Genomic DNA, 144,179 nt, shown 5'->3' with positions numbered 1-144,179 from the left:
TGTCTTCAAAAACCAAAGCATATATGATATGTATACATGAAGATCACCATACTGAGTATATAGAAATCAAGTTGACTACATTATAGCTAGAATGAAGTGGAGGAGTTTAGTTACACCATCAAAGATATGGCCAGGTGCTGATTTGAGAACAAACCATGAACTGTTTATGTGTAATATATAATATATGTGTATATAGAATGCTCACCATTTTTAAAGGCAACACCAGGAATCACTTGGAAATCCTGATTGCAGTTCTTGATAAAGAACCAGATAATTTGTGGAAGATAATTTAAAGGAGCTGTTGAGGATAGATGTGAAAAAAACAACTCCAAACCAAAAAACAGAAGAAAACAAACTGGATGTTAGAACAAACTGTGACAATTGCCAAAAAAGAAATATCCCAAAGCCAAAAAAGTCAAAGGTATCAGGAAGGAACTTAACCAAGTCTTTCAGAGAGCTATTAAAAGAGACAAGAAGCACTATTACAACAACAGCTGTAAAGGCATCAAAAGATGAAAATAGACATGGAAAAACAAAGAAAGTCTTCCAAGAAATATATGAAGCCAGAAGGAGGTTCTAAAGTCAAATTGATATACTAAATGACACCTATAGTTAGCTAAATATAGAAAGAATATACTGAAATTATGTACAGTAGAAATATCATCCAAGATACTTTATAAATGTTCCTTACTTACAAGAATTTGTAGTACTAAAAGATTCAAGTTAGAGTAGCACTCTGTTATTCCCAGATCACATGTCTACAGGAACTGATGGAACACACATAGAAATATGGGCAGAAGAGAAACAGTCAAGATTCTAACCAAATGATGTCAGTAAATCTGGAGAATGACACAGTGGCCAATGACACAGTGGAAGAGGTCAAATACCAAAAAAGGACACTTAACAGAATGTGCAAACTATCATTCAATATTCTTAATTCCACATCCAAGCAAAATAATGCTTAGAATCATCTAATGCAGGGGTCTCCAATCTTGGCAACTTTAAGCCTGGTGGAGTTCAACTCCCAGAATTCCTCAGCCAGCTACAGATTAGAGTCTTACATGAAAATACAACAGATAACTGATGTTCAAGCTGGTTTTGTGAGGAACACAAAACACTATTGCTGATGCTGGGTGCTTGAGAAAGCCAAATAATAACCCAAACATTTCAGTATGTTCTTCATTGTTTGTAGAAAGGTTTTTTTTAATTGTGTTGAAATACGAAAACTGAACTCTGAAGAAGCAGGATAGAATAAATATTGACATCTTGAGCTTTGATGTTGGAGAAGACTTTTCAAAATGTATAGGATAGCCAGCAGCAACGGGCATGGACTCAGCTAATACTGCTGATGTACACACTCTTTGGAAGCCCAAAGGGCCAAGTTGGAGACAGATCATCCTAGAGGTATTTTTTGTGTTCATTAAGATGAACATCAACTTAATGGTGCATAATCAATAGATGTAAGATGTTAAGGCATAGACAGTTTTATGCAGACCGATTTACAAAGGAAGTATCATATGCTTGCCCCAGAATAATCTACTGGATGTTCTGAGTTATTATTTTTATCTCAATTTGCACAAAGATATATATTTATTTTAGAAATAGTTTTTTATTTTTAAAACAAACATAATGGGGATATTTATGTTTATCAAGGGACACGGTGGCTCAGTGGCTAGGATGCTGAGTTTGTCGATCGAACAACTCGTTTTCAGAGGAGCGGAGAACTCTTCTTGTAAAATATTTCTGGATGCATTCAATTGTATTAATGTCAGAAATGCGGTGTGGGTTCCAGACAAGTGAGCTGTATTCAAGAATAGGTCTAGCAAATGTTACTCTGGTCAGTAGTGTAGAGTTTTTGGAAAAGAAGCTGTGTAAAATTAGGTTTACAACTCTTAGAGCCTTTTTTGCTATGGAGTTGCAGTGGTCTTTGGCACTTAGATTATTTGATATGAAAACTCCAAGGTCTGCAACAGGGTGGGGGTCATCTATAAGGTAATGTCCATCAAGCTTGTACTTAGTGTTTGGATTCTTTTTCCCAATATGTAAGACTGAGCATTTGCTGGTTGAGATTTGGAGTTGCCAAGTTTTAGACCAATCGGATATAAAATCAAGGTCTTTTTGAAGGGTAGAAGTATTGTTGGTGGTGTTAAATAGTTTGACATCGTCAGCAAAGAGAACACAATAACCTGAGATAAAATTTCAAAGCCGAAGAGTCAGCACTGTCCGAAGACGTCTCCATGGTCATGTGGCCGGCTTGACTCAACACCAAAGGCACATGGAACGCTGTTACCTTCCCACCAAAGGTGGTCCCTATTTTTTCTACTTGCATTTTTTACGTGCTTTTGAACTGCTAGGTTGGCAGAAGCTGGGACAAGTAACGGGAGCTCACTCCGTTACACAGCAGCACTAGAGATTCGAACTGCTGAATTGCCGACCTTTCAATCAACAAGCTCAGTGTTTTAGCCCCTGAGCCACTCCCTGAGCTACTCCCTGAGCTCTAAGTACATAGTGCTTGAAAGCAGCATCCTGAATAATGGGAAGTGAGCTTCCTATAATCTTTTCAGTTGTCCTTATCATTCTCTGTATGGTCTTTCTATCTGAGGCCCTGCTGCTACCAAACCAAACAGTGATGCAGTTTGTTAAAATGGTCTCAATCATGCCTCTGTAAAAAGTGGCCAGGATAGGAGGAGAAAGATGTTCTCTCCTCATCTGATGCAGGTAATGCAGATGCTGGTTTGCAGACTTCAGTAAGGATGACTTGTGGAGAGACCAGTTCATATTGTTAGTTATCTGTACCCCTAGATACTTAATCAAGTGCCCTCCAGTAATTTGCCACTTTTCATATGAGCAATTAAGTTTATTGCCCTTGGTTTGGAAACTGAGGGAGTGTCAGGGAGAGAATTAGAGATCGTTGGATATAAATCACAATTTGCACCTCTATAACTGTCTGGTTCGGTTCTGCAACCCAACAAGAAAAACACAGACTTCAGAGGATAATTAGAACTGCAGAAAAAATAATTGCTACCAACCTGCCTTCCATTGAGGACCTGTATACTGCACGAATCAAGAAGAGGGCCGTGAAAATATTTGCAGATCCCTCGCATCCTGGACATAAACTGTTTCAACTCCTACCCTCAAAACTGCACACCAGAACAACTAGACACAAGAACAGTTTTTTCCCGAAGGCCATCACTCTGCTACACTGTCAGACTATTTACTGAATCTGCACTACTATTAATCGTTTCATAGTTCCCATCACCAATCTCTTTCCACTTATGACTGTGTGACTGTAGCTTTGTTGCTGGCAATCCTTATGATTTATATTGATATATTGACCATCAATTGTGTTGTAAATGTTGTACCTTGATGAACGTATCTTTTCTTTTATGTACACTGAGAGCATATGCACCAAGACAAATTCCTTGTGTGTCCAATCACACTTGGCCAATAAAATTCTATTCTATTCTATTCTATTCTATTCTATTCTATTCTATTCTATTCTATTCTATTCTATTCTATTCTATTCTATTACCATGTATGGTTTAGAACAAGACACAATGCAGGTAGTTCTCGATTTACAATGGTCACGTGATCAAAATTCCGTCAGTTGGCAACTGATTCACATTTATGACGGTTGCAGTGTCCCGGGATTATGTGATCACCTTTGTGATCCTCTGACAAGCAACGTCGATTCAGTTAACGACCATGTGACTAACTTAACAACTCCAGTGAGTCCACTGTGTCAAGATAAAGTTGTAAAATGAGGCAAAACTCATTTAATAAATGCTTCGGTTGGCAACATAAATTTTGGACTTAATTGTGGTCGTAAGTCACCTGTAGTGAATATGCATCCTAGGTCTGGGACTTGTAAATACTGAAGAAACAGATATCCTTTCTGACTATCTGAATTAGAATGCCCCATTCTCCTAATTGACGTGCCTATTCCTTTTTACACAGGCGAACCTTTTATTTATGTTTCTGAGAAGAAAAGTGTCTTGGGAGCAAGGCTATAAATCAGGAAACTCTGAATTTCTACTTTCTAGTGAATTCTAGTTAGCGCTGGGTGACCTTGAGCTAGTCATTCTCTCTCTCAGCTTAACCCGCCTCACAGATTGCTATTGTGGGAAGAATAGAAGAAGGACTATACAATATTAGCTGCCTTGAGTTATTTGTAAAAATAATAAAGACAGGGGGATATCAATTAAATAAATCATTGTTATCTATGTGGCTTTGTGGGTGGCAGTCACTAACTCTTTGGTATCAACATTTTCTTGGTCAAACCACCGCTTGAAAAATTTAGTGTGGGTTCTTTCTACTGGCTCAGAAATAGACTTTATGAATTTTTTACATTAATCTAATACAATCTTGGAACTGATTAAAAATAGTGTTGTGCACCATCATAGCTTGTTTCAGCTGATGGGCTATGGATGAATGCAATTTTGTGGTGGCCAGTATTCTAACTTGGTACGACATAAAGATGGAGTAGGTCGGCTTACCTCAAGTTCCTCGCCCTTGACCATGTTATCTGTGATTGTGTGATCACACCCTTGACCATGCTATCTGTGATTATCTGAAAGGCCACAATTTTATCCTCCAAAATTTTCAGGTATTTAGATTCCTTCTTTTTTTAAAAAAAAGTTTGATCTGGTAATTAAGGCACCAGGGTATGTGTTCAAATCCTGCCTTAGCCATGAAAGCCAGTTGGATGACTTTGAGCCAGTCATTCTTGCTCAGCCCAATCCACCTCACAAGGATGTTGTTTTGGGGGAAACAGAAGAAGGAAGGTGTGTTGGATACGTTTGTTGCTTTGAGTTATTTGTAAAAAAATAATAAAGATGGGCTGCAAATAACTAAAATAGCAAAAGGGGAGAAGGGATCTTCCAGCTAAATTTTATTTCCAGGGCCTTTCCCTAAAAAGCAAGTCAGCCAACACCCAGCATAGAAAAAATAAATTCCTCAGCCACCATCAGGAAACTGCTTGCAAAACCCATCAGAAATCTTTTCCAGAGTCTCAATCCTCAGTTTACGTGGCAGCTGTGAGGCTATAGTAAAAACAGACACATGGCTGACCTTGGAGCTTGAAGAAGTCCAGGAAGCAGGAAAGAGTAAATTAGGCCAGATTGGGTTTTGCTATAAACTGAAAAAACAAAACAAAAAGAGGGAATGCAAGAAGGAAAAAGAATTTCTGTAAAGGGCTAAGAAAGAGGGCAAGAAGAAAACAGTGACTTTCCAAAGACACCAACACAAGTCTTATTTTTCTATAATTAACTCTAGTTAGAAACACTTTTTATCACCTATTCTTTGTCTTTTTCTAACTTCATAGTCACTGACATATCTGAAGGATGTGTTTTTCCCTCAAAGAATTGGGCTTCGGGATTATGTGTGTTTAGTCCAACATATATTGAAATCACAAGTATTCCTACCCAGCAGAGTGATTGATGTGCACAGGATAATTGTCCTGAGATTCACACCAGAGGTAGGTTTCAGCAGGTTCGGACCAGCTCTAGAGAACCGGTAGTGGAAATTTTGAGTAGTTCGGAGAACTGGTAATAAAAATTCTGACTGGCCCCTCCCCCATCTATTCTCTGCCTCCCAAGTCCCATCTGATCGGGAGGAAATGGGGATTTTGCAGTATCCTTCCTCTGGATTGGGGAGGGAATGGAGATTTTACAGTATTCTTCGCCTGCCACGCCCACCAAGCCACACCCACAGAATCAGTAGTAAAAAAAAAATTGAAACCCACCACTGATTCACACAACATAATCAGGTTAGTTCAAAGCTTAATGGGTTTGGCTAGCTTTATCTATTTTTCTGAAGTCTGGCCTGCAAATATAGCTGGGTCAGTTAGCATATGTTGCAATGAATGATACGAACCTGGAAAACGTGCTGCTTTAGGAACCAGATGAAGCATGTTGTGCTTCTCCAAAGGTTTTTCTTCTCTGAGTAAAAGTGACTGATTTAGAAAGATTAACACCAACATACGCAGAGTTTGGTAATCTTAAGAACTCTTTTTAGGTAGCAACGCATCTTGAAATTTGTGGGTCTTACCTGTGAGGAAGTAGGTGTAGATTTGTGCTCTAAGCAGATAAATTGCATCCATCCACTATACAGGACGTGGTGGCTTAGTGGGTAAGACACCGAGCTTGTCGATCAAAAGATTGGCAGTTCAGCAGTTCGAATCCCTAATGCCGTGTAACGGGGTGAGCTCCCGTTACTTGTCACAGCTTCTGCCAACCTAGCAGTTCGAAAGCACGTAAAAAATGCAAGTAGGAAAAATAGGGACCACCTTTGGTGGGAAAGTAACAGCGTTCCGTGCGCCTTTGGCATTGAGTCATGCCGGCCACATGACCACGGAGACGTCTTCAGACAGTGCTGGCTCTTCAGCTTTGAAACGGAGATGAGCGCCGCCCCCTAGAGTCAGGAACAACTAGCACGTATATGCGAGGGGAACCTTTACCTTATTATACAGGCAGTCCTTACAACCGTTCATTCGAGCACTGAAAAATGTGATTTATGACAGTTTTTCACCCTTACAACTCTTGCAGCATCCCCATGGTCATGTTGATCAAAATAAGTCTGGAAAAAAAGATCATGTCCCTTTTTTTAGTGCCTTTGTAACTTTGTAACAGTCACTAAACAAACGGCTGTAAGTCGAGGACTGCCTGTAATTTATACTTTAAACTTATTATTATATATTTGTTAATGAAGTATAACAGAGATTAATATTTTCACATGTTACATTTATATTTAACAAAGTCATATCTGAGTTATAGAAGCATAATAAAAATTATATACAGATGCATATTTATTTATTTATTTATTTATTGTTCAAATTTATATACCGCCCTATCTCCCAAAGGACTCAGGGCGGTTCACAGGCATATAAAACATCAATATACAAATTAAAATAATCATTAAAAAACTTATTCTAATGCCCAGTTATTAAAACTAAAAATATAAATATTAAAATCAGTTTAAAACCCCTCTAAATTTAAAATCTAAGCCAGTCCTGCACAGATGAATAAATATGTCTTGAGCTCGCGACGGAAGGTTCGAAGGTCCGGAAGTTGACGGAGTCCTGGGGGGAGTTCGTTCCAGAGGGCGGGAGCCCCCACAGAGAAGGCCCTTCCCCTGGGCGTCGCCAGACGACACTGCCTAGCTGACGGCACCCTGAGGAGTCCCTCTCTGTGAGAGCGCACGGGTCGGTGAGAGGTATCTGGTCGCAGTAGGCAGTCCCGTAGATAACCCGGCCCTATGCCATGGAGCGCTTTAAAGGTGGTCACCAAAACCTTGAAGCGCACCCGGAAGGCCACAGGTAGCCAGTGCAGCCTGCGCAGGATGGGTGTTATGCGGGAGCCACGAGGGGCTCCATCTATCACCCGCGCAGCTGCATTCTGGACTAACTGTAGCCTCCGGATGCCCTTCAAGGAAGCCCCATGTAGAGGCGTTGCAGTAATCCAGGCGAGGCGTCACGGGCGTGGTGACCGTGCATAGGGCCTCCCGGTCCAGAAAGGGGCGCAACTGGCGCACCAGGCGAACCTGGTAGAACGCTCTCCTGGAGACAGCCGTCAAATGATCTTCTAGAGACAGCCGTTCATCCAGGAGGACGCCTAAGTTGCGCACCCTCTCCATCGGGGCCAATGACTCGCCACCGATGGTCAGCCGGATTTAGCTGACTGTACCGGGATGCGGCATCCACAGCCACTCTGTCTTGGAGGGATTGAGCTTGAGCCTGTTTCTTCCCATCCAGACCCGTCGGCCTCCAGACACCGGGACAGCACTTGATAGCCGTTGGGGTGGTCGGTGTGGAAAAGTACAGCTGGGTGTCATCCGCGTACAGCTGGTACCTCACACCGAACCCACTGATGATCTCACCCAGCGGCTTCATGTAGATGTTGAACAGAAGGGGCGAGAGGATCGATCCCTGCGGCACCCCACAAGTGAGGCGCCTCGGGGCCGACCTCTGCCCCCCTGTCAACACCGACTGCGACCGGTCGGAGAGATAGGAGGAGAACCACCGATAAACTCCCAATCCCTCCAACCGGCGCAGCAGGATACCATGGTCGATGGTATCGAAAGCCGCTGAGAGGTCTAATAGGACCAGGGCAGAGGAACAACCCCTATCCCTGGCCCTCCAGAGATCATCCACCAACGCGACCAAAGCCGTCTCCGTGCTGTAACCGGGTCGGAAACCGGACTGGAACGGGTCTAGATAGACAGTTTCATCCAGGTGCAAGGGAAACTGATATGCCACCATACTCTCTACAACCTTCGCGGCGGGTTGGAGACCGGACGATAATTACCTAAAACAGCCGGGTCCAGGGAGGGCTTCTTGAGGAGGGGCCTCACCACCGCCTCTTTCAAGGCGGCTGGAAAGACACCTCCACCAAAGAAGCGCTCGTAATCGCCTGGAGCCAGCCTCGTGTCACCTCCTGCGTGGCCAGCACCAACCAGGAGGGGCAGGTCCAGTAAACACGTGGTGGCATTCAGCCTCCCAACAACCTGTCCATGTCCTCGGGGCGACAGGGTCAAACTCATCCCATAAAATGTCACCAAGACCACCTCAGCCGTCTCACCCGTATCACTGCAATCTTGGTCCAAACCATCCCGAAGCTGAACGATTTTATCGTATAGATAACCGTTAAACTCCTCAGCACGCCCCTGCACGGGTCATCCCGCTCCCCTGGTGTAGGAGGAGGCGGGTCACCCAAACAGGGCGGCTGGGCGGTTATCTGCCGATGCAATGAGGAGGAGGCGTAGCTCGCCTCGCTTCCTCATTGCCACTAGGTAAGCCCTAGTATAGGACTTCACTAGTGTCCGATCAGCTTCCGATCGGCTAGACCTCCAGGAACTCTCTAGGCGTCTTCTCCGGCGCTTCATCCCTCTCAGCTCCTCGGAGAACCAAGGAGCTGGTTGGGACCTACGCCGGGTCAGAGGCCGCAAAGGCACGACCCGGTCTAAGGCCCCCGCCGCGGCCCGTTCCCAGGCCGCAACAAGTTCCTCAGCCGAGCCGTGAGCCAGACCCTCAGGAAATGGCCCAAGCTCCGTCCGGAACCCCTCCGGGTCCATCAGGCGCCTGGGACGGAACCAGTGTGTCGGCTCCGTCTCCCTGCGGTGGTGAATGGCGGTCAGAAAGTCCAGACGAAGGAGAGACGACTTCCGGTGTCCAGGGGCAACGGTCGTCTGGAGGCTTCTCCTGCCCCCAGTGCCCGAATCCGGCCGCCGCCGAGGCCAGGGCCAGGTGTTCCGAAAGGACACCTGCCGCACGGACGGCTCGCCAGGGTCTCCCAGCCGACATACAGGACTGGGGGACCGATGCTGGCGTCCTAGGCTCGGCGGGGTTTGAGGCCACGGGCCACGGCCATTACTTTGGTCGCCTGGGCCGCTGTGCCCGGTGACACCGGGCTTTGGATTTATAACTGCAGCAGCCTGGTGGTGAACAGGAACGGAGAAGAATTGAGGAATGGAGAAGGGAAGGGATATCGGTAACGCGAGTGGAGTGCTCCGAGTGCGGGGGTTTTCTCCCCTGCGGCTGGAAGGAGCACGAGTCATTCTGGAGAGGAGAACTTAAAATAAGAAGATTACTGGTTTTGTGGAGCTCTGGAGAGAAGAGGTGATGGAGAAATTTAGGAGGGAGGGTTTGAGGCCCCCTCCTCTGGGGAACAGTGGTGGCGTCCAGCTTCCGCCTTCACTATGAGAATCTTGATGACATCACTTCCCTTGACTTCCTGGTTGACTAACTGTACTCTGGACTCGTTGCTCCTGTGAGTGCCCCTGCTGGATCCGGAGGAAATTACAAGGATACTGTGCTTGCCTGAGGATTTTGAATTTTTTTTTTCAAATGGCAAAGGTCAGAGACCAACTGCTGGAGAGATGGAAGAATTCTGGAAAAGTTATCCAATATGGACAAGAAACTGGATGATTTGCAAAGAGGCCAACGGAAATAAGAGCAGAAATTGTGACTATCCAAAAGGATTTAAAGGATACTCAACAAGTCTCAGCAGAAAACAAGCAGAAAGTGGAAGGTCTGGAGGGTGAGATGCGGGCAGTGCAGAAAAGAGAGGAGGCGACAGGCAATGCTGTGCTTGGACTACAGATGGATAAAATGTCTTATTTCCTTAGGTTTCAAAATTTGGAAGAAGTGGACCAAGAAGATTTGAGAGATGTTGTGACTAAATTGTTGGGAGAATTTCTTGGGAGAGGTGTTGATTTCATGAATTGGGATGTGGATCGAGTTTATAGAGTTAATTCACAATATGCACGCATGCAGTTCCCAGAGAGGTTCATGTCAAATTTGTGAGAAGAGAGGCGAGATGAAATTCTTAGAAAACATAGGAGTGGGGCACTGACTTACAGGGGCAGGAGATAGCCATTCTGAGGCAGATTCCCAGACAGGTACGTGAAATGAGAAAGAAATATTTCTTTTGTCAAGCAAATTGTACCAGAAGGGAGTAGGCTTCAGATGGCTGATGCCAGAGGATTGATGATTTTCCGGGAGGGCATTACGAAAAAATTAGTACAATTCGGAGGCTACGGCCTCGTGGAGGAACACAAAGCCCTCCTGGAATCAGATGACCCAGGAATTGAAGAAGGGGAGGTTATAGACCATGGGGCGGTGGCGGCTGCCGCTGTTGCGGCCCTGGAGTTGGGTCAGGCTGAACCCAGAGTTCTGAGATCCAAAACTAGGAAGTGATAAAGATATTTGGTATTGTGTTGGTTTTCCTTATTCTCTTTTGTATGATATTCTGTTTATTCTTGACCCTTCTTTATTGCGTATGTAAGATTTGTAAACTTAGCTACTTCGTGTCACCTGCTTGCCATATGGCTGTTGTATGTGTTAAAAAATTTGAGCAAAATTCTTATCCTGGATAAGAAAAATGAAAATTTACCATACCTGATATGTATTTGTATAAACCTTTTTTGACCAATAAAAACTTTTTGAACAAAAAAAAAAAAAAAAGAAAGTCCAGACGAAGAAGAGAGTGATCTGACCATGACAAAGGTTCCGTGACTATTTCCTTTAAGTCCAGATCTCTCAACCACTGACCAGAGACAAAAATCAGATCCAGAGTGCCACCCCCAATGTGAGTAGGGCCATCAACTACTTGGGTCAGGTCCAAGGCCGTCATGGAAGCCATGAACTCCCGAGCTGCCGTCGATGACGAGCCGGACGATGGCAAGTTAAAGTCCCCCATGACTAAAAGTCTGGGGGTCTCAACTGCCACCCCAGCAAGCACCTCCAGGAGCTCGGGCAGGGCAGCTGTCACGTAGCAAGGAGCCAGGTACGCGACCAGCAAGCCCATCTGACATCTATGACCCCATCTCACAAAGAGGGATTCGCACCTGGCAATCTGAGGTACAGTGGTCTCCCTCGGCTCTAGACTCTCTCTAATCACAACCGCCACCCCACCACCCCTACCCTGGCCCCTCGGCTGATGAAAAGCTCGGAAACCCGGTGGGCACATCTGAACAAGGGGCACGCCCCCTTCTGGGCCCAACCAGGTCTCCGTAACGCCCATAAGGTCCGCGGCACCCCCCTGAATAAGATCGTGAATTAGGGGGGCCTTATTGGCCATGGACCGTGCGTTGCATAACATCAGCCGAAGGCCAGGGCCCTGAGGATCCTGACCATCCGGGGAACGAGAGAAGTTTGAGGGCTCGGGGCGCGCGATCGCCTGTAAACATCGAGCGCGCACCCCCCTAACACGATATGAGCCCCCACTTCCGCCATATCTGCCCCTCCCCCTTACCGTGAAAATAGCACCACCCTCAGCCAATGGAACACCGACTCCCTCCCCGACCCTCGGACCCACCAACCCCCCGCCACGAGCATGCGCAGGAACTGGACTCCCCCCCGACGGGTTAACCCCAACACCCGCCCATTCCTCCCACCCCCAACCCAAGCCCGTGGTTTCCTCCCCCTTAAAATCCCCTTTAAAACTCCCCCTAAAAAATCTATTAAAACAGCCAATTAAAAAACCCCTAAGCCTCCTATTTTTCGCATGCCACCTCTCGGGACTCCAAAGCCCGTCCTCAAGGTGGGCCCTCGATAATCTGGAGGGCCAGACCCGCGAGAGAGGGGCATCTCGCAGGGCAAGTAGGTCAGCCGCAGTAAATGTTCGCATCACTGAGACGGTCCGGCCAAGGCCCATCCTGGGCTGGTCAAGTTGGCAGCAAAAGTCAAACAGATGGTAAAATGACCATGACCAGTCTGTCCTGATGGGAAACAGTTCGAGATAATCCATGTGCGGTAGGTGACAAAACCGCTGACTCAGTCAGTTCACCACCCCATACAAACGACCTGGGGTGGGCTAAGGAAGAAGGGGAGAGGAGAGATGTTATAAAGATGGTAAATAATGGAGGGGTGTCCGCTGGGCCCGCGGGCCTTCCTCCGGCGCTGCCAAATATCCGCGCCACTAGGGCAAAGTCACAGCCACCCTGGGCCTATCGGGCCATCCGCCACTTCAAAGCACCGGGGCAGGCCGCCGCCGCCTACCGCCCCCGCCAGGCCATCGCCATCGGGAACGCCCCATCGCCACCGCGAGCAGGTCACTGGAGTTCCCCCAATTGAGAGGGGACATCAGTCGCCAAACCCGCCAGCAGACCCAGGGCTCGCCGGCGCCAACGCCCGACGGAGAGGGAAGGGCCAGGCCGCCGCCCTCGCCACCGCAGGTTCAAAGAGGCCAATGGAGCCCGGGCGGCCCTCCAGATCTTCATTGGGGCGCAGCCCCTCCGGGGCTCCTCCCATCGCCACCGGAGACGCCCAAACTCCAAACCCATCTTCGAAACTGGCCAAGTCTTCCAGGCAGGAGTCCAGGGGGCGCTGCCAACGCCCCTCTACCTCCCGCCGCCGCTGCCGCCAGACCGCCAAAAGGCTGGTGGCGGCTCGGCAGGCTGCTAGGCCGCCAGGATTACCTCTGAGGCGCCGTGGCTCCGCCGTGACTCCGGGGCTTCTCCCAACGCCCCACGGAGTCGCACAGCGCCCAGCCACCCTGTTTACAGGTGGCTGGATCTTCCTCCATCAGGGCGGGGGCCTATGATGGTATTAAGGCCCCCCGCAGACCCGAAAAGAGCCCGGAAAGGCCCGTCGCCGCACCCCCGATCAGCAGGGCGGCGCCATCTTGGACATGCGCAGAAGGTTTTTAATATTTTTTAATATAAACAAGTGGTTGTCCAGTCGTGTTCAGCTAAGTTGAAAGAGGGTAAATGATAGACAAATCTGACAAACTCCAAAACTGCATGTTTTCCTGCTAAAAGCGAGGGGGAGCAGGGGGGCTTGTTAAATGTTGAAAAATGATAGATTTAGCTATCAGATTATGGGCTACTGGCCAGGAGGCTTCCTCTTTTGGATCGCCCATGTGTTGTAATACTTGTGTTTAGCAGGACATGGTCTCGGAGAACATAAACACAGAATTTGTTATGGAGAGTAGAAGAAGAATAATAGATCTGGCCAATTAGTAACCGGAATGTTTGAAATTCTTTAAGTAGCTCAGAAACAATACAACATAGCTCCTAAAAAGGATAGTCTCTGCCTCTGCCTCAAAAACGGGACTGCAGAGAAGGAGAGTAAAGTATTAAAACTGTTAGATTAGGTGGAAGGTTTTCTTAACTCCTTGTGTTCAATTGTAGTAGATTCTTTAATAAACTCAGGTCACCTATATGTCTTGTAAATCCTTTTTTTCTATCATATCAAATCGTATCGTATCATCTATCTATCTATCTATCTATCTATCTATCTATCTATCTATCTATCTATCTATCTATCTATCCATCCATCTATCCATCTATCTATCTATCATCTTTCTATATCATTTTCTCTCTCTATGTATTTCTTTCTCTCTCTCACACACACACACACCCTCTAACTCTATATCTACCTACCTACCTACCTATCATCTATTCTATCATTCTCTCTCTCTCTCTGTATTTTCTCTCTCTCCGTCTCTCCCCTCTTCTCTCTCTTTCACACACACTCCCTCTCTCTCCTCCCCTCTAACTACCCCTCCCTCCCTCCCTCTCTCGCTCTCCTCTGTCTCTCTGTATTATTTCTCTTCCACACATACAGACACTCCCTTTTCCTGTCCCTCTCCCTCTAACTAACTCTATAACTACCTACCTAGCTATCATCTACATTCTATCATTCTCTCTCTGTGTATTATCTCTCCCTCCTCTCTCTCTCCTCTGTCTCTCTGTATTATTTCTCTTCCACACATACACACTCCCTTTTCCTGTCCCTCTCCCTCTAACTAACTCTATAACTACCTACCTAGCTATCATCTACATTCTATCATTCTCTCTCTGTGTATTATCTCTCCCTCCCTCTCTCTCCCCACCTCTCTCTCTTTCAACCACACTCCTCTCCCTCCCTCCCTCCTTTATATCTATCTATCTATCTATCTATCTATCTATCTATCTATCTATCTATCTATCTATCTATCTATCTATCTATCTATCTATCTCTATCATTTTCTGTCTCTGTGTATTATCTCTCTCTCACAAACACACAAACACACACACAAACACTCCCACTAACTCTAACGCTATATCTACCTACCTACCTACCTATCATCTACATTCTATCATTCTCTCTCTCTGTAATATCTCCCTCTAACTACCTCTCTCTCTCCACTTCCTTCTCTGTCTCTCTGTATTATTTCTTTCACACATACACACATTCCCTTTTCCTGTCCCTCTCCCTCTAACTAACTCTATATCTACCTACCTAGCTATCATCTACATTCTATCATTCTCTCTCTCTGTATTGTCTCTCCCCCTTTCTCTCTTTCAACAACACTCCCTCTCTCTCCCTCTACTCTCCCTCCCTCCTTGATATCTATCTATCTGTCTGTCTGTCTGTCTGTCTGTCTCTATCATTTTCTGTCTCTGTGTATTATCTCTCTCTCACATACACACACTCCCACTAACTCTATATCTACCTACCTACCTAGCTATCATCTACATTCTATCATTCTCTGTCTCTGTATTATCACTCTCTCCCTCTCTCTCCCCTTCTCTCCCTCTTTCACACACACTCCCTCTCTCTCTCCCCCTCTAACTACCCCTCCCTCCCTCCCTCCCTCCCTCCCTCCCTCCCTCCCTCCCTCTCTCTATTTATCTATGCATCCATCCATCCATCCATCCATCCATCTATAATCATCTATCTATCTATCTATCTATCTATCTATCTATCTATCTATCTATCTATCTATCTATCTATCTCTACAATTTTCTGTCTCTGTGTATTATCTCTCTCTCTCTCTCTCTCTCTCACACACACACACACACACTAACTGTAACTTTATATCTACCTAGCTATCTATCTATCTTCTACATTCTATCATTCTCTCTCTCTGTATTATCTCTCTCCCTCTCTCTCCTCCTGTGTCTCTGTCAAACACATTCCCACTCTCTCCCTCTAATCCTCTCCCTCCCTCCCTCCCTCCCTCCCTCCCTCCCACCCCATCTATCTATCTATCTATCTATCTATCTATCTATCTATCTATCTATCTATCTATCTATCTATCTATCATCTATCTATCATCTATCTATCTCTATCTATCACTTTCTGTCTGTGTATTATCTCCCTCTCTCTCACACACACACACACTCCCACTAACTAACTCTATATCTACCTACCGTCTACATTCTATCATTCTCTCCCTCTCTATTATCTCTCTCTCCCTCTAACTACCTCTCCCTCCCTCCCTCCCTCCCATCTATCTATCGATCTATCATCTATGTATCATTTTCTGTCTCTGTGTATTATCTCTCTCTCTCACACTCTCTAACTAACTCTAACTCTATATCTATCTACCTACCTATCATCTACATTTTATCATTCTCTCTGTGTGTATTATCTCTCTCTCCCTCTCTCTCCCCTCCTCTCTCTCTTTCAAACACACTCCCTCTCCCTGTCGCTCTCCCTCGCTCCCTCCTAGATATCTATCTATCTATCTATCTATCTATCTATCTATCTATCTATCTATCTATCTATCTATCTATCTATCATCTTCTATCTATCTCTGTCTATCATTTTCTGTCTCTATGTATTATCTCTCCATCTCTCTCTCTCACACACACATACACACACACTCCCTCTAACTAACTCTAATTCTATACCTACCTACCTACCTATCATCTACATTTTATCACTCTCTCTGTGTGTATTATCTCTCTCTCCCTCTCTCTCCCCTCCTCTCTCTCTTTCAAACACACTCCCTCTCTCTCCCTCTTCTCTTTCTCCCTGTCCCTCTCCCTCCCTCCCTCTCTCCTTGATATCTATCTATCTATCTATCTATCTATCTATCTATCTATCTATCTATCTATCTATCTATCTATCTATCTATCTATCTATCTATCTATCTATCATCTAGCTATCATTTTCTGTCTCTGTGTATTATCTCTCTCTCACACACACACACTCCCACTAACTCTATATCTACCTACCTACCTACCTACCTATCATCTACATTCTATCATTCTCTCTCTTTATATTATCTCTTTCCCCCTCTCCCCTCCTCTCTCTCTTTCAAACACACTCCCTCTCTCTCTCTCTCTACTCTCTCCCTGTCCCTCATTCCCTCCTTGATAGCTATCTATCTATCTATCTATCTATCTATCTATCTATCTATCTATCTATCTATCTATCATTTTTTGTCTCTGTGTATTCTCTCTCTCACACATATGCTCCCACTTCCTCTAACTCTATATCTACAGAAAATGATAAAGATAGATAGATAGATAGATAGATAGATAGATAGATAGATAGATAGATAGAAAGATAGATAGATAGATTGATTGATTTCAAGGAGGGAGGGAGAGTAGAGGGAGAGTGTGTGTTTGAAAGAGAGAGAGGAGGGGAGAGAGAGAGATAATAGAGAGAGAATGATAGAATGTAGATGATAGGTAGCTAGGTAGGTAGGTAGATATAGAGTTAGAGGAAGTGGGAGCGTGTGTGTGAGAGAGAAAATACACAGAGACAGAAAATGATAAATAGATAGATAGATGATAGATAGATGATAGATAGATAGATAGATAGATAGATAGATATCAAGGAGGGAGGGAGGGACAGGGAGAGAGAGTAGAGCAGGGGTAGTCAACCTTTTTATACCTACCGCCCACTTTTGTATCTCTGTTAGTAGTAAAATTTTCTAATTTTCTAACCGCCCACCGGTTCCACAGTAATGCGTTGTCCGTGCATTCCTTTCGTGCATCGTGGATTAGGTTTGGGGAGGGGGGTACCGGCTACCAGCTCTGCTTGTCTGTTACAGCTGGGTGGTGTGGGGGGAGATGCACGAGCTATTCTGGGACGAGACTGTTTTGTTTGCGCCATTTAGTTTCACTTACATAATGTGAATTAAACTTATTCACGAGCGATACAAGTAGTATATTTTCAGAAATTAAAATTGTCACGGGGAATTTTATGAAAGCCTAATGAAAATGTTTTTAAATAATGCTATGAATTTTTTTAAAAAAGTCAATTAAATTAAAAAAATGGAAAGTGCTTCAGTATCAGACAAAATCCCTACCTCCCATCATGAAAGCTGGAACGCCCACTGGTGGGTGGTAGGGACCAGGTTGACTACCACTGATCTACATTCTACCATTCTCTCTCTCTGTATTATCTCTCTCTCCCTCTCTCTGCCCTCCTCTCTCTCTTTCAAACACACTCCCTCTCTCTCCCGCTACTCTCTCTCCCTGTCCCTCCCTCCCTCCTAGATCTCTCTCTCTCTTTCTCTCTCTCTCTCTTTCTATCATTTTCTGTCTCTGTGTATTATCTCTCTCTCTCTCTCTTTCTCTCTCTCTCTCACACACACACACACTCCCTCTAACTAACTCTATTTCTACCTACCTACCTACCATCTACATTCTATCATTCTCTCTCTCTCTGTATTATCTCTCTCTCTCCCTCTCTCTCCCCTACTCTCTCTTTCACACACACATACACAATCCCCCTCTCTCTCCCTCTAACTACGCCTCCATCCCTCCTGTCCTCTCTCCTTGATATCTATCTATCTATCTATCTATCTATCTATCTATCTATCTATCTATCTATCTATCTATCTATCTATCTATCTATCTATCATCTAGCTATCATTTTCTGTCTCTGTGTATTATCTCTCTCTCACACACACACACTCCCACTAACTCTATATCTACCTACCTACCTACCTACCTATCATCTACATTCTATCATTCTCTCTCTTTATATTATCTCTTTCCCCCTCTCCCCTCCTCTCTCTCTTTCAAACACACTCCCTCTCTCTCTCTCTCTACTCTCTCTCCCTGTCCCTCATTCCCTCCTTGATAGCTATCTATCTATCTATCTATCTATCTATCTATCTATCTATCTATCTATCATTTTTTGTCTCTGTGTATTCTCTCTCTCACACATATGCTCCCACTTCCTCTAACTCTATATCTACAGAAAATGATAAAGATAGATAGAAGATAGATAGATAGATAGATAGATAGATAGATAGATAGATAGATAGATAGATAGATTGATTGATTTCAAGGAGGGAGGGAGAGTAGAGGGGGAGAGAGTGTGTGTGTTTGAAAGAGAGAGAGGAGGGGAGAGAGAGAGAGAGAGAGATAATAGAGAGAGAATGATAGAATGTAGATGATAGGTAGCTAGGTAGGTAGGTAGATATAGAGTTAGAGGAAGTGGGAGCGTGTGTGTGAGAGAGAAAATACACAGAGACAGAAAATGATAAATAGATAGATAGATAGATAGATAGATAGATAGATAGATAGATAGATAGATAGATAGATATCAAGGAGGGAGGGAGGGACAGGGAGAGAGAGTAGAGCAGGGGTAGTCAACCTTTTTATACCTACCGCCCACTTTTGTATCTCTGTTAGTAGTAAAATTTTCTAATTTTCTAACCGCCCACCGGTTCCACAGTAATGCGTTGTCCGTGCATTCCTTTCGTGCATCGTGGATTAGGTTTGGGGAGGGGGGTACCGGCTACCAGCTCTGCTTGTCTGTTACAGCTGGGTGGTGTGGGGGGAGATGCACGAGCTATTCTGGGACGAGACTGTTTTGTTTGCGCCATTTAGTTTCACTTACATAATGTGAATTAAACTTATTCACGAGCGATACAAGTAGTATATTTTCAGAAATTAAAATTGTCACGGGGAATTTTATGAAAGCCTAATGAAAATGTTTTTAAATAATGCTATGAATTTTTTTAAAAAAGTCAATTAAATTAAAAAAATGGAAAGTGCTTCAGTATCAGACAAAATCCCTACCTCCCATCATGAAAGCTGGAACGCCCACTGGTGGGTGGTAGGGACCAGGTTGACTACCACTGATCTACATTCTACCATTCTCTCTCTGTATTATCTCTCTCTCTCTCTGCCCTCCTCTCTCTCTTTCAAACACACTCCTCTCTCTCCTTCTCTCTCTCCTGTCCCTCCCTCCTCCTAGATCTCTCTCTCTCTCTCTCTCTCTTTCTATCATTTTCTGTCTCTGTATCTCTCTCTCTCTTTCTCTCTCTCTCTCACACACACACACTCCCTCTAACTAACTCTATTTCTACCTACCTACCTACCATCTACATTCTATCATTCTCTCTCTCTCTGTATTATCTCTCTCTCTCCCTCTCTCTCCCCTACTCTCTCTTTCACACACACACACAATCCCCCTCTCTCTCCCTCTAACTACGCCTCCATCCCTCCTGTCCTCTCTCTCCTTCCTTCTCTGTCTCTCTGTATTATTTCTCTTTCACACATACACACACTCCCTTTTCATGTCCCTCTCCCTCTAACTAACTCATCTACCTACCTATCTACCTAGCTATCATCTATATTCTATCATTCTCTCTGCACATCATTCTCTGTATCTCTCTCTCCCTCTCTCCCCTTCTCTCTCTCTTTCAAACACACACTCCTTCTCTCCCTCTACTCTCTCTCCCTCCCTCCATCCTAGATATATCTATCTATCTATCTATCTATCTATCTATCTATCTATCTATCTATCTATCTATCTATCTATCTATCTATCTATCATCTATCTATCATTTTCTGTCTCTGTGTATTATCTCTCTCTCACACACACACACTCTCTCTAACTATATCTACCTACCTACCTACCTACCTACCTATCATCTATATTCTATCATTCTCTCTGTGTGTATTATCTCTCTCCCCCCTCTCCCCTTCCTCTCTCTCTTTCAAACACACTCCCTCTCTCTCTCCCCCTAACTATCTCTCCCTCCCTCCCTCTACATTCTATCGTTCTCTCTCTATATTATCTCTCTCTCCCCCCCTCTCTCTCACACACATACACACACACACACACACACACACACACACACACACACTTTCTCTCTCTCTCTCCTTCTAACTCCCTCCCCCTCCCTCTACCTACCTACCTACCTACCTACCTACCTACCTACCTACCTACCTACCTACCTACCTATCTCTATCTTCCTACATCTCTACTAATGGTCTGGAGAGATCATGATAAGCCAAGCAGCTTGTAGTGGTCAGGCCTGTAGTGCCCCTATGTGGTGGTCTTTAAGAACTACTCTCATAATACTCATGGATGTGTGGATGTAGGTGCAAGCAATAGGGTTCACACGTGTAGATTTTAAGCTAACCCCATGAATTGTATCCTGCCTTCAATATAGTATTTTTCCGAGTCTGCTTTCTTTTTTTTAGAACCAACAGTTAAGGACTCATGGACCTTGGGAAGTGTGGGAGGTGGTGGTGTTAGTCAGTCCTAGGTCTCTTGCAGCTGTTCAAGAACTCAAGGTCAATTCTCCACTTGAATCTCCTCCTTGCTTCCTCAATAGATCAAATAAAATCTATCCTGCTGAATTGTTCTTTTTGGGGGCTGTAACAGTTAGTGGAAAGGACCTTGAGAAGCAGGAAGAGCTGCAGACTGGACAACCAGTTCAGTAAAAAATATCTCAGCCCACAGAAGGGGAGGGTGGAGGGACACATTTCAGAAGAGACTTTCTAAAGAGTAAAAGTAAAGGAGGGGGGAGGAGGAGGGGCACATGGGTTTTGTGTGTATGTGTGTTTAAAAAATGCAGACAAACACTGTGACTGCACAATTGAAATCCCACTCTTTTTTCCCAAACTTACTTACTTACTTACTTATTACTTCCCCTCCTTCCTTCCTTCCTTCCTTCCTTCTCTTCCTTCCTTCCTTCCTTCCTTCCTTCCTTCCTTCCTTCCTTCCTTCCTTCCTTCCTTCCTTCCTTCCTTCCTTCCTTCCTTCCTTCTTTCTTTCTCTTTCTTTCTTTCTCTTTCTTTCTTTCTTTCTTTCTTTCTTTCTTTCTTTCTTTCTTTCTCTTTCTTTTTTTCTCTCTCTCTGAGAGAGAGAGAGAGAGAGAGAGAGAGAGAGACAGAGAGAGAGAGAGAGGTCTTGAGGGTATATTTGCTCCCCCTCTTTATCTCAATCTATGTTGTCCTGGTCCAACATCTTAAATACAGTACCACAACTTATTGACTTTTTTAAGAGCATGACCCTTGATGTACCATACCAAGTCCAATGTGGTCCTTGTGCTGGCAAAAGTTGTACATTCCTCTTTTAAATAATTTTGGAACTAGAAAGATGACATGGCCATCTTGTAAAACAGATAGGTCAAGTTCAATTGCCTACCACCCAAAGGATTTCTAAGGAGATTTAATACAACCTTGTCTATCTGGTTGGTATCTAGCCTTTATCAGCCTCCAATCCCCAGGGCAGCTTTAGAAGTTAAATCATCAGACTGCTTCAGAAATACAGCTTATTGGGATCGCTCTTTTCTTGTCTCAGTGAAAGGAGGTCAGGCAAAGCAACTAATGCCTAACTTGATGGTCCAGCTCTTAAGATCAGGGTTTAAGGCACTTTGCAGTCAGTCTTTTGAATGGTGCACACCCAGGTTGATGATGGCATCAAGGTCTTAAGAAGACTAAGAGGTTCTGACTATGCCTTTCATGTATAGGTCTCTTAAAAGCAAAGTTATCATAACATAATAAGCTTCAAATAGAAATCCTAGGTGACAGAAGAATAAAAATTATGTTGTAACCTTGGAGTAAGATGTCAGTTTAAATTTATGCTGATAACCTTTTTACTGTAAAAAAAATTGTAAGACAGTTTTTATGTTTCTTTTTTTCTTTCTTTTTTCTCACTTCTGGTTTTGTTCTCTGTTTCTTTATTTTTCTTATCTTAATTATTAGTTTCTATTGGTTTTTATTTTCTTGTTTAAAAATTTAATGAAGTTATCATTTTAAAAAAGTTTCAGAGTGAAAATCTTGTCTAAAAAGCATTGCTCAGAATTCTTCATTTTTGTTTGGTTAGGCTGATAAATAATAAATTACTCAATTGTAAGGGATGTCAATTTAGGAAAGGATACAGAGGTTTTGAAAGAGGTCAGATGTCTGCCAAGTGCTACTGCCAGAAGAGACAGGTTCCCCTCGCACATATGTACTAGTCGTTCCCGACTCTAGGGGGCAGTGCTCATGTCCATTTCAAAGCCGAAAAGCCAGCGCTATCCAAAGACGTCTCCATGGTCGTGTGGCCAGCATGACTCAAAGCCAAAGGCATACGGAACACTGTTACCTTTCCACCAAAGGTGGTCCCTATTTTTCTACTTGCATTTTAGCTTTCGAACTGCACGAGGGATTCGAACTTCTGAACTGCCAACCTCTCGGTCAACAAGCTCAGCATCTTAGCCACTGAGCCACTGCATCCCTTGCCAGGAGAGACAAGTTGTGTGTTTTTAAGTTAATAAAGAATGCCAGGAAGGACTGTGATGTTGATGCTGTTGTATATCTTGGCATGAATGATCTGTCCCAAAAATATGTTGTCTCTGTACAGAATGATTTCCAGAGCTTGGGGCAGGAGCTTAGTGGGATAGCTGTAAGCTTTCCTTTTCAGAGATTTTACCTGTACATAAGGAACAAAAAGGAAAAGGCCAGAATATAGCAGAGTTCAACATGTGGCTAAAAGAGTGGTGTAGAGGGGAAGGCTTGGTTATATTCATCATGATGTCTGCAGCTAGTCCAATGAAAAACTGTACAAAATAGATGATTTGCATCCATCAAAGAAAGGAAATGAGTTGCTTGGCATTAAATTCACAGGTTTTTTTGGAGAACCGTTTAAACCAAACAATGGGGACAGAGAGTTAATTGATACAGAACATTTCTGTCCCCAGCAATCTAAAACTTAAGGTTATCAGTGCAGGTAACATAGAGATTTGTGCAGGTAACCTGGCTGTCAAGCAAAATCAAGCTTTTAATAGTGAGTACCATACCATGAGCACCCGAGGTGGGTTTCAGCAGGTTCTGACCGGTTCTGGAGAACCGGTAGCGAAAATTTTGAGTAGTTTGGAGAACTGGTAGTAAAACCTCTGACTGGCCCCACCCCCATCTATTCTCTGCCTCCCAAGTCCCAGCTGAGGAAGAGAAAATGGGGATTTTGCAGTAACCTTCCCCTGGAGTGGGGTGGGAATGGAGATTTTACAGTATCCTTCCCCTGCCATGCCCACCAAACCATGCCCACAGAACCGGTAGTAAAAAAAAATTGAAACCCACCACTGATGAGCACTAATAAAACAGGTATAAGGAAGTAGGGGATGCAGTGGCTCAGTGGCAAGTAGAAATGCAAGTAGAAAAATAGGGATCATTTCGGTGGGAAGGTACAGCACTCCATGCGCCTTCAGCATTTAGTCATGCCAGCCACATGACCACGGAATTGTCATCAGACAGTACTGGCTCTTTGGCTTAGAAATGGAGATGAGCATCACCCCTTAGAGTCGGAATGACTAGCACGTATGTGCGAGAGGAACCTTCACCTTTACTTTACTTTAAGGAAGTAGGGGAATTCAGGCACAACACAGGTTATGTAGAAAATAAACACACAGTCAGTCAAAAAGGACTCAAATGTCTATATACCAATGCACAGAGTTTGAAGAATACACAGGGTAAATTAGAAATTCCAGTAAATGATAGCAGATAGGATATTGTTGCCATTACAGAAACTTGGTAGAGTGAAACCCACAAATTGAACATACAACTAGAGGGATTTAAATTATTTTAGAAAAACAGACCAAATAAAATGAGGTAGAGTTACATTATTTATAAGAAATAACTATATTTCTTATAAACTATATCTCTGTTAGAGCAGAACAGTTTGGTTCAATATAAAAGGGGAAAAAATGACATTACCATAGGAGTATACTATAGGCTACCCCAAAAAATAGAGGAAATAGATGAACTTTTTGCTAGTCAGTTAACTAAGCTGGCAGGCATAGTCAACACTCCAGAAGATAGGCTTAAGATATAGAAGGATCTTGACAGACTTGAACATTGGGCACAATTTAACAAAATGAAATTCAATGAAGAAAAAAGTAAGGTTCTACATTTAGGCAATAAAAACCAAATGCATAGGTACAATATAGTACTCAATAGTAATAACTGCGAGAGGGATTTGGAGTCCTACTGGACAACCACTTAAATATGAGTCAGCAGTGTGCTGTAGCTGCCAAAAATGCCATAGGCTTTTTAACATGAAGTGTTAATACTATTTTATAATGCCTTGGTAATATCACACTTGGAATACAGCATCCAGTTTTGGTCATCACAGTGTAAAAAAGATGTTGAGACTCTAGAACTGGGCTGTCAAAAATGCGGCCTGCAAGCCGGATGCGTCATGCACTGGCCACACCCACGCCCGGTTTAGTGAAGTAAGAAAAAGTCCTGATACATCACATTTAGTTTAATAAAAAGAAGGACCAGGGGTGACATGATAGCAGTGTTCCAATATCTTAGGGGTTGCCACAAAGAAGAGGGAATCAAGGTATTCTCCAAAGCAACTGAGGGTAGAACAAGAATCAAAGGGTGGAAACTAATCAAGGAGAGAAGCAACCAAGAACTAAGGAGAAATTTCATGACAGTTAGAACAATTTATCAGTGGAACAATTTGGCTGCAGAAGTTGTGAATGCTCCAACACTGGAAGTTAACTAATTGGACAACCATTTTTCTGAAATGGTATAGGCTTCCCGTCTGGGCAGGGGGTTGGACTAGAAGACCTCCAATGTCTCTTCCAACTCTGTCATTCTATTCTATTTTACTGTTGTTCATTCTTGCTACAATAAAATAATTACTTTCTCCATACACCGCTGTATTATTGCAAACACTAACAGCTGAGTAAAACTTAGCTAATAAAAGCTTCTAAAAATTAGCTTTTGTTCATATTTCATCTCTCCCCCAAAATAAAAAAACATTGGCTGTACAAATACTTGTCACATATTTTGATTAATACCTGTATCAGAGGCCTGGAAAGAGATTCAAACTGTAAAAAATTTCTCAGCAATTATCAAGATGCTAAGTTTTTTTAAAAAATTCAAACCAGGCTGTTGGGATAAAAAAAATGCCTTTAACTTTGGAAATTAAGAAGATAAGGGGCAGTAGAAGCCTCCCTCAAAATGTTTAAAGTAACCGCCACATATATTTTGTTTAAGCGTGATAGCTCCAATTAAAATACCAACTTTTTTGCTCTGAAGGAGAGATAAGAATGTGAAGTGGACTCGCTAATGTTGTATTTTTACAATAAAATACATCAGATATTTTATGACCACGGTTTGGTTATCTAATCACAGTTAAAAGAAGATTTGTTTGCTTTCTATCTATGTACTTTGTCAAATATGTCTTACACGGGGCAGGCTAAATATAAGAAAGAATAGGGATGCCTGTATTTTTGATAGCACTGTGCAAGAGAAGGTTTCCATAGATATTATTTCTGCAATAAGTTTACTTTCTTCCAATAATACAAGCATTTTAGGGAGGAGGAGCTCCATATTTGTTTCAGGCTTTTTTCCCCCCTGGGAAAAATAACTGGGACCAATTAGCAGAGCGCGTGAACAAAGCAGGTGTTGGTGGGAACTCCTCATCATCTAGTCCTCAGCCAACCAAAGTCCATAGGGCGGTGGGAAGAAAGATAAGAGACCTCCCCTTGGTGCTGGGCTTTCTTTTCCCCAGGACGTTGAACTGTGTGAACATAGAGAAGAATGGCGCCATTAATGAAGATCCAAGGAGGAATTCTTTTGGTTTGGCTCTTCATACTTTCTGCAGGGGTAAGGAATCAAAATACTGGGGTGGGGGGGAGGCAGGGGGTGGGGGGTAGAAAGCATACACTTTGGGAGAAGCCTACAAAAAGAATATTCCAAGCTACTGGTATCTAGCTAGCTTTCTTTCCAAGGAAAAGTTAAAACAACTGGAGTTTAGAAACCAATCAAACCAATTGGCAGAGAAGCTACAAGTGGGTTTTCAGAATGGATGTGCTTTGGGAAAGCCTATTGTGGCTCCCATCACATTAAAACTGGGAGGAAAGAAAGTTGGCAGGAGGTTTGGGGAAGATGAAATAGTTCTTCGTGTAGCAGGCAAACAGCTGGGCAATTGTTGCTACAAAGTATGGCAGTAGTTACTATTTCAGACGATTTGTAAAAAGTCTATTTAGAGCCACAAAGTTGTCAAATAAACGCCCCACTTGAGAGAAAAGCCGCCCGAAAAAAATTATCTGTAATTGGAAGCCCTTTGCGGACTTTTTGTATGAGATGGAGAAAAATCAACTTTTGAAATAGGGATTTGATTGTTAAAATTTAAAAAGGGGACAAATATTTCTCCGTTTCTTTTGGGGGGGGGGAGGAAATGGACATTTTATTATAGTCTTAATCTATACGTAAGTTCTTTATATCCTTAGACGAAGTCTAAAATATAAAGAAGTCTAAATTATAAAGAAAAAGAAAACACAAGTGTGTTTTCCTTTTTCTTTATACATTTTCACACATCTATCCCTATTTTCTTTCTACTCTGTATAATTTCTCTTGATTGTTTTATGTGTATGTTTTATGTGTATGCTTTGTAAAATGTAGTAAAATTATTAGACGGAGAGCTACAAAGCTATTCTGCCTCTCTTCACACGCGCACTCCACCCCTCCCCCACACACGAGCAGCAGTGACTGGGGAAAATTGGTTAATTATTATAGGGATGCTATCCAGCAAGCGAAGCTGCTTTTAGCAAAAAAGCTGGGAAAAGTTTTGAGTGAGGGAGAAACTAAGGGGGAAACAACTAAAATAAAACACATACTTTTGCTTATACATATGTTTATATGATGTGGTGTTGTTTTATGCTGATGTTTGCGTATATTGTTGTGACAAAATAAAATAAAAAAAAGAAGAGAAAAGAAGAAGAGAAGTAAGTCCTGGGCAGTAGGACCACGTCTCCTAGGAAAATAAAGTAGTTTAAAACACCCTCGGTCTCCTTATTTCATCAGCACAACAGCAATTATCATTTCCAGGGCCATAGCCTTTGAATGTTAGCTTGAGAAGTAGAATAGGACATACGTGTGAATTTATTGGTCACTGTTTGTTGTGAGATTCAGCGGACCAGTGATTTTATTTAGCAAAGATGTTTCTATGAAAGAATGCGTCCTATCTCTTAAAGCAGTTGTTTTTTTGTCTCACTAAGACTGTTGAAGTTGCTGAATGTAGAAAGAAAAGCACATCCAAGTTAGAAGATTGGGGTTTGTGTGTGTTTTTTTTTTTTAAATCCACAGGGCTTTCTTTAAGACTGATAGATTTCCTTAAGAAAGCCTGATCTGTGCACCCCCCCCCCCATTCTTACAATCATTGTAGACGAGACCAGGAAGAACTTGATGCTGACACACTTCCAAGAAATTTGGAATTCTGACTGAAGTTCAGTAGTCCGATCAAGAAATTTCTATTGAGAAACCGCTGGATGATTAAAAATGGTGTCAAAAAGAGTTCTGACCTCCTTCTTTGCCTATAAAATTGTTTAGTAAGAATAGGCTGCCACCTTCTGGTTGGAAAGCACTTTGCTTGTAGGAGAAAAGATATTTTTACTGGCTAGTGGTAAAATTAAACTCCTAAAACAATTGAGCCCCAATATAATTTGTTGGCCATTGGTTTTCTATTTAGTTCATTAGATTGCTAGTGTAACTCTTTGATACACACACAAACACACGGGGCCTGAATTTTGAGCTATATTTTGTCCTTACATTGGTACATAAATTATGATGGAACATTTCCAACCAGATCCAATTTTTCTAATTAACTATTTCTGATCAAGAATGTACATTTATCGAGCAGGGCAAATATATTATCTGGGGTTATGCTGAAAAATGTTCAATGGGGTGGTAAACAATTGTTCTTGGATTCCTTTTCCAAAGGGGAAAAAAACATCCAGTAAAATCTCATGGTGCAGTTCTTCCATTTATCTTAGTTACATGGTTTACGTCAAGTGCCTGATCTTCGGACCTTTCGTCGTGAGCTAAAAACATATTTATTCATTCAAGCAGGACTGGCATAAATAGTTGATTTTAAATTGGGGTTTTATTAATATTTTAAATTTTTAAATCTTTTTTAATTATCAGCCGTTTAGTAATAGTTTTATTTTAAATTCTTTTAATTGTATATATTCTGTATTTTATTTTGGCTGTACACCGCCCTGAGTCCTTTGGGAGAAGGGCAGTATAAAAATTTAATAAAATAAAAATAAATAAATAATAAACGGTTGGTGAAGGTGAGTGTTCCATTTCTGATTCTCCAAACAACTCTCCAGCAGTCTGTAGCTTTTGTGGCTTCCTGTTTTCAGCCCAATGCCAGAAGAGGGCAGCCCTGGGGGGGTGGGTGTTCATATTGGGAAGAAGGAGCACCAAGGGAAGCCCGAGAGTGTTAGAGAGAGAGGAGTATTTTAAACGACAATAGCAGCATTAGAATAGAGGAAGCATCCTATGAATGAGACAGAAAAAATGAAAGTCTCGGTTGCAGGAGAAGCTAGTGAGAAATTGGGAGGACCAATTGGGAGGACCAATTTCAGCACAAATGCTCTTTTCTGTTCATACTGCATCTCGCTCCTTTCTAGGTTTCATCCCACAGAAATGAGTGCTGGAGCTTCATGTAAGTTACTGCTTTATTTTGTTTGCTTTTCTCTTAGTTCAGATCAGATCCAAGTGGTGAATGGATAAGCAGCCAGCCAAAACTAGGGGGAAAAAGAGAAAATAGTTAATTGCAAGAGGATTCCTAAATAAAAGATATGCTGGGAATGTAAAATAATTGCCCCACATATGGTCTTCAGGTTATGAATGTTTTAGAACTCTTACGATGGCCCCGCCACCACCAAAATGCACAGACACGTGTTGCAGCTAGCTAGCCCATATTTATAACTGTTTGCAGCACCTCACAGTTATATGACACCTAATTTACATAGCAAAACCACCCCATAACAAACTGGGTTTGCTTAACAATTGTGGTGTTTGCTTCATGACCATTTTGTTCATTTAATGATTGCTGCAAAACAAGATGTAAACCAGGTTCAGTCACATAGTAACTAGTTTTTCTACTATCATGATTTATCACAATTGCCAGGCTCAATTATGGTCATAAGTTGAAGACTACCTGCATTTTATACTATTCCTCTATTCTCTGGTTTGATCTGCTCCATTCACAGAAATGTTTATCCTAACGTGGGAAATCTCTGATCTTGGTGGGTTAGCTCTTTTCCTTTTTCACAGTGACACCAATAATTGTTTACTATGGCCATCCTGGTGGGGTTTTCAGAACTCCAGTCTCAGAATCTCTGAAAACCCATTGATTCGGCTAACTAAGTATTATGGGAATTGAATTCTAATTCATCTAGTCCAATGTTTCTTAAACTTGGCAATTTAAAAATGTGTGGAACTCAACTCCCAGAATTCCTCAGCCAGCCACGCTATATATTGGCTAGGGAATTCTGTAAGTTGAAATCCAAACATTACCAAGTTTGGGAAACACTAATGTAGACATTGGGGGGTCAGACTAGCAAAGGCTGCTCTGCACTAATAATGAAGCCACGATGAAAGAAATTTGTTTTAAACCTTTTATCTCTTCTTTCCTAAGGTGTACTACTGATTCCAGTTTGAACTGCACTTGCAAACCGGAAGTGCCTAATTGGCTTGTGTACGTAATGCGCAAGTATAAGGATAACCTTTTCTGTGAGCATGTCTTGGGTAGAGAGCTGTGTTTGTGTGAACTGAATTTGATGGGATAAATGTTTGACTTGGAGGCTCTTCTTTTGTATCTGAACACTTTATATCTTTTTTAAGACTGCCAACATTTCAAAAAGACTCACAATATTAGTATTGTGCTTTTATATTAGTATACAATTTCATAAAGATACGCCTTAATATTAGCCCTCTTTATGAAACGTCACATTCAAGTTTTAGCTCAAAAGTAGATAAAACTAATGGTGATTGTTGGGAACCGTGTACAATCATTATATGAGACAGATCGATAGAGCTAGGAACTACATGTAGGAAGCAAACGTTAAATGCTGCAATTAGGACAGAAGAATTAGCTGATTTCCTTGTGGCATGTGCATTTAAAACAAATGACCCAAAAGGACATGAGAAGGATTTTTGAAATTCCAGGAGCTGAATCTGGGATCCTTAGGCAGCACCTGCAAGTATCAATACATTTGCAGATATCTCCCTTCGAATTTGCCAGATGGCACATATTGCTTTACTTCACTTTTCTTTGTCTTCCCAGGCCTACCATCTGCCTTGTTCCTCTGGTTATCATCGGCACCTGTTGCATCAGGATATGCATCAACTACTACAACGAAAGGGATGCTATCCGCCTTTCAAATGGGTCATCTCTGTCCAGCCCACCTTCGTTCCCCATACCTGATATGATCCCAACTCAGAATTTTGAACTCAGAATTCCACCATCTTATAATGAGGTAAAGAACAAGTTGTCTTGTTTCTGGTTTGCCAAAGATCTTTTTCCTGACTGAGAAGTTCAAGCAAACCATGGATCTCTAGTGCAAGATTGGCTTTGTTTCCTCCTAGCAGCAGTTCTCTAACATAGGTCAAGGTAAAGATTCCCCTCCACATGCGTGCTAGTCGTTTCCAGCTCAGTGCCCATCTCCTCTGTCTTTTTCAGGCACACATCCATACCCACCCAAGCAAATGTCCTGGAACATCAGGTTCTTTCATTAACATGATGCCAACAAGGCTGTGCCTGAACTTGGTTTTCTAACTAGTGGCATTCCCTCAGTGAGTGAAGTTTGGATGCAAACTTAATAGTCCTTTAGTTAATATTTTATTAATAGTCCTTAATAGTTTCTTTAGAATATCTCTTTTCCAGATTTGGTACACTAGGTGTATATGCTGCAGAATATTCATATAAAAATGCAATTCATTTTGTACCATTTTCTCTAGGCTGTTGGCAAAGACCCACGCTACCCACTTCCTCTGGATGATCCACCTGCCTATGAAGATATTGACATATACTGTGTCTGCCCTCCAGATGCCTCCGTTCTTCCTGGGTTTATGCCCAAGAATAATAATGTCTCAACTGTCTAATGCCTTTGCTTGATGTTATCCTGGAATGCCCTAAAGTTTAAATTTTGATGTATAAGGCAGTTATATTCAGTTATCTTCTCAAGAATGTATTCATGCTTATATATAAGAGTAGCCACTTTTCCTTCCTTTATGTTAGGTCATGGATATGAACAGAACATGTGTTACAACCAGAGCTACATGACTCCATATCCCAAACTTCTTGCAACTTTAATCTGATGCTGAATATGTAGTAGAGGAATCTCTTAAGACCTTGGTCATCCAAATTACTGACCTGTAAATCTGAATTTTCCTCCTGGGCATAGTCCTTCCTTTTTTTTTGACATTTATTTCTTTAGTGATAATTGGTTTTGTTATAGTTTCTTCTAAGATATGTATCACTGTCCTGTTTAATACCATCACCACCCACCCCCAATATAACTGTCTTAATTCTTTAATAAAGGCATTCATGGGGAAGTTGGAGTTGTTTCAGTTTTTTTTGTTCTTTAGCTTGGAGGGTGGCCTAACATGTCTACCAGAACTTTTGGGCATGGATGCTTCCATGGGTATTATGGAGATTATGGAAAAACTTTGGAAAGGCTGAGAGGTTCTTCGTTTCCATATATGAATTTATAAAGCAGTATGCTCATGTCTTTTAGCCTGGGAGTTATTAAATTGTACAGGGGGATGTTGATGTTAGTGTATCTGCATCTGATAGATCTGACAGGTAATGAGGCCGATCTGATTTAATTTATTTAATTTAGGTGCCAACTGACTCTTAGAATCTGTGTGGCTCACTATAAAACAAAAACAAAAAGGTACAACAAAATTCAAACACAAGCCAGAAAATACACACACATGCCACCTCCAAAACCAGGTAAAGAATAAGATGGTGAATCTAACAACAAAATTCATAGGAGGCTGCGTTCACCCCTTGTGCAATGTCCCTGGGAAGAAGCAGCCCTTCCACAGACCTCCCAGTTTATATTAACAGACTATCTGGAAGGTGAAATATTAGGAGAGAAAATGATGATGCTCAAGGCTAGCATATATGAGGGAAATTTAAATCTCCCAATCTAACACTGTCTCCAGGAATACATTCTCTCTCAGCTCAACCTACCTCACAGGGTGGTGGTTGTGGGGCAAATAGAAAAAAGTTTATTGGATATATTCACTGTCTTGAGTTATTTTTAAAGCGAATAACGGTGGAATACCAAATAAACAAGCAAGCTTGTCCACAAGTAAACCCTTCTTTCCCCCCCCCCTCTGATTAGACCAAGGCTGTCGAATAAGCCCTGATGAAATGTTACTTTACCCAACACCTGCTTCTCATTATGTTCGCAAGAAAAAGAATCCAGTTATGAGTACACTACCTTCCTTTTGGTTTCCTAAGTAATGCTATAATCAGTTATACTTAATGGATCAAAAAGTGCAGACACAAAAGGTTCAGCTTAGAGATTGGTTTTGCTATTTATATATGTAATTACATAAGTTGTACTAAATTCCTGAGTCGTTTTTTGGTGTTTCTGATGGATATGAAAGCTCAGGGGGGAAAAATATCCCTGGAAGAAACCAATGTTTCTAATTTCTCAATCTCTGTTCTATAGTCCAACCTGATGCAGTTTTATGGAATACGTTTTGGTTTCTGTTAATTGTTTTTCTGGGCTGGTACTATAATACGTCACAATGATACCCACAGCACCACAGTTTTAAATACTATTAACTTAAAATTAGAATTGGCTAAACTCTCACAAGATGCAGCACCTCCATTAGATTGACATTTTGTGATATTCCCCCTCCCAATCTCAATGTCTCAGGCCTTGCAAATGGAAAAAGAGGAAAGGAGGAAGGAGATTACTATGCTGGGTTTGTCACAGATAAATTTCATTTCTCCTTGTTTTCTCTTGATTCCAGAAGAAACAGTTGGAAAATCATTTCTTTTGATGGACCTGCAACTAGGAGTGGTGAAGTGAGAGTTCCCTCTAGTGGACAAATGAAACCACAGCATGTCACCCAAAATAACAAGGCTACAACTTCATGGGAGTTTCAGCTCTAATACAGCTGTACAGCTCAACTCTACAGTTTTGATGATATCCGTCCATATTTTACACTGGCCCATATTTTCACATGCTAGTGTCCAATGTTTCAGTCTTAAAACATTCTAGCTGAAATATTTACTTTTCATGCAAAATATTAATGCAAGCTTGCCTTAAGGCTTTTTCACATTATAGCCTTCAGCTACTTCTTTCTCATTCATAAACTGACTGATAATGAAGCCAATAAAAAATCATTTCTAGATTAATTAAAATAATTGCAATTATTTCCTCCACTTGTCCACAGTGATAGCCAGCTGTTCTGCCCAGACTGTGGTTAACGAAATCCCCGATTAATGGATTCCCCTCCCACACAATCTGGTAAAGCAAGCGCCAATTGCTTTTCATTCTATGCCAATGTCTTTTGGGGACTGATAAGAGGAGGAAAAAATGAAGCCGCTTCCAGTCACCTTGGTCTATAGAAGAAACTTGGCAAAACACTGTTAATGTCACCTAGCTAAAACAAAGAAAGTGCCAGCTTTTCACCATTTGTAGAGAATAATGACTTTCATGAAGATATGTAAGATTTTTCACTAAGATGACAGTGAGTGAAACATATTGTCACCACAATAGACAGAAAATATTCAGAAATGACTCCCTAAATCACTGAAATATAAGAAGGAAGAGAAGGTAGAGAACAATAAGACTTGCAAGTGTCTATTCCTACAGGTAGTCCTTGAGTTATGACCAATAAAGCCTGTCACATGGTCATAACTTGTGATGGTAATAAATCAGATTGCCCACATGACTGACACAGTTTTACAACCACTTTTGTGGCAGCTATTAAGGAATGCCATAGTTGTTATATGAACACTGTGGTCATAAGCCAAGCCAATGGGCCCAGTTTTCCTGAAAACCAGACAGAAAAGCTGGTCTGGGGCAAAATGTTCATAAAATGCAGCCATGTGACCACAGACCATAGCAAATGGGCATAAATAAGGCCCGGTTGTTGAATGCCTGACGTGTAATCAGATGGAGCAAGGAGCATCATCAGAACCCTGGATCCGGGTCATAAGTCCACTCAGGTAGATCCGTCGTAACTGTGAATGGTCACTAAGCAAACAAGGGAAATTAAGGACTACCTGAATAGCCAATCACAATTAATTAATTTTAGCTTTCCTGTAGAGTTGATGTCTTGTTCTGGTCCACGTGATGGCGCTGAACCACCCCACTAAACAGCAGCCCAAGAAGGCAGAGGGTAGAGCTGGGGAGAACACCCACCAGCCAAATGGAATGGAGGCATTTGCACAAGTCAGAATCAAGTGTTACAGGTGGATTGGACTGTCCTACTTGTGTTCACAGAAGGGGGAAAATGCTGTTTTCAATGTCCAGCAAGAACCACAAGGGGCAGTTGTCTTCTCAGTAGACTAGAGATGGATTCTGTGTGATGTCGCTGTCAAACAGTAGGTAGGAGAGCAGATCAGTTCTTATTCATTCAACTCTTTCCTATTGACTTTCACATATTTCAGAGGTGGGTTTCAGCAGGTTCTGACCAGTTCTGGAGAACCAGTAGTGGAAATTTTGAATAGTCTGGAGAACCGGTAGTAAAAATTCTATTCTCTGCCTGCCAAGTCCCACTGATTGGGAGGAAATGGGGATTTTGCAGTAATCTTCCCCGGATTGGGGAGGGAATGGAGATTTTACAGTATCCTTCTCTGCCACGCCCACCAAGCCACGCCTACCAAGCCATGCCATTCCACGCCCACCAAGCTACAACCACAGAACCGGTAGTAAAAAAATTTGAAACCCACCACTGACATATTTGGCTGCTTTGTGCAGATTTTTGGAGTCTTTTGAAGACCATTAGAGGCAAATATTGAAGGCTATTCCCAGTATTCATCATGGAGTGAATTTCCCTTCCTGTCTTCCTAGTCCACCTTGTTTGCCCAATGAACCAACAGACTCGTGTATATCCTGCTTTTAACTCGTATTGTTCCTAGGATGTTATATAAGCAAATTTCATGCCTGCTTGGCTAAATATATAGATGAAAAGAAAATGGAAATATTAAAAATTCAGGATTTCAAATTCATGGCATGAGAGCATTTGGGGTCATCCAACTAAATGGATGGTGGCAAGTCAAGGTAGATAAAATGAACATCTCTCTGGAAAAATATCTATCCCTACACTCATCCAGTTAATTTCAGATATTAGGACTTGGAGATAAGCCACACACACACACAAAAAAAAACCAATCCCAGAAAAATATTTGTTGTTTATTAAAACATTTATAATTGTCCTTTGCCAGGACAGTGTGCAAATGGAAATAAAACATAATGTAATATCAAAGCATCTCATCCACATTAGTCTGGGTACTTGTGGGACTTCCTATCTCCCATAATATCTAACATGCTGATGCAATCTGACAGGGTTGGTACACTTCAGATTTCTTTGTTTAAACAATTCCATCTGTTAAGATCCTGGAAGTGGGCCTCCTCTGTAGCACAACAAGGCAGCCCAGGCAGGAAAATAAAATGAGTACTAGAATAGCTTTATTGTGGGTTACATTAACACAATCTTGCAAGTCTGAGAGCATTTCCTCCCTTCCTCTGCCTTTACTTACCAGAGAATTAGGGAGGATCCCTCCTGAAATAGTTTCTCTGCCCCACCCCCTCCTTTGGACTTAGATTTCTCTTATTAGACCATTGTCTAGCTGTGGCTTTTCTTCCTGTCTCCTAAGATGTCATGATATCTGGGAATGAACCACAGTTTACACCGGGGCGGATTCCAAATCCTATAGCTACTGGTTCGCTCGTGCGTAGGCACGGTGCTTTTGTGCATGCACAGAAGCATCCAGGCAGGTGGGCAGAGACTCCCATCGCTGCCGCTACAAGTTCACCCGATCTGGTGCGAACCAGTAGCAACCCACCACTGACCTATACCAGGGATGAAGAACCTTGTTTCTTTTAAGACTTGTGGGCTTCAATACCCAGAATTCCTGAGCCAGCCATGCTGGTCAGGAATTCTGGGAATTGAAGTTCACAAGTTATAAAAGGGCCAAGGTTCCCCCACTCCTGGCCTACACCATGTTTGATGAACATAAATTGAGTCTAAAAGAGGGGGGGGTGTCTCAGGAAGAATTCTCTCTATTTTTTGGAGAATAAAAGTAATGAACAGAAGGGATAATCTCAGACCTGCAAGGTTCTGTTGATGTGACCTTACAATAAGATTGAGGCAGAATTCGTTGTGTTGCTTCTTATCAGAATTACCTTGAGGGCCTAATAGGAAGTTTCAAAGATGACTTAACCTGGGGAATAAGGTTTCCCCTGAGATTCAAATGGCCCCCCACCCTAATGCTATTTTAAAGGGCCCTGAAAACTTGGCATTTGATCCAGGTCTTGGATGGATGTGACTGTAGCCTCCTTTTTCTTCTTTTTCTTTGCTCCCATTTGCATTTGTTATCTCTGCCATCTTTGATCTGTTTTGCTTTTGTGCTGGTTTTTTTGTATTCATGTTTTTAAAAATTTGTAAACATCTCAGAGTTGCCAAGAGTCTGGAAGCATACAGATTTAATAATAAATAAATAAATAAGAGCACTACTAATGCTCAATATAACATGATGCTTCATTTAATATAGTTGTGCAAACAAAATGACTTTTACCAACCCTGAGAAATTAGTGCCATGGAAATGATCGTGTATTTCTTCACATGTAGTTAAAATATACTAACACAATATTGTAATGAAACCGAGTATTGAAAGAAACTATTCTACAGGTAACCCTCAATTTATGACCACAATTGAGCCCAAAATTTTATGTTTCTAAGTGAGAAATTTGTTATGTGAGTTTTGCACAATTTTATGATTTGCCTTCCCACATTTGTTAACTGAATCACTGTAGTTGTTAAATTAGTAATATGGTTGTTAAGTGAGTTTGATTTCTCTATTGACTTTGCTTGTCAGAAGATCACAAAAGGTGATCACATGACTAAGGGACACTGCAGCTGTCATAAATAAGTATTGCAGGGGCCTCTGGTGGCTCAACAGACTAAGCAGTCTGTTATTAACAGCAGCTGCTTGCAGTTACTGCAAGTTCAAGTCCCACCAGGCCCAAGGTTGACTCAGCCTTCCATCCTTTATAAGGTAGGTAAAATGAGGACCCAGATTGTTGGGGGGGCAATAAGTTGACTTTGTATATAATATACAAATGGATGAAGACTATTGCTTAACACAGTGTAAGCCGCCGTGAGTCTTCGGAGAAGGGCGGGATATAAATTCAAATAAAAAAATAAAAAAAATAAAAAAAATAAATGTGAATCAGTTGTCAAACATCCAAATATAAAACACGTAATCATGAGAATGCTGCAATGGCCATAAGTGTGAAAAATGGTCACTAAACTTCAAAATGTCACTAAATGAACTGTTGTAAGTCAAAGACTGCCTGTATAAGAAATCTAGCCTTCTGATTCATAAACAAAACTAAGAAAACTGTGTAGCTCTGTGCTTATCTCTTCCTGAAATAAAGAAATCACAACGATCCTATTTGTCTTCATCTCTTTTATGTTTAATTAAGTTTACTTGCTTTAGAGATCCTTATTACAGTATCTTGGTTAATAAACTCATATCCATTTCTCTCATTACTGAAAAATTATGTCAAGGCCACCGCCTGTCTGTGGCGGCAATAGTTCTGTGGAGGGGAGGGCTTGATTTTTAAAAAGTAGAAACATCGGACACAGCTACTCTCTGTTATTCTCTTGTTATTCTCCCTACATTATTATTATTATTATTTAGATTTTTATACCGCCCTTCTCCCAAAGGACTCAGGGCGGTATACAGCCAAATTAAAACAATTCAATATACAAAATTAAAACAACAGTTAAAATACATATTCTATAAGTGGCCGAGAATTAAAACCGTTGAATTGACCCATACTAAAATACCCCCATTAAAATTATTAAAAATTCAAAAAATTTAAAATTTAAAAATCAAGCCAGTCCCGCTTGGATAAACAGATACGTTTTCAGTTCATGGCGAAAGGTCCGAAGGTCAGGTAATCATAGATGAGGAAAGACATCAGATTCAGAAAATCACCCTCTACTTCATCTTAGAATTATGGGTTCCATTAACTATGGAATCAAATTAGTCACAAAGTTCATAACAAATGAATTGAGTCTCCCATTCAAATCCATAAGTCTGCTTTAGAAGAAGTTGGTAACAGTTCCCAATTATGTGTTCCCTGAGTAAAAAAATTTAACTGGAGCAGGATTGAAAAATGATTACTAGGGATGACTTCTAGGGCCTTAGCATAAGGGAGAAAGTTCCTAGAGATAATCATATAGTCAACAGCATTTATTCTGGAGCCAGACAAGTAGATAAATTCCGCTGGATGATCACTAAGGAGACATGGTGGCACTGTGGTGAGAATGCAGTATTGCAGGCAAACTCTGCCCTCAGCCTGGAGTTCAGTTCTGATGGGGCCAGTGGTGAAATGTAAAATTTGTTACTACCGGTTCTGTGGGCGTGGCTTGGTGGGGGTGGAATAATGTGACTGGGTGGGCGTGGCCAACTTTTTTTTTTTTACTTTTAAAAGCATTTTTTCTACACCTCTTTGGCTGAAAAGGTTGTAGAAAAAATGCTTTTAAAAGGCTCTGGCAATCCCAGCTGCATTGCCTGATCATCAGAGGCTTTTCTTTTCTTTTAAAAGAATTTTTTCGGCCAAAGAAAAAATGCTTTTCAAAGTAAAAAAAAAAATCCTCTGATGATCGTGCGGCTCAGCTGAGCATGGGATGGGGGCAGGGATTTTTGCTACTGGTTCTCCAAACCACCTGCTGCCATCGCTACTGGATCACCAGTCACTAAATGAATGGTTGTAGTTCAAGGACTACCTGTATAGCACTCCAGAAATAGAGAAGGAAAGTGGTGGGATATATGGAGATTCTATGGTTTCTATAATTTCAAACTATGACTTGGCTAGTCTCAATTTAGTATTCTTTTCATGCTTTTTCCACCTGGGTATCTTCCTGTCATCTAGTTCCTGCAGCCCATCTTTCCTTTTGAAATCATTTCACATGTTGAGAAGGTTTTCTCCTTGAATCAACCTTGGACTCTTCCTTTTGGCATTCTTCTACCTGCTGCATAAACTGAAACCTACTGGAACAATTCTCTCCCCATTTATGGCCTCTTTGGAGAAGGCCTCATGTGCTCCATCAGTCACGCTTAACTATTTATACCTTCACACAAATACATTGCACAAAGCTCCATGAAAACATGCATTTATACACCGTTAACACTACGGATCTTTCGCAAGCCGGGAGGAGGCAAAGCTGTCGGCTCAGGAACACACATTTTCTTATTAGCTGCTGCCTGTTTAATTTTATTACTAGTTTTTAGTGAGTTCTAAATATAGGCTTTGCCTTAAATTCACCTTATACTGTTGCCAGTTAGTATAGTTGCGGGTTCAATAACAAAAAAAGACATCTAGGGCTCCTAACCTTAAAGCGCCAGAGATCCACCATCTCAGATTCAACCAACTAGGTCTGGGTTGCAGTGGGGTAGGTAGTCAGTGGATCTGACTCACAAAGAGATAGTTTTTGTTGGTCAAGTTTTATAGCCCTTTAACAGTTCCCATCCCACCCCTGCACCTCCAGAGTTGTTTAGTTTAGGCACAGCAAGTGAAAGTTACACATTAATGAGGAATTAAGTGTCAGTAGGTATTGGGCGCCTGCAAGGACAAAAGAGGAAAATAATTATCTAATTTGGATTAAAGTGGAAGATTTGAATTAAAAAGGTACATCAGTGGACAGGACAGTGACTCAATTTACAACCATTCGAAGTTACAACAGCATTGAAAAAAGGGACTTAGGGGGGGTCCTCACTCTTATGACTGTGACAGCATCCCCACAATCACGGGATCAAAATTAGGATGCTTGATAACCGCCATGTGTTTGCAATGGTTGCAGCATCCCAGGGTCATGTGATTGTCATCCGTGATCTTCTCCGATCTCATTGGCTTCCGAAAAGTCAATGGGGGAAACTGGATTTGCTTAATGATAATGTGATTCACTTAACAGCCAACACACATAACAAACCATCTTGCTTAGCAATAGAAATTTTGATTCCTAATTGTCATAAAAAGTGGTGGGATTAAATTTCTTTTGCTACCAGTTCTGTGGGTATGGCTTGGTGGGCGTGGCTTGGTGGGCGTGGCAGGGGAAGGATACTGTAAAATCTCTATTCCCAACCCACCCCACTAACCTGCTTTCCAGCTCCATGTGCAGGGCAACAAAAGAAAACCCAGTTGATCAGCTGGGACTCGATCAGCTGGGAGGCAGAGAATAGATGGGGGCGGGGCGAGCCAGACATGGTATTTGCCGATTCTCCGAACTACTCAAAATTTCCGCTACCGGTTCTCCAGAACCAGTCAGAACCGGCTGAATAACACCTCTGGTCATAAATTGAGGACTACTTGTATCCATGGGGACAACAACATGGAAAAAGTTTTACTTTATAAAACATGTAAGATAGTCATGGTGTGCCCTAGAGCGGAAGATGGAAAGAGGTAATCAGGTATGACTGAAAAGCAAGCAGCCAGTGGGGAGGTACCAGAAGACTATTAGGGTCCAGAATCACAGGAAAGTGGGCATTACAATTAATTCATTATTTTTAGGTCCTGTATAAAGGGCTATTTATTACTGTCTCCCCCCTTTCTAAATGAAGAGGATGAGGGTGTTGCGGGAGCTTCTAGTGGATACAATTACACCCTGGTCTATAAGAACTTCAATTACTGATTTAATTCCTTTTTTAGCTTCCGGGCTTAAAGGATATAGCATTTACCTAGAAAATGGCTTTGTGGTGTCAATTTGAATGTTAACTGCTCTGTATCTCATTTAATTAGAATGTTTTCCCCGCCCCATAGAATATCTGGAGTTTGTTTCAAAGCAGAATCATCTGCAAATTCAAGCTGGCTAAAATAAAAAAAGTGTGTATAGTCAAGGCTTAATTTTCCCAGTTGCAACATATGGCTGTGAAAGTTGGACCATAAGAAAGGCTGAGCGCCAAAGAATTGAGGCCTGGTGCTAGAGAAGACTCCTGCAAGTCCCTTGGACTGCAAGGCGATCAAACCGGTCAGTCCTAGAGGAGATCAACCCTGACTGCTCTTTAGAAGGCCAGATCCTGAAGATGAAACTCAAATACTTTGGCCACCTAATGAGAAGGAAGGACTCACTGGAGAAGAGCCTAATGCTGAGAAAGATCGAGGGCAAAAGAAGAATGGGACGACAGAGAATGAGGTGTCTGGATGGAGTCACTGAAGCAGTCAGTGTGAGTTTAAATGGACTCCAGAGGATGGTAGAGGACAGGAAAGCCTGGAGGAACTTTGTCCATGGGGTTGCGATGGGTGGGACACGACTTCGCAACTAATAGCAACAGTCCTCCTGCAGTGACATTTCAGGTAGAACGATTGTTTTTTTTCTTATGCTGGGAAATGCAATATTGAGTGCCTCCTAAGTGGCATAACAGATCCCTTCCAAGAGCATTTAGAGAAGAGGGACTTAGGAGAAAGGCTTGATGAGGAACAATAGGCACTATAGAGACAGTGAGCAGTTTAGAAAAAGGATGTGGAATAGTTGGACATTCCAGCTGTCTTTATGCCACAGAGGAAGTGTCAGGGTTCCAAGGAACACCTCCAACGAAATAAAGCTCTGAGGATTGAGGTTCCTCAAAGCTCCAATTTATTAGAGATGTCATGTTGGCACAGCTGGGAAAACCTGAAACTGAAAGCTTCCAGGTTTTCCGCACCCACTTGACAGTTCACAGCCCTGCCCCACACCCACAAGTTCATCACATTGTCCAATCAACTCTTCACACTCAATTAGATACAATCTTCAGGCAGTCTCCATCAGACGCAGGATCTCTTTGAATACGGAATGTTGTTATGACTAACTTTCTACCACAACCTCCTCCCAACTTCCCCAGCTAAAATACATGGCAGTTAAGAAGCAAAAAAGAAAATTGCCTTTCAAAACTGACAGGAAGAATATTTGGGAATTCTGTAAAGTTCTGACTGTAAAGTGCTATTATTTGAAAAGAAAGTTGATTTAGTGTAGAGGTTGAGGCACTAGGATGGAAACCTGGAGATAATGTATTCTTGTCCATCCTTTGCAATAAAGTCAGCTGGATGACCTTGGGCCAGGCAGTCTCTTTGAACCCCAAGAAACAAGCAAGGGTAAACCATATTGCCAAGAAAATTGCATGGACTTTCCAGATGTGAATATTGACTTGAGGGCACATAGATTAAAAAAGAATCCAGGAGGTAAGGAACCATTCATAGAACACAGAACAATAGAATTGAAAGGGACCTTGGAGGTTGTCTAGTTCAACCTCTTGCTCAAGCATTCTGGACAAAAGGCTGCCCAATCTCTTCTTGAAAACCTCCAGTGATGGAATATCCAAAACTTAGAGAGCAGGGGTGAAATCCAGCAGGTTCTGACAGGTTCTGGAGAACTGGTAACAGAAATTTTGAGCAATTTGGAGAACCGGTAGCAGAAATTTTGAATAGTTCAGAGAACTGGCAAATACCACCTCTGGCTGGCCCCAGAGTGGAATGGGAATGGAGATTTTGCAATATCATTCCCCCAAGAGTGTGGAGGGAATGGGGATTTTGCAGTATCCTTCCCCTGGAGTAGGGTGGGAATGGAGTTTTGCAGTATCCTTCTCCTGCCATGCCCACCAAGCCACGCCCACAGAACCAGTACTAAAATTTTTTGGATTTCACCATTGTTATAGAGGCAAGCTGTTTCACTGATTAATTTTTCTCATTATCAAGAAATGTCTCCTTATTTCTAGGTTGGAGCTCTTTTTAATGATCTTCCATCCATTACTTCTTGCCCTCTCCTCATGGGCTTTGGAGAATAGGTTGACTCTCTCTTCTTCGTGGCAGCCCTTAGATATGGGAAGACTGCTTTCATATCATCCCTAGCCCTTCTCTTTGTTAGAGTAGGTATAATTAATCTAACACCATCTTCCTGTGCTGCCCTTAGCAAAGCCCACATAGGTAGAAAGAGGTAAGAGAAGCTCTCTTTTTTTGGTCATTTTAAACATTTGAACTTGAGAGTCTATTGTAGAAATCTTGCAGAGTTTTTCTTTGCTGGTCTAGAGATAAAGAATTTAAAAATAAAAATGCTATTGACCTTTCTGTTCTGTCTGCATGTGCTGCCAATTCTTTTATCTTTAGTGTCTCTGCTAATCAAATCACCCTCATGCCGAAATTGCTGGAGAAAAAAAGTAAAAGGATATTTTCATTGCCATGCAGTTCAAAAACCACCGTTGTATCTAAATCCATGTAGATCAGTGTTTCTCACCCTCGGCAAATTTAAGAAGCATGAACTTCAAGTCACAGAATTATGAGAGTTGAAATTCATACATCTTAAGGTTGCCAAGGTTGAGAAATAGTAATTTAGATAAAAACACAGGGAATAAAGTACAATCTCTGAAGATAGAGATACTCCATATGCATATACATCAACACTATTTCCAAAAAGGAAAATAGCTGTGCAAATAAATCACAAATATTCTACTTGGTAATGTCTACACCACCATCCCAGAGGCAATTTCTTCATACATTGATCAGCATTATCTGAGCTAATAAATCCTGATATTAAAGAATACGCTGCAAATAAAAGGTGTTTCTACTGTTGAAAAATTCAGAAATATCGGTATTGTGATAGGAGTCTTATTTTGCAGAGTTCCCCACATTTTTGGGCTTTGTGGACTGCTGGGGGGGGAGGGGGATGGTTCTGCATATGTGCTGCTTGCGCAAATGTAGCACGCACACCTGTGCTCGCCTACAGCTTGCACAAGTAGGGATTTGTGCCTGCGCTCTGCCACCACTTCTGCGGCCCAGGTCCAAAAGGCTCAAGGCCCAGTAGAGGGCCGCAGCCTGGGAACTGGAGACCCTTGCTCTATTGTAACAAAGCAAAGGCATGTATGTGTGGTAGAAAAATTCAGCAAGATACAGTATGCATCTGTTATGGGAGCACATTGTATTCAGAAATTGCAAAACATAAAGGCATAATAATTTCATATTTTCATATATTCATATATTCATAGTTTAGGTGTAAACATGCAAAACGCTTCCCCATGTGCTTGGTACTCTGCCTTCTTTGAGAGAGAGAACAGGAACGAGATGGGCCAGCTAGACAGCTTGAAAGGGCATGTATTTGTAGGTAGTCCTCAAACACAGTTGAGTCGAAAATTTATGTTGCTAAGTGAGTTTTGCCCCATTTTATGACCTTTCTTGCCACAGTTGTTAAGTGAATCACTGCAGTTGTTAAATGGTTGTGACATGGTTGTGAAATGACTTTGCTTGTAAGAGGGTCACATGATCCCAGGACACGGCAATTATCATAAATATGAGTCAGTTGCCAACCATCTGAATTTTGATCGCATAACCATAGGGATGCTGCAACAGTCATAAATGTGAAAAATGGTCATAAGTTACTTTTTTCAGTGCCATTGTAACTTTGAACAGTCACTAAACGAATGATTGTAGGTCAAGGGCTACCTGTATACCAGGGGTCCCCAAACTTGGCAGCTTTAAGACTTGTGGACTTCAACTCCCAGAATTCTCCAGCCAGCTATGAATTCTCCTGCGAGAATTCTGGGAGTTGAAGTCCACAAATCTTAAAGCTGCCAAGTTTGAAGACCACTGCTGTATACTATATGCAGAAGCCCACATCCATTCTGTTGTGCTTCTTTTACTAAAGCCAGTGGGATATACCTGGTTTTTTATAAAACAGTATTTTATTCAGTGGCTATGTTATATTGCAGTTCCACAAGGAATAAAAAAGCGACGGATAGTAATATGAAAGGAATTTAACTTATCCCTTAGGGAGAGAACTGGTATTTAAAATATGAGAATTGCTTTCTCTGTTCAGAAGGAGGAGAACACAGAGACTAACAGGAGATGGATATCTCACAGTATCATTTAGCCGTTAAGATTTGCCCCTCAGTGCATGTTTTGATATTACATTTAATCTTTTGGCTTAAAGATAAGAGAATGTGCAGTTTTATTTGCCTTAAGGACCAAAGAGAAGATACACAGTTAGAGCCTGATGGCAGGATGTAGCCAAATCTATGACAGTGTTAAGAGGCAAAATGCCCCTGAACATCAATTTCATCCAACTCACAGCTGGTTCATCCAGATATCCCAATTTCTCTTGACATTTTTTGCCCACGTCTTGAAGGATGAATAGTGGTTTTAGGGCATGCACAGATGAGAGAAATAAACAAAACTGGTGAACTCCCATTAATTGCCTCAGCTCCTGCAGACTTAGCAGTTTGAAAAATGCTACCACTTTGGTTTGAAGGTTAACAATGTTCCATGTACTTCAGCTTACAGTCCACACGACCACATGTGTGTCTTCGAACAACGGTGTCTCCCTCCCCCTGAGAAACAGAAATGAGCTTTGCTGCCTGGAATCAGACATGACTGGATAGGGGAAACCTTTACTGTGTCTCCTTATTGGGTGTTTTTGTGGGTCTGCTTTTGAAATGCCTGAAAATTGCATGTGGTACAAAATGTGGCATGGAAATGCAAGACATGGAGATTGCATTATGCCTACATTGGCTGCCAGTTGTCTAACAGGTACAATTTAAAGTATTTGGGGTTTTTTTTGTTTGTTTTTTTGTTTTTTGTTTTTTGGTGGTTTAGGGCCTGATTGAAGGTTCACTTCTCCCAATGGTAACCTGTTCACTTTCTTAGATCAGCAGGAAGGGTTCAATTGAAAAAGGCCGACTGTCTGATATGCAAGACATGACCCTTCTCTGTGTGGGCCACTGCCTAATGCCAGTGTTTCTCACTCTTAGCCCCTTTACCTCCCAGAATTCTGGGCATTGAAGTCCACACAGCTGAAAGCCACCAAGGCTGGGAAATACTGACATAGGACCTACAGAGACTATTCATTCCTCCACCTCAACTCTCTCTCACATAGGATTTAGCAATATGGAAAAATGCGTTCTTTCATTGAGCTATTAAGAAAATTTTCTTGATATTTTTATATTCCATATTTTATTGTTGCACGCTGCCCTTAAAGTTTATTTAGTTAGAAAAGCAGGATATAATTTAATAAATGATGAAAATGTGTTAGAAGTTCATTTAGGGGAGATTTTCAAACTCCCCTACCAAGTCTAAGACACAATTATGAAAATGCATGCCCATTTTAGTTTCTCCATTTGGCATATGGAAAATTATATAGGCTGGCACTGGCAGGTATCTGGGTGATTATATGAGACAGCATCATGAACACTTAGTTGCCAAGAAAATATAGAAGGTCCAGCATTTCACAGTTTAAGAGATGATTTCTAAAAATTAGTGCCAACTAGTCAGAAGAAGACAAAAAAGCAGAACATTGTGGGTTTTTTTTCTTTCTGAAATTTAATATGTAAACAGAAATATAACAAAGAGAAAACTATTTCATTTAGTAGCTATAGGATTATAATAGATATAATAAAGAGAAAAATACACAACAGAGTTCTCAAAGAAAGTACATTGCAATGCGAAGAATTACTAAAAAAAATGTGAACTTCTCTTTTAAAAAGAGGGCCAAAATGGCAACACAAGATCTGATGAACTATTGGAGAGGTAGAAAAACATTAAGAAGTGAAGGGAATTATTCTGGTTCCTAATCCCTCTTTACCGATTTAGATCAATAATGTTCACATTTTATCTGACTTACAATTATTTCTGGAGCCACAGTGGGCTCCACAAAATGGGTGTCCAACCCAGTTACTTATTCAGCAGTAATTCCAATATAATCATATCTTGAAGACCCATGGAACTCAGTTTGAATTAATTCTGAATAGGAGTGAATAGGACTGAGCTGATGGCATCTAATCCTGGAGTTGTGGGGAAGAGTATTCACTTCAGCAGATGCTGTTAGACTGCAATTCCAAACTGACTATTGTTGTTGGATGATTCGGTGGAAGTTGGAGAAGCGCGAACGTGTACAGATCCTGACGTTCATGAATGCAAACATTTTTATTTCGAATCACGTGGTTTAGGAATAAAAGTTTCTGGTAAATGGATGCCAACTGCAATGTCTCCTCTTGCCTACTTCCTGCCTCTTGCCTCTAGTCTCCTCCTACTTTATTATTATCCATCTTTTTGCCATTATTCCTTTGAATATTTTGAAAGCAGTTATTATTTTATTTTATTTATTTGTATCCCATCTTTATTATTTTCACAAATAACTTTAGATGGTGGTGAACATATCCAGCACACCTTCCTCCTCCTATTTCCCCCAAAATCCATAGCTAGTGGACCTCCACAAACATGTGACTGATCATGTTTATTTATGTATTTTTTTTTCTTTTTATATACCATTTAATCTACTTCTTGTGGACAATAAGAAGACTGTACCCATCTGTCGCAGGACTGTACCAGTCTGAAATTATTGACATTGCCACATTCCACATCTCAAGCATGGACTTTGGGAAGCTGCAAGGAAATCCAGCAATGACAGCAGTTTTGCAGTAATACCTCTAAAGCTGTTGCAAGTTACTCATTGGCAAGAACAGGTACTTCATCCTGCCTATCTACTAAGAATTCTCGCCTCCTTTTTTTGAAGCTGTGGTGCCCCTGTTCACTTGCAATTGCAAAGGAAGGAAAATTTGGCTACATTCCTGCAGTGTCTAACTGGAACTCTAAAACAATATTTTTCCTTGCTGCAAAACTTTGACACCATGATGGAACAAGGAAAGCAAGGCACTGACTAACTGCCTTTTTTTTTAATGTGTCCTCCCATTGACTAGGTAAGGAGAATCTTTAGCCAAATCAAAAGGAGGATACACCACAGAGATATCTTCTGGAGCAGAATGAAGCCACTTCTGATAATATACATGGCAGTCAGTGGCTATGTAGAAGAACTTTGAACATTTGAATGGTCTACAGAATTCTTTCTTGAACTACTGTGTCTTGTTTTAAGATACTGATTTTTTTTGGCTGTTGCTGTTTTTGCCACTTTTAAGTGGTAGCATAATTTACTTATCTCTGGTGCTCCCTAATTAATGGTCTTCTGCAAAGTCACTGTGACTGCCACTGCCATTTTATAGTGAACCGGAGTAAAAACAGTCAGGAAAATAGATACTGAACAAGCAGAGCAGATCACACAACTTTTAAAAACAAGGGTTGGCAAACCAAGCTCTAGTACAGCGGTTCTCAACCTGTGGGTCGCAACCCCGTTGGGGGTCGAATGACGATTTGCCAGGGGTCGCCTAAGACCATCAGAAATATGGGAAGTATACTTGCGAGTCGAAGAATCGCGCTCCAATGTTTGACTCCACAAGCCAGCTGCAGGCTCTTCAAATCGCTAGCTGAATTCAGCTTCAGGTGCGATGAATTAAAAAAGAGAGAAGTCTTTGCTCTGATGTCTCCCTCTCAAGCCAGCTGCAATCACTCCCAATCGGTAGCCTAATCTGGCTTCAGGCGCGATAAACTTAATAGGGGAGGAGTCTCCGCTTTAATACCTCCGTCCTCAAGGCAATCACAAGCAGTTCAGATCGCTAGCCAATACGGCTTCAGGCGCAATAAATTCAAAAAAACAGTTTGCCGCTTTTTTTCCCCTTCTGCGGTTGGGGTCGCCGCATCGTGGAGAATTGTATTAAAGGGGTCACAGCACTATAAAGGTTGAGAACCACTGCTCTAGTAGAAATACAGAAGAAGCACTTTGGAAGGAGAATAGGAACCACAAACCATCTCCACTCCAAAGTGCCTGAACAAATCAACACAGATCTGAATAATTTGCAAAAACCCAAACCAGTACAAGAGCAACTATGAGGTCAGAACTGAGTAGCAAAGATCAAGTATTAGCACTGAAAATTCAAATTAGGTTCTTCATGTGATTGCTAATAACTGCATAATAAACTTGAAACATTCCTATATTCAGTGAATTGCTCTTGTTTACAAATAAATATCCAATTATAATAAAACATAATTCAAAATAGGAAAACTTGGATAATTTGTGTTTTTGGCTATCTACAATGAATGCATTTTTGTCTAGCATCAAGAGGAAAGAAACACTTATAAAGAAGAGAATATTCTGCCAAGCCAAGCCTTCAAGACATGTTTTTTTTTTAAAAAAAGATACATGGTGCTAATTGAAATAACAACACTTTTGAGAAAACTTGTCTAGCACAGACAGTAAATAGACACTTAACTATTTACCTTTTAAATAATGATTCTGGTTTTAAAAACACACCAGATTATTCAAGGGGAAGATAACTGTAAGATTTTAAAAAAAGAAATTAAAACAGTAAGAACAACAACACAGGAAATGACAGTTTCAAGGAATTCTATTTCACAGTATATGCAGTTTTAAATACACACACATACACACTTATTATATATATATATATATATACATATATAAGCAAAAATTTTAGTAATGTTAATGTTCACTGGTAACATACATAAATGCATGTAGAAAGGGGGAAGTGTCTAAATAAATTGTCACTAAAATAGTAACGAAGTGGACTGTTTTGTGGATAATTTCTTATTTGACCATGTATATTATAGGTGTGTTTTAGTGACTAATATTATAGAAAGTAACAAAAAAAAATCTAGCCCTTGTAATTACTGGGACAAAAAAATGCTGGAAGCAAGAATTAAAAGCCAGATAAATGTTACATTTGGGTTGTTTGAGGACACACAGATGGAAGGATCAAAACTGAGGAAATGCAAAGGGCTTAAGCACAGGAGAAATGAAAATGAAGTTGCATGAAGGGAAAAATGGAAAACGGGATTGGTGTGGGATTGGCCATTTTGCTGTTTGACAAGAAAGCCAAATCCTTATAGGTCCTGTCTTGAACAACATGGATGCTCCACTTAGACACCAATGGTTTCCTTCATCTAATCCACTTCAAAAGGCCACCTCAAGAGATCACTCTAAATCTATTGTGTATTGATCACAGAGTAAAGCCCAAATCATCACATTCAAAATGTGGAGGTTGTGGTAACAATAGGAAGGGAAATACAGGACATATCCGATAAATTTTGGAGAGGATTTTGTGGCATGCTTCCTTTACATAGCAAATGGGGAAGAAAATGTATATTAGAATAATGGTCCCCAAATCATTAATGAGGTAATCTAGAATATATTGTGGCCACATTATAAAAGAATTGCTATGAAGATGGGCTTCCACATTGACAGAGTGGACGTCTTGCTAGGCCAATAACAAAACATTTAATTATTTGGACCGACTCACCAACTGTCCCCAGCATTACCCCTTCCCCGATTTGTGTGTATTTAATGCCATATGGAAATATTTCCAAAAGAAGGGGGGGAGTTTGAGTTGCAGTCAATACTTAAATATAAAGCTGCCTTAATGCATTGCTGTCCCCACAAAAGTCAAGTGGATCAAATGGATTCCCTGAACAGTTCTTGTAGGACACTAAAATTATAGGCCCACCAGACTTGATTACCAGCAGATGGAGTTATTGCTTTACAGAGTATATGCTCTGGTTACAGGAAAGGAAAATCTAACAAGAGAGAGGTGGCCTGGTGTGCAGTTACCAAGTCACCCATGTTAGTCAATTTTTCCAGTTGAAAAGGGAAGTCTCTCCATTCTGAATTCAAATGCAGGGAAGCTTCAGAACTAGTACAGTGAAATTACACAAAGCCTATCTAAATTACAGAGTCTGCAGCTGTCAGATGTGGTATGGCCACAATTTAATTGTTTTAAAAGAAGGCAAGAAAAATGCATGCTTCCTCCAGCATACTGGGCAATCTACCCTAGAGATCAGTTGCTAGAGAAGACTGGAAGAGGGAGATCATTTCTGAGTGGTTGGCCGCTGTGTGACACACAGAATCCTGGACTAACTAAGCTAGATCCATCAGGGCTGTTAATCTCATCCCTTTATACTGCCCTGTCTCTGTTCCAATCAATTTAGGCAGACTCAGCATTTTTCCAAGATGTGGAAAAATCAGAATGAGGACAGGGGGAAATAAAGAAATAAATGCATATAAAAGGATTGCTAGAAATGCCCTTCCAGATCTGGCAGTGAAATGCTGAGCCCGAGAGGCTGGCCTGCAGAGGCTTCTGCCACCATTTAACAGCTGCCATAGTATGTGAGGTAGTGGTAATTGCTCTCTCAGGAACCCTAGAATCATGAAGCATTGAACCTAGCATTGTGGCAAAAGCCAAATTGGAGAGAAACTCAATGGTCTATCACGGGCATTTCTCCAACCCAACAGAATCCCACTGAAGGCAAGGTTGGCACAACCAAGGAACTGAGTCAGCCATCCTCAACACAAGAAATTCTTAGTAATGGCTGTGTTGTCGAGGGAATTCTGAAGTTCACACATTTGGATGGTGTAGGTTGAGAGGCCTGCACTGAATGGATATAGAAACTGTGGGGGAAGAGATTTATGATATGCATCAGGGTATATTATGGGCAGTCCTCAACTTACAACCACAAGCCAATCCAAAATTTCTGTTGCTAAGTGAGACATTTGTTAAGTGAGTTTTGCCCCATTTTACAATCTTACTTGCCACAGTTGTTAAGTGAATCACTGCAGGTGTTAAGTTAGAAGCACAGTTGTTAATTGGATCTGGCTTCCCCAATGACTTTGCTTGTCAGAAAGTCACAAAAGATGATCACATGAGACACTGCAATTGTCATAAATATGAGCCAGTTGCCAAATAGACAAATTCTGATCATATTGATGCTGCAACGGTTCGTAAGTGTGAAAATGGTCATAAGTCACTTTTTTCAGTGCCCTTGTAACTTTGTTCACTAAACAAAGGGTTGTAAGTCAAGGACTACCTATACGAATTATTGTGAAGCAGTAGTGATTTGGATCAATGATTAATACAGGTCAGTCTTTGCCACTGTGGGCATTTGCCAGATGTATAGATTTCAACTCCAAGAATTTTCCAGTCAGCATCATAGGACTGAGAATTATGGAGGATGAAATCCATAACTTGGAAAAGCTCCCAATACTGAAATAATTATTTATGTTTAATTTGACAATCAAGCATCTTTGCTATTAATACATCAGTTTCTGGAAGGCTGGTAGAATAAGGAAGAAATCTCAGTTGAACATAAGAAATTTTATATAAAGCTGTTGAGTTCAGCTAGATCATTGATCCACCTTGTCTGTTTCCAAAAATTTCAAGCAAGAAATTTTGCACCATTTTCACAAATAATACCACAGAGTGTAAACATAATTACCATTATACTTAGCCCCATTTTATAGATAGCAAAACTGAGAAAAGCACTTGCTTCTTATCACTGCCCTAATGTTTCCAGGGCATTAGGTTCCAAACCAAAGTTCCTGCCAAAAGACCAATCATTCATAAATTCCCACTATAAACTGTTTATGGGTGTATCCATAAATCCCCTTAAAATGCGGGCAAGGCATTCTGCCCTGGTTCAACAATCTCAGTGAGCAAGACATCCAGTTATCTCAGGCTGACAAGTTCTTTTGGCAATATCAGAATTGTGGTCCATCTAGAAAAACAGGGATTTTGGCAGTGAGTTAGCTGTGACTGGAGAAATATCCTTCTCATCTCACAATGGTTGAATTACAAAAGAGAGGATCAGGAGTAGCAAATCTAGCAAGGCATTGTAGGTATTGCGTAGCTCTGCTCCACTCCTCCTCCAATTCTGTGTTCACCAGATTGAATTCATATTTAAACAACTTACTGTAAAAAAAAGAGAGAAGGAGATGAAGGACATCCATTCACTTATGGCAATGAAAAAAAAAAATTCCTGGCAGGCTGAAGGTGTTCTGATACAGAATCAGAAGACACCTTTTCTTTAAAATAGAGTGAAGCCAACTGAATTTAATCTACACAGCCTAGACACTTGAGTAAGGTTGATGGTTAAAAAGGGACATGGGCACATATAAAAAAAAAAGTCTAGGGTCCCCTGGCAAAAATGGCGATAGTAGAAGGTGGGGAAAATCAAGGCTCAGAGGCTATGGACAGGAGAGGGGAACTCCTTTCTAGTAAACCCAGCTGACAGGAACCCACTGTGGTTCATTGTACAGCTTCTGCGAGGCCACCTGAAGTTGCTGGAATGTCCGCTCCATATTATCATTCACTAAACAGAGATCAAAGTAATGCCCATAACCTCGCTGGATTCGGCAGCTCTCATCCACAGTTCGCTTCAGGTCAGCATCCTGGTTAAATACAGAAAAAAGCAGAGGAGGCTGTAAATAAGAGGAATGCGACCCTCGAAGTTCTGTAGGTAGGTTTCATACCATTCTGAAGTGCAAATATACAAAAACTGTAGCACAATCCCTAAAATAAACATACATGCCTCTCTGTTCGTGTATGATATGTATGTACAAACACCTAGGCATGCATATATATATATATGTATACATACAACACCCCCTCTCCAAACTCATAAAGAGATAAAAAATAAAATTCTGATTTCATTCATGTGTAAAACAGCCTCAATCATTTTGCACCATCACTTCACCCATTGAAGCTTTCATCCTTGCAAATATTAAATATAGCTTCTGGGCCAATAAAAGGTAAAGCCACCCTTGCTATAGGCCACTTAATTGTAATCACAGCTCAGGTCAGGGAAAGTGTGTAGGGGTGTGCAAGAGGAACTGCACAAGACTTTCCCTTCCTCCTTCCTCCTTCCTCCTTCCTCCTTCCTCCTTCCTCCTTCCTCCTTCCTCCCTGCTCTTCCTTTCCCAGGAGGTAGTTAAGTGGCTGCTGCTAGGGGTGGGAGAGGGAGCAAGGGATTCATGAGTGGCTGGGAAACTGTCATGGAACATTAAAAATCAGGATTATGTGACCAGGTCCCAGCATCATTAATTTAGTCATATGAAGTCTCTTTGTTGACAAGGTTCTGCCTTATAATGCACCAATCTGCCCAATTAAAGGTTACAGCACAAGAGTGTTAGTACTATATAAAGTTACAGAATTTAGCATGGCTAGTTAGCTCCATTCCCAAACTTGCCATTTCTTCTCACTGCCATCATTCTGAAACCTTCTCATGGAGACTCACCGTGAGTTGCTTAGTAGCTACACCACTTTCCAAAGCTGCTTTGTTCATAGCTCGTAAAGTCTCAAAATCTGGTGCTTCAATGAACACCACATATGGGACGAACTCAGCTGTCCTCAGCACCTTCACAGCCTATCCAAATATCCAACAAAGAGAATAATTGTTATTACAGATTCCAATCTTTCCAGACCACTAGCATGCTAGGCACTATACAAAATAGAAATACCATTCATTCTTTCTGTAGTCATACATTTATTCTGGATTTAACCTGATTGCATTTTCCAGGTTAGCACAACGCTAATTCAGTATCCTGAGAACATACAAATAAACCAAGGTTGACACAAAGTTAGCAAACAGCTGTTTCTCCATGTATGTTAGGAGAAAAATGTGTAGAACTGTGATTTGTACAGTAACATGAACATGAGGCAGTACAATTGTCAGCATTTCAACAATAAGAAGAAACTGAATTTGGGAAAACCCTATTTATCTGTCATAATTAGGATTCTTACAATTGAAGAATTTGGCATATTAAGAATTTATACAGATATACTTAGATTTCTAAAAATTACAGAAACCCAAAGTGTCTCAAATCCTGTAAATAGACGAATCTCTACCTAAATAACCAACGGATAATGGGAAAGATTCCCTACCTGTGGGTTAACATCCAGGATACACATTTTGCCTGATTCCACAACCTCATGGATGGAGTCAATCTTAGTTCCATAGAGGTTCCCCTCATATTCACCATGTTCCAGATAGCGGCCTGCTTTGATGTCTCTCTCCATCTCACTTCTAGTCACAAAGCTGTAGACTTGTCCAGTTTTTTCATGCTCCTTGGGCCTCCGTGAGGTGTCTGCCAGAGATAGATTAAGAAACTGGATTTAGTTAGAACAGACTTTGGAAATCTTTTTAGCCTGGATACTGTCATAACCAAATATAACTTTACAAAAACATTTTTTTAAGTGACATAATACCACAATTTTTGGTATTTTTGAGCAGCATGATGGCCTGATGGTAAAGACACTCGCTTCCCACTCAGAAGGTTGAGAGTTCAATTCTAGGTGAAGACAGATGTTTCTCTCTCAAGTCACACAGAGAAACTATCTGTAGGTATCAGGAAGGGCATCCAGCTGGTAAACACTCAGCTCCATTCAATAACCTGAACTCTACCCTTAATTAAGGGATTACAGGGTCATAAAAATGAAAAAAAAATGTTGATATTTTCATGAAACTGCAACCACTTCAGAGTCCAATGGTTCTCACGTCATGATTTTGAAAATGCAGGTGATCTCTAACTCCTAATCATGATGAAAGGTCAAAATTCATGCACAGTTCTCTCCCCCATCCCCTTTGATCCAGGTCCAGAAGAAAATTCTTTGCATGGTCCTGGATCTTCTTTTGTTTCTCTGTATCTCTATGTACTGCAGATCCTTCACTGGGTTTCTATAAGAATCAGGACTTTGTACAGGTAGTCCTCAACCTATGACCACAATGGAGCCCAAAATTTCTGTTATTAAGTGAGACATTTGTTAAGTGAGTTTTGCCTTGTTTTACGACTTTCCTTGCCATGGTTGCTACATGAATTATTGCAGTTATTAAGTTTCTAACACCGTTGTTAAGTGAATCAGGCTTCCCCATTGACTTTTCTTGTCAGAAAGTTGCAAAAAGTGACCTGATGACCCCAAGACACTGCAACTGTCATGAGTCAGTTGCCAAATATCTGAATTTTGATCACGTGACCTTGGTCATAAGTATGAAAATTGATCATAAGTTGCTTTTTTAATGATAAAAGGTCATTAAATGAACTGTTGTGAGTTGAGGACTACCTGTATAGAGTTTTGGGTTTAATCTCTAGATCCCTATGATGTAATATTCCTTCTTGTCTTTTTTCTCTTATTTCTTGGCATAATCCTTCTTCAGCTATTCATGCAGCTTCACAGGGCTGTTGGTGATGCCTTTTTTCCTTCATGTTGCCTTTACACAATTTTCTGAGTGAAATCATTTCTTGGTAAACTTGGGGCGATAATTGTCCTCGCAACCTATTCGGAGATTTATCCATTTTGAGAATAAGAAAAAGTTCACGACAGCTTCCAAAGAGGAGGAAAATGTCCAGGCTGGGGGAATCTGATGACTCTCACCTTGTTCAACATCACAAGGTGGTTGTAGACACTGCCTCTGCCCAAAATTTCTTTAAGTTAAAAAACTGCTTTGCAATATCTCATAGCATGACAAAAGAGAAAGAAAAGTTCTTTCAAATGCTCATCAAACCAGCCAACAAAGGGTGTGATGCACCATCTTAAAGCACTTTGAAAGTGCTCTCCTCCTCCTCCCCAGGGCTTAAACAAGCTAGCACAGCATTTTCAAAAGCACAGTTCATGTTGCATAACCATTAAATTAAGGCAAACGAAGTAATTGGGCTAGGGGTTGACTACATCAGTAAGAAACAAAACATTCCAGGTTTTGTAGTATTTTCCTCTCCTGCTTTGAAAGAATGGCAAAAACTAGGGCAAAACATAGAGCCAGCATTTATTTAGCAAATTCCCACGGCTGGGCAATCGAAGGACAAATATCAGATCCTAGTAAGTAGAAGACTGTTGGGGGCAATATGCACATAATGCTTACATTGCAAACTTCCCAGAGGATTGTTGTAAAGTGCTATGGGGTGCTACATGAGTCTAAGTTGCTATTGTTATTGCTATTTACAGGCATCTCTCCAAATTTAATTTCCACAACTGTGAAGAAAGTTAAGCTGAAAGGTAGGAATTGGCTGAAAGTCACCAGGGAGTGTTTGTGACTTGAACGTAATCTCTCCAGTTATACTAAGCATCACCTACTACTATATTATTCTATAGTACTTGGCAGAACTTCATAAGAACTTAGGTAATCCATTCAGGGAAGAGAACTGAGAAACTAGAGCAAACCGTTTTGCTCCATCCACAGGTTGCTTTAGATACATAATTCCTTCTCAACCTGCCTTTCTATAAACTCAAAATATTTTCCACTGAAAAGGACCTTAGCATTGCTTACTATTTCCCATCAAGGAATTACATGAAGAAGAGGCTTCCATGAAAAAAAACATGAATGATGCTTTTTCTGAGGAAGATGAATTTGTTGCTTAACCCCATAGATGTAGGGACTTGGAAGCAGGGGCCACCCTTTGAAACATAGGCATGCCCTGAGCCCCATATATTCAAGTGTAATAAAGGGTGTTTGCCTCATGGTCAGTATTTAAGTAAGACTTGACTCTAGATAACTTTTGTTCCTCAAGTGGAAAATGATCTGCTGTTGGATGAAAATCACAGGCTTCCCAACATCCTATAAGCTCTCCTTGCCCAACCTTGCAACTCAGCAGTGCTACTAAAATATAACAGAAGAGTACTCAGAAATCCAAGGAGAACAAATTTGGCCAAAAGACACTCTCTTCCAAATTGCACCACAGCCATGACCCACATGGGATGGTAGTTCCATACTGAGACTGGTCAGACATGATAAGCTTGTTCTTAATACTACGCCGTCCAACCCCCTGGGCACCGATGAGCACCAAAGTTTTCCTGCGGAAAGGAGGCATTCGAGCCACTTCTTCATAGATCAGCAGCTCATGTCGATCAAACTCTGAAATGAAGAGGAAAGATATTGCTGTTAACTGTACTGCAGAGCCCCTGTGACCTTCTGAGGCTGGTTAGGAATTACAGGTTTCATTTCTCGGCTGAGCTGAGTAAATCTAGTCTTGGCAGTTTTTTCCAAAGAAAAATGTTTGGACAAATTTGAAGAAATTTTCAAAATACGTTTGCTTGATTTTTTAAAAAAAAATCTTGAAAAATATATGAAGAAATTATTCTTTTGAAGTAGTCTGATTCATCAAAATGGAGAAAAGTTTGCAAAAATTACCATTTGACAAATATCTATTCCAACTCCCCAAAAATCTATCCGTTTCATTTACTAGGAATGCCAACCCTACTGGACCTCTCCAGCCACCCAAGTTAGCTATTAAAAATCCCCAGTTCTGCAAGCAAACATGAAGTAGAAGAAATACAATAATAAATTCTGAACATATTTATTCTTTTGAAAAGTCTGTACAAAAATATTTAAAGCCTGAATGTCATGAAAGCAGGTTTTTCTCCCTGAGAGTATTGCCCATCCCAACAGGTCAGACAAGGTAGACAGGCTTCCGGTCATTTTGCTTAAATGTCACTTTTTAGGACTTCAGAAATACGCCTTTTCAGTTGCTCCCCCAATCCTCTGGAACACTCTTCTTTTTTGGAAGGTCTCTGCCCTATTAATCCTCTGGAGGGCTGTGAAACCTAGTTCTTTAGCTAGCCTCTGGACTAGGGTAGAAGCAAGCCCAACAAGGTAAAGAGTATGGGGAAAGTATGTGATATTGTGCCACTATACGTGGGATATGTAATGGTGTCCTGATGTTAGTTTGCTTTATTTATTGTTTTATTGTAAGCTAGCTAGGATTATTTTGTGTAATGTAGGCAGAAAACTTTGCCTCTTCATATCTTTCTTCCATTCAAAATACCACTTTGGTGAACAACAGGCCAGGACAAAGAAGATTAACAGGATCCAGTGCTTTATCAGGGGTTTCTGCAACTATATTTGCTTCACGCAATAAACACATATTACCGTAGTTGGAAAACAATGAGTAACACACTTGCCTGCATTTTTGGTAGTCAGATACATCATCCTTTTCTTTTTCTTCCCACTAAGGCTTCCACACAAGGCCCCTACCAGAAGAAGAAAGAAAACATGAAACAAATTCAATAAGGTGGAATAAGGGCAAGTAAAATTCCAGAATGAGATAGCTCTAGGAAATAATTAATAATTTAAAAAAACTGTTTAAGAAATGGTCTAATTACAATAATTGTTCTCTGCTTATAGTCAAAGACCTGTCAATTCAAATCCTGTCTATGTGCTTGAGGATATTTTTTTTTTGAAGATAGGATAAAACAAATAGTGACATCTCTAAATTATTTCTACATGATGCGATACTGGCAAGCAGCAATGAGTCATTAAAATGCTATGATCTTAGTTGAGTCTGAACACTGAAGCAAAATTTTAACTAAAGGTGTCTTTAGTATGATCTAATAGGCATTTTGTTCTAAAGACAACTGCAGTTGGATAGTGATTTACATACTTTGAAATAAGTAAAATAATTCATATTACTATCTGGGAAAGTATTCCACCTGTTAAAATTGTTAGAAATCCAGACTATTCTACAAATTCACAAAACTGAAGAGGAAGGGGGTGGGTGGGGAGAAGGCAAGGCTCAAAATCAATAAAAATAAAAAGAGATGAATGAAAAATAGTACTTTCACTTCCATAATTTCAAATGGAAATATTTTAATAAATGAAATGGGAAAACAATCCTTGACATTATTTCTTTTGTTATCTGTATTTAAATTTCCACATAATCACTGGTCCTCTCTACCAACAATAGACAAGCTTCCTAAGACTGTCATAAAAACCTTCACATTTTGTTTCCTCAACCAGGTCCAGACAATCATTTTTACTACTTCATTTGAGACAAAGAAAAGCCCATTAAAGGTATTTATTCAATTGTGGGGGAAAACTTGAAATTGCATAGTGGCAAGAGTGGACTGCATAGCGGATAGGGTAAGATCCAACTTTGCAATTGCCTCTTGAATGGTTCATAAAGAGCCCTAGAGTTATCATGTTGCAGCAAAATGTTCTTTTGTTTTTAATTAAACTCTGCATAATTATCTAAAAATGTCAAGTATTACAGTGTAATCCTCTGAGTTGATTGAGTTGCCTGATTCAAGGAAATCCATTGAATAACAATATGGACTGATACTTCATGTCTAAATCGTAATCATGAGTCCATGCTTTGTAGTTTGTCACAATGCTGAGAAAAAATTCATCACCTCCTTTTTTATAGTATGACCACAATAATTGCTGTAAACTTCAGTTCTTGAAGCTGTTATCTCTGCTTTCAGAATGTGAGCAACCCATTTTGTATAAACTTTCTGGAGAACATCAATGAGTCTCATACAGTTCTGCAAAACACTAAGTTTTGCAATTCCTTTTTCATTGTCTTTATTTATTTATTTATTTATTTATTTATTTATTTATTTATTTATTTGATCATATTTATATACCGCCCTATCTCCCGAAGGACTCAGGGCGGTTTACAGGCACTAAAAACACATAAATACAATATAAAAGCAATTAAAAAACTTATTCTAAAAGCCCAATAATTAAAAATATAGAAATAAAACCCAATTTAAAACCCATAAATTTAAAATCTAACTCAGTCCTGCGCAATTAAATAAGTATGTTTTAAGCCCGCGGTGGAAGGTCCGAAGGTCCGGAAGCTGACGAAGTCCGGGGGGTAGTTCGTTCCAGAGGGTGGGAGCCCCCACAGAGAAGGCCCTTCCTGGGCGTCGCCAGGCAACATTGCCTCGCTGGCGGCACCCTGAGAGTCCCTCTCTGTGAGGCGCGGGTCGGTGAGAGGTATTCGGTAGCAGTAGGCGGTCCCGTAAATAACCCGGCCCTATGCCATGGGCGCTTTAAAGGTGGTCACCAAAACCTTGAAGCGCACCGGAAGGCCACAGGTAGCCAGTGCAGTCTGCGCAGGATGGGTGTTATCACGGGAGCCACGGGGCTCCATCTATCACCAGCAGCCGCATTCTGGACTAACTGTAGCCTCCGGATGCCCTTCAAGGAGCCCCATGTGAGAGCATTGCAGTAATCCAGGCGAGGCGTCACGAGTGCGTGGTGACCGTGCATAGGGCATCCCGGTCCAGAAAGGCGCAACTGGCGTACCAGGCGAACCTGGTAAAGCGCTCTCCTGGAGCGGCCGTCAAATGATCTTCTAGAGACAGCCGTTCATCCAGGAGGGCGCCTAAGTTGCGGACCCTCTCCTCGGGGCCAATGACTCGCCACCGATGGTCAGCCGCGGTTAGCTGACTGTGCGGGATGTCAGCATCCACAGCCACTCTGTCTTGGAGGATTGAGCTTGAGCCTGTTTCTCCCCATCCAGACCCGTCGGCCTCCAGACACCGGGACAGCACTTGATAACCGTTGGGGTGGTCCGGTGTAGAAAAGTACAGCTGGGTGTCATCCGCATACAGCTGGTACTTCACACCGAAACCACTGATGATCTCACCCAGCGGCTTCATGTAGATGTTAAACAGTAGGGGCGAGAGGGTCGGGCCCTGCGGCGACCCACAAGTGAGGCGCCTCGGGGCCGACCTCTGCCCCTGTCAACACCGACTGCGACCGGTCGGAGAGATAGGAGGAGAACCACCGATAAGCGGTGCCTCCACCCCCACTCCCTCCAACCGGCGCAGCAGGATACCATGGTCGATGGTATCGAAAGCCGCTGAGAGGTCTAATAGGACCAGGGCAGAGGAACAACCCCTATCCCTGGCCCTCCAGAGATCATCCACCAACGCGACCAAAGCCGTCTCCGTGCTGTAACCGGGCCGGAAACCGGACTGGAGCAGGTCTAGATAGACAGTTTCATCCAGGTGCAAGAAACTGATATGCCACCATACTCTCTACAACCTTCGCCGTGAGCGGGTTGGAGACCGGACGATAATTACCTAAAACAGCGGGTCAGGAAGGCTTCTTGAGGAGGGCCTCACCACCGCCTCTTTCAAGGCGGCCGGGAAGGCACCCTCCACCAAAGAAGCGGTCGTAATCGCCTGGAGCCAGCCTCGTGTCACCTCCTGAGTGGCCAGCACCAGCCAGGAGGGGCACGGGTCCAGTAAACACGTGGTGGCATTCAACCTACCCAACAACCTGTCCATGTCCTCGGGAGCCACAGGGTCAAACTCATCCCAAACAATGTCACCAAGACCACCCTCGAGCGTCTCACCTGAGTCACCGCAATTTTGGTCCAACCCGTCCCGAAGCTGAACGATTTTATCGTATAGATAACTGTTAAACTCCTCAGCACGTCCCTGCAGCGGGTCATCCCGCTCCTCCTGCTGAAGGAGGGCAGGTCACCGAAACAGAGCGGCTGGGCGGTTATCTGCCGGCGCAATGAGGGAGGCGTAGCGCCTCGCTTCCCTCAATGCCACTAGGTAAGTCCTAGTATAGGACTTCACTAGTGTCCGATCAGCCTCTGAACGGCTAGACCTCCAGGAACTCTCTAGGCGTCTTCTCCGGCGCTTCATCCCCCTCAGCTCCTTGGAGAACCAAGGAGCCAGTTGGGACCTGCGCCGGGTCAGAGGCCGCAGAGGCACGACACGATCTAAGGCCCCCGCCGCGGCCCGTTCCCAGGCCGCAACAAGTTCCTCAGACGTGCCGTGAGCCAGACCCTCAGGAAATGGCCCAAGCTCCGTCCGGAACCTCTCCGGGTCCATCAGGCGCCTGGGACGGAACCAACGCATCGGCTCCGTCTCCCTGCGGTGTTGGATGGCGGTCAGAAAGTCCAGGCGAAGGAGAGAGTGATCTGACCATGACAAAGGTTCAATGACTATTTCCTTTAAGTCCAGATCTCTCAACCACTGACCAGAGACAAAAATCAGATCGAGTGTACCACCCCCAGTGTGGGTAGGGCCATCAACTACTTGAGTCAGGTCCAAGGCCGTCATGGAGGCCGTGAACTCCCGAGCTGCTGTCGATGACGAGCCGGAAGATGGCAGGTTAAAATCCCCCATGACTAAAAGTCTGGGGGTCTCAACTGCCACCCCAGCAAGCACCTCCAGGAGCTCGGGCAGGGCAGCTGTCACGCAGCAAGGAGCCAGGTACGTGACCAGCAAGCCCATCTGACATCTATGGCCCCACTTCACAAAGAGGGATTCACACCCGGCAATCTGAGGTACAGTGGTCTCCCTCGGCTCCAGACTCTCTCTAATCACAACCGCCACCCCTCCACCCCTACCCTGGGCTCTCGGCTGATGAAATGCACGGAAGCCTGGCGGGCACATCTGTACCAGGGGCACGCCCCCTTCTGCGCCCAATCAGGTCTCCGTAATGCCTATAAAGTCCGCGGCACCCCCCTGAATAAGAATGTAAATTAGGGGGCCTTATTGGCCACGGACCGTGCATTACACAACATCAGCCGAAGGCCCAGGCTCCGAGGGTCTCGACCATCCGGGGAACGGGAAAAGTCTGGGGGCTCGGGGCGTGCGATCGCCTGCAAGCATCGAGCGCGCACCCCCTTAACACAACTTTAATTATTTCATCAATCTTTACGAGCTAAAATTCTTCTCTTGCTCTTACTGGCCCTCTACAGGTAATCCTCGATTTATGACAATTGAGCCCAAAATTTCCCTTGCTAAACAAGGCAGGTTTGCCCCATTACACAATCTTTTTTTGCCACAGTTATTAAGTGAATAATCATATTTGCTTAGTGAATCATGCAGTCATTAATTGATTCTGGCTGCCTCATTGACTTTGCTTGTTGGAAATTGGCTGAGAAGATTACAAATAGTGATCACATGACCCCGAGGCAGTGCGACTGTCATAAATACATGCCAGTTATCAAGTGCCCAAATTCTGATGGAGATGTTGCAACAGTCATAATTGTTAAAAATGATCATAAGTCACTTCTTCAGTGCCATTGTAACTTTGAATGGTCTTTAAATGAATGGTTATAAGTCAAAGACCACCTGTATTTTGTTCTTGATTTCACAGATCAGCTCTTCCCAGTTCACTATTTTTATATATTTTTGTCCCAAATAGACTCCTTCAGCAGTCAAAAATTCAATCACTGTTTAAATTGCATTGATGAATATTCACTGGAGATTTCCATTTCATGAACTACAGTAACACAACCCTTTTTTTTCAAGAAGGGATTAAAAAAAAAGTGACAGAGCTTCAAGCACATCAGCACTACAATCCGTTGGTGACTTTATTTACTCATTTTTATTTATAAAAAGATTTATGGCTGCTTATCTCCAATATTGGGTGGTGTTCAACATAAACTCACAATAAATTAAAAAAGCAAGAAAAAAAGCAAAGAAAATTAATCACAAACAATATAGAAATACAGAAATGTAACTTGTAGTGTTGGAGGTGTTATTTTTCATTCAATCGTACTTACCTAACAGAAAAATAAACCTGAATTCTTCCCAAAGTCTTCCCCAAAAGAAATTTCAGAAAGAATAAACACTCCTGTATAAAGATTAAACTGTTGGACTTAGTCCATGGACAGCTGAGTTCAGTTCCACTGAATGAAAAGCTCACTCAAGGGAAAAAAGTTATGTGGGGAAGAGACTAATCCTTCTTTCAGATAAAAATAATACTTTTGAGTGACATGCATCAGTTAAACTATACAATTCATTGCCAAAGATGTTGTGATAACCATCAATTCTTTAGAAAATTTTGAAGGAAAGTGTGAAAAAAAAACTTGGAGGAAAAATTATTACACTGGCTTCTGATCCTGATAGCTTTATACAATCTCCAGATCAGGAGGAAATGCAATATATCTAAAATCCCAACCACTGGACAATAGCAGTAGAAGATGCTATCACCCTATATGCTGCTTCTGAGTTTTTGGGTTCCATTTGGTTCAGGGGTGGTATTCACTTACCTTTGCTACTGGTTTGCAAATGTGAGTGTGCGCGTGACACCTCTGCGCATGCACAGAGTGTCAAAAATGGGACGTGATGACGTCCAGGTGAGTGGGCGGAGCCTCCTGCAGCTGCCCCTATCAGTTTGCCCAAACCGGATAGAACCAGCTAAACATTACCACTGATCTGGTTGCTCACTGGATAAACCAGGCCTTAGACCTCAGCCAGCAAGGTTCTCTTGTGTTCTTCACCCTTTGATGCTCACATATGCTTGTAACCTGATCCCTGAAATGAAATGTGTGGCACTAATTTTCTATTGGTCTTGTCAATGTTATGGAGAATCTTGTTTTCCATGTTCCTCAGTGTTCCAATTCTGCTGCTGACAGGATCTGTGCCTTTTACCTGAAGATGGTGTGACTTCAAGGTCACGCTTCACAAAAGCTTTGCGTTTCTCTTCCAGCAGCTGGCTTGGGATCAGCCCTGCACTGCCACCTTCCACATGGCAGGCCTACAAAATACAAAGGGAGGTTTGAGCATCTGAAGTAAGAGTCAAGTAGGGTCCTCAATGAGCATTTCCTCTGTGTAAATGGACAGTGCAGAGAAATTCTTCCTACCAGTTTTCATTTCGTATAATGAAGGAAAGTTCTTAACTAACTAAGGAAACTTCTTTAGTTTCTTTATATCCTGTGCTTTAGAAACTTTGTCAACAATTAAGGTAAACTTTGGTAAAATTCTCAAGTGTATGTATAGTTAAAAGAGTGCCCTATCTATCCTTGCCCAGTTCGGTCTCCAGTGGTTTGCACTGGCTCTCCATGTTTTTATTAAATTCCAAGGAAATTCATTAAAAAGCAGCTGTGTCTGTGGAACTTTTTTAAACAGTAGGGCTGCTGTCATAGCAAGGCTATTACTCTGTCTCCTTCTATGCTTCTATCATTGGGAGACAATTTCCAATTCTTGCTAATGTTCTATGAATCGACAACTTTATTCTCTCACTGAATCTAGGTCAGAGGTGGGATTCAAATTTTTTTACTACTTGTTGTGTGGGCATGGCTTGCTGGGCGTGGCATGGCATGGTGGGCATGGCTTGGTGGGCATGGCAGGGGAAGGATACTGTAAAATCCCCATTTCCTCCCAATCAGCTGGGACTCGGGAGGCAGAAAATAGATGGGGGCAGGGCCAATCAGAGGTGGTATTTACCAGTTCTCCAAACTACTCAAAATTTCCACTACCTATTCTCCAGAAGTGGTCAGAACCTGCTGAATACCACCTCTGATCTAGGTCACATGGAAAGAAAGAATAATAGGGTGGTCAAATGAGAACAAGGGTGGTTGTTGCCACCAATTGCCTACCAATAATTGCCACCAAGTGGTAGGCAGAATTCAGCATGTATCAATATCAAAATATATCAAATTTATATTTTTTGAGGGAGCCAAATTATTCTCTCTGTGATAAGAATCAAGCAAAAGATGCACATACTTAGGTAATACTCAACCCATCCCTAATTCAAATTTGATTTCAAGAGTCACATGGAAAACTTTTAGGAACCACTTTTAACAAAAAGTATAAACTCTCATTTAACAAACTGTCAGAAGTATTGATGGCAACCTCTTTTTCATACTGGTTTAAAACACTTTAAAATACTGGTTTTAGCAATGGCAGCATCATAATGTGCTCCATTTAATATTATATTATATTATATTATATTATATTATATTATATTATATTATATTATTATATTATATTATATTATATTATATTATATTATATTATATTATATTATATTATATTATATTATATTATATTATATTATATTATATTATATTATATTATATTATATTATATTATATTATATTATATTATATTGCCTTCTGGCTAACTTTTTCTATCACCTCTTATAACAATCCAGAACAGAGCAAATTTGAGAAAAAAATATATGTTTCTAAGCACAATAAATAGCTTGGCTGAAGTTGGAACAAACTTCCAACATAGTAGGTTAAAATGTCTTAACATACATGAATGGGGAGTTAGAAGGCAGGGCAACTGGCAGGAATTTTATCACTTCACCACAAAAAAAAAAAAAGAGAGATGGTGGAGACATCAGGGGTTTAACTAAGTGAGAATGGGTTGAGGAGATTATAGGTTGTATTCTGTTCTATTTAGATTTCAATTTACCATGAATTTGTTTTTCTGGTTCTACCCAAAATGCTCTCTCACTAACAAAGTGGATTAAACCAGAGTTCCCCAATCATTTCGCATTGGTGGCCTGGAGTGGGGGGATGGGGAAAGAGGGGATGATTTTGTGGGAGGGGCAAATGCATGTGCACGTATGTGCCCACGAAGGTCATGGCAATGCTTGCATGAGTGGGGCCATGAGCACCCACAACGAGGCTCCTGAGAGTGAGACAATGTGTTCATTCAGAGACGCACTCTTCAGCCTACCATTCATGCAGCCTGATGGTAATTAGCCCACAGCCTGGTAGTGGGCTGCGGCCCACAGGTTGGGGACCCCGGATTAAACCACAGTCTTGATACAACCGTAGAAAGAAGACTGCCATTATGCTCCTTTGAACTGAAGCTTGTTAACATTATTGTAGTGCTAAGCTTTTTAGTAAACAGTTATAAATTACCAAGAAGGGCTCAAAATATTTTGCTGTCTGAAACAATGTGTGTTGTTCCCATTCTTCACCTATTTCAGGTACAGATGCTACACAAACTAACCTCTCCATTAGTATGCTAGTTTAGGGATGAAACATAAACTCTGAGATGTTGGCACAGCTGAGGATTCTGGAAGAATAATTGGGAAACTGTTCTATTCTAAAGACACTCTACATCAGTCAATTACCCATTCTACCTCTACCTAAGTCCCAATATTACACATGGTTCATTGATAGATATAAGGCTGATTATACCTGCCACCAGTTGGGATCATCCTGGTTGACAATCTGAAGAAGATCTCCAGCTACAAATTTCAGACCAGCTTCCTTGCAAGGAATAAGGTTGTCAGTGACTGGATCATAGTCAAAATGGGCTTTCACAAACACCTGAGGGAGGAAAAGAAAACTGTGTGAGAAGAATTGTATCTTTATATATGTGTGTAAATTTTATTAAGAACTTTCTTATAATAAAATCTAAAGCAAAGTGAAAGAAAATAGAATAGAAAGAAGTAAAAATGCAAGGAAAAGAGAAAAAGTTGGAATATAAAAAGAACAGAAAAAAGGAATATATAAAGAAGCTATTTCCAATTTTTATCAACAAATATAAACAAATTTAGTAACTTTTTACTCCCTCTAGGCCACAATTTTTTCTTCCAGTAGTATAAATTGCAAGTTCTCCCAGTAGTATAAGTTGGGTAAAAAGAATTGTGAAAATGAGAATCAAAGAACTGATCAAGAGTCACTGAACTCTAACTTATAAAGTTTGAAACAAACAAGGAAACAAACAAACATGGAGATCTTTGGGGAATTGAGATTTTACTATTACTGGCTCATTAAGCATTCTGTGACCCAGTATTATTGTCAGATTACTTTGATTTGCTTGATATAGTGTAATGCTTGTGGACTTTGGAAATAATTCTTCTAGAGGCCTCAATAAGGTAAACACCAGAAAAAATAATTCTATTACGTTTTTCTTGATCAGAAGAAAAGATCAAGGTTCACTGTATATTGCACAACTGAGTCCACAAAGCTAGGAATACAGAATGTAAAGCTAATATAGTAAAATTATTTGAAAGATGAAAGTGAGAGGAAAAGAGTCCCTGGTTGCTTTTTCTTTGGCACAATTTACTAATAAATTGCTTACAACTGAATATAGCAGCATCAGAAATAGCAGTGAAGAATAGAGTAATTCATGCCTGTATTTTCTCAGCTATATACCATATATTCTGGGACAAGTTTATTCTGACCAGTATCTGTATAATTTCCTAATACATCCTGATCCACATCTTTTTGTGTGCTGCTTTTCTTCGAATTCATGTTTTCTTACACAGCCCCAGAAGAAGTATGCAGTCAAAAAGGTAAGCCGTATTCTTAGCTACACTTTCATTTGAATACATTGGAATAGCTCAAATTGCTTATGCAGATGGCTTGATGTAACTTTTCTCCACTGCTAACAACAGCCCTCTTGTGACCTGAAAACGACAATCCAACAATCAAAGTCATAGCCTACATACAATCAAAAAATCTACAAAATAAGAGCGTGAGCAGTACAGGATCCATTCTGCCAGTTGTCTCTTCTTTGAACAATGGATCCTGGCAGTGGAAGGCAGCAAATGAAAAGCACTTGTAGGGTTTTTATTTATTTTTTTCCTGCATCATAGACTCCTTTTATTTGCACTCCGGCCAGCACAAAATTGTTGATGTCTCCGGGGAAACAGTCATATCTGAGCCTGTCTGTACAGGACATTTCATTCACACTCCCCTTCCTCCACATACAAAAGCTTACAGAGATGGAACAAAGACTGGGGTTTGTGAAGGAACTCTGAGAGTCGATACTTGTTAAACAACAAAGGTAGAAAGAAATTTCAGTTCATCTCTTCCCCCAAATCTCCACTTCTGGATTTTCCCTCAGCATTTCTACAATGTATAGCATTAAGAATTCAATTCTGTCTGTATAGTAAAAGAGAACTGGATTTGTAGTTCATTGGAGAAGAAAATGCAGACTGGGGTTTTCATGGGCTGAAAATAGTTGTACATGGTCTGAGGCATTGAAATTAGACTAATGTCACTGTCCAAGCATAAACTGCAGGGAAACCCAAGGCAGAGGCTGAAAATGAGAACACATTTTTTTTACTGTGAAGCTAATTTTAATTTAATAAAAGTTAATTCATGCAGCTGTAGCTTGACAATTTTGCTGGTGTTAGCAAAGTACGGAAGGCCACAGTGAGGAAAAAGGCAATTGATACCAGAAGTTGGACTGAAGGTGGAAGCCACGTTTAACCTCTTCTCTGCCTTTTTCCTCTACTGTTGTCTTTCCAACTGGAATTCAAATACTATCACCACCACCCCATTTCATCCATCTCATCTATATCACACACACCCCAAAAAAGTTGAAGCACCAAAGCTAAATACATTACCCATTCACAAGTGACCCTTCCACCATAGTAAATTGTATTTGTACTCAATTATAGTTAGAGAAGCTTCCTCCACACAAGTATAGCCTTACAAATGCATTTACAGCTGGATTTCCGTGTGCCTTAATTAGCTATCATCTATTTGTTAGGCTCACTGATGTGAAATAAGAAGAGTGTATTAGCAGCTAGCACAGAAGTCCTCAATAAGGCATGTGAGGACACCAATGAATATGATTCTTTCCTCCTACTACCTTTAATAGTATATAGATTTTTCAATACAAGAAAAGATATTTGGTCCTAGTTACAAAGTAAAGATCCAAACTTCAATAATATTTTTTTTGGTTTACATTTATATCCCGCCCTTCTCCGAAGACTCAGGGAGGCTTACAGTGTGTAAGGCAATAGTCTCATTCTATTTGTATATTTACAAAGTCAACTTATTGCCCCCCCAACAATCTGGGTCCTCATTTTACCTACCTTATAAAGGATGGAAGGCTGAGTCAACCTTGGACCTGGTGGGACTAGAACCTGCAGTAATTGCAGGCAGCTGTGTTTTAATAACAGGCTTCTTACAGCCTGAGCCACACCGTGGCCCATTTTAACTCAAAAAAATTCATCAGCATGATAATTCTAGAATACAGCTCGCCTGTTTGGAACCCTCACCACATCTCTGACATCAATACAATTGAACGTGTCCAGAAATATTTTACAAGTAGAGTTCTCCATTCCTCTGAAAACAATAGAATACCCTATCCCACCAGACTTGAAATCCTAGGCTTAGAAAACTTGGAACTCCGTCGCCTTCGACAAGACCTAATCTTAACTCACAGAATCATCTATTGTAATGTCCTTCCGGTTAAAGACTACTTCAGCTTTAATTGCAATAATACTAGAGCAACTAATAGATTTAAACTTAATGTCAACCGCTTTAATCTAGATTACAGAAAATATGACTTCTGTAACAGAATCATCAGTGCTTGGAACACTTTACCTGACTCTGTGGTCTCTTCCCATAATCCTAAAAGCTTTATCCAAAAACTTTCTACTATTGACCTCACCCCATTCCTAAGAGGACCATAAGGGGCGTGCATAAGCGCACAAACGTGCCTACCGTTCCTATCCTATTGTTTTTCTTTTCTTCTTTCTATATATATGCTTATACCTCCTTATATTTACCCATATATGTTTATATACTATATAATCTTTTGTATGATTCCTACATATATTGTTGTGACAAAATAAATAAATAAATAAATAATCATGCTTAGAAAAAAAAACTTGTAGGTGATTTCTGACCTATCTGTCTCCCGCCTCTCAAAAGATAACGGTAAACTGAAATTGATAGAGTACATTTGAAAAAGTGAAAAGATAGCAAAGATTACATATTTATTTTCTGGTAAGCTGGTGTTCACTCATTGACTATATCTCCCATAGCAAAAAACTCAAAGCCATCACCTTCCAACCAATTTAGGTGATGCCCATAGCACATGTCCAGATCCTTAAAAAATTAGGGACATTTGATCTAGAGAGACAGAAACTTGATTTCAGTCATTATCTAATAAAAAGATATTCATAAAAAAATCCCAAGCAAAGTTAACTCCTAATATCAATCACTTCTATTAGCTATTAACGGGCAAAGCTTACAAATAATGTGGCAAATTTTTGCTCTTTTTTGGAGAGATATCATGGTTATCTAACAAGTAATGCAAATAAATATTATCAGAGTTCCCCAGCAATTTAAATAAAAAGGAGTAATCAGCTGGTGATGAATGTCCCTGTAGAATTGGCAGTAGAAAAGAACATGGGTTGTGGTTTCTATAGCACTTATTTACAAGTTACATGTGGTAGTGGGATTCAGCCGGTTCTCTCCTGATTGCGAGAACTGGTAGCGGTGACAGTGGGAGGCTCCGCCTACCTGAACTGACATAATGCGAACCAAATGTGTGTGTGCAGAAGGCCATGTGCATGTGCAGACAAGGCACGTGGAAGCAGAGCGAGCATGAGCATGCTCACATTTGTGAACTGGTAGGGAAGGTACTGCATTTTTCAGAATATAAGATGCACCTTTTTTCCCCAAAAAAAGAGGGTGAAAATCTGGGTGCGTCTTATACTCTGAATGTAGCCCTGCCTAGCTTCTCAAACGGAAGTTTCAGAGGCTGAAAAAAGCATCAGAAACGGAGCTTAGGAAAAAAGTCCCAAACAGAGCTTCAGAAAAGAAGCTCCCAAACAGAGCTTCAGAGGCTTTTTTTCTGAAGATCTGTTTCAGAGCTTCAGAGGTTTTCAGAGGCAGAAAAAAGTTTTTTCTGAGTTTCAGAGGCAGAAAAAAAAGCAAAAAAAAAAAAAAAGCAAGGCACAGAGCTCACAACCAAGGAGCTAAACCTATTGCTAAAATTCACCTCTGGGAACAGCTGATTGGGGGTATTCTGGGAAGCCAATCCACCTGCCAATCAGCTTTTTTCTTATTTTCCTTTCCAAAAAGTAAGGTGCGTCTTATAGTCTGAAAAATACGGTAAGTGAATCCCACCCCTGGTTTCATGTAATATACTAAAGGTAACTTAATAAATTTGGATTGGATAGAATTGGAGAATGGAAGACAAGAAGATAAGTTTTTACAAGAGCTTGCCATAGTGTAGTTTATCTGGTTTTGATTTATGGTCTTGTATAGATTTACCTTGTACCTTTAATAGTTGTAGTTTATTAAATAAACCATTCTTATTTAACTTTGGCTCGGTGCAATGTATTAATCTGATTTTCTAGTCCAACCTTTGTTCCAATTTTTCTCAAGCTGCTCCTTCAAAAAGTACTGGAACTTCTTTTGGTCATACTGATGGGGAATTCTGAAATTTGTAATCCCTTTTGGACAAATATAGGTTAACTTTTACACAGTTAGTGATACCCACTTACATGGCAAACAAACAAGTATTGATCAGTTTTCAAGTACCCTGGGGAGACTGTAAGTTCCCCCCCCCCCACATTCTTCAGTACTCTGATGGATTATGAGACAGTTCAGAGGTTCACATGAAAATAAGGACCAGAACAGCTGATTTTAAAGTTTTCACTTCTAAGCAGGAATTTGCTCATAGCAGTTTTCAGCTCATCTAGGATTACATTAGCAAAGGAATGTGTGGGAAACCTGTAGTTTTTCATTGTCATGATGACATTAGTGGGCCGTATATAACTGAGTTGACATCTGCTTATTAAATTCTTACACCACTTTGCCCAAAGCACTCATGCATTAATTCGTGTTTATTTATTTATTTATTTATTTATTTTATTGTTTATATTTATATACCGCCCTATCTCCCAAAGGACTCAGGGCGGTTTACAGGCATTTAAAAAACAAAAAATACAATAAATACAATTCTAAAAACAATTAAAAAACTTATTCAAAAGCCTTAATTAAAAATATAAAAATTAAAACCCAAGATAAAACCCACAAACTAAAATCTAACTCAGTCCTGCGCAATTAAATAGATATGTTTTAAGCTCATGCGGAAGGTCCAAGGTCCGAAAGCTGTCAAGTCCTGGGGCAGTTCATTCCAGAGGGTGGGAGCCCCACAGAGAAGGCCCTTCCTGGGCGCCGCCAGACGACATTGCCTCGCTGACGGCACCCTGAGGAGTCCCTCTCTGTGAGAGCGCACGGGTCGGTGAGAGGTATTCGTAGCAGCAGGCGGTCCCGTGATAACCCGGCCCTATGCCATGGGCGCTTTAAAGGTGGTCACCAAAACCTTGAAGCGCACCGGAAGGCCACAGGCAGCCAGTGCAGTCTGCGCAGGATGGGTGTTATACGGGAGCCACGAGGGCTCCATCTATCACCCGCAGCCGCATTCTGGACTAACTGCAGCCTCCGGATGCCCTTCAAGGGAGCCCCATGTAGAGAGCATTGCAGTAATCCAGGCGAGACGTCACGAGTGCGTGGTGACCGTGCATAGGCATCCCGGTCCAGAAAGGCGCAACTGGCGTACCAGGCGAACCTGGTAGAACGCTCTCCTGGAGCGGCCGTCAAATGATCTTCTAGAGACAGCCGCTCATCCAGGAGGACGCCTGTTGCGAACCCTCTCCATCGGGGCCACTGACTCGCCACCGATGGTCAGCCGCTGATTTAGCTGACTGTACCGGGATGCCGGCATCCACAGCCACTCTGTCTTGGCGGGATTGAGCTTGAGCCTGTTTCTCCCCATCCAGACCCGTCGGCCTCCAGACACCGGGACAGCACTTGATAACCGTTGGGGTGGTCCGGTGTGAAAAGTACAGCTGGGTGTCATCCGCATACAGCTGGTACTTCACACCGAAACCACTGATGATCTCACCCAGCGGCTTCATGTAGATGTTAAACAGTAGGCGAGAGGATCGACCCTGCGGCACCCACAGGTGAGGCGCCTCGGGGCCGACCTCTGCCCCTGTCAACACCGACTGCGACCGGTCGGAGATAGGAGGAGAACCACCGATAAGCGGTGCCTCCACTCCCAATCCCTCCAACCGGCGCAGCAGGATACCATGGTCGATGGTATCGAAGCCGCTGAGAGGTCTAATAGGACCAGGGCAGAGGAACAACCCCTATCCCTGGCCTCCAGAGATCATCCACCAACGCGACCAAAGCCGTCTCCGTGCTGTAACCGGGCGGAAACCGGACTGGAGCAGGTCTAGATAGACAGTTTCATCCAGGTGTAAGGAAACTGATATGCCACCATACTCTCTACAACCTTCGCGGCGGGTTGGAGACCGGACGATAATTACCTAAAACAGCCGGGTCCAGGGAAGGCTTCTTAAGGAGGGGCCTCACCACCGCCTCTTTCAAGGCGGCCGGGAAGACACCCTCCACCAAAGAAGCGATCGTAATCGCCTGGAGCCAGCCTCGTGTCACCTCCCGAGTGGCCAGCACCAGCCAGGAGGGGCACGGGTCCAGTAAACACGTGGTGGCATTCAGCCTACCCAACAACCTGTCCATGTCCTCGGGAGCCACAGGGTCAAACTCATCCCAAACAATATCGTTTAAATCTCTCCACATGACATAAGGAAAGCTCCATGTGGTGGAAGAGAGTGAAAAATATCTTGGCTAAAGGAAAACAGGGGTAGGGAGGACAGGCTAAGTCCCCAGATGTGTTTCTTTTCCCTAAGCAAAAACCTGTCAGGAATGAAGAATGACAGCATTTAGCTTCAATTAGGATAAACAAACATGTTGATTTCTGATATTTCACTTCCATTTGTTTTTGCCCATAATCCCATTCAAATTCTATATGAAGGTGTTATGGAGTCTTTGGCATTTTCTGTTCCTGATTAAGCTCATTTTAAGTCTTACGCTCCATGCCAACCCTGAAAGAAGCAACGTTCTCTTGTTCCACCTCCATTTATATTGATGTACTTTTTAATTTTACTTTTTTAATTTAAAATTGCTAGGAAACATTTATAAACACACTTGAAGGGCATCAGGTTTCTAATTTAGTGAATCAAATGGGGGAAAAAAGTTGAATTACTCCTTCCAATCACTATTTAACAAGTTTTGACAATTCAGAGATAACTGAACAGCAGTTCAATCAGCTGAAAAATGTGTTACATTCTTGAGCTCAAATATTTATTTATTTATTTATTTTTGTCACAACAGTATATATAAGCATAAGCATGAAAATAACTATATAATATATAAGCATATATATGAGCACATGTATGTAATAACTATATTAATTGGATATAATGAAAGGAAACAATAGGACAGGAACGGTTGGCATGTTTATGCTCTTATGCACGACCCTTACAGACCTCTTAGGAATAGGGTGAGGTCAATAGTAGACAGTTTTTGGTTAAAACTTTGGGGATTTTGAGAAGAGACCACAGAGTCAGGTAGTGTGTTCCAAGTATTAATAACTCTGTTACAGAAGTCATATTTTCTGCAATCAAGATTGAAGCGGTTAACAATAAGTTTAAATCTATTGTTTGCTCTTGTATTGTTGTGACTAAAGCTGAAGTAGTCTTCAACAGAAAGGACATTACAATAGATGATTCTATGGGTTAAACACAGGTCCTGTCGAAGGCGGCAGAGTTCTAAGTTTTCTAAACCCAAGATTTCAAGTCTGGTGGCATAAGGTATTTTGTTGTATTCAGAGGAGTGGAGAACTCTTCTTGTAAAATATTTCTGGACACTTTCAATTGTATTGATGTCTGAAATGTGGTATGAGTTCCAGACAGGCGAGCTGTATTCAAGAATTGGTCTAGCAAATGTTTTATAAGTTCTGGTTAGTAGTTTAGTGTTTCTGGAGAAGAAGCTACGTAAGATTAGGTTTACAACTCTTAAAGTTTGGCTTCTTAATATTCTTAATACTGGCTTCCTTAGAAATTCCTGTGAACTTGGATGTACTGGAGAGCATTTTTTTTCCTCAGAAGATAAATCAGGAACCTTTTTAATCAACACATTTAAATGTATGACATAGATATGAATAATGTACAAGACATTTAGAATAGAGAACTGGAGTTTCCTATGCTACAAAATCAGTGATCTCAGGTTTTAAGAGACAATTGCACTTCTTATAATCTTAGCACAAGATTAATTACCGGTAGTCTTTGACTTATGACCACAGCTAAACTCAAAATTTATGATGTTAGGAAAGACAGTTAAGTGAGTTTTGCCCCATTTTACAACCTTTCTTGCCACAGTTGTTAAATGAATCACTGCCGTTGTTAAGTTACTAACATGGTTGTTAAGTGAACCTGGCTTCCCCATTGACTTGGATTGTCAGAAGGTCACAGAAAGTGATCACATGATCCTGGGACGCTGCAACCGTCATAAATATGAACCAGTTGCCAAACATCTGAATTTTGATCACATGACCATGAGGATGCTGCAATGGTCGTAAGTGTGAAAAACCATCATACATCACTTTTTTCAGTGCTATTGTAACTTTGAATGTTCACTAAACGAATGGTTGTAAGGCGAGGACTACCTGTAATTATACGTCAGATCACTGGATCAATTAATTTTTTAAAAAAACACTGTCAAACTCTGCTTTGGAGTTATTCCTTGGGGTTTTTTTTTTTTTCTTATTGGTTGATTATTCATTGTATGGGAAACCAAATTCTTTGAAGAAACTTTATTTAAGCTGTGTGGCTAAATTATATTTTTTTAAAAATGCAATTTGTCTATTTATTAAGAAATTTGAATTAACCATGCTTGAACAGTTGTGAAAATGTATCACATGTTCCTGGAAAGACGTATGTGTAATGGATACCAAAGGTTGGCTTGATAACAATGTCAACTTTCACTTTTTGAATGACCTCTTTTCAGAATGTCAGTTGGACAATATAATTTTATGCAATCAAGATTTGTTTTAAAGATGAGTTGTAGCACTTTTTAAATAAACATAATTAGTAATGTCAAAACTGAATTAGCATTTTCTTTGTTTTTATTATAATATGTCTTTAATGTCTCCTTTTATTTTATATAAAAGAGGCCTCTGGTGGCTCAACAGACTAATGCAGTCTGTTATTAACAGCAGCTGCTTGCAATTACTGCAGGTTCTAGTCCCACCAGGCCCAAGGTTGACTCAGCCTTCCATCCTTTATAAGGTAGGTAAAATGAGGACCCAGATTGTTGGGGGCAATAAGTTGACTTTGTATATAATATACAAATGGATGAAGACTATTGCTTGACATAGTGTAAGCCGCCCTGAATCTTTGGAGAAGGGCGGGACATAAATGCAAATAAAAAAAAAATATGGGTTCACATATTTCGTTTTTGCTTTTCTAGATGTATAAAATAATTTTAAAATATCAAAGATATGTTCCGTATTTTACTGTAATTAGGAATGATCACAACTAGCAAAATCACACTTAGGAGGTGGGATGAGTTCTCCTACCTGGCGTGGTGGATGTGGCTCCTGATAACTGGGCAGGATCTTGAGTACCACACTCCCACTTGCGTTTTTTAGCACTTCTTGGAGAGCTCGTGGGTCACTGCCCACCTCTTGCCCATTCACCTCCTTGATAATATCACCCACATGCAGCAACCCCTGTTGATCAATCATGCCACCATGTAGGATACGTGCAATAACCAGCTCACCACGCTCCACACGGAAAGTCACACCCTGGGACGAGAGAAACAAATGCAAACACAAGGTCATACAGCTAAGCTTGGATGATCTGAAAAAATGACTCTAAGCTAAAGTCAAACCTGGTTAGGCTATAGGCTAGGCTAGGGAGTTTTTTAAAAAAAATCCTAACTCTTGAATGAAGGAATGACATATCAGTTTCCTGTTGTTTTTAAGAAAATAAGATGGATAGGCCATGTAGTCTCTGGGAAATTGACTTTAATTCAAAAGTCTTTGATGATGATGATTTTTACATGCCATCAGGTCATGGGCACCTCTTAGAACATAGATCTTCTTCACAAACATCTGTCCCCAGCCTGGTCATTCAGATCTTTCAATGGTGCACCTATCACTACTGTAACTAAGTCCACCAACCTTGCTACTAGTCCTTCTCTTCTCTTTCCTTCCACTTCTCAACATGAGACCCTTCCCTAGGGAGCTAGGTTTTGCATATTGTGTTGATGGTAGGTTAATTTGAACCTGATCATTCATGCCTTGAGAATTTGGGTAGGACATGCTCAATGATCCATTGCTTTGTTTGCTTATTTATCCCCTCCTGGAACACCCACCCACCCTTCTGCAATGAGATAGCACAGCAGGACTTAGTGGGAGAGTCAAGATTCTTTACCTTTTTAATATTTATATAATGTTTCTCCTATTCTGTTCTGTTATCAAGATCATCTATTACTCATACCTTAGGTACCCCCCTCATGAATTGCAAAATGCAGTCAATTTGATGTATTGGGAAGGGTGACAGTTTGAGACTGACTAAGAAGAATATATAGATGCCCTAAGCTTCTCCAAGCTTCATTGTTTTTTTCCTTTAAAGGTGAATTTTCCTTTTTTATTATTTTTTCAAGTATATGTTACAACATCTATAAAGAATATAAGATTGTGATAATTTTAAAAAAAACAATAAAATATTGACAGATAGCCAACACATCTTGAATAGGAAGCTATGGTTAATATATTCTACTACATAACTAAAATTTTAATATGCTATAGGGCAGCAGCCCCCAATCTTTGGAGCACCAGGGACCGGATCCATGGAGATAGATTTTTCTGTGGACTGGAAAGGACATGGTTTCACATGCTGCCTGCATATTGCGGATGGGGCTCTGCTTGTTTACACAGCCTGGTTTCTGACACTCTGTGCTGGTCCATGGACTGGGGATTGGGAACCCTGCTATACAGGATTTCATAAAAGTGAATTTTGCAAAGCACTTTCACAGCAATAGAAGTTAGAGGCATCAGGAGGGAAATGGCGGGGGGGGGGGAGGGGAAGATTATAAATTGATTGATTGCCATTGTACAGGAATAATGGTAGAATTAAACAAGTTGGAATGGTGTAGAGTCGGGACAGCTCGGTAACCACTCCCGAAGGGAAAGGGTAAGGAAAGAGGCGTAAAGAAGGAAGAAAGTAGGTAGGCAGGTAGGTAGGTAGGAAAGAAGGGAGGGAGAAGAAAGGATAGGAGGAGAAGAAGAAGGAGAAGATAGAGGGTTAGAAAGGATGGTAGTGAGAAGTGGGAAAGAGGTGGGGAAGTAGGAAAGCGAGGAGAAGGATGGTGGGGAAAGTCGAAGAAGGATGAGAAGGGTAGAAAGGATTAAGGGAGGGAGTGGCGGTCGAGCAGCCCTGATTGAGTATAATTTGAGTATAGGATCGATTGTTGGATAAGTGATTGTATTGTACACTGGTCAAATTGTGGGAGTTATTATGGAAAATAAAAAATTTTGCTCTGAAAAAAAAAAGAAATTAGAGGCATCAGCTGGTCTGTGGTAAACACAGCCAGGAATTCTATGGGAAGTATATGTTCATTTAAAATGTACTACGTAAGTAAAACTAAATACAAATAGTACAGAAACAATTTAAAAACAGTGTTAAGATGACAGCAAAATTAGAAATAGAAATTTAAAAAATTAACAGAAAGCCAGATATTTTAAAAATTTAAGGATTCTTCACACCCTCTGATCTTTCATTTCCTCTCTACATTTTCCTCTCATATTATGTACCTGGATACCTGGGTAGCAATTTGTATCAATTTATATTGGCTCAGGAATGGACTGCACTGTCTGATGATTTGGGAAAACAAAGAAAGGGGGAAATAATTCAATTTATTTCTAAACAATTAGATTCAGAACTCATTAACAAAAGATGAATTTTCATTCTCATAACATATCAACCCCACCTTTTTTTTTTTTTGTAATACTTTCTTCAGGTATCTGATAGGTTTCTGCATGCTATCAAATATTAGACAGTAAGCTCCTTGGGGCAACAATTTTGTTCTATGTTTTTGCACATAATTTATTCTGATACTATACAAAAACCAACCATTGGTGTAAAATTCAGCCTGTAGAAGTTATTTGCTCACCAGGTGTTCTCCAGCAGTCTTACGAATTCCCACCATGCGTACAGCATCTGGTGGAACTGGCTGGTTGTTGAACATGGGGTCCAGAACGGGACTGGGTGGTGGAGTCTCGTAACTCTTAGAGGCAACAGAATCATGGGTTTCCAAAAGGGACTGAGAAAAGGGAAATAAAGTGTTAGTGACAGAGCAGAGGGGCGAAAAGGGAAAGGCATAATCAGCTGAGATCAGTAACTAAGGCTAAGATGGGCAATGCTACACAACATACACAACAATACACAAGTAAATAATTGATACAAACTCAAGGTAAACCACTCCAAACTCGATTGCAGAAAATATGACTTCAGTAACAGAGTGGTCAATGCCTGGAATCCACTACCTGACTCTGTGGTTTCTTCCCCAAACCCCCAAAATTTTAACCTTAAACTGTCTACTGTTGATCTCACCCCATTCCTAAGAGGTCTGTAAGGGGCATGCATAAGTGCATCAGCGTGCCTACCGTCCCTGTCCTAATATTCCTTTTTACTTACTCTTTTCATGTATTCAAATTATGCTTATACTTTTACCTGTTATCTTATATATGCTTGACAAATAAATAAAAGAAAATAAATGTCCATGGGTCTCCAAATGATCCTGAATATGGTCAATGTCCATCAAATCCTGATAGCTATCCAGTAGGAAAATAGCATTAACATAGAAGAATACATCTCCCCTCCCCAAAATACTTCCCCAGGGAAATACTGTAAGCTGCTATCCCAGTCAGAAAACATTTAGGCACAAAGAAATGTTGATAATAACATTAAATGTGTGACAAGTGAAGCAAAGACATTAGAAGATACTCTTACAACAGGGGTGAAATACAGGCGGTTCTGACAGGATCTGGAGAATTGGTAGCAGAAATTTTGAGTACTTCAGAGAACTGGCAAATACCAGCTCTGGCTAGCCCCAGAGTGGGGTGGGAATGAAGATTTTGCAATATCCTTCCCCCAGGAGTGGGGAAGGAATAGGGATTTTGCAGTATCCTTCCTCTTCCATGCTCACCAAGCTACACCCACCAAGCAACACCATGCTTACCAAGCCATGCCCACTGAATCGGTAGTAAAAAAAATTGGATTTCACCACTGTTTTACACCCAGAAAAAGTAACATTCCAACAGTGACTGTTCTTAAAGGCTACTTTAATTCAATCAGCTACTTGCATTTTTCATTCTTGCCATCCTGACTAATTTTACCATAATCAAATCAATTATTAGATTAAATATAATGCATAGATTCAATATATATTGTGTATGGATATGGATTTGTATATTGTAATTTAAAAATATAATTTACAAATTAGAGACGTTGCATCTTTGCGTCTTTTTTTAAGGGTAATCTTGCTGCCTCTTATAGTGCACTGAGCAATCTGTGCTTCAGTGAAATTGTGTTTCACCAAAGATTAGCTATTTGGCAGCCTGGAAGTTTTTGCCAGTCTTTGTGGATGACTGCCTCTCATGAGGAGGATCTTCTGCAGGGGTGGGTCCTGGTCAAAATTAAAGAACCTCTGGAAAAACTCCTTCAATTTTCCAAAATAGTCCTTGCTTACTAACAATAATTGGGACTGGAAGCTTTCAATCAGTATTGCATCAGTCATAAGGTTAGTCATCATGTGATTGCGCTGACTTACAATGCCATTTCCGGTAGTTACAGTTGTCCTTCTTAGGCAAATCCCACATAATCGCATGTCCCGCGATCATTATTTGCAACCTTCTGGAGACTTCTCCATTGACTTTGCTTGTCAGAAGCCAGCAGTAATGGTTGCAAATAGTGATCATGTGACCAAGGGATATTGTGATGTCAGAATTGCAAGCCAATCACTAAGCACGCAAAATTGCAATTGCGTGATCATGGAGATGCTGCAAGAGCCTCAACCACAAGGATCTGCTATGAGTACCCCACACTCATAACCAGTGGTGGGATTCAGCTGGTCCTGTTTGGCTCACCTGAATCGATAGCACTGCACTGCACACTTGGCCACGCCCCTTGCCCCTCCCATCCATGCTGGCACTTCTTCTTGTAGCACTGAGCTGTTTACCTTTTTAAATCTCCGCCCACAGAACCGGTAGTAAATAATTTTGAATCCCACCACTGCTCATAACTTCAAATAGTCACTGAATGTGTGAATGTTAAATAAGGACTACCTGTATCCAATTTCTCAGAAAAACAGGGGGAGGATGGCCCCTCTAACAGCCTCCTATTTCATTCAAAGAATTTTAGTACCTGCTTTCTGACACACCAGGACATGCACTCTGCTGGTTCCAAAGTCCAGAATGGTGGTTCAATAAGACACGTATCTTTTCCATTTTGTTCAAAATTTTAGATCTGTAAACCAGTTTGTGATTCCAATTCTTCATATTATTCCCAGCATAGTCCTTGCTTCTGGTCCTCCAAATCAAGGGTGGGATTCAGCCAGTTCGGTTCAACCAGTTTAGGCAAACCAGATGCTAATTTTACATCTGATTGGCAAAACTGGTAGTTGCAAGGACTGGCTGGGCCCACCCACCTGCCCTGCCCCTCGCAGGAGTCTCCATGTGGCCCATTTTGGATGTGAGGTAAGTGCAGGGCCACTCTGGGAGGGTGAAAAATGGGCTTTCCGGAAGTCCAGAAACAGGCCCATTTCCAGGCTCTGAAGGGCCTCTGGAGCCCAGAGGGGGCCATTTTCACTCTCCTGGGGACTCTAGGAAAGCCTCCAGAGACTGAGGAGGGAAAAAAAACACCTTCCCTCATGCAGAAAGCGTAGTAGGCATGCCCCCATGGTCACACCCACCCAGCACCTGGGCAGAGAACCAGTTGCTAAAATTTTTCAATCCCATCCCTACTCCAAATGCATCTCACTTTTCTTTTGTATATCTTTGATCTACTTTTTTTTAGGTTGTCTACATCCTAAGACACAATATAGTATCCGTTTCCTTTCATCTATCAGAAACACCAGTGCACCATGCTTGGCTATCCCAGGGATTCCAGGACCCTTCACTCTTGTCCTTCTGTGAAAGAGCTATGGGGACAAGCTCCTGATTGCAACCCCCTTGTGTCAAAAGACTTCCCTTGTCTTGTGAATCCCTTGTAGCAACATAAATGTCATCAAATATATTGATATATTGACCATCAATTGTGTTGTAAATGTTGTACCTTGATGAACGTATCTTTTCCTTTATGCACACTGAGAGCATATGCACCAAGACAAATTCCTTGTGTGTCCAATCACACTTGGCCAATAAAAAATTCTATTCTATTCTATTCTATTCTATTCTATTCTATTCTATTCTATTCTATTCTATTCTATTCAAGTAGCTAGAGGAAAAGCTAGACTTTCATTTTTATATGTTCTCCTCTATGGACCATCATATACACATTGAAATTTACCCACAATTTTTGCTGTCTTTTTTTATCTCTATCCAGCTACTAAAGGCAGGTTCTGAAGAGTTTCCCAAGGATTGTATGTTGTCATCAAAGGGTTGCTGACTATTTTGCCTGAACTAAATCACTTCATTCTTTCATTGCAGAGACCAATTCCAATCCCTTACAGTGAGATTGGGAAGCAAAATTGCACTATAAAGCATGTTTCCCCCTCCCAATCTCCCATATTAGAATGATTTTTTAAAAAAATCTTTTTACCCTGTATTGTGATAAATTCCAAGGACTGCAAAGAAGATGTTGATTCAGCTGTCTACTCTGCCACCTATCCAGGCCAGTGGAGTTCCTCTCAATGAAGCTTGATCCAATTGTCAAAGGATTTCCTTGATCTTTCTCATGCGTCTCTTGACTGCTCTAATTTCATTCTTTTCTTTGACGGCTTTTGCCCCCAGGATCCCAATGGAAAATTAAATGCTGGATGTTCTGTGAATTCCCTTCAGACAGTTTTTCTTTGCCTGAGACACTTGAGCCTTAGTGCTGCTGTTTTTGCATGTGCCTGCTAGTTGGCAGTGGGACAAACTGCAACTATTTACTCAGATTCTAAAATATGCTTATGGCATTTGTCGTTCTTTTGCTGGTCTCTGGCGGAAGAGTTCCTAGCCTCTGCAGGAACCTCAGATTCCCACGCTCCATTAATTCATGCTTTGCTTCAAGCTCTTTTGTTGCTATAAAATAGCTATTGTCTAGGGTAAAACACACAGCAACAGATGACTCTGCAGTTGCTAGTGGAAATCAGTGCAATAGTGGACATGCACCCAGGCACACAAAAACCAAGACTGTTGTAATCTTAGCTGCCATACAGTCCACAGATTTATTTGGAGCTTATACTGCTTATGCTGCTACTGGAAATGTGCAGGGAATGCAGCAGGATCCACAGAGATTTAGCAACTTCTGAATAGAGGCCTAGTAGAATTAGTGAAAGGCAGGTTTCATATAATATATAGGATGTCTCACACAAAGACGGGAATAGCTTAGTGTTTTTTGTCTGACTGGTATTTTTCTCTTGTCCATCATTGGTTACCCTCATTCTGATCAATGTGCCATTTCACAACATGGATCCATGGTGACCTATCAATGCCATAGCCAGACCTTGAACACAATGATGTCACTGAATCTTACAGATGGAATTTGCACTCTATGAAAAAGTGGGTTCTGGTTTTTTTGGTGGCTGTGGAGGGTATTTTTTTTAAATAGATGGGGAAGTACCCTGTTACACTGCTGATGACCAAGAAACAGTTAAGTGATTTTGTTTCCAGGGAGCCTTGCCTTACTCATCAGATTGTGATTCAGGAAACCAAAACCTTTGGCAAAGCTTTGAGTGTTAAATTATAATTCTGCACTCCTTGTCCCTCAAAGGTTTGAGTTATATAGAAGAGTAGAACCGAGACATTAAAATTCAATTAACTAAAATCACAGTAGGTATTGGTCTTGTTATTGGCCAGGGGCCTTCCTTACATTCCCATACATACATGGGAATTGGAAGACTCCCCGGCAGGAAACTCTCCTCCCCTTTGAAAGTGTATTTAGTTAATAGATGCCAGGACCAACCAACTTCAATCAACAAACTGTAAAAAGAAACTAAGATAACTTAGACCAGGGGTGTCAAACTCGATTTCATTGAGGGCTGCATCAGGGTTGTGTTTGACCTTGGGGGGGGGGATGGGATGGGTATGGCCAGGGTGAGCATGGCTAGCCTGACATTACTCATGTCAGGGGCACCTGTGGCCCAAGCACTCTGCCAGAGAGAACGTGCTCCTGAGCTCCGTTTTCAGTTGCAATGGCCTCCTGCAACCCTCTACCACCAAAAACAGAGCTCGGGAGGGCTGTACACGGAGCTCCATTTTCACTGGCAGAGGCACCATGGGCCAGTTCTTCATTGCTTCCAGGATGGCTAGATCTAAGCACCCTGCCGTGTCCCACTCCTCCGCTGACGGCCGGGTCAGGGAAATCCGAATCAGGCTTGCCTCTGCAGCTCTGCCCAAAGTCCTAGCAAAGTCCTCAGAGCAGGCAGGAGACCAGTAAGTGACTTCAGCAAGATAAGTTCGACTTTGCCTGACTCAGAGACTGCCAGAAAGCAGATCCTTTATATAGGCCATGGGGTGTGGCTCCATGACTCTGCACTCATTAAGGCCTGCCCCTCCCTTCCTTCTGTTGCCTCCACCTATCCAATCTTCTGATGCGAGGGTCACTCCAATCAGCTGTTGTTGGAAGTAAACTTTCCTCAGGCTCACATGCTGTGGAGGAGGGGGAGGGGTCTAGCTGCTCCGTTTGCCTGGGCATGGAGCCAGGGCTGGGGCCGGGGGATGCTCCCTCCTCTGCAGCCTGCTTGGGCATGGAGCCAGGACTGGGACCGGGAGGTCCCCCTCCTCTGCAGCTTGTCTGGGCATGGAGCCAGAACTGGGGCCGGGAGGCATACATTCCTCCGTGTTCGGGAGCAGATAAGCAGACCCCGGCTGCGGTGAGAGCGGACAAGACACAACACACCCTATGGTACTGATCCGACCCGCAGGCCTTGAGTTTCACACCCCTGACTTAGACAGTGGGTTGATCAGTATTGTTTGTCTCTCACATAAACCCTTCCATTCATCTGCAATGGCAACATGCCACTCTGTATGGTAGTGTTGCTCAGCCTTGATGACTTTAAAATGCGTAGACTTCAAGTCCCAGAATTCTCCAGTCAGCAAACTTAAAGGATGAGAAACACTGCCCTATGGTTCAGAAACTACATTCTTCTCCAAAGATACTGGAAAAATAATCTGCTTAGGGCCACAATATATTGAACTTGTGAAGTGTTGTTGACCACTCACATTGCAGTGACCTACCTGAATGTATCACTGTGCTCAGTGCAGTTTAATTTCTAAATAGTTTTCACTCAGCTATTTAGATTTACTGCAGAACCTTTGAAGCCTCTGCTTCAACTTCAATACTCTTTCAGCTCTTCAGAATTTTTTCTGCCTGCTTATATCAAATGATCACTGGCTTTATATATAATTTGAATATCTGTGAATGGGGTAGAAGATTGAGTCTTGGGATAGGAATCTTGGGATAGAACCAGGGGTGAAATGCTCCCAGTTCGGACCGGCTTGCCCGATGCGGTAGCGATGGCGGCCGCTGGTTCGGAGAACCAGTGGCAAACATCCCTGGCCCCACCCACCCCGCCTCTGCTGAGCCGTACTATCAGCAGAGGTTTTTTTTAACTTTTAAAAGCAGTTTTTCTTCAGCCAAAAACATTCCTTTAAAAGTAAAAAAAAGCCTTTGAGGATCCCGCTGCTCAGCTGAGATCGGCAGAGCCTTTAAACTCTTTTTTAAAAAAGTTTTAAAAGGCTCCTCTGGAGATCTCACCTGAGTTCCTCATCAGCAGAACCTTAAAAAACATGTTTTCTACAAGCTGTTCAGCCAAAGAGCTTGTAGAAAACTCTTAAGAGGTTCTGGGCTGCCACGAGGCAAGCCTCATGGGATCGTCAGAGGAGCCTTTTAAAAACTTTTTTCCCCTCTGGCAATCCCAGAGGAGTTGCCTCATCATCACAGGCTTTTAAAATCATTTGTAACAATCTCTTACAACAGCCCATGCCCACCCAATCGCCCCTTCCCCACTTACCTTATTTTTGCTCCTTTCGGGCTGGCAAAGCATCAGCAAAACAGGCAGTTTCAGTTGCTAGCAGTTTCAGGCAGATGAATATGCCTGTGTAAAATCCATCTGCCTGAATCTGCTAGCAACTGAAACTGCCTGTTTTGCTGGCTGAGGAACTCTGGAAATTGAAGTCCACAAACCTTAAAGTTACTAAGCTTGGAGACCCCTGATCTAAAAAATATAAATAAAATAAAATAATAAAATAAAATAAAATATTTGTGCAGTTTTCTGAGATTTGGTGTGTTTCTGTAGTGTTTCACTCTAACTACACAAACACACAAAATCTCACAAAGCTGTATGTGGCATTTTGTGTGTGTGTGTGTGTGTGTGTCAGTTGTGTTGTGTTGTGGTGTGTGTGTGTAAAGTGTGAAAGTTAGTTTTGAAGCTTTTTGTGACTGTGTGAGATTCCTGCTTGTTGCAGGGGCCATTTTGGGTGAAGTGCAGCTGCTTTTACATTGTGTGTGAGTCAGTTGTTGTTTTGTGTTGTGTGTGTGTAAAGTGTGAAAGTTGGTTTTTGGTACCTCTTATTGTTTTTTATACTTTATTATTTTTATTATTTATTGTTATTGGCCACGCCCACCCAGTCATCTGACCACCAAGCCATGCCCACCAATTAAGCCACGCCCACAGAACCAGTAGGGAAAATTTTTAGATTTCACCCCTGGATAGAACATGCCGATTGCTGTATTTTGCAGATACTGCATCTGAACATATTTTAAAACCCTATTAGTTACATTGTGGGTAATGATATTTCTTGAGACATGACCTTTTATGGGAGAAGTAAGCAATTCCCCCAGGTTGTACATAAGATTTATCTCTTGAACTCCACCCAAATAAAATGACATCCTTTGTGTAGATTAGAGCAGAGTAGATTCTCCAATCCTTTCCAAACCATTATCTTAATTTACTCTTACAAAACAACAGCATTCACATTAGTAACTTGATAAAAAGCCTCATTTACCACTTAGAATGTACGTAATTGCAACCCTTCTTTAGCTTCTCTTAGCCTATGGTCAAAATTGTATTAACTCGCAGCACAGCAACAATATACAAATCACTTGACACCACATATTTAAAGCCTTTGGCCTCTTTTATATTTGTGATAATAAAACTTACAAAGTCTTGCCCTGGGTTGGGTGATTATATTCAAATACTTCCCTAGTCTGAAAGCTAATTGCTTTCAGTTGGGAAAGCAATTTAACTTGGGAACTTTTACCTTCAGAGCATGAAAACAATGTATGTTGGGATCCTATATCAGAAACTCAAAAAAACAAGATTTCACAAAGTCATTAGATCTATTTTCCCTGTATTGGGAATCTATAAACAGGCTTTATATTAGATTTGAGAGCCAGTTTGGTGTACTGGCACCAAGGAGGAGATTGAGTTCTAGTCCCTATTTACACACAAAACCAGCTAGGTGATTGTGGGCTGGTTACTTTTTTTCAGACCCAGGAAGGAGGCAATGGCAAACCATTTCTGAAATGTCTGCAGGGACTTCTGAAAAAGCTGCAGGGACTTGTTCAGTCGGTCTCTGAGAATCCAATATGATTGAAAGGAAGAAAATAAAACATAAAAGCTTTTTGTTTAGTTTGCAACTTGTTTTTTTTAAAGCCTCCCTTGATTGTAGCCCTCTAGATTTACTGACAGGGGAGTATGACAGCAATGTTGTTTTTACATAGACAAAAGTGGAAACATAGAAATAGAATTATCAGATTTTAAAGAATACCATAGGATTTTTCCATTAAATTGCAAACATCAGACGCAATATTTTCCCTGGCTTACTTTTCCCTACTTCGGGGGCATAAGAAAAACCTTTTTGAATGGGGCGGCTATATGATTCTCTTCCTATTAAGCACAGTCATCTTGGTTTCCTACTGTGAAATATGTGTAACAACCACACTTCATTCAAAGTTTAAAACAATATAGAACTCCAAAGAGAGAGTTTTGGAAATTGGACAATGAGCAATAAAATAAATGACAACTATTCCTATAAAAATAAACACATGTGAAATGGAACTAATGAAGATGCTAGAACACTCTGTTGCTGTGGGGACTTTGTATTGGGAAGATGTGTTGGCATAGACAAGTACATCACCCATGTGCTTGTTTAACTCAATAAGCCATCGCATAGTGCCATGATTACATCCCCATCCTGACCTGATTAACATGTTATTGACATCCAATCCATTATTCTGCCATACTGTTTAAATATATATTATCATTTTGCATTGAATTGAATACTTTATTTGGCCATGTGTGATTAGATATACAAGGAATTTGTCTCTGGTGCAGAGGCTCTCAATGTACATGCTAAGCAACAGGATGATGATGATGATGATGATGATGATGATGATGATGATATCAATAATACCAATAAGAGGGGAGAATAAAGAAGATAATAAGGATTAATAATAATACTACAGCCATAGTACATGGCTAATGCATAAATATTAGACAGAATGCATAACTCTACACCCAGGTCTGATTAGGTTGAGATGATATTATGATGGTTCTGATGAATGTTTTGGTTCTGATAAAAGTTTTAATCTTGTCCCAATGTTTTTATTTGTGTAAAATGTTAGAGGAAGTTATATTGAAATATGTGTCACTAAGGTGGGAGATTGTTGCTTTAGCTTTATGGGTTGGAGGTGACTAGAATCATAGTCCAAAGAATATAGAAGGCACCAGGTTGAAGAAGGCTGCACTGCTATTTTTTTTTCACAGACTAAGAATTAAGAATCTAGGCATACCCATCCATGCATCCACACAATCTGCCATTCTACTCAACTGAATATATAGGTTCACATGTACATCCAAGAAGAAGAAGAAAAACCTCATAACTAAGGGCAGAAAAAGAGGCTGCTGTTACTTTAAAAAATATTATGAAAATGTGTGTGCATAGATTCAAATTCAGAATTAGTGGCTACAACTTTAGTATCACGATAGAGAGAAGGGCCAAGCAGAGTATCTTGCCACTGAAATGCTAAATATTGGCAGACAATTTGAGATCTTCTGATTTCTATTATGAATCTTGTTTTAAGCCAGATGACAACTGGACAGCAGTTCAAGCAGAGTGTAAGTAAGACCACACAGCCATCCTAAACAGATTTAAACGTGTCAGATGGGAGCAGAGGGAACAGGTGACAAAGTGTAGAGTGCAACAACATGACGTAAGTGTGAAGTGTGAGAGCTTGCATCATGAGGTCACGATGCATATTTCATCCTTTTGTCATCATCATGGTTAAACATGGACCCTTATGAACAGATCATTTTAAAAAGAACTAAAGCATGTCTAGTACTCCATACACATTCCTCTCTAAGGAGCTGCAAGGCACTTTACTCAAAGAAAGGTGTGGTTGAAATTTACTAATAATAAATCTGCTCTAATTCAAAGTTTTTATAACAATGTTTTAAATTACACACTTACCAGATAATAAACAATCTATAAAATCTCTTCACCTACACAAATCTAGCCAACTCTTTTATACATATATAAAACAAATATAATAATATTTGTATAATATAATATTTGTCAATGAACAGACATGTATAAATGATACAACCTGAAGTTACACAAAAGTGATACTTCTCCTTAATGTAGCACTTGGGTGGAAACATGCAATTGCCACTGAAGAGAAAATGTTATAAATGCAGCTCATTAATTACTTTGACCATCCAGATATTTCAGATATATATATATCTTCTCTGTGGGGGCTCCCGCCCTCTGGAACGAACTCCCCCCAGGACTTCGTCAACTTCCGGACCTCCGAACCTTCCGTCGCGAGCTTAAAACTTATTTGTTCATCTGCGCAGGACTGGATTAGTTTTTTAAATTCGTGGGTTTTTAAGGGGTTTTAAATGGGTTTTGAATGGGTTTTTAATGGGTTTTATTATTTGCTAAATTTTAATTGCGGCCAATTTGAATAAGTTTTTTAGTGGTATTTTAATAGTATTTATTTTGTAATAGTACTGTCATTTTATCTGGCTGTAAACCGCCCTGAGTCCCTCGGGAGAAGGGCGGTATAAAAATTTAAATAATAATAATAATAATAATAATAATAATAATATATATATATATATATCACTAATCTGGTATTCTTTCTTATAAAATCCCAGAAAAAAAATGCTGCTGTAAGTGGCAGTTCCCAACTCAGTCATATATAATGCTAACACTCTCAGCTTGGTACAAAACACAATGGCTAGTATTCATTGCTTTCTATCTCTTTTTTTCTTTCTCTCTGATTAACACATATACAGATAAAATCCTTTTGAATAGTCTTTGGGGATGAAATCTAGGAGATTTCTCACCAGAAACAGAAGTCTTCTAAATGTAATAAAATTTCAAGAGGGTCCCCTATGAGATTATGAAGTCCAGAATCTACATTTACCTAGTTGTACCATTTTTGTTCCTTATCCTGCCAAGTCATTGCCAAATACTCTACAAACAAATCAACAAAGCATATACAAATTCTGGAATTCTCTCTCTTTCTGCTCCCCAATTTCCTCCTCCCCCCTCTCCCCAGGAAGATTCCCCTCCTACCTGGAAGTGGGGCTCCTGGAGGATGCGAGCCAGTTCAGCTGCTGTGCTATCTTGCTGAGCAATGTGTGTGATGTCTTTAAGTATCTCCTGGACCAGCTCCAAATTGTTGTCCCGCACAGCCTCCAGCTTTGTCTCCTCCAGGCGTTCATGAGCCTGCAAGGTGGATAGGGAAAGGGCAGAGAAGAAGGGATTAAAGGGACACATAAACAGATAAACCCATGCTAACCCTTTGTTCTCCTCCTACAGCCTTGTGTCCTGGCAGATAACGTAAGGATATTAAGTTATATTCCTTGGGTTTCTTAAAAATTACAAGAGCACCACTTTAAGGTTTGTTGATATATATTTTTTAATAAGCATAAAAGGCTTATAGACATCTCTAGAATTGAATAGCTTTACACAGTGGGTGCCCGTCAAGCTTTGTCAAATCTTTCTAAAGACAAAGACTGGGTTGTGCATGTTACAAAGAAAAAGAAGCCAAGTAATTACTCTTCTGTATGGAAACACACAACCCACTTGCTCAGAAACACAGCAAGAGGAACAGTGAGACAACGGAGAGCTTTTCCTGGCCCTCGGTGGCATGTAGCCAGAAATCAAACAGGTCTTTGCTGTATGAAAGATGAATAGCTGCTCTAGATAAGCCTCAAGCAGAGAAACAGACACAAAAGAGAAGGAGCTAAAAATAATAGACTGGCAAATAGAGGCTTAGCTTCACTTGTGGAAATTGGGGGAGGGTAAAAAGAGCAGGCTTAATATGAATCCAATCTCACTTCTGGGAACCATTTTTGTTGCCAAGATCAGTGCAGGAAAATACTGAAGTGGAAGGCTGCTGCACTTATTTGATTGAATAAAGACCAATTCTTCATATTAACCCTATAATGGTAGAGGATTAGAAAACTGATCACCTGAAACATAGAGGATATCATTTTGTCAGAACACTTTCATTATTTTTAATAGGAAAACTCCTGGGATGGGCTTAGAGACTTCTAGGCCAGTAACTTTAACAACTTTAAGATGTGTGGACTTCAACTTCCAGGATGCTGGCAAGTTGAAGTCTATATATCTTAAAAGTTGCTGAGGTTGAGAAACACTGTTGTGTAGGCTATTGACTTCTTTGGGATGAGAATGGTTCCTGAGAGGATTTAGGAGCTCAGTGCCTGCACAGCTACATTGAATTTGTTTCAAGTAATCTCTAGCCTGATTCACAGTGATAGCCAGATGATAAATTCAGACTTCATCTCACTTGGTGTGTCATCTGAAAATCGAAAATGTAATTGTGAATTATTTGCAGTATTTGGATCACTTTCCGTCACCTCTGCTAATATTTGAAAGATCAAAGGACTAATTAAACGGTCCATCCCTGAAGCCTCATAGACTGAGACAGATTTTAGCAGGCCTTGGGGATTTCCCTAGCAATTCAGCAGATCAAATTCTGAAATGGCTTCTCTCTTTTTGCTTATTCTGAAAGGCAGTTTGGAAATGTTCAAGCTTACAGTGTGATTTTCACACACACACACACACACTCTTACAGTGAACTCATTCAGACAGAGTCTTTTTGAGATGGTTTGAAATGCTTCTTTCCAGGTTTCCTGTTGCGCTGCAATTTAAGAGATAAGCCGTCAACTATCTCTTGATTGTTTGTATTGATTCTCCTTTGCACTTCTTTCTCAGCCTCCTCACAACATAACACAAATGTCTGCTTGAAGAAGCTGAGAGAGGTCATCTATTAATCCACAGTGAAGTATCAGTGTGCCGATGATATGCAGATATTTGTTTCTACTCCAGATTAAGCTACCAAATGCAGAAGGGTGTCTGATCAGGTATCTGAAGTCTGTGAAGATTGAATGTGAAGGAACAGGCTTAAGTTGAATCTCTGTGAGATGGGTGTTGTTTATTTCAAAACCAAATGTCTTTCTTCCAGCTCAGCTGTGCCACCGGATGGGGTGTCACTCTCCTTAAAAAAGCAACCACACATTTGAGAGTTCTGCTAGACTCAGGGCTATTGTTCGATAGGCAGATGGAGGCCATAGCTAGGGCAGCCTTTACTGACAGATTCTGAGGATGAGTGAGTTGGAATTGGAAGCCTTGGTGGAAATAACCAATGCCCTCATTACTAATTAGTACAATAACATAGTTAAATTGAGGCTGTCTCTGAAGACTGTGTAAAATCTGGCCTTTAGTACCAAAAAAAACCAAAAAACTTTACAGCCATCTAACACTGATTCTGTTGTGATTACCAATAGACTTCTGAGTATAATTCAAATCTCTAGTTTTTAACCTGTAAAAAACTACCATCTCTTTCAGGCAGAGCAGACTGGTTAGATCAGCTATGCCTGAAAGAGATGGTAGTTTTTTACAGGTTAAAAACTAGAGATTTGAATTATACTCAGAAGTCTATTGGTAATTTTGAGGCTCCCTCCAGGAAACATGGGGGGCACGGGGCATTTTTTTCCTTTCATATTTTTTCCAGGTCCTTTGGAATAGCCTGGCCCTTGATTTTCCTCCTTTCTTGACAGTCTTTAGAAAGGCATTCATATTTTTAATTTTTAATTATAAGCATTGATGCTGGAATAACAGACACCAGGGTGGCTGATGATTTAATTAAGTTTTATCAGTGTTTTGCATTTACTTTATTGATTATATTTATTTATTTATTTATTTATTTATTTATTTATTTATTTATTTATTTATTTATTTATTTATTTATTTATTTATTTATTTATTAGATTTTTATACCGCCCTTCTCCCGAAGGACTCAGGGCGGTGTACAGCCAATATAAAACAATAACAGTGTACAATTAAAACAGAAAATTAAAAAACTTATTATATAATTGGCCAAAATTTAAAATGTTTAAACCTAAAAACCCTTAAAATTCATATCAATTACAACCCCAGTTAAAATTAATATTTAAAAATTAAAAATTAAGAATTTAAAAAGTTTAAGCCAGTCCCGCTCGAATAAATAAATACGTTTTCAGCTCGCGGCGGAAGGTTCAAAGGTCAGGCAATTGACGCAAACTAGGGGGGAGTTCGTTCCAGAGGGTAGGAGCCCCCACAGAGAAGGATCTTCCCCTGGGGGCCGCCAGCTGACATTGCTTGGCGGATGGCACCCTGAGAAGTCCCTCTCTCTGCGAGCGTATGGGTCGGTGGGAGGCGTGAGGTAACAGCAGGCGGTCCCGTAAGTACCCAGGCCCTAAGCCATGGAGCGCTGTAAAGGTAGTAACCAAAACCTTAAAGTGCACCCGAAAGACCACAGGCAGCCAGTGCAGTCTGCGCAGAAGCGGTGTTACATGGGAGCCGCTTGCGGCTCCCTCTATCACCCGCGCAGCTGCATTCTGAACTAACTGAAGCCTCTGAGTGCACTTCAAGGGGAGCCCCATGTAGAGAGCATTGCAATAATTCAAGCGAGAGGTGACAAGAGCATGAGTGACCGTGCATAAGGCATCCCGGTCAAGGAAGGGGCGCAACTGGTGAACCAAGCGAACCTGGTAAAAAGCTCTCCTGGAGACGGCCGTCACGTGGTCTTCAAACGATAGCCGTCCATCCAGGAGAACACCCAAGTTGCGCACCCTTTCCATTGGGGCCAATGACTCGCCCCAAACAGTCAGCTGTGGTTGCAGTGGCTGTACCGTGCCGGCATCCACAGCCACTCCGTCTTGGAGGGATTGAGCTTGAGCCTGTTCCTCCCCATCCAGACCCGTATGGCTTCCAAGCACCGGGACAGCACTTCGACAACTTCATTGGGGTGGCCCGAGGTGGAAAAGTACAGCTGCGTGTCATCAGCGTACAGTTGGTATCTCACCCCAAAGCCACTGATGACCTCGCCCAGTGGCTTCATATAGATGTTGAACAGGAGAGGCAAGAGAATTGACCCCTGTGGCACCCCACAAGGCGCCTCGCGGTCGATCTCTGCCCCCCTGTCAACATCGTCTGCAACCGGTCAGAGAGATAGAAGGAGAACCGATAAACGGTGCCTCCCACTCCCAAACTCTCCAACCGGTGCAGCAAGATACCATGGTCGATGGTATCAAAAGCCGCTGAGAGATCTAATAGGATCAGGGCAGAGGAACAACCCCTGTCCCTGGCCCTCCAGAGGTCATCCACCAATGCGACCAAAACTGTCTCCGTACTATATCCGGACCGGAAGCCGGACTGGAACGGGTCTAGATAGACAGATAGATATGTATGATTCTGTAAATCATTGGGAGTCTTCTTAGGGGACAGCAGTATATGAAATCTGGAATAATACATTCTCTATATAAGTTTACTTACAAAAAGGTTTTAAAATTATATTGGAACAAAATGTTTGTACTTAGTATGTTTCCACATTATGGAATGATACTTATCTTCAAGAAAGTCAGAGAGAAGTTTCTCAGTCTTGACAACATTGGTGGAAAATTCTGGAAGCTGAAGTCCAGGCAATTTAAAGTTGCCAAGGTTGAGAAATACTGGCCTAAGGAATTCAGACTGACAGGTTAAGAATTTCAAACATTCCTTTAAAGACCAGCAATACATGAACGCTGCTTGCCTTCCACCATACGCTATTTATACTAGTTTATTTTTCTTTCATTATTTTATATTTCCTATGGGTTCTAATAAGTGCAAATCTGGAGATGTTAATTACTGGAAGCAAGAGGGCCAGAAATGAATAATGGGAAAAGAGGAAGAGACAATAATTAATTTCTAATTGTTTCTTGGACAGGAGTACTCCAGTTTCCTTGGAAGTTTTATCTTAGGTTTGGAAGTAGAGAACTAGTAGCTCTCCAGACTTTGCTTAACTATAACTCCCAGCAAACCCAAGTAACCTGTTTAATGGTGAAAACTGATGAAAATTGTACTTAGCAATATACTGATGGTCATAAATTCCCATTCTAATCTTAGTTGTAATATTATTAGCAAATTGAGATTCAGAGTTCTCATTCAAGATACAAAAGACCACTTTCAAACTACTCTACTTCAGACACATTTTGTGAAGACTTAGCTCTCCGGAAAAGGCTCTAATATTCGGAAAGATAGAGGGAAAGAATAGTGGACAGACAGCAGCGAGGTAGATGGGCTAGTTACAGTGTGAAGAGCACTCCATCAGAAGACTTGGAAGACTATGTAAAAAACAGATTGTCACAGAGAAAATTTACTTTTGTGATCACTAGGAATAAAAAATGATGGCACACAATCACTTCATCAATCAATCATGAGCCAACATTCAGGATGGTGGAAAAGGAAAATGACAGTTTGTGAAATATACTGTAGCCACCTATTCCAATAGACTCTAGATATCTTTCAAGATATACAATTAAAACAGTGTAAAGTACAAAACAAAACAGCATGGATTAAAAACAACAATACCAAATGATCTAAAAAAAACCCTAAGATTTAGTTAGTACTTGGTTGGGAGCCCATCAAGAACTCACAGGCTATAAAATAAATTAAGTCTAAAACAGACTTGAGCAGAAGGCAATGAAAAACCACTTCCATATTGTTGCCAACAAAATAGAAGTAGTGCAGCTATTAGTACTATCCATCCATTTATTGAGTTCAGCTTCATAAAAATTACAAATTTTTAAAAATATGCTAGTAAATGTTGGGACTCTAATGGTAAATGTTGAAGGAACAGAAAGAAGTGGTGGAGCAAGTATTAAAAGGCAAGCAAGAATCAATAGTCTTTCTTAGTGTGAAGGAAAGATTTAGTTAACATTAGGAAGAATTTCTGAAACATTACAGAAATTTCCCAGGAGCGAAGGATGAGAGGAGATACTGCAGAATCACCAATCTGGGATTGTCCAGGATTCTTTAAGTTCAGAGACTCATATTTAAACATGATTTTGCATATGGACACTACATTATAACTTTTTTGTTCCAAGAAGCAGCTTTCTTTGTTTTGTTATTCACATTTTCCTGGTTGGTCCTGCCACTGAGAATAGATTCTGCAGCGGTAAATAGTGATTTTTCAGTAAGCAGTTGTCAAAATTAATAATTTTTTTCATAAACAAAGTGGAATGAACTTGATTTTTTTTTAATGAATATAAGATACAAATTTATTCATGAGGAAGGAAGGATAGAGGAAGGATAAAGGAACAGAGGAAATTGTCAACTAAACTATTTGGAAAAATGTGTTATGGCCAAGACCAAGAAAGAGTAAGTGATGTAGTGGAAGTGAGTGGAACTGAAGGTGCAGGTTTTGCTCAGCTACAATCCCATCCCTGGCTACCCATTTAACTGTACCTTAGCCAATGACCTTACTATTGGACTCTCCATGAGGCCACGGAGAAAGATGAGATCCAGATCTCCAGCTCCCATGGAATTGGGGAGGTCACCGAGGTTATCCAGGACCTGCTGCATAGCTGCGTAGAGAAATGATAGCACTAGTATTAGTCTTATTAAAATAAAAATAATGAAAATAGAGAGTTCGTATATCCACTCTAACCTTTCAAGAGATGGAAAAGGAGGAGATGAAAAATAATAGATCTTGTGTATGTAGAACAGAGATGAAACCACACAGGCAGTAGAAAACAAGGCAAAAATGGAAAAAATTCTTAGAAATATGCATGGTAGCGAGTAAGAGTTATACCATTTTTTAATAAATATTTATGAGTCATTCATTCATAAATACCGAGGTCTCTTCTTACAAGTTACCAGTTAAGAAAGTCTACCACTAGTACTAAGAAAAGGAGGCAATTTGTGATTATCTTTTTTCTCCGAGCAGCACTTTAGGATTTTTCAAAGAAATTGGACTTCTTTTCTTCAGGTTTTTCCAGAATGATTCTCAAGTACTACAGAGTCATTTCAAGAACTGCTGCAGAGAAAGATGCTTTTATGTTTAGATTACAAAATAAATTCCCTATTGAATGAAGATCAGAACTATTTCCTTGCTAATCTCAGTCTAATGCTTTCACTGATGCATCAACACTGTCTGTAAAAATCATGTTTTTCTAATTAAATTCACTATCTGAATGAATGAAACCCTAGCATTCTTTCTTGCTCAATATATATGGATATAGTTCATCTCAATCTGTTCCCTTAACTTCTGCTGCCAGAAAAAAAACTGTGTGTTTGCTGAAGCTATTTCATTAAGCTGCTTTAAGAGGATTTGAGAACAATCCATGATTTTGCTATTATCATTTGTCATGCAATTTGCCTTTGTGATCTGTGTTTGGTCAAGCTCACGTACTGAATTGCTCCACTGGAAATGGTTGGTACACTTGACTGTTGAAGTCGTAATAAATGACTCAGCTCAGTGACTGTAGAGACTTGAATCTTGCTATGAAAGTCAAGGTGTAAAAGATGAGAGCTAGGTAAGTATTCTCAAGATTGCACATTGTATTTCCAACCATGTTGATTATAATTACAGTACTATGTATACCGTTTTTCTGATCACCTGTTCATTTGGATGAATCTGTTACAGGTAGTCATTCACATACAACCGTAATGGAGCATAGGTCATAATGGTTGTAAAACAGAGCAGGCATGTGACCAACCCCAATTGTGCAATCTTTTTTGCAATTCTCATTAAGCATTAAACAAGGTGATCATTAAGCAAACCAACAGTTCACTGGGCGTACAGTTTTGCCAAAAATTAGAACTTCTCATTTTCATAACACCATCATGTGACTGTGGCATGGCCATAAATGTGGCCAATTACTGAGTGCCTGAAGTTCAGTCATGTGACTATGGAGGGGGCTTGAACATGTCAGTTTTGCATCTGGGTCGTAAGTCTCCTTTTTTTTGAGGTCAGTTGTAATATCGAACAGTCACTAAGCATCTTCAGGTCAAACACTACCTGTGTAGCCTGAACATTAGAGACTGCTGATTTTCCAATAAAGCTCTAAGTGACTTTATAAATCTTGGTGTATTATCAGGGTTTAGAATCAGATTTAGTCAAGCTGCTCTGCAGCATATTGTCCAGCCCACAAAGATATATAGATTATATTCAATGTATAAGCTGTCCACTCAAATGTATTCCTTTCCAGCCAATGTTGAATGATTCAGATGAGAGATATATCCAAAGCTAGGGGGACAGAGCCTTTTGATATTCTACTTCTTTTGGAAGAATTAGGTCAAACTGACATTCCCTCCTCTTATCAGCATATCCAGGGCAGAAACTAAGGCAAGCAATCCCCTTTGCTTTTTCCACATGTAAACAAGCAGCCTTCCTATACCCTGATTAACACTGGCAGAGTGCCACAGGCATTGGCCTCATCTCCATTTCACAAATTCATCTGTACAGGATTTAATAACTAAGATTTTATTCTCAGTCAGTCAACAGGGCAGGCAGTCTTCCAAAGCTGCAAGGGAAATTATTTTTAAAAAACCAGCAACACTCACATCTAAAGACAAGTATTAATTACTGAAGCTGTTCTAGTGATGCATCTGTTGCTAATCGTATCTTATTTGTTTCTCTCCCTGAAAGTATATTTGTTCTTAATACTGAAAGCACAACAGCAAAGACAATGGAAAGAAACAGAAAAACCAGGAAGCATTTTATAAAAAATAAAAGGAAAGAAACCATTTTGGACAATAAATCAAAGTTGTTTTCTTTGCCTATCCCAAATGATGTTCTTCAGCACAACACAATGTCTATATACAATTTCCAAAGTGAATCATTGGGCTTAAAGTCTCACTTAATTTTTTGCAAAGATTATTTTTCAAACATTAATTACAAAAATTAACAGGAAAATTGGTACATAGCAAACAAAGCACAAGATTTTGGCAAGTTATTGTACTTCAAAGTGTGTCCTGGGATCCAACATGAGCCCATTATCATTCCAAACACAGAAGAAAATTAGCGACTATAGCTTATCACTCAACTTACAAGCATTTCTATCTCCCTGGAGGGTCTTAGACAACTTGTCATGGCCAACTCATTGCATACATCTCATCATGGTCATCTCACTGCAGCCAAACTGGTGTGACCATCTCACTGCAGGACAACTCACCATGTGTCCTGCAGTGAGTTGGCCATAGAGACATGGCTGCAGGGAGATGGCCACACTAGGTTGGCTATAGCAAGATGATAGCAGCGAGATGGCCAAGGCAAGTTGATCCATTCTGTTCCCCAGAGTCTAGTGGCAAAAAATTAATTAAAGAAGTGAGAAAATTTATCTGGTCATGTATTGTGGCAGCCACTTTACTGTTAACAAAACTCTCTTGCTCCTCTGCCTTTAAGCAAACATTTTTTGACAGTAGATGCTACTTGCTCTCAACTTTTTGAATATACATTTCAACGCAAACTTTTGTATACTTTCAACACACTTTATTTTCTACTTATACTCTATTTTCTTCAGGGGAGTTTTAGAGTATGGAAGTATTAATCATATTTCCTTTGTAGCAGTGTGAAGTAGTAAAATCCAGTGATGGGTTTTGGAAGCAGGATAGGAAGAATACTGACACTGTTGAACTTGGGTGTTGAAGAAGACTCCTGACAATACTGTGGACATTCAAGAAAATAAACAAATGACTTGGTGAACAATCAATCCAGAATTCTCCCTTGAGATACAAATGACCAAGCTCAAATTATCCTACTTTGGACATATCGTGCAAAGACTTTAATTCTCTGGAGAAGTTTCTGTGGCTTAGAAAAACGTAAGGAAAGAGGATGATCAACAACAAGGTAGCAAGGTGGTTACAGTGGCAATGACTATATTGTCAGGGGACCTGAAAGAACAGGTTACTGATACATCATCATGGAGGGGGAAATCTATGTGGTTGTTAAGAGTTGACAAAATGTAATGCCACATAAATCAGACCAATCCAGGCATCAAGAAATCAGTTCTTGTCTTTCTAAATTTTCTACTGCAGACATGAAGGAGAATGGTAAACCTTGCTGTATAAATATATATTGGTGTTTTTTACAGATAGAATGTTTTAAAAATGTACATGACCAACTCTTGCATCAGTTGCCCAAAGTCGCTGGTATGAGTTGGACATTATACAAAATGAATGAATGAATGAAACTTTACATTTCATTGAACTAATGGAAACAGAAATAAATAGTTTATAAGAGATTATGCAATAATAAGCAGTATATTTAAAGTCTGGAATAAATTTTTAAAAAGAATCAGTCCACAATTTCACCTTTTGCCTCAATATTCTCACAAAAAAGAAAAATGCAAATTTTCTCAGTTGGAAGGTAACAAATCACATTGCCTACATTCATTAATAAGACAAATATGAAAATTTTTTAATCCACAGATTTATCAGAATCACACATGCACTTTCAATATCTTCAAATGAGTGAAATAGCTTTAAAGCAGGGATCTCCAACCTTAGCAACTTTAAGCCTGGAGAACTTCAACTCTGGGGATGGCTGGGGAATTCTGGCAGTTGAAGTCCTCCAGGCTTAAAGTTGCCAAGGTTGGAGATCCCTGCTTTAAAGAATGCAGAAACCCAAAGAAACATATAGAATTTGAATGTCTCATAAAACAAAGTTCAGAGCATTTTTGGCTCTTATTTATAAACTGCTGATGAAATATGACTCAGAAACTAAACAAGTTAAAAACTGTATGATTAGATGGGTGCAGAATTTAGATTTAATTGGTATGCAATTATAACAATTTCAGTGGAAGAAATCTATTATACAAAATATACTTACAGAAAAGTGAAACTACTAGCATATAATTCCATTAATGACTACTAACATGGGCAGACCATTTGCTAAAAATTGTTGGAAATGTTAACAACAGGTTGGATATTTTTCCATATTTGGTAGCAATGTTGTAAAGCTCAAACATTTTGGAAAATAATTTCTAACAAAATGGAACAAATTCTAAAAGCTAAGTTTCCTTTTTAACTTGCTCTTTTTATGAGCTTGTACCACATCTAAAATTTGGATTTCACTTAACATGAAATCTTAATATTCTGACCTTCAATGATCTGTTAAATGAGGATAGACTTTCAACTGCTCAAATGGGATGTACTACAGTTGTTTCCATGAATCACACTGTGTTGATCGTAACATTTAAATACAGTTACATATTACTTGAAAAGGGACATGGTGGCTCAGTGGCTAAGATGCTGAGCTTGTCGATCAAAAGGTTGGCAGTTCAGCAATTCAAATCCCTAGTGCCACATAACAGGGTGAGCTCCCGTTACTTTTAAAAAAAAATTTATTTCATTTTGTCACAACAGTATACACAAACATTGTCATAAATAAAACAACATATCATGAAGAATATATATATATATATATATATAAGTAAAAAAAATAAGCATCAGCTATATTAATTTGATATAATGAAGGGAACAATAGGACAGGAACGGTAGGCACTTTTGTGCTCTTATGCACGCCCCTTATTGTCCTTTTAGGAATGGGGTGAGGTCAGTAGTAGACAGTTTTGGTTGAAGATTTTGGGATTTTGAGTAGAGACTATGGAGTCAGGTAATGAGTTCCAAGCATTAACAACTCTGTTACAGAAGTCATATTTTCTGCAATCAAGTTTGAAGCGGTTGACATTTAGCTTGAATCTATTTTTTGCTCTTGTAATATTGCGATTGAAGCTGAAGTAGTCTTTTATAGGAAGGATATTGCAATAGATGCTTTTGTGTGTTAAACACAGGTCATGTCGAAGTCGACGGAGTTGTAAGTTTTCTAATCCCAGGATTTCAAGCCTGGTGGTATAAGGTATTTTGTTGTTTTCGGAGGAGCGAAGAACTCTTCTAGTAAAATATTTATGGACACGTTCTATTGTATTTATGTCAGAGATGTGGTATGGGTTCCAGCTGGATGAACTGTATTCAAGAATAGGTCTGGCAAATATTTTGTATGCTCTAGTTAGTAGTGTAGAGTTTTTGGAAAAGAAGCTGCGTAAAATTAGGTTTACAACTTTTAGAGCCTTTTTTGCTATGTAGTTGCAGTGGGTTTTGGCATTAAGGTCATTTGATATGAGAACTCCAAGATCTTTGACAGGGTGGGGGTCGTCAGTAAGGTAATGACCATCGAGTTTGTACTTGTTGATAGGATTCTTTTTTCCAATATGTAAGACTGAGCATTTGCTGGTTGAGATTTGGACTTGTCCCAGCTTCTGCCAACCTAGCAGTTCGAAAGCACATAACAAATGCAAGTATAAAATAGGGACCATCTTGGGTGGGAAGGTAACAGTGTTCCATGCGCCTTTGGGATTTAGTCATGCCGGTCACACGACCACGGAGACATCTTCAGACAGCACTGGCTCTTTGGCTTTGAAACGGAGATAACCCCCCCCCCCCGAGTCAAGAACGACTAGCACATATGTGCGAGGGGAAACTTTACCTTTTTATATATTACTTGACTGTAATAAATTTGATTTGATTTTAATATATATTATTTGAATCAATGAGTTTTTAAAACAATGCAACTTACTCAAGTTATTTAACACTAATTAAATAACTGGAAATGTCTACCTGATTTTATACCTGTAAATTCCCCATTTATTCACTGTATTTCCCCTCTTCTTTTTTTCTTCTCTTCTCTTTTCTCCTTTCTTAAAAGTGGTTAATAAAAATATCATCAAAAGAGAACATAAAATTGCTAAACTTTACATTTTTGCCTGGGTGTCCTGATTGAGATAAAGGAATGATGTTCTTAGTTTTATCTACCAAAGTCAAGCAGATTGCTAGTTGAATTTACTTCAAGCCTGATGACAGAATAGAATTCTCTACTGAATATGAGGGCAGCACATTAATTATGACCGGTGGTGGGTTTCAATTTTTTTTACTACTGGTTCTATGGGCGTGGCTTGGTGGGCGTGGCATGGCTTGGTGGGCATGGCTTGGTGGGCATGGCAGAAGGATACTGTAAAATCTCCATTCCCATCCCACTCCAGGGGAAAGATACTGTAAAATCTCCATTCCCGCCCCAATCCAGGGGAAGGTTACTGCAAAATCCTCATTTCCTCCTGATCAGCTGGGACTTGGGAGGCAGAGAATAGATGGGGGCAGGGCCAGTCAGAATTTTTACTACTGGTTCTCTGAACTATTCAAAATTTCCGCTACCGGTTCTCCAGAACTGATCAGAACCTGCTGAAACCCACCTCTGGTTATGATGCAAAGCACAGGCCAGGTGTTATATATCATTCTAACCTTTGCCTCAGCTCACTGCTGTCTAGAAAACTGATCCATTCCTTTTAGGGCAGGCATGTCCAATCCATGCTCGCATGCCACAGCTAGTAATGTGGCCCCACAAGATTATAAACTTTTAACATTAATATGTAATTTATATACATTAACTATATTATATATTTTATATGTAGCCCAAGACAATTCCGCTTCACTCAATGTGGTCCAGGCAAGCCAAAAGATTAGACAGACATGTTCTAGGGGAATGATAGGCTCTGCACAACATTCATGTCTATACACAGACCAGATCTCAGAATTGCCTTTCACATAAACCCAGAATTGCCTTGCACAGAGGCCCTTGCACATATGTTTTCTCTTATTATTTATTTATTTATTTATTTAATTTTATTTTTATACCGCCCTTCTCCTGAAGGACTCAGGGCGGTGTACAGGCATAATAAAACCGACAATACAATATACAAGTTTAAAATACGATTTAAAAAACTTATTTAAATTAGCCCAGTGATTAAAATTTACCATACTAAAACCCCGTTTAAAATTAATAAATATAACATTAAAATCCCAATTTAAGCCAGCCTCTTCAGAGAAAACCAGTGGCATTTGCCAGTTAGTCTCATCCTGTCTTCCCCTTTCTTCACATTCCAACAAGGCATAATAAATCTTTCTAAGGAAAAAGATGAGGAGGAGAAGGAGAAGAGGGATATTTCTCTAATGAACACCAGACAGTTGTCACTGTAATTATCCCTAAGGCACTGAAGGACATCACAAAGCATCACCTAAGGTCTTGGGAATAATTACAATGATCACTAACTATTCATTGGAGACACAAAGAGACACAAAGAAAGGAAGCTAACTATACCCTCATGTGTTATCTGAGAATGTCACCTGCTGAAAACAGCCTATTTTTAGATGGCTAACCTTAGTATGTTCAACATGTCTAGGTTCTCAAGATCACATTTCAACTAGAAATTTAGAATTTAGAGGTAAATAGCATATGGGTTCCCAAACACCATGTATATGAAAGAATTCAAGAAGTTTTGTGTATATGAAAGAATGAAAGAATTCAGATGAATCTAGTTTCAAACTGGAAATACGCTTTTATCCAAGAAATAATTAAAGAATAGGTTACATTACATTTAACAGAACTAATATTGATTTCAGCTATTTTCCTAAACAAAGCTGTTTTCCTAAACTTCATACAAAGAAGTGCACAGTGTATCAGATATCAGTGTATATTCCCAGCTGGGGAGGCAGGGAATGCTGCAGGTCCCATCCCCAAGGGAGATACAGCTGGTGGGATCCCGAAGAAGGCCTTCTTTGTAGTGGTTCCCTCTCTCTGGAACATCATTCCCCCAGAGATTAGATACCTATCTAATACTCTTCTGAAAGCCGCTGAAGACCTGGTTCTGCCAATGGGCTTGGGGGTTGAGCCCATTAAATGGCTCACGTGATCTGCTGTTGCCAAGATGGGTGGTGGGGGTGGGGAGTGATTTTATTATGATTTTATTAATATATTAATTTATTTTATTTTTAATTTAGTTTTGTTGTTTTTAAATGTGGTTTTTATATTATGTAAGCCACCTTAAGTTGCCATGGGCGAATAGGCAGAAATACCTGCCTGATCCAGTCCCATCTGGTAGCATTTCACCCCTGCTGTGATGAAAGCGGAATACTTCGCTCCCACACACTAAGGCTCCAGCCATTGCCACCACTGTTTCGGCCGCCTTGCACCATCCCCACCCCTTGCCACAACAGCACCATTACCTTTGTCCATCTGGTGAGGGTTGTGCTACTTCTTGCATGTTGTACCACTTGCAATGTGAACGTACCACCCACTATGGCAGAGATTTCCAGCCTCACCACGAGCTGCCTGGCTGGTTCCATATTCCAGAGCTCTAGTCACAGAATTGGCCCATTGGTCATCCTCCACCTGGGTGGTCCGCGGGATTTAAAATTATGAATTTAGTGGTCCCTGAAGTCCAAAAGGGACCCCTGTTCTTGACTATCCCTGAGCTGATTGATCACCATACTCTGGATAATTATATGGTGGATACTCTGGATAACATCCAATCTGGGCCTGTCACTGGGACCAGAGGTTTTGTCTTCTGAGCTTTCAGAATCATTCTGAAGCCCATCTTCAGGGAATTTCTCTGTATGCTCTGGGCTATTCTGTGTGTGGTATTTGTATGATGGCTTTTGTGTGTACCTTTTTAGATGTAGATTGGGGTGTTGAGGACTGGCTATTAAATCATTGACTGTTGTTTCCTTGTGCTGCCAAGTCCCAGCCCCCTAAGTATTTGATAAGCTGGGGGTAAATCAGCATTCTTCTTGATTGATGAGGGTCCTATTTCCCAGGCTTCAATCACCTACCTGCCTGGTTTGTGCTTGCCCATCCAATAATCTTACTAGCTGCAAAATTGAATGTATGTTCTTGTTTATTGCAATGTAAGACTACCAAATGAGTTTGGGTCTCCTCGTCTGACCACTTGTGTTCCTGCAATCTGGTGGTTAGCTTCTTTCCTGTCTGTCCTATATAATCTCAGGGATGATTCATGCAGGACATCTAATAGATTACATTGGAAGTATTTCCCACCTCCAAACAATCTTTCCAGTGCATAATTTGTCCTGGTATGGTAGCCTCTGGGCACTGTGCAATGCCCACTTGAAGATCTCAGAAGCTGCATTCTACTGCTTCTGGAATGTTTTTGATATATGGCAGGTTGTGCCATGTAGTTGGCCTTGTGTCTTCTTTCTTCCTTTCTCTCCCCACCGTGTTGTGTAGACGTCTTGTAACAAATTATTGTGGGTACCCATCTGCCTGAATTGTTGTGTATACCTGCTCTCCAGCTGTTTGGCTTGCTGGGTGTTACAGTGGGTTCTGCTGCATAATGTTCTGATGCAACCCTTTTTGTGTGATAGTTGATGATCGTTGTTGAAATTCAAAATGTGTGGGGTGCTGATGGCCTTGCTATAAACTGTGGTTTCTAGGCTTCTGTCTTTTTGTCTGTTGACAAGCACATCTAAAAACGGTAATTGTCTAGCTGTTTCTTCCTCCATTGTGAACTGTATGTCTGGGAGGATGGAGTTTAGTATGGCATGAAAGTCTTTCAGTGAATTTCTTTTGATGCTGACAAATGTGACATCCACACAGCGGCACCAAAATTTGGGTGTGTAGTTCTGAAATGCACAGTGTTCTAACTCACACAGGACTGTTTTTGCAATAACTCCTGATATTGGGGATCCCATGTGTGTCCCTTTTATTTGTTCATACATTACCTTTCTAAATGTGAAGAAGGTGCGTTGACAGTATTGGAACAGCCTCATGATTTGTGTTCTTGTTAGGTTGTTCTGATCTGTGTCATAGTCATCATCTTCTTTTTCTAGTTTTCTATCTATTACTTCATATGCAAAGTGGGGAGGGAGGGATGTAAATAGGGACAACTACATCAAGAGACCATGATCTCATCAGGAGCCATATTTAAGCCTTGTAGTTTTGTCAGAAATTGTGTGAATTATGTGACTGTGCTGTTCGAGGGTTGAGTCAGGAAGCTTAGGTGTTGTGCCAGCCATTTAGCCAGTTTATAGGTAGGATTGTCTCACAGCAGTACAATAGCTCCGAGTGGGACTCCTATTTTGTGTGTCTTGGGGAATCTGTAGAATTTTGCTGGGATAGGGTCAGTTCCTCTCATTTTCCACCATTCTTTCTCCATTATATTGTTTTTGTTTGAGTTGAATTGTGTTTGACTTTTCAATGTGCACTGGGCTCTTGGGATTCCTTCAACTCTCCCTCATTCATTTCAGTGCCTGTCTTTCATTATCTTTAGCTAAGCAAAATGTGCTAAAACTTCCATTCTAGTGGACTTGTCTTGGCCAGTGAAGCATGGCATTATATAATCTTGGCCAAAGCGTTCCATTTTATATGAGTAGTCTTTAGTAATGTTGACTCTGCTCATGATATTAGAGATGAAAGATTATAGGTGAGCATGTAGAAGTACGCTGAAATTCCACATCAATTGTTCAAGAGAAGTCATTTTTTGACAGACATTGAAGTGGCATGAAGGAGGAAAGAAGGAAAAATGCACCTTTAACTAAAGGTTCTCCTTGGGTCAGCCTCTGTCTTATCTCAAATCAGACTTGACCTGGCTCAATCAAACTTTCATTTTCAAGGGTAAAGTCAATAATTTTCCACATCACCTTCCTCAGCTACATCAACTTAACTCTTCATGGGACCACAGCCTATCGTGCCAAAATAGAAGAAGTGATAATTGATCAAGTGGCTTATATTAAAAGGAAAGAATATAGGAAGTTACGTTCTACATAATTAGACTTTCAGTTTATCTAGCATAGTATATTGTACTTTAGGAGTGAAAAACAAATGGCCCTCAACATCTGCTGAATCATAACTCTTTGCACAGTTCAGCAAAGGATTTTCTGCTCACCTGCTATCTTATCCTTTTAATTAGGAAAGCAAAACGTTGTATTTGAGACTCTGCATTCAAAACATCTACTATACATCTGATCTATAGTCCTTTCATGACAGGGGACCATTATCCAACAATTTAGGAGTGCTATGCTTGATATGTAGCTGTCAAATTAAGTGTATTGTAGCAGGCAACAAAATTATTCAAAACCAGTAATAACTGCCCTTGTTTTGTGTTCTCTACCTTCCTTTCAAGATCCTAAGCAGGCAATTGACACCTTGAAATAACTAAGGAGACAGTTCAACAGTAATGTGAAGTTCCATGAAAATAATACTAGCAAGCTTTTTTCTTGAAATGTGACAGTAATTTCTGTTAGTGTGCAATAGAGGCATTAACAAAGCATTCCCAGCTGCTTCCTGTCTGAGCACCGCTTGATTCAATATTTTAATACTGAAAAGTGTTAGCTGCTAAGATGCTGGTCCCTCTTTCTGCAGCAGTCACCCTATTACAGCTTCGTTTCTGTGGCAACAGGAGAAAAGATTTGCATCTAAGATTATACTAAACCAGGATGGATAAAGCAAATATTTAAATATTGTCTAAACTGTTTACTATCACTGATATAATTTTACTATTTTTCAGAGTAGTTGACAAGTTTTTTTTTCTTCAAAGGAAGAAGCTGGAGTTAAAATAATCCAGCATACGTAGAGAAGGCTTGTCCCAGAGATATTTCATACCAATTGACATTTACTGACAGAATTCTTGGGCACAGTCTTCCATTTATCTTGTTGCTTGATGAAAATTCCAGCAGTTCCAACATATACACTTCCAAATACAGTATACTAATACTTCTGTATAGATGGAATGAGATATTTAAATACAGATGCACACCTATTTTTTTATTATTTGTAAGAAAAACAGCATCTTTTAGGGAACCCCCCACCACTGCACAATCTAAGGCAGTGTTTCTCAATGTTGGCAACTTTAAGGTGTCTGAATTTCAATTCAGCATGCTAGCTGGGAAATTCTGGGAGCTGAAGTCCACAACATACCTTAATATTGTCAACATTGAGAAATACTGACCTACTGCATACTGTGATACGCATTGTTTTCTTTTGCATTTTGCAAGTTTGAAAGCTTCCTATTCTCTCTAACCTGGTGCTCCTTTAATGTATTACACTAACATTTCACCTAATTACTAGCCAGTCAATGACCTCTCTGTCCAGGACTTTTAAGAGTTCAAATTCAACACCTGGAGAAGTCTTTAAAGGTGCCCTTCAAAGAAAAAAAACTACATACTTGTAATATAATATATATTATTTATAAGGGTGTCTATCAAAAGAAAAGACTGACTAACAGAGGTGGTATTCAGCAGGTTCTGACCAGTTCTGGAAAACCGTTAGTGGAAATTCTGAGTAGTTCAGAGAACCAGTAAATACCACCTCTTACTGGCCCCGTCCCCATCTATTTTCTGCCTCCTGAGTCCCAGCTGATGGGGAGAAAATGGGGATTTTGTAGTAACCTTCCCCTGGACTGGGGGAGAATGGAAATTTTACAATATCTTTCCCCTGCCATGCTCACTAAGCTATGCCACCAAGCCATGCCCACAGAGCCAGTAGTAAAAAAGTTTGAATCCCGCCACTGCCAACCAAAACACAACATAGGGAAAATGGATGAGAGGGAGGCTTAGGAAAATAACAAAAATAAATGGACCATAATACCTACTATTTTAAGAGGTACTGGATAAATTATTATCATCACTAGGCAGCATAACCATGTTTTACAACTTTTTTCTCACCCTTCAGATTTCTGGATATCAACTTAAATTCTCAGCAACACTTGTTTTACCAGATTGGAAAAGGCATGTGTTATCTTCAGATACTTTAATGAGATACACCAGCATGTGAAAGAGTTCTTCACACATAAATTGGTGGCTTAGCGTTTAGCTGCATGTGCATTAGAGTTGAGATATGCATTTTTTCTTCCCAGACAGGGAAAGCTGAATCTGAATTAAGACTTTAATAATGCAAGGTAACAAAATTTTAGGGCGGGGTCTCCTAACCTCAACAACTTTAAGATGTGCTGACTTCAACTTTTTCAGATAGAGGAAAGACTAAAAACAGACTATCCAACTTGAAAAATAGCAGCTGGGGCCATATATGCATTTACATTGTAAATATAGAATCCAGCACACAAACTTTATTCTTAATTTTGTTATTTCAGTATATAATAAACTATTATTCTTAGTATTCTTATTTCACACATACTTTCCATCACTTTCACGGTTGTGTACACATCAGTCATGGCCATCCTAATGATCCTACACTAGGATTTTAGACTGTGTTTCCTACGTAATCAGTAAAGTTAGACTTAAAATTTAAATGAGTGGTGTAAGCAGGCTTGGGGTCTGAAGGTGTGGTAGACCAATGCAATGATTGTATTTATTACTGCTGGGTTTTTTTTTCATACCTTGGCTGCTGTTTATACTTCTTTGGGTTTTATATTGTTTCATTATTTTTTTAAAATGTGGTTTTTAATTGTTGTTAGTGAACTGTTTGATATAATGTTTATACATTAGGCTAGAAAAAGGGAGATCATGAGCTCAGCTCTAAAAAGAAGCAATGGCAAAGCACTTCTGAAAAATCTTCAGAAGAAAACTGCAGGACTTGGACAATCTCTGAGGACTGGACACAATTGAATGGAAGTCAAGAATAATGTTGTTAGCTCAGAGTTACGGATATGAAATGGCGACATATCAAATGAAGGAACAGCCAAACAAACCACATGCAGGAACGTGACAGTTGAAGCCACAATTTTGAAGACAATTTTCATTGTCAAATTTAAGATGATCTACAATGATTTCATAGATAAAATAGCAGCAGAAGCTGTTCAGGGATAGGCAACCTCTTTGAATAGCAGTAGCACTTAGACTTATATGCCACTTTACAATGCTTTACAGCCCTCTCTAAGCAGTTTATAGAGTCAGCATATTGCCCCCAACAATTTGGATCCTCATTTTACCCACTCAGAAGGACGGAAGGCTGAGTCAATCTTGAGCCTAGTGGGATTTGAACTGCCAAATTCCAGGCAGCTGGCAGTCAGCAGAAGTAGCCTGCAGTACTGCTCTCTAATCACTGCATCGCCAAGGCTCAGTATGTCTTATAGTCTTACACACAGCCACTTTTCTTCTGCTGCATATTTCTGAGTAGATATAAAACTAGATTACATATTACACAAGTGAACATTTGCTCCCACAATAGATGACTCATGAAAAACATTAAAATTGACACACAAGCAAAAAAGAAAACAACAATCTCTAAATCACCCTCTTCTATATTATGATAACGTCAAATAAGTCATTATTTTTATTTAACATGTCGCTATGGTTCACAGATGCTGTGACGATAGCTGAATTTTTTACAATACCCTGAACTATAAACCACTCAACCCCATTTTAGCATGTTGTACAAACTTGGTTATTCAGTTACCCTCACAGTTCTGAATAAACGTAGGTTAAAGTTGAAATAATCCTCCTTTTTCAAACTAAGGTACAGCATGTCCCTTCTCTTACAATATTCAAAATGTATCTTGAAATTAAACTCAGTAATTTAACTATGAAACTTTCCTCATAGGTCTAATTTATTTCCTCAGTCAAATCAAATCACTTTTGGGCTAAATAGGATCACAATCCAAATTTGGAGTGATTGCAAAATGAGCTGATCTCACAATATGGTTCTTAGAATGTAGATTCCTTAGTTCATCTCCAAATATTTCATAAATAAAAAAACATAAGATCCAAATTGAAAACCTTTGTTGACAGATTTTTAAGTCAAGCTTAGAAAGTCCTAAGCAGAAGGTAAGATACAGGGACCTTCAAAATACAATTCTATAAATCTGTTCACTCTACGATATGTTTTCTTAAGGGTATGTTAATGTGTTATTTATTCAATACCTAATCATGCCCAGTCTCTTACACAATGTAATTTTAAAATTGTTGCACTTGGCATGCATTTCCTCTTGGTATGTAAATGGAAAATGAATTGCAACATTGGAGCCTTTATTTATAATGGGCACTGCATTGCTCAGAGACATATGCATGCACACGCTCAGATCCTGCAAGACACCTGAGGGAAAAGACAGTAATCAAGAGTGTTATTGAAATAAGGGCTAATTATATTTGCCACACACAGTTGCATATTGTCAGACTAATGAAACCAATTGCTTTTAACAAAAGTATTATGCAACATACCTACAAAGATCAGTATTGTGCAAGCTATGATAGTCCCTATGGATTTCAAAGAAGTGGGTTAGGAAGAAAACAACTTGATGGCACAAAAATTAATAAACCAAACAAACATTAAAAGGACCAATCCTTCCTAATAGGCAACATAGATGTTTAACATGTATCCCTACTCAATGTCTGAAAGCTAATAAGAACGCTTAAAAAGATAATAATAATAATGATGATGATGATGATGATGATGATGTTGCTAAATTAATCCACTGGTCATTATGTAAAAAATATGACTTTCCTGTATCCAAAAAGTCATGGGAACATAAAGTGGAAAAAGTTATAGAGAATGAGAAAGTGAAGATTTTGTGGGACTTTCGAATACAGACAGATCATCAATTGGAACGCAATACACCAGATATCACAGTTGTCAAAAACCAAAATGTACAATTTATTGACATTGTGATACCAGGAGATGCCAGAGTTGAAGAAAAAGAACTGGAAAAAATCATGAAATATCGCGACCTGGCCATCGAAACTACACAGCTACGGATGAAACATGTATCAGTGATACCCATTGTCATTGGGGCACTTGGTACCATGTCCAAGAATTTTATAAGATATATCAACAAATTGTAGCTTCCTGCAATAACACCAGTGGAACTGCAAAAATATTGCGCTACTTGGAACATCGTACATCTTAAGAAGGTACTTGGTTGATACCTAGGAAGCTGGCAGCAGCCTGTATCAATCATTAGCACCAATCAATGGTATTTGTGATTCATTTTTGAATGTTCAGTTGACTGAGTTTCATGTTTAATGAATAAAATAAATAAATGAATAAATAAATAATAATAACAACAATAACAACAACTAAGCTACTAAGTTTATGTGTCACTTGATTCCCTGTGATTCAATCTGATTCTGTTTCTTTGATTTATTTGAGGACTCAGATTGTTGGGCCTAATATGCTGACCCTGTAAACCTCACAGAGGGGGCTATAAAGCACTTTGAAGTGGTATATAAATCTAAGTGCTATTGCTATTATAGTATAAGAGGAGCAACTCATCCAGTTAAATGAATAATAGACTTTTATAAAATAATGTAATGATTTATAATTTCACATTTTTTCCCTATCTTTGTCCTCTTTTTTAAAACAACATATGGACTTTATAGTTATTTTTACCTAATCCTTTGGTTTAACTGAATATTAAATTTTGACACTTGTATTTCTTTTATTGTTATGTTGCTTTCATCCATATTATTATTATTATTATTATTAATAATAATAATAATAATAATAATAATAATAATAATAATAATAATAATAATTTATTTGATATAATTTAATGCAAAGAACACGACTGAATTAGTCGGTCCATTTTTGCAGAATCATAAGTAAATTTGTTTTGTCCTATTTCTATAACTCTCTGTGACTTTGTTAAATCTGCATGAAAAGTCTTCCTTACTATATTTTTGTGGTTTTCGTCAAATGATGGACTGAAACAATTTTGGGGTTGTGTTTTTTTTGTCAAGAAACATACTAGAACATTTGGAAAGTCTGGGTGGAAAAGTACCAATCTGTATATTAGCATAGGAAGTTCAGATCAGTTTCCATGATAATTCTTAGAGCTCTATTGCAGCCTCCAGAGCTGGCCACAGCTTGGTGGTTTCCCTTTCTTTGAGTTTTCATGGTCACTGAGCAATTTCCAAGCCTTTGGTTATAACCAGTTGAAATGTGTACATTTGGGCCACCTAGACCAAATCATGTGGGCTCTGGAAGATGTATTTCTGAATTAGGCAGAAAAAATCCGAAGGTACTGATTGCCATGCCAGTTGATTGATTGATTGACTGAATGAATGCCATACAATATCAGGGAAATCTACACATGCTAGACACAATCCAGGCTTGACAATCTAAATTGCTAGTTCATTCTGTTAGGCATTTGTGTGCCTATCTTTGATGCACCACATCGGCAAACTAGCTAGGTACGGGAGAATTAATTGGATATAGATAGTCCTCGACTTACAACTGTAATGGAGCTTGTCCATTACAGTCATAAGTCATGACAGTCATAAAGTGGGATGCCAAATGTTAAGTGAGTGCCATGCTTATTAAGAAAACCCATCATTTTTTTAAATTTATTTTTTATTTGAATTTATATCCCGCCCTTCTCCGAAGACTCAGGGTGGCTTACACTGTGTTAAGCAATAGTCTTCATCCATTTGTATATTGTATACAAAGTCAACTTTTATTGCCCCCAACAATCTGGGTCCTCATTTTACCTACCTTATAAAGGATGGAAGGCTGAGTCAACCTTAGGCCTGGTGGGACTTGAACTTGCAGTAATTGCAAGCAGTTGTGTTAATAACAGTCTGCTGAGCCACCAGAGGCTATTGGGGTTTTGGGGTTTTGTTTTGGGTTTTTTGCTGAAAACCGAAAGTAAACACTAGCTTTCAGCAAAAAGCTGTGGTGTTGTTGTGTCTTGTCCGATCTCACCACCACAGCCGGGGTCTGCTTATCTGCTTCCGAACGCTGAAGAATGTCCTAGCATGCCTCCCGGCCCCAGCCCTGGCTCCATGCCCAGACAGGCTGAGGAGGGGGCATCTCCCGGCCCCAGCCCTGGCTCCATGCCCAGACAGGCTGAAGAAGAACAAGTATCTCCAGCCCCCAGCTCTGGCTCCATGCCCAGGCAAACGGAGCAACTAGAGCCCTCCCCCTCCTCCACAGCATGTGAGCCTGAGGAAGGTCAATTACCAACAGCTGCCGATTGGAGTGACCCTCGTGTCAGAAGACTTGATAGGCAGAGGCAACAGAAGGAAGGGAGGGGCAGGCCTGGATAAGTGCTGAGTCATGGAGCCACACCCCATGGCCTATATAAAGGATCTGCTTTCTGGCATTCTCTGAGTCAGGCAAAGTCTAAACATATCTTGCTGAAGTCACTTTCTGGTCTCCTGCCTGCCCTGAGGACTTTGCTAGGACTTTGCAGAGCTGCAGAGGCACACCTGATTCGGATTTCCCTGACCCGGCCGTCAGCGGAGGAGTGGGACACGACAGGTGTGTTCAAACAGCTGTAAATGTAGGCTGGTTGCCAAGTGGTCAAAATGCAGTCACATGACCATGAGGGGGATATCAGAAGTGGCTCATATTTTTTGGAAGTTCTGACGTAACTTTGAATGGTCCTTAAGCAACCAGTTGAAAGTTGAGGACTATCTCTAGGTTATATTGAAAGCCAATGTCACTGGAAATGGCAAGGATTAAAGAGAAATAGGACAAGCAAGGCACTGGGAAGATGAACAGGCCAGCTAATATTCAAGCCAAGCAGCAGAGCATGGAAGAAAAGGACAAGGTCCAATCACTTTTTAAGACTCTCCAAGATTTTTTTCAGGCAAAACCTGGAACAGCCAAGAGCTTCTGCCAATCTGCTGCCTACCCAGTATCTTTTGACAAATCTTCCAAAACATGATACATTTGTTCCAGGTTTAAAACAAAACATCATTTTTTTATTTCATGCATTCCCTAATGTCGTATCTTGAAACTTATTAGTATCCTGTTCCCTACCCTGGCTTTAAAAAAATCAGAAATTCCTCAGATACCTTCTCAAGTTAAGTAAAGCAACTGGAAGGTCTATTCTTTGCAATCCCGAACATCACTATCACTAAAACCAGAAATTTCACAGAATTATGAATCTGGAAAGGATCGTTTTGGCTTTTGAGTCTAACCCTCTACATTTTCTTCCTCTTCAAAAATCAGTAGTAAATCAGGAATTGTTTTCAATATTCAATTCTACTTCAGAAGATGCAAAGCCTACCTACTTCAATTAACTTATCGTATTTAGAAAGTGGGTTGATTATTTTTTAAAGAAAAATTTGTAAAATTTCCTCTGGTTTCTGCAAGTGGCATCTGAATTTGGGCTATTTTGCTGATTCTTTTCTGAATGCTGAAATGTAGATTTAATTATTACTATCTGGAAAAAAAAAACCTGCCCATTCCTGAAGGACAAAGAAATATTTTGTTAATAAACAAATCTTGTTCCAGGCTTAAAACTAATGGACAATAACTTAATTCGAATATAATCATTGAGAATGCACAGAGACAAGTAGAAGGCTTATTGGGTTTCCATTCCCTCTCAAACTCAGTTTAAGTTTCTGGACATAAAAGAGTCTCCTCAAATGCAGGAAACAGTTGTTTGCATTGGATTATGATGTCTTGGCTGAATTCTAACTAATGGGATGTTCAAATTATTATCCTATAATAAAAAAGAAGCTCTTTGCTTGTGTATGAACAAGGGGCACAATTTCATGACAAGGCTGACCATGTGTCCATGTGACAATGGATTGAAATTAAACAGGTTTATGCTGAAAAATCAACAATATTTAACAATAACAATAATAATAATAATAATAATAATAATAATAATAATAATAATAATAATAATAATAATAATAATAATAATAATAATAACAGAGTTGCAAGGGACCTTGGAGGTCTTCTAGTCTAACCCCCTGCCCAGGCAGGAAACCCTACACCATACAATGCAGCAATTAAAAGTCAGAGGAGGAAATACGATAACTTGAAGAGATAAAACAATATGCCTCTGATCCAAAGAATAAGATAGTCAACAATGAAATGTGCAGCAAATCCAGGGAATCCCCACTACTAAATTTTATCAGCACTCTGTTTATCTAGACATAGATTGTTTGCATAACTAATTGTAGATCCAATATTGCAAAGAACTATTTGTTTGTTAATATTCTCCCTGAAAGTAGCTTATACAGAGATCATTTTATCTCCACAGCCAACAAATTTATGAGATGCTGACAGAGAGACCTCAAATCTTTCAATGGCAAAGGGTAGACTTGGAGGCTCTCCCTCCCTTCTAGTCAAAAACTTTAATTTCTGCAGCCCACTATCTTCTACTATTGCTTGGGCTTCATTAAGGCCAAATCTCCTCTAGTCCTAGTTAAAAAGCAACAGACTGGGCTTACCATCTTGTGCGTCTCCTCTAGTATGTATAGGAACATATCCATAATCCTTAATCCCTGGAGCTATTGGGAATTGTAAGAGAAAATATCTAGTAACTTCTAGGGCTGGCTGCCTCCACCAAATGAAAAAGACTAACGCAGTGAGAGAGAGAGCAAAACCTTAATGCAAAATGTAAAAGCAGAATAGCTGGGTTTATATAAATCAGTTATCCAGGTCAAAGATCTAGCGGCTGCATTTGTACAATCTGTTAAATTTGATTACTTTTTAGCTGAACCCAGCCAACCTGATTAGTTTTATCTTTAGTTTATTAGTTTAGGTAAAGATTCCCCTCACACATATGTGCTAGTTGTTCCTGACTCTAGGGGGCAGTGCTCATCTCCGTTTCAAAGCCGAAGAGCCATCGCTGTCCAAAGACGTCTCCATGGTCATGTGGCCGGCATGACTCAAAGCCAAAGGCACATGGAACGCTGTGGTCCCTATTTTTTCTACTTGCATTTTTTTATGTGCTTTCGAACTGCTAGGTTGGCAGAAACTGGGACAAATAACAGGAGCTCACCCCGTTACGCAGCACTAGGGATTCGAACTGCTGAACTGCCAACCTTTCGATCGACAAGATCACTTTATTATGGTTACTAACCAGAGAATATCAATAAGCGTTGGAAATAAAACAATTTGTGACTAGTTCATTGAAACAATCAAAGTATGCCTAATTTGGATTAGTCTGAGTTTCAGAGTTTTGGCAAGTGCAGAAAATCGGGTAACTTAATCAACTTTCTAAGGATTAGAACATTGTAGTTTTATGGCAAGTTCCAACTTGAACTCCTGTAAATCCAGTTGACACTGGCAAGAAATTATGGGAGCAGTATAAAATACCTACAAATCCTTGCTTTATTTCACAGAAAGTGCAATAATCAACCTGATGCCCTCCAGATTTGTTTTAGATTTGTTTAGCTCTAGTTTTCTGGAGAATACCGGTTTGGAAAAATACAAATCAGAGATAGGAATAAGTTCTTACCTGTCTCAGAGTTGGTTGAAGCAACAGGCATTTCGACAACTAGAGAAGTCTTCTCAGTGATAAAATTACAAATAGTTAATTCTTCTTCTAATGAGCACCTGCGGCGATCCTGCAGAAAGAGAAGAAATTGAACAACACCTCTTCAAAAGATGATCTCAAAGATTTATCCCATTGCCTACAGTAGCATACACCTACTTAATTCTGAAACCCATATCCAGTTCAGAAATTATTTATAAATAACAGACATGGTCTTAACTAGGTGATTTTTTTTATTTTATTTTTTGCATTTTATTCTTTAGGTAATAAAAAGAGGAATAAGAAGAAGAGCTAAATTGTCAAGGTGATACGTATCTTCCGCCAGTTTTATTTTCTCCCACATTCAAATTTTTAAAAATCTGAAAATTTCCCATCCCAGTTATGAAGAATATGAAAATTCTAGCAAGTTTTATCAAAAGCCCACCTAAATGAAGTAATCTACCATCTGCCCTATTCAAATTTGTGGAGCTGTTTCCAACAGTAAAAGAACTAAACAAGTGTGCAGCTGTGAACAATGAAGACTACATCCAAGAAAAGAGAGAGACCAACCATAATTAAACATCACAACAGTGGAAAAACACATATAGATTCAAAGCCAGGCTTGTAAGAGCTAAACAATCTCATTTGTTTTGCTTTTCCCACAATTTTTAACTAGTCTCACCTACTTTGGGGCCAATATATTTTAAAAATGCAATTTTTCTTAAGTTCTTACTAAAAAACAACAACACATTCTGACTTTAATAATACAGATAATAAATATAGATTATTGTTCACATATACTGAACTGTATGCTGACATTTCTTTGCAAATTGATACAGAAAGATTATACAACAACCATTTGAAGTTGCAATCAACTCAAAAATGGGGACTTAAAATCTGCGTCTGAAGACCAGATCCGCTCTGTGGTCATGTGACCCAACTTCAGGTACACATCAATATGGTAGCATTTATGGTTATTTGCAGCATTTCAGTTTTTGACAAAACCATTCCTATAATGGACTGTTGGTTTGCTTAACAACTGCAGCATTTGTTCAACATTTGCCATGGTCATTTTACAACTGCTTGTTCACAAAAAGAGGTTATAAAATTTAGTCAGTTTCATGATTGACCTGTTTTATGACCATTACAACAACATAATGGACAGGCTCCTTTATACCTATATATGGAGGAGTATCTGCATAATTGGAAATAATAAACATGCTTTAAAATTGGAGAAAGAAACATAGTGTTGATGGCGTAAAGGTAATGGTTCCCCTCGCACATATGTGCTAGTCGTTCCCGACTCTAGGGGGTGGTGCTCATCTCTGTTTCAAAGCCGAAGAACCAGTGCTGTCGGAAGACATCTCTGTGATCATGTGGCCAGCATAACTAAATGTCAACGGCCACAGAACACTGTTACCTTCCTACCAAAGATGGTCCCTACTTTTCTACTTGCATTTTTTACATGCTTGCAAACTGCTAGGTTGGCAGAAGCTGGGACAAGTAATGGGAGCTCAGCCTGTGACGTAGCACTAGGAATTTGAATAATTCAACTGCCGATCTTTCGATCGACAAGCTCAGCTTCTTAGCCACTGAGCCACCCTGTCCCTGTGTTGATGACATATACAATAGCTAAAAATGCAAAGCATTGGCAGGCCCCAATACTAGTAAAAGAACAGAATAGAAAAAAATGGGACTAAATTAAATTAAATTTTCCTGCTGGGGGAAGAAAGGTTCATGTGCGCATGTCCAAGATGGCGGCCGCACCGCTGAACAGCTGAACAGCTGATGCGGCGGCGGGCCTATTTCGGGCCAGACCGGGTGGGGGGGGGTCTTTTTGACAGCTTGGACCCCCCGCCCGGGTAGAGGAGAGTGCGGTGAGTTGGAGGATGGGCAAACTGAGGCGGGGCGTCTCCGGGTTCCCTTAGGAGGAGTCCCGGAGCGCTCTCCCTCCGGCGGTGCGGCCGACGATGGCCGCGGCGGCGGCGGCGGCGGCGGCCCGGCCTTTTCCAGCGGCCGGGCCTTTTCCAGCGACGGCGGCGGCGGCCCGGCCTTTTCCAGCGGCCGGGCCTTTTCCAGCGGCGCCAGCGGTCCGCCTTCCAGGCTGGGCGGCAGCGGCCTGGCTGGGCGGCAGCGCCCGGCTTTTCCAGCGACGGCGGCGGCGGTGGCAGCCGGTTTTTCCGCGGTTTTCCGCGGCGGTGGTCGGCGGCCTGGCCTGGCCCTGCTTCGAGGGGCTTAGAACCTCTCTCCCTTTGTTACCCTCGCCTGTGGTGCCGGTGGTGTGAGCAGCCTGGCCTTTTCCAACAATGGCGGCGGCCGAGTTCTTCAGTGGCGGCGGCCTGGCCTGAGGCTCTTTCCGGCAGCGGCAGTGGCGGTGGCGGTGGCGGTGGCGGCCTGGCTGGACCGGCTTGGCCAGGGCCTAGCCTGTTGGTGGTTGACTGGGTCCGGCGAACCGTGGCTTGACCCAGCAAACCCGACGGGTGAGTGGCCTATTCCAGCTGGAGGCCTGGCTTGGCGGCCACGAAGAGGCCCGATGGTCGCCTTCTTTGTCATCTTGAAGGTTGTCCACGGGTCCAGGGGACGCCCTCGCTACCATCTAGAGGACGTCTATGGACCGTCTATGGGGGCTTTTTTGAATCCTTTGCCCCCCCCCCGGATTTGGAGAGAGATGCCTCGTCGGTAGGGGATCTTTTGAAGACCTTTGGTCCCCAACAGGGGGAATTGAGGATTGTCCTGGACAATCCTAGCCTGTCATTTGTAGGCCTATATCCTCTCTCCCCCCCCCCGCGCCCATAGACCACCCCTCGGGACTGGAGATGAGGGGTTGGAGCTCTGACTGAATCATGGCGGTTTGTTCATCTACCGCCCAAGACCTATATCCCGCTGTCTTCTACTCGGAACTACTGGCGTCAATTTCCATCTTGACAGGTCCAGGATGGGTCTGTTCGCGGACTTTATCATGCGGACATTTACAGCGGCTGACCTTCTTGCCCTGCGAGACTCTCTCGGGTCTGGCCCCCACATTATCGAGGGCCCATCTTGAGGACGGGTTTTGGAACCCCGAGAGATGGCATGCCAAAATAGGAGACTCAGGGATTTTAATTAATTATTTTAATAGGGTTTTAAGGGAATTTTAATGGGACTTTTAAGGAGGGTGGGAACTGACGGGTCTGGGTTGGAAGGGGAGGTAGTGTTGGGTGGGGTGGAGGGTTAGGGTGGGTGAGGGGTAGCCCGTCGGGAGGGAAACCAGTTCCAGCGCATGCTCGTGGCGACTATCAATTGGGTTCGGAGGTTATGGGGGGGGAGTGTGTTCCTTTGTGTGAGGGTGAGTCTATTTGCACGGTAAGTGGGAGGGGCAGATATGGCGGAAGGGGGGGATCGTATCGACATAGGGGGTCACGCGTTCGATGTTTGCAGGCGATCGCGTGCCCCGATCCCCCTGACTTCTCCCGTTCCCCGGATGGCCAAGACCCTCAGAGCCTGGGCCTTCGTCTGATGTTATGCAACGCACGGTCCGTGGCCAATAAGGCCCCCCTAATACATGATCTGATTCAGGGGTGCCGGATATTATAGGCGCACGGAGACCTGGTTGGGCACTGAAGGTGTGCCCTGGTCGAGATGTGCCCACCGGGTTTCCGTGCATTCCATCAGCCGAGGGCCCAGGGTAGGGGTGGAGGGGTGGCGGTTGCTATTAAAGAGAGTCTAGAGCCGAGGGAGACCACTGTACCTCAGATTGCCGGGTGTGAATCCCTCTTTGTGAGGTGGGGTCATAGATGTCAGATGGGCTTGCTGGTCGCGTACCTGGCTCCTTGCTGCGTGACAGCTGCCCTGCCCGAGCTCCTGGAGGTGCTTGCCGGGGTGGCAGTGGAGACCCCCAGACTTTTAGTCATGGGGGACTTTAACTTGCCATCTGCCGGCTCGTCATCGACGGTAGCTCGGGAGTTCCTGGCCTCCATGACGGCCTTGGACCTGACTCAAGTAGTGGATGGCCCCACTCACATCGGGGGAGGCACACTGGACCTGATTTTTGTCTCTGGTCAGTGGTTGAGAGATCTGGACTTAAAGGAAATAGTCATTGAACCTTTGTCATGGTCAGATCACTCTCCTTCGCCTGGACTTTCTGACCGCTACCCAACACCGCAGGGAGACGGAACCATTACGGTGGTACCGTCCCAGGCGCCTGATGGACCCAGAGAGGTTTCGGACGGAGCTTGGGCCACTTCCTGAGGGTCTGGCTCACGGCACGGCAGAGGAACTAGCTGCAGCCTGGGAACGGGCTGCGGCTGGGGCTTTAGACCGTGTCGTGCCTTTGCGGCCTCTGACCCGGCACAGATCCCAACCGCCACCTTGGTTCTCCGAGGAGCTGAGGGGGATGAAACGCCGGAGAAGACGCCTAGAGAGTTCCTGGAGGTCCAGCCGTTCAGAGGCTGATCGGACACTAGTTAGATCCTATACCAGGACCTACCTAGTGGCACTGAGGGAAGCGAGGCGTTCCTACGCCTCCTCCCTCATTGCGTCGGCAGATAACCGCCCAGCTGCCCTGTTTCGGGTGACCCGCTCCCTCCTTTACCAGGGGGAGCGGGATGACCCGCTATGGGACGTGCTGAGGAGTTTAACGGTTATCTATACGATAAAATCGTTCAGCTTAGGGACGGTCTGGACCAAAATTGTGGCGATCCAGACGAGGTATCTGAGGGCGGTCTTGGTGATGTTGTGTGGGATGAGTTTGACCCTGTGACTCCCGAGGACATGGACAGGTTGCTGGGTAGATTGAATGCCACCACGTGTTTAGTGGACCTGCCCCTCCTGGCTGGTGCTGGCCACTCAGGAGGTGACACGAGGCTGGCTCCAGGGATTACGAGCGCTTCCTTGTTGGAGGGAGTCTTCCGCCGCCTTGAAAGAGGCGGTGGTGAGGCCCTCCTCAAGAAGCCTTCCTGGACCCGCTGTTTTAGGTAATTATCGTCCGGTCTCCAACCCGCCGCGCGAAGGTTGTAGAGAGTATGGTGGCATATCAGTTTCCCCTGCACCTGGAGGAAACTGTCTATCTGGACCTGCTCCAGTCCGGCTTCCGACCCGTTACAGCACTGAGACGGCTTTGGTCGCGTTGGTGGATGATCTCTGGAGGGCCAGGGATAGGGGTTATTCCTCTGCCCTGGTCCTATTAGACCTCTCAGCGGCTTTTGATACCATCGACCATGGTATCCTGCTGCGCCGGTTGGGGGTTGGGAGTGGAGGCACCGTTTATCGGTGGTTCTCCTCCTATCTCTCCGACCGTCGCAGACGGTGTTGACGGGGGCAGAGGTCACCCCGCGCCTCACTTGTGGGTGCCGCAGGGCCGATTCTCTCGCCCCTTCTGTTCAACATCTATATGAAGCCGCTGGGTGAGATCATCAGTGGCTTTGGTGTGAGGTACCAGCTGTACGCTGATGACACTCAGCTGTACTTTTCCACACCGGGCCACCCCAATGAAGCTATCAAGTGCTGTCCCGGTGTTTGGAAGCCGACGGGTCTGGATGGGGAGAAACAGGCTCAAGCTCAATCCCTCCAAGACGGAGTGGCTGTGGATGCCGGCATCCCGGTACAGTCAGCTGAGTCCGCGGCTGACTGTCGGGAGCGAGTCATTGGCCCCGGTGGGGAGGGTGCGTAACTTGGGCGTCCTCCTGGATGCACGGCTGTCTTTTGAAGATCATTTGACGGCCGCTCCAGGAGAGCTTTCCACCAGGTTCGCCTGGTGCGCCAGTTGCGCCTTTCTAGACCGGGATGCCTTGTGCACAGTCACCACGCCTTGTGACGCCTCGCCTGGACTACTGCAATGCTCTCACATGGGGCTCCCCCTGAAGGGCATCCGGAGTCTGCAGTTGGTCCAGAATGCAGCTGCGCGGGTGATAGAGGGAGCCCCTCGTGGCTCCCGAGTGACACCTATCCTGCGCAGGCTGCCCTGGCTACCTGTGGCCTTCCGGGGGCGCTTCAAGGTGTTGGTGAACGTCTTTAAAGCGCTCCATGGCATAGGGCCGGGTTACTTACGGGACCGCCTGCTGCTACCAAATACCTCTCACCGACCCGTGCGCTCTCACAGAGAGGGACTCCTCAGGGTGCCGTCGGCGCGACAATGTCGTCTGGCGACACCCAGGGGACGGGCCTTCTCTGTGGGGGCCCCCCCCCTCTGGAACGAGCTCCCCCCAGGACTTCGTCAACTTCCGGACCTCCGAACCTTTCGCCGCGAGCTCAAAACTTACTTATTTATCTGCGCTGGACTGGGTTAGTTTTTTAAGTTATGGGTTTTTAAATGGGTTTTACTTCCAAATTTTAATTATGGCCAATTTAAATAAGTTTTTTATTAGTATTTTAATTGTATGTATTGTGCATTTTACTTGGCTGTGAACCGCCCTGAGTCCTTCGGGAGAAGGGCGGTATACAAATTTAAATAATAAATAAATAAATAAATAAATAAATAAATATAAAGAAGACCAACTAATGACAACAAACAGAACCACCAGCCTCAGAACTGGCAAAGTAGCTTTTTAGGATCAGCTATCAATAGTAAAGGATTAAGCAATCAAGAAATACACCATATACTAGCACTTTGTAGAGCAACTTTGTAGGCCTTAGCAAAGTTAATCAGATGCAGCTCTGCATCTAATTACAATCATGCTGTGACACTCTATGGAAGCAAAAGTTGGACTTTAAAGAAGTAGGATAGTAAGAGTATTGATGCCTTTGAACTTTGGCTTGGAGAAGTCTCCTGAGGATACTATGGAAAGCCAAGAAAACATGCTAATGGATCATCAAATAAATCAATTTAGCATTCTCACTCCAGGTACAAATAACCAAGTTCAAATTATCCTATTTCAGTCAATTATGCAAAGACCTAGTTCCCTAAATAAGGCTTTAGCACTAGGAAAGGTGCAATGAACCAGAAGAAGTGGATGACCAGCATCAAGGACTTGGTTATACTGGTAATAAGTATCCTATTGGGAGTCTTGAAATAATAGGGACAAATAATCATGGAGAAATGAAAAATGATTCAACAGTATGTAATCAATTAATCAACAGTTTTATTATCTGTCATGATAACAAAATATTATTATTCTGAAAAGGACGTTAAACTTTATCACTTTATATATTACAACTATAAACAGTGTAATATTATTCTGTTTAATTTAGGAATAAGTCTCATTGTTTTCAACAGAGCTTTCATACCAACTTCATTGTATTCCCCTACAGCTGTAGTTCTAAGTTCCAATAAAATCCAAATCTTTCTTTCTTCCTCCTCCTATTTATTGCGCTAGATAGAGGCTTGACAGAAGAAAGGAAGTCTTGGTTCTTATTGGACCTTAAAAATTACAGCTGTAATGGAATACAGTGAAGTTGGGATGTAAACTCTTAGAGGCAAATCCTTCCAGCTGGATTGAAAGGTTGCTCGTTTTGTGCCTAGCTTCCTGTAAGGGTCATTGCCAAAGAACTAAAAATATATTTTCCCAAAGGATTGATGAACTGGTTCAATTTTCCCAAAGCAATCAAACTACTTCTTTCTCCTATAAGATTGATGTTAGCAATAACCCATGAGGTTATCCAGACAAGAAGCACAATCAGGAATACTATCTCTTTATTGTTAAGTTACATTAACAGAATCTTACAAGACTGGAAGTATTTCTCTCCCCCCCCCACCCTTTGCTTTTACAGTCCAGAAAACTAGGAAGGATCCCTTCTGCAATGTTTCCCACACCATCCTCCCTTTGGGGTGAACTGAGACATCTTTTACATGTTGGTCATCCGGTATGCAGCTCTCCCTCCTGTCTCCTAAGACTATTCCCACAGACCATCACACTCTCAGACACTAGGAAAATACTGCAAGAAAACATAAATTATTATTTATCTTTTCTTCCAAACAATAGACCTGCTCTATTTTTTCCTCCAATAGTACTGGGAAGGTTGACAGAGAGCAACTGGTTCAAGTCATCCAATGAACTTACAGCTAAATGGGGATTTGAACCAAAATCTCCCATAGCCTGTCCAATTCAATACCAAATTACAATGAATATTAATATCTTTTCAGCAATTGTCTCTTTTTCTAAGACCTAGAGGTGTAACTCATAAGTTGATGCATCCCTAGGTGTGATGCAAATGAACCAGCTATGTGTGAGAAAATACAGATGTTCTTATAAATTCTAAAGTTTTAGCCAATATTCCTTGCATGATTTCTTGGTGAACAAAAGAACCGATTCAGCTGATCTCCTCTAATGTGCTCCATTATTAGCCCAACCCTCATTGACTGTTCACAAGAGAAATCTCAGCCAGATCTGCTGACAAGAGGAAAATATTAGTCAGAGAACTGACATGCCCACAAGCAGCAGTTAATCAATAGTTCAACAATCAATAATACATTAGGAATGGAGTTAGTCCTAATTAAGAGGTGAGATGCAGCCATTCCCTACAGGAAGTATAGACTGAACTGTATAAAAGAATCTGTATAAAACTTTATAAAAGAATTCAAAAAAACACAGATTCTGATAAGGATTCTTGGTAGCTCAGCCTAAATTTTGAAGAGACAAGGCAAGGACATAAAACCAAGATTTATTTAACTCTGGTTACCATATTATTTTATGGGATTTTAGATGCAGAAAAAGAAACCACCTCTAACAAGCATCCTTAGGTGATTAGACTTCAGGCTGTTTAGAAACCCAACAAATGCCTAGCCTTGCTTTTTTAATCCTCTTCAGGAATCAGACCCTGAAGAGAGAATTTCAGGATTCCCAGCTTCTCTTGCCATTTTATTTCAGAGTGGGGAAAATTGAAGGCAGTCTTTTGCAAGATTAGCAGGAGATAGACTGAATGCTGCAGAACCCCCCATCCCAAATTACTAAAATGGTGGAAATTGGAGGGTAAAAACTATGCTCAAGATTACAGCAGTTAACCAGTGGTTGAAAACAAGACATATATTATAATTTAATGCATACCCTATAAAATATAAAATGGGTCTGAGGGCTCAGTCAGTTCTTGGTATTCCACACTCCTTTTTCAGATGTTTGCAGTGTGATTTATGATCATTTAATAGCATTCTGGACTAGTCTTTAGGCTTTCAACATTATCTAATTTTTTCACATCTTGGATCCAGGCAAACAGAAATGTCAGATTCCAGGGTAGAAAACTGTTGGACACAAATTATGTTTCCCATTTGTATAAGGATCATTTCGGGATGCTCTAGAGATACACAAATCTCAAAAGCAAGAGGAGGAGAATGGCAAACAGGGAGAATAAAGCCCAATAAATTCCGTAAAGATTAGAATAGTTTTTATTTGCCTGCTGCATTTCGAATCTTATCAAATCCTTGCTTTTGCTGCTACAATAAAAATGTTTTTATACAGCATATTGCACTTGTAGTCTACATAAGCCTTATGGTTGCCAAGTAAGCAATTCTTATGGAATTGCTTCAACAAAAAAAATATTCAGCAGTAAATCTTAGGAAACTCTGAGCTAGTTTGGCATTAAATTTTGGAGTATGACTTAGATAGAATGGAATCCCAATTTCCAATCTCAGTTCCAATTTAGATGGAGGAAAAATCGGGGGGGTGGGAAATTCAATGAATTCATACCATAGAATGGCAGTGAAATATTGGGTGCATGTTTGTGGAACATGGAATATTCACAAACAGGAATGTTTTTGTTTGAAAATGTTTTAAATAGTTTAACTTTATAAAACGAAGGAGGAAAATGCTTATGAGATTCCTGTTAGAAATGTGTGATAAAAATTGATTATGTGCCATCAGGTTGTTTTTAGTGACCTCATAAGATAGATTTTTTTCCCCATGACAATCTATCCCCAATGGGGTATAAATAAAATAAAATGATCTGGCTCAGAAAGGTCACTGGAAAAACATTCAATGAAGAAGAGAAAAGGTTGGAAAGAGAAATAATTTCCTTGTTCTACAAACAAAACTTCAGATTTTCCTTGTCAGCTATGCTTTTTAAGTTGCACGATTAACTTAATTATTTTTAACCATTTTAGCATGTGTGTGTGTGTGTGTTATTTCTCTTGAAGCTGTTTTGAGTGTCCTCAGGAAAAGATTTAAAATAATTATTTGAGAAAGAGTGGTAGAAGGAGATTATAGGGGATTGCAGAAATCCTCACTGAATGCAAGGCAAGCTATATCTAGATCCCAAAAGATGTTTTTATTTTAAACAATTTAGAAGGGAAAATCATGGTCATCATCATTCTTAAGGCCAGGACTCAAAAATCTTAAACCGAGAATTGTTCGAGGGGGTGGTGGTCATACTTCCTTATGCATCTCCTGTACAGGTTGTATGCAAATAGCATAGGTAACAATAGATTTTTTCCCCTCTATCTGACAGCAGGTAGAAGGATCATTAAGAGGGATCATTTAGAGCAGCTGTTCACAGTATGAACACCTTGGGCAGTCATGGTTGGTTGACTGAGGGTAATAAATATGTTTAAGGGACAGAAAGATTGCGGTAGGAATTTGAGCTTGCACTCATGTTGCTTTTAGGAAAGCATCAATCTTCCATAAAACAGTCCTCTATATATTTCATGCATACACAGACCATCATAATCTATTCATCTACTAATCTCGTGTGCCCCAAATCAGTAGTCCAAGGAAATCAACACTATTATGATATATCCATTCAAAATTATCAACCTCAGCACCAACATATTTGTGCATTATGCAGAAATGAGTTCATGTGACAAGTGGGGTGAGGGCAAAGAGACCACTAATCTTTTCAGTGTACCAGCCTATCATCACATTTCATATTATGTAATACGCTGTGCATTCCGCCTCCATGGAGTGCAATGTTAGTAGCTTTCTATTTTTATAGACACACATGCATATACACAGAGTCTTCTGTGATGGATTTTTATTTTTTTTTAAAAAGAGGAAATACTGATCATTCAGGGCCATTTTGAAAATAAAATCTCAAGTATGCTTCAAAATTTGGCTACAACTGGAATTGCACATGCTGAAAAGGAATGTTAAATATAGCTATTCTCTCTTATCTATCAGAATTTTAAACATCAAATTGCTTTTCTCCTCTTGCCTCCTCCCTCCCCTCCCCACAACCCATACAAAGAAATTCTCAAAAGCTATGTCAGCAGCTAAAAATCTTAGACTAGGGGATAGGATAATGTAAAACTGTAATTACTGTAATGCTCTCTACATGGGGCTCCCCTTGAAGTGCACTCGGAGGCTTCAGTTAGTCCAGAATGCAGCTGCGCGGGTGATAGAGGGAGCTACGCGTAGCTCCCATGTAACACCGCTCCTGCGCAGACTTCACTGGCTGCCTGTGGCCTTCCGGGTGCACTTTAAGGTGTTGGTTACGACCTTTAAAGCGCTCCATGGCTTAGGACCTGGGTACTTACGGGACCGCCTGCTGTTACCACACGCCTCCCACCGACCCGTACGCTCCCATAGAGAGGGACTTTTCAGGGTGCCGTCCGCCAAACAATGCCGGCTGGCGGCCCCCAGGGGAAGGGCCTTCTCTGTGGGGGCTCCCACACTCTGGAACGAGCTTCCCCCGGGTTTATGCCAAATACCTGACCTTCGGACATTCCGTCGCGAACTGAAGACACATCTTTTTATCCACGCGGGGCTGGCTTAAATTGGAATCTTAATGTTAAATTTATTAATTTTAAACGGGTTTTTTTAGTATGGCAAATTTTAATCTCCAGGCTAATTTAAATAAGTTTTTTAAATTGTATTTTAACCTGTATATTGTATTGCTGGTTTTATCTTGCCTGTACACCGCCCTGAGTCCTTCGGGAGAAGGGCAGTATAAAAATCAAATTAATAATAATAATAATAATAATAATAATAATAATAATAATAATAATAATAATAATAATAATAATAATAATAATAATAATTTTAAAAAGTGTACATTTTACATTATGAACCACTTTTTACTATCTCTCATACTCACAAAAATGTGTATTCATGGACAATGCATTGACACAGATAAACTATTATGAATTAAGCCTTAATAATCATGAGTAATTATACTGGCTTGTGATGGGTAAATGGGGCTGGCTGCAAACCAAAGACACTTTACACATCCTTGTGAGTCAGGTTTTTTTTTAATTATGCCAAATAAATATAAAATGAATCTGCAAAGTTAATGTCATCTGCTTTTTTTTCTAACAATACAATCTGTGCAACTTTCATCTTTTTGCCATCAGAAAAAATTGGAATAAATATTTAGTGACAGAATGTTCAGAATGGTCCATGGCATAGCATATCTGGCTGAATATCATTCAAATATCATTCAAATTTATAAATTTGTTATGTCAGAAACTAAAATGAATTAAATGGACTATGTCAATGATGTAACAGAGATTAGGCCTTACAGTATATCTAACAGTGACAAATTACCAATTTGGTGGTCAAGGCATCCAGCTAGAAACCAGGAGATTGGAAACTCTAGTCTCACTTTAGGCATGAAACCTGGCTGGGTAATTTGAGCAAGTCACTTTCTCTCTCAGCCCAGTACACCTCTCATGGTTGTTGTTGTTGGAAAATAGGAGGAAAGAGCATTAAGAATGTTAGCTGCCTTGAGTTATTTATAAAAATAATAAATGTAGGATTAAAATCTAAAATAAAAAGGTGCAAAATAAATCACTGTTTAGCCCAGTCTGTCTTGTGTATGACTGATTGTTAGCCAATAACAGTCACCTTAATACAGTTTCAAAGTAGAAAACTTTACACATTTCAGATGTGATAGATTCCTAAAATCAGCATGGTCATTGACCAAGAATCAGGGGGAGGCAATTCAAAACACTTGGAGACTAGTGACTTGGTTACTCCTGAAGTTTTGTGTTGGGTGAAGAAGCCCATGGTTCAAATACTTGCTCAGCCAAGAATCTAATTAAGTGACTTAAGTTCTACTTTCTCAATTTAACCTACCTCAAAATATTGTTGTAAGGAGAGGAGAAGAGAGAGGGAGTGAGCCACAGAAGTGACAAAGCAAAAGAGCACATCTCCTAATTTTTAGGCACTGTTTTTCTTTTTCTTTCTTTCTTTCTTTTTTTCTTTCTTTCTTTCTTTCTTTTCTTTCTTTTCTTTCTTTTCTTTTTCTTCTTTTCTTTTAAAAAAATAGCATATTTTACACTCCTAGCTACATACAGTGGGAGAAAAGAAGAAACAGAATGTAATTTCTTTTTCTCATTAAGTCTAAACAGGTTTCCAGCATTTTTGAAATCTCAAGAGTTGGATGTGTGTGTGTGCACGCATGTGCTATATTAGGTACCCTAGCTATCCAAACAGGTGATCCCTCTCAAATTCAGAAATGCAGATCATCACCTACTTTGTGTTAATTTGCTGCAAAACACTAAAATATTGCACAGTTGCCGTATTCTTGAATAAGGCAGAGACATAGGGAGTTGATTAATGTGAGAAGATGTGCCATCCATTTTGTCTATCATCACACTGTGATGAAATAAGGCAAAGCAATTTAAAGAAAAAGACCACCCTTAAAATACCCAGGGAGTGGTGAAGATTGGGTGGCTTAAAGGCATATTATGGTTTTCCTACACAAAAATAAATACTTTTGTCCAGGAAAAAGAAAATATTCATTCATTCATACCCCACTAAGAGAATATCTTTCAGCTGGATTTGAAAGGAACCACCACCATCATCATCATCATCATCATCATCATCATCATGCCAGTAACAAGCTGCGGAAGCATTATGCCTATTTCTGTGAAAACAATTCTCACTGAGACTTAATTCAGAGTAGACTCACATCGTGGATCGTACTACAAATAAACCCACGTAGTGAGACAATGATTGCCATTTTGCACAATACACTAAGCCATACCCCTGGCTACCCATATTTTGGCTTAATACTGCTGATCACCTAATCCAATTTGTTTGTGTTTCAGCGTGTTATGAAAGCCCAGAAATCTGGCTTATGTTCATCGTGGTTCAATTAACCATAGTTAAATACGTCACATGAACACCCAGCTATTCTCTATGATGTGGATAACATACATCTCCACCCCTCTTTTTCCAACCAGGAATCGGAGGAATTCTTATATTCATCATTTCAGGTCTCTTCCAACCTGTACTACACTTAAATCCGCGAACAGTTTAAAATGAAACCACAGAAACCTCCAAGACCTCACGCGCGCAACGCTACTCAAGGCTAAACGAAAGGCGGAGAGGAAAGAGGGGACCCAATACTAGTCTGGCAAATCCGCCCATTAATAATAATTAAAAAGACAGATCAGAAAGGAACCGCGTGGTTTTGGAGTGAATTGATCTGAAAGAGGGAGGAATGGAAGGAAGATGGGTTGCGGTGGAGGGAGTAAGCCTTCACCGACAGCTAAATCTCAAAATAAGAGATTCTGTTTAGGGTTAGAGGCGAGGTGACACAATGCAAAGGAAGAACCCGGGCGTCAGCGAGGGGACATTCCAGCCGAGAGGAGCGAAATGGGTCGGAGTGGGAAGGGTAGAAAAGGAAGCGACAAGGTCCACTGAAATCGTGGGAAGCTTAAGGGGGCTTACTGCTTACTGCTTCATCCCTTTATTGAAGACAGGAGCCGGGAGACGAGAGAAGGAAAGGGAAAGGGGGAAATGGATGCGCCAAAAGAAAGAAGGGGGAAAAAGCTGTCAGCCCTCACTCACCTGTTTACCGTAGCGATTAGAGCCGAGGCTGGGTGGGAATACCTTTCTCTTGATCTTGGAGATTCGCGGCTTCGTAGCTGAGCTTTGCCTTGCCTTGACTGGGAACCCGCTCGGATCATTCTTGACGTCTCCTCTAGGGGCTTTAAAGGGGCAACACTTCACAGAGAGATGAGATGGGCCCCACCAAGCCAGGGCTTGCGGGAGAAGCTTTTTTCCTCCGGCTTTTTCTTATTACTTCAGTATAATATGGCTATTATGGCTATATGGCTAATAATTGGATATGGCTCAAACATTACAGTTTGCCAAAAGAAGAGACCACGGTAGAGAAGTGTCTTTGAACAGCTACTTCCCTTGGAGGCACAGATGCCAGGTCTCTTTTTTTTACGCTCTCCTAGGACAAGTTTGCAGGCATGTTGACACACAAATTGGCCAACTATTTTTCACCATCGTTTGTCATAAGATCATCCAAAATTGTGTTGGTACCGTAAACCATGATTGTATAACAAGTTTATGGATAACAAAGAGAGCCACAGATAAGGTTCCACATGCAATTATACCAACATTATTTTATTTTTGATTTAGTGGAAGCCCAGCCAGTTGCAGCATATTGGTCTATGAATTAATAAATGGAGGTGTGGCATAAGGTATGAAAACAGTCAAATAGACTGAGTTTGTATAATACGTTATGCCTAATGCTTGTTTTAAGCAAGATTTTATGATTAAGGAACAACTGAGCTTGAGTTCACAAATCCTACGGCTAAGTCCAAACCAAACAAACTTTATTAAGACAAGAGCATCCCTGGCACCATTTTCCTCAGGTCCAAACCTCTAAACCTTGGACAGTTGGGCACAACTCTGCATGATATTTGTCCTCCTGCTCCAACCAAGCTAAAACACTACATCTGAACATCTGTATGTTATTGAGCTGTAAAAAGCACCAGAACAGAAAGTTTGTTGTGCAAATATTCCAGGCAACGTAGAGTTCGTTGTTACTTCATAAAGATAGAATGGATTTAATAATTTTAGAATAGAATAGATTTTTTTATTGGTCAATTGTGATTGGACACACAAGGAATTTGTCTTGGTGCATATGCTCTTGGTGTACATAAAGGAAAAGATACGTTCATCAAGAATCATAAGGTACAACACTTGATGATAATCATAGCCAATGCGTTGGTTCCGTCCCAGGCGCCTGATGGACCCAGAGAGGTTCCTGACGGAGCTTGGGCATCGGTCTCAACCAGCTCCTTAGATGAAACGCCAGAGAAGACGCCTAGAGAGTGTCTGGAGATCCAGCCGTTCTGAGGCTGACTGAACACTAGTTAGGTCCTTTAGCAGGACCTACCTAGTGGCATTGAGGGATGTGAAACGCTCCTACGTTTCCTCCCTCATTGTGTTGGCAGATAACCGCCCGACTGCCCTGTTTCGGGTGACCCGCTCTCTCCTTCAACAGGAGGGGCGGGAGGACCCCTTACAAGGGCGTGCTGAGGAGTTTAACGGTTATCTATACGATAAAATCGTTCAGCTTCGGGACGGATTGGATCAAAATTGGGTAGATCCAGGCGAGAATTCCGAGACCCGTCTTGTTGAGGTGGTTTGGGATAACTTTGACCCTGTGACTCCCGAGGACATGGACAGGTTGCTGGGTAGGTTGAATGCCACCACATGTTTACTGGATCCATGCCCCTCCTGGTTGGTGCTGGCCACGCAGGAGGTGACACGAGCTGATGATACACAGCTGTACTTTTCCACCCCAGGCCACCCCAGCGAAGCTATCAAAGTACTGTCCCGGTGTTTGGAAGCCGTACGGGTCTGGATGGGGAGGAACAGGCTCAAACTTAATCCCTCCACGACGGAGTGGCTGTGGATGCCAGCACCCCGGTACAGTCAGCTGCAGATGCGGCTGTCTGTTGGGGGCGAGTTGTTGGCCCCGATGGAGAGGGTGCGCAACTTGGGCGTGCTCCTGGATGGGCGGTTGTCTTTTGAAGAACATTTGACGACCGTCTCCAGGAGAGCTTTCTATCAGGTTCGCCTGATCCGCCAGTTGCGTCCCTTCCTGGACTGGGATGCCCTATGCACGGTCACTCATGCTCTCGTTACCTCTCGCTTGGACTACTGCAATGCTCTCTACATGGGGCTCCCCTTGAAGAGCACTCGGAGACTCCAGCTAGTCCAGAATGCGGCTGCGCGGGTTATTGAGGGAGCGGTTCGGAGTTCCCATGTAACACCTATCCTGCGCAGACTGCACTGGCTACCTGTTGTCTTCCGGGTGCGCTTCAAGGTATTGGTTACCACCTTCAAAGCGCTCCATGGCTTAAGACCGGGATACTTACGGGACCGTCTACTGCCGTCTTCTACCTCCTAGCGACTGGTGCGTTCCCACAGAGAGGGACTCCTTAGGGTGCCGTCAGCCAAACAATGTCGGCTGGCGGCCCCCAGGGGGAGGGCCTTCTCTGTGGGGGCTCCTACTCTGTGGAACGAGCTTCCCCCTGGATTTCGACAATTACCTGACCTTAGGACCTTTCGCCGCGAACTTAAAATCTATTTATTTCACATGGCTGGACTGGCTTGATTGTTAAAATTTTAATTTAATTTAATGGGTTTTAAATTTCTGTAATTTTATAGGGTGTAATTTGTATTTTAAATTTCTTCGGCCAATTGAATAAGTTTTTTAAGGGTTGTTCTTAATATTGTATGTGTTTGTGTTTGTATTTTATTTGGTTGTTCACCACCCTGAGTCCTTCGGGAGAAGGGCAGTATACAAATTAAATTATTATTATTATTATTATTATTATTATTATTATTATTATTATTATTATTATTATTATTATTATTATTTATAAATAAGCAATCAGGAAACAATCAATATCAATATAAATCGTAAGAATACAAGCAACAAAGTTACAGTCATACTGTCGTGTCCCACTCCTCCGCTGACGGCCGGGTCAGGGAAATCCGAATCAGGCTTGCCTCTGCAGCTCTGCCCAAAGTCCTAGCAAAGTCCTCAGAGCAGGCAGGAGACCAGTAAGTGACTTCAGCAAGATAAGTTCGACTTTGCCTGACTCAGAGACTGCCAGAAAGCAGATCCTTTATATAGGCCATGGGGTGTGGCTCCATGACTCAGCACTCATTAAGGCCTGCCCCTCCCTTCCTTCTGTTGCCTCCACCTATCCAATCTTCTGATGCGAGGGTCACTCCAATCAGCTGTTGTTGGAAGTAAACTTTCCTCAGGCTCACATGCTGTGGAGGAGGGGGAGGGGTCTAGCTGCTCCGTTTGCCTGGGCATGGAGCCAGGGCTGGGGCCGGGGGATGCTCCCTCCTCTGCAGCCTGCTTGGGCATGGAGCCAGGGCTGGGACCGGGAGGTGCCCCCTCCTCTGCAGCTTGTCTGGGCATGGAGCCAGAACTGGGGCCAGGAGGCATACATTCCTCCGTGTTCGGGAGCAGATAAGCAGACCCCGGCTGCGGTGAGAGCGGACAAGACACAACACATACAGTCATAAGTGGAAGGAGATGGGAACGATGAGAAGATTAATAGTAGTGCAGACTTAGCAAATAGTTTGACAGTGTTGAGGGAATTATTTGTTTAGCAGAGTGATGGCCTTCGGGAAAAACCTGTTCTTGTGTCTAGTTGTTCTGGTGTGCAGTGCTCTGTAGCGTCATTTTGAGGGTAGGAGTTGAAACAGTTTATGTCCAGGATGTGAGGGGTCTGTAAATATTTTCACAGCCCTCTTTGATTTGTGTGGTCCTCAATGGAAGGCAGGTTGGTAACAATTATTTTTTCTGCAGTTCTAATTATCCTCTGAAGTCTGTGTCTTTCTTGTTGGGTTGCAGAACCAAACCAGACAGTTATAGAGGTGCAGATGACAGACTCAATAATTCCTCTGTAGAACTGTATCAGCAGCTCCTTGGGCAGTTTGAGCTTTTTGAGTTGGCACAGAAAGAACATTCTCTGTTGTACTTTTTTTGATGACGTTTTTGATATTAGCTATCCATTTTAGATCTTGTGATATAATAGAACCTAGAAAATTGAAGGTCTCTACTGTTGATATTGTGTTGTCTAGTATTGTAAGAGGTGGAAGTATGGAAGGGTTTCTCCTAAAGTCTACTACCATTTCTATGGTTTTGAGTGTGTTCAGGTCCAGATTGTTCCAGTCACACCACAAGGCTAGTTGTTAAACCTCCTATCTGTATGTGGATTAATCATTGTCTTGAATGAAACCAATCACTGTTGTATCATCTGTGAATTTCAGTAGCTTAACAGATGGATCGTTAGAGATGCAGTCATTGGTATACACTACAGAGAGAAGAGAAGTGGGGAGAGCACAAAGCCTTGAGGGGTCCCTGTGCTAATTGTACAGGTATCTGATGTGATTCTGCTTAGCTTCACCTACTGCTTCCTGTTTGTTACGAAGCTTATGATCCACTTACAAGTCTGTTCTGGTACTTGTAGCTGGTTTAGCTTAGTTAGAAGAGTGTCTGGAATGACGGTATTGAATGCTGAACTAAAGTCTACAAAGAGGACCTTTGCATAGGTCTTTGGAGATTCAAGATGTTGTAGGATGTAGTGCAGAGCCATATTAACAGCATCATCTGTTGAGCTATTTGCTCAGTATGCAAATTGCAAGGGGTCTAACAGTGGATCCATTATGGTTTTCAAGAGGGACAGCACTAACCTTTCAAAGGTTTTCATAACTACAGATGTTAGAGCAATTGGTCTGTAGTCATTCAGTTCCTTGGTGGGCTTCTTCATCACTGGGATGATAGTAGAACATTTGCAGCAAGAAGGGACATAGCACATCTCTAGCAATTTATTGATGGTTTGGGTGAAGATGGGGGCCAATTGGTCAGCACAGACTTTTAAGCAAGAAAGAGTTATCTTGTCTGGGCCTGGAGCTTTTCCTGGTTTTTGTCTGTGAAATAGGTCTTGCACTTCCTTTTCTGTGATCACTAGGGGTTTGAACCCAATGGGATGGGGTCAGTTGTAGGAGGCTTGGTTTTTGTTGGTGTATCTGAGATTGGGGTTGTGGAGATAGGTGGCTGTAGTTTCCTTTCAAACCTGCAGTAAAACACATTCAGGTCATTTGCCAGTTATTGATTTCCTTCAGCCTGGGAAGGTTGTTTGCCATAGCTGATGATATTTTTAAGAGTTTTCCACATGTTTGCTGGTTATTTGTTCAGGAACTGATTCTTTAGCTTTTCAGAGTAACTTTTCCTGGTTTTTGTCTGTGAAATAGGTCTTGCACTTCCTTTTCTGTGATCACTAGGGGTTTGAACCCAATGGGATGGGGTCAGTTGTAGGAGGCTTGGTTTTTGTTGGTGTATCTGAGATTGGGGTTGTGGAGATAGGTGGCTGTAGTTTCCTTTCAAACCTGCAGTAAAACACGTTCAGGTCATTTGCCAGTTATTGATTTCCTTCAGCCTGGGAAGGTTGTTTGCCATAGCCGACGATATTTTTAAGATTTTCCACATGTTTGCTGGTTATTTGTTCAGGAACTGATTCTTTAGCTTTTCAGAGTAACTTCTTTTTGCTGCTCTGATATCCCTTGTTAATTGTTAATATCCCTTGTTAATTGTTAATATCCCTTGTTAATTGTTATCGCCTGTCTGGAACCCATACCACATTTCAGACATCAGTACAATTGAACGTGTCCAGAAATATTTTACAAGAAGAGTTCTCCACTCCTCTGAATACAACAAAATATCTTATGCCACCAGACTTGAAATCCTGGGTTTAGAAAATTTAGAACTCCGCCGCCTTCGACAGGACCTGTGTTTAACCCATAGAATCATCTATTGCAATGTCCTTCCTGTCGAAGACTGCTTCAGCTTCAATTGCAACAATACAAGAGCAAACAACAGATTTAAACTTAATGTTAACCGCTTCAATCTTGATTGCAGAAAATATGACTTCTGTAATAGAGTTATTAATACTTGGAACACACTACCTGACTCTGTGGTCTCTTTTCAAAATCCCCAAAGCTTTAACCAAAAACTGTCCTCACCCTATTCCTAAGAGGTCTGTAAGGGGCGTGCATAAGAGCACAAACGTGCCTACCGTTCCTGTCCTATTGTTTCCTTTCATTATATCCAATTAATATAGTTATTACATACTTATGCTTATATATATGCTTATATATTATATAGTTATTTTCATGCTTATGCTTATATATACTGTTGTGACAAAATAAATAAATAAATAAATAAATAAAATAAAATAAAATAAAATAAAATAAAATAAAATAAAATAAAATAAAATAAAATAAAATAAAATAAAATAAAATAAAATAAATACATTTCTGGCCTGATTATACAGCATTTTATCACCTTTTCTTTAGGCTTCCTCTTTGGAACAACGTAGCTGCTTAAGTTTAGCTGTGAATCAAGGTTTGTTGTTACTGTATATTTGCAAGTTTCTGGTTGGTACACATAGGCCTTCACAGAAGCTGACATATGATGTTACAGTATCTGAGTTCATCCAGGTCTGCAGAGGTAACTTCAAAAATATTGCAATTGGTGCAGTCAAAGCAAGCCTGTAGCTTTAACTTTCCCTCCTCAGTCCAAGTCTTCACTGGTTTAATTGTTGGTTTTGTGTTTTAAGTCTTTGCCTGTAAACAGGTACAAGGTGAATCATGCAATGATCAGAGTGTCCTACAGCTGCTCGTGGTAACAACCGATAAGCATCTTTTAGTGTTATGTAGCAATGAAGTATAAAGTATTCTTGCCAGGCAAGAAAGGATTAATAAATTGTGCTGAAGTTGAAACCTGAAAAGAAGATATATGCAAGGCTAAATCAAGGTGCAAAATGTTTCATGGCAATGTATACAGATTGCCCTTGACAACCATAATTGAGCCCAAAATTTATGTTGTTAAATGAGACATTTATTAATTTTAAGTTTTCCCCATGACCCTTCTTGTCACAAGTTGTTAAGTGAATCACTGCACTTATTAGGTTACTAATACGATTGTTAAATGAAATTATTGTTAAATTACTTGAATCCCACCACTGGAGTAAATTGTACAAATTTATACAATTGCATACTTTCACATTATAATGGTTTCCAATGTCCCTCGGGAGTTGGATTTGAGCAGGTTTATCCTAAATTTAGATTACTGGGTTTAAAGTTGCTGACTTCTTACTAGGCTGTGATGTTTTGCAAATGATTTGCTTATTCACAGCATCAAATACTTTTTACAAATACTTTTCAGCCAGTGTCATCTTCAATATTTCACAATAACATCAAAAATGTGTCTAGTGATGTCATCACACAACTGATACACAACTGATACACTTAGGTAATGACATCATGTTGTTTGATAAAAGTAAAGTCATGGCATATGTGTGATGTGATGCATGTTACAACATTTGCTTAACTGGCAGACACCAATGTTTCCAGCAACTGACTCTATTTCAAGATATTTCTCAAACACCAAGCCTATTATCAGCCATAAAGGATATTTTTTATGAATTTAATTCAAGTGACAATTATTTTTAAATACTAAATTGCTGGTTCAAGGTCTGGCTTATTTCAATAAAACGTAACCCCACTTTTATTATTACAACAATCCTGTCCTGTGAGTTTTGTTGGGACTGATGGATTCAAAGTCACCCAATAAATTTGTGGATTTTTAAAAAATTGAAAGTTTTAAGTTCCTTCATTACAATTCTGCTCTGAATACATGACAAAGAATACATTGGCCATATACTTCTACATAAACAAAGCATAACCAACATGTTGAGTGATGAGATTGCTAGCTTTTCAAACACTTGTTGGAATGTTTCTCATCTTTACAAAAACTGTTTAAAAAGTGTTGGCACCTGTACATTTAGATCAGTCATTTACTTTAACTTAAAATGCATAAGGAAGTAGTAATGATATAGTAGCCCCTTATAAATGACAACATGGGAAGGAAAATTGTATGTGGAATAGTGAGGAAATAAATCATGAAAGGCAGGAGTTGTTTGCATAAAATACCCATGACTAACCGAACCATGGTTTACTAAGTCAACTCATTTATCTGTATTTACATAAAATGCAGAATAATAACAGGGCACATAAGATGGGTTTGGAATATACACTAGTGCAGGGGTCTCCAACCTTGGTCCCTTTAAGAGTTGTGGACTTCAACTCCCAGAGTCCCTCAGCCAGCAAAGCTGGCTGAGGAACTCTGGGAGTTGAAGTCCACAACTCTTAAAGGGATCAAGGTTGGAGACCCCTGCACTAGGCCACGGGTGTCAAATTCACATCAAGGGGTCATCATATGATGTATTGCAACTTTTTCCCCCTTTGCTAAACCAGGTGTGGGTGTGGCTAGCGCGTGACACATCCAGCCCATGGCCCACGAGTTTGACAGCCCTGTACTAGGCTAAAATGTGGCCTATTCATTTGTAGTTCAGTGTGCCTTATACAATTTTAGTGTTTCAGAATGATTAACAGAATTAAGGGCTGATAAGGTAACTGAGTTTGATCTAGTTGTTAAGGCACTGTTGGAAGATTAAAAACCTCCGTGACACCCTGTTTAGCCACAAAGCCCCCCCCCCTTTTTCTTTTCATCAATTCCATAGGCAAATCCTCCCCTGACTCACATGCAAGATTATAAAAATCTTTACGCTGCAAATTTAAAAATCTTTAAATTTAAAAATTAAAAAAAACTGTAAACTGAAATTTAAATTTAAGCTGTAAACTGGCAGCCAATACAGGTGAATCAATCAGGAAGCAAGATCATCTCAAAGATATGGAAACCTTCTAAATCACAATTCCTGAAGCCAGATCCCTAACACTGGACTCCCCATAAAAATTCCATACCTGGAGAAGATTCCACACTTAGAAAACATCAACACTCCCTAATAATGTGACCCCAGAACAAAAACACTTCAATCAACATATCTACACACCTCACAATCAAAGCCCATTTTCACTATAAATATTACTGCTCTGATTTCATGGCTACCTTGATTTGCTGTCAAATAAAGTCTACCTCCATTTTGTGCACTATGCTCATTTATTCAGCCACAGAATGGACCAGAATTTTCTTCTAATAGCAGCAGGCTAGAACCCAGAGTGTGTGACTTTTAGTCTGGCCTTAGACACAAAAGGTGTGTTTCTTTCAGCCCAACTCATCCCACAGGGTTGTTTTGTGTTGTGGAAAAAATAGGAGGAGGAAGGAGTATTAGGTATGCTTGATACCGGGATGGGATTTAAAAATTTTAGCAACTGGTTCTCTGCCCCATTGCTGGGTGGGAATGGCCACGGGGGCGTAGCCTAGTTGGCTTCCTGCACCATGGCAGAGGGGCATTTTTGCCCCCACAGGCTCTGGAGGCTTTCCTCGAGCCTCGGGGTGTGTGTGTGTGTGAAAAGGCCCTCCTCTGGGTTCCAGAGGCCCTTCAGTGGTCAGAAATGGGCCCGTTTGGGGACTTCTGGTACTTCCAGTAGGCCCATTTTTGCCCTCCAAGAGCCTCGAAGCGGGCCCTGCACTTACCTGGCATCTAAAACGGGCCATTTGGAGACTCCTGGGAGGGGTCGGGTGGGCAGGGTCAGCCAGTCCTTTGGGGAAAGGCTCAGATTGGAGGGAAGAACAAGTGCCTGCCATTTTATTCAAGAGGCCTGCTTTTCACTTTTTTTTTAATTTTGTCACGACAGTATATACAATCATCAACATAAACAATAACCCATCATGAGAGAAAAAGTATATATAGAATAGAATAGAATATTTTTATTTATAGACCGCCCTTCTCCCGAAGGACTCAGGGCGGTGTACAGCCAGGAATAAAATACAGGAAAAAACAACAATACAAAACTAAGAACAACCCTTAAAAAAACCTA

General features: G+C 41.0%; 1 protein-coding gene across 5 annotated transcripts; it reads right to left on the bottom strand.

The window, feature by feature from the left end:
- Positions 1 to 27,695: 27,695 nt before the first annotated feature.
- MPP2 (MAGUK p55 scaffold protein 2) lies at positions 27,696 to 134,460 on the bottom strand. Of its 5 annotated transcripts, none has more exons than XM_058181857.1 (14): positions 134,358 to 134,460; positions 119,707 to 119,815; positions 98,228 to 98,346; positions 92,009 to 92,161; positions 80,392 to 80,541; positions 77,792 to 78,019; positions 67,786 to 67,917; positions 65,279 to 65,384; positions 59,048 to 59,116; positions 57,840 to 58,001; positions 55,040 to 55,242; positions 54,393 to 54,521; positions 53,499 to 53,547; positions 27,696 to 29,000 (listed from the first exon to the last, which is right to left on the bottom strand). In XM_058181857.1, exons 2-14 carry the CDS (start codon positions 119,735 to 119,737, stop codon positions 28,957 to 28,959), a joined length of 1,575 nt encoding a protein of 524 aa, XP_058037840.1. In that variant the 5' UTR covers positions 119,738 to 119,815; positions 134,358 to 134,460; the 3' UTR covers positions 27,696 to 28,956. The 5 variants fall into 5 exon arrangements, with proteins under 5 accessions (XP_058037840.1, XP_058037842.1, XP_058037838.1 ...); XM_058181859.1 differs by lacking the exon at positions 27,696 to 29,000 and adding an exon at positions 52,460 to 53,068; XM_058181855.1 differs by lacking the exon at positions 27,696 to 29,000 and having other exon boundaries at positions 52,460 to 53,547.
- Between the last annotated feature and the right edge of the window lie 9,719 nt (positions 134,461 to 144,179).

Source organism: Ahaetulla prasina, chromosome 4 (genome assembly GCF_028640845.1).
Source record: "Ahaetulla prasina isolate Xishuangbanna chromosome 4, ASM2864084v1, whole genome shotgun sequence".
NCBI lineage: Eukaryota > Metazoa > Chordata > Lepidosauria > Squamata > Colubridae > Ahaetulla > Ahaetulla prasina.
Note: the sequence above shows the minus strand (reverse complement) of the source record. Positions and strands in the feature narration are given on the sequence as shown.

Bases quoted from the DNA above. Each gene is read 5' to 3' on its own strand.
- MPP2 (XM_058181855.1), bottom strand. From the start codon at position 119,737: ATGCCTGTTGCTTCAACCAACTCTGAGACAG. The intron at 92,162-98,227 runs GTACAGTTAAAT...TCCACCTTGCAG, and splicing joins TAGTAAGGTCATTGGCTAAG to GCTCATGAACGCCTGGAGGA. The intron at 55,243-57,839 runs GTGGGTCATGGC...TATCTCTGGCAG, and splicing joins GTATGGAACTACCATCCCAT to ACACCTCACGGAGGCCCAAG.